The sequence below is a fragment of the Eumetopias jubatus genome, unplaced genomic scaffold (genome assembly GCF_037043125.1).
Source record: "Eumetopias jubatus isolate StellerSeaLion01/CBP00866 unplaced genomic scaffold, mEumJub1_p1.0 scaffold_2, whole genome shotgun sequence".
NCBI lineage: Eukaryota > Metazoa > Chordata > Mammalia > Carnivora > Otariidae > Eumetopias > Eumetopias jubatus.
In genome coordinates, this window is record NW_028274808.1 from 60,315,639 (window position 1) to 60,437,534 (window position 121,896).

Consider the following 121,896-nt stretch of genomic DNA (forward strand, 5'->3'; position numbering starts at 1 on the left):
AAAATGGCTTTCTTATTCGACCTAAATAAACTTATATGATCTAAAAATGGCTTTCTTATTTGATCTGAATAAACTTATATGATCTAAAAAAAACTTATTTGATCTAAATAAAAACTAATAGCTTTCATTTTCTCTTAAAATTTGCATTGTACATGCCTCATGGAGATACTTAGCAAGGAAATATCAAACTTGCAAGTAGAATTGTCACTGTCAGACAACTAGGGACAGCTGTATAACAATTTATGGAGCTGTTTACCAAAGAAAGTCTAATGTGGAAGGATGTGGCTGTCAATCCTTGGGAAAACGGAAAGGAAGGAAAAATATGGTAAAGGAGGAAATCAGCTGTTGGACCAAAGAAGGAATTCCATATTAAAAAAATTCCAATCATTGAAGACAGTTGCTCTACCACACAAAATCCTGAGGTATGTTCATTGTCTACTTCTGTTGAACTAACAATTTGTTCACCACTATTTTGGGAAAGAATTTCTACAGAGCTGGCATATCTTTAGCCCCGTGTTTCCTCTCATCGACTCATCAACAGGTGTTGAAAAAGCCTATGGCGGAAATATCACAGACCCAGTAAGCTCATTTTAATTTCATACCTGCATCTCTGATTTTGTTGGAATGTTTTGTTTCTGTAGAATAAAGAGGAAAATAAATTATTGTTGACATGACTGTTTTTCCATAGGCATACACATGAATTTATTAATACCATATGTTTGTTTATGATTTGTAAATTTAACATCGAGGGTATGATCACACAATTCAAACCTAAATAAATTTAGTAGAGAATGAATTCTCTTTGTAATGAAAGATGCTGGTGTTAAGATTTTAAGAAAGCATGCAACAATCTTGACTTTTAAAAAAAAGTCTATTATATCTGGAAAAATAATATTGTAATTTCTTACAAAGGCACGTGTCAGGTAAGCTTCAGAAACAACAATCCCATCATTATCAGAGAAAAAATTAAAAACAAAACAATATAGTATTAAATTGCTATACCCTTGACAAATAATTTTGAGGAATTTAAGCGTAAGACATAATTATATGTGACCTAATGAATGAAGGAATGATCATCCTCACTGCTTCTCCATTTAACAGCCTAGTTTGGCATGTTCCTAATCCTGAAAAGAAGGAATGGCTCCTCACGGTGGGTTACTACAGCCTTGGTGAAGTCCATAGCATTAAGGTCCACCTCATTAAGGCCCTCATACCCAATACTCAGTATTGTTAAAATTACTGCTTCCATCCAATCAGCAGCCACTAAATAATTTGGCATTATAGAAATAGTTAATTATGGTCTGTTCAGTGCCTATTTCAAAAGCCTCTCAGTCTCAATACACCTCTACCAGGCTACCCATGGTGTACCTCAGCAACCTTGCTATTGCACACAATCTTTGAAGATCTTAACTATGTCCAGCTATGAGGAGATTAATTTATTCATTTGAAATGCTCATTCAGGACATACAAATACTAACAGTGTGCTTTACAAAAAAGGGAATAGGCCACTGCTCCACACATAGTGCAAGGTCCTGCTACCCAGATGAAATTCTTGAAAATTATTTTGTGAACTTTGAGAGCAGCTCTATCTCAGGCAATGTCATGACCCAGCTATTGTCCCTCTTAGCACCTACAATATTAATACAAGTCTAACAACTTTTAGTTTTTTGGGGCATCTCGAGACAGCATATTCTGTATTTATTTATTTTTTAAATCTCACCAATACTTTAACTTGCAAGTCAGTCCACCTTAAATGGGGTCCCCTCCAACAAAATGTTATGAAATCTGTCTAAATTGAGATCAGGAGGTGCCGATCCACCTTATAAGTGTCTTCAGAGACACCCTACTGTAGATGCTTTAACAATCTCCTCTTATGACTCCCAGAGTTTTTGGACCACGTATGTCCTTAAGTTGCCCATGGACTTCTGATACAAAATGCTGCCCTTCCTCAGTTCTGTGCTATACACTATTAGAGTGGCGTTCACTGGCTACACACTGGGATCTTCTGGAAATAGAGACTTTTATAGACCCTGAACATATGACCTTGTGTACTCAATTGCCCATTATGCTTTGGGTCATGGAAGCAATACCTCACAAACTTGGACTTGCAACCAAGGCCTCCTTGCTATAGGATGGAGCCAAACATGGGCTTTCTGGCACATCGCACTTTTACAAGTCCTCCTTATCTCTTTTTCTTAGTCCCTTGCCAGATGCCATTGTATCGGAGGAGGTCACCCCTCTCTCAGACACTCTGGCTACCTGGAGAACAAAATTGAGTGAACAGAATTGGGAGTTTGCAGGTTTTACAGATGGACTGCACCACTGTATGTGATGAATCTCAGTGGAGTGCTGCTGCTTTCCCATCTCTTAACCAAGTTGTCCCTGCTAAAGGAGAAGACCCAAGGGTCAACATAATTGGCCAAACTTTAGACAGTTATCTCATCATGGATGCTCAGAGCAATAATTGGCCCCAGCTTACATTTTTACATATTCTTGGGTGGTGACCTAAGAGTTTCTCCCTTGATAGGGAACTCTGGAAATCTCTTGCTTCACAGATACCCAAAATATAAATTAATGTAACAGGTATCTCTGCATATACTAAAGCCACAATACAACACCTCAATAGAACATTCATTATACATTTGGAGTTCTAGACATTACTGATAGTGAGTGAAGACTCATTTCACTTCTTAGAAAGCATAGTGCTGGGCTCTTTAAAAAAACATTCAATGGAACTTCTACCTTCCTTATATGCCATTTGCAGTCAATTTAATTGGTTTAATTCAGAAGCCCAGTGAACTCTTCAAAGAGCTCTTATTTAATTAAACAGTAGCAAATGGATTTCCCAGTGGGGCCCTTTGCCACAGTCATTTATTTAAACTAAATTCATACCTCTTGGGGACATGTGCTCCCTCCATCAGTGCCACACAGATTCCTCAGCTGCCTTTGTTGGCCATAAAGAGGGGCCCCTCTAAAATTTATGTTTTCAATGATCACCTCTCTGTTTGGTTTTCTCCCTCATGGTCAGGTACCTACTTTGCTTCCCAGGGAGGCATTTCTCCTTTTCCTTGAAGTCTCAGTCATCACCACAGCTTAAATTGATGTCAAGGCATTTTATTGTAAGGCCTAAATTTTCATGTGTTGTTGTAAGGGAGGAAAAATTCTCTTCTACCCTCTTTGGATCTCTGGCTGGGCCTAAGAATTAAACTGACATAAGACAGATTAACAGGAGAGAAGCATACAAATCTTACTGAATTTTTACATGTACATGGAAACCTTCACAAGAGAATAAAGACCCAAAGAAGTGACCAGCTTTTATACCTTTTAGACAAACAAACAATAAATATGTCAAGAATTGACAAGTCAAAGGTGTTTGGGCTATGGGTAATAAATGGTGAAAAAGTAACAAAGTTAGTTTATACAGCCTATCTGGCCCTAAATTTCTTGTGTCTGATAATAAGGATATCTTCTTTCTTCCTGGTCCTGGGAGATGGGGGAAAGTACTTTTCACAGGAGATTTATCTCCTGCTTTCAGGGAAGAAGGGTGTGGGGGGAGGTCAGAGTGATCTGCTTGCTTCTACTGTGCTCTCAACTCTTTCAGCTAACATATTCAAAATGCCAAGGTGCCATATCTTTCGGTATCATGTCCTGAACCTAATCACTCTCTTGACGTCTTTTGCCTCCCGGGGCTCCATGAGTTCCTCCACTGGGACATATCTCCTCCCTTGTGGCCATATCTGGCGAGAAGGGTTCCCTACTTGGATAGTTCCTTTATCAGCCAGAATAGCTGCACTTGCATAACAGTTTCACTCCCTTGTCAGCCAGCAAAATTATTTTATTTATTTATTCTTTTTTTAAGATTTATTTGAGAGAGAGAGAGAGAGAGAGAGCGTGGCAGAGGGGCAGAGGGAGAGGGAGAGAGAGAGCCTCAAGCAGACTCTATGCTCAGCACAGAACCTGATGTGGAGCTTGAACTCAAGACCCTGAGATCATGACCTGAGCCAAAATCAAGAGTCAGATGCTTAACCGACTGAGCCACTCAGGTGCCCCAGCCCAGCAAAATTATTTAATGGAGGGACAGACTAGAGTCAAGAAGGAAATAGGCTCTTCCAGTTACCCAGATGAGAAATAGTGCTGCTTATTGTAGCCTTTGGAAAATGAGAGGGAGAAGAGATCTCAGATTCTGTTAAGTGTTAGCAGAGTTCACTAAGATTTGAGGAAGGTGAAGATGCAGCAATGATTCCCAGGCTTCTCACTTGAACAGTTGTTAGGTGATAATTCCACCAATTCTGATAGAGAAGGTAGGAAGAGAAATAGATTTGAAGAATACTGTAAACTAAAAGAAAAGAGGCTCTTTGGAAAAGAGAGCTTGGTTAAAAATCTTTCAAATATTTCAGAGAGAGAGAGAGAGAGAGAAGTAAATGGGACTAAGCAAGCATTGTTTAGGTTTAGATTTCTCAATGATTGGATCATCATTGGTGATCTTTGACAGAGCAATTTCAGAGCACATCTGGACTAAAGGGGCTTGAGGATTTGGAAGAGAGTGAAGTATAGACCACTAAAGTGTACATCACTAAAGGGTACTGTGCCAAAAAGGGAAGGTATGAGCTAGAGCAGGAGATCATTTTTGTTACTATTTTAAAATAGACCTGAGTCTATTAGTGGAATGAACAGTACATTTTAGTTGACTGGGTGAAGTTGTGGGTACATCAGTCTGAAGAAAAATGGACTGAGATGCTTGAGGAGGGAACCAAATCCCGATCATAGAGGGTTAGTTATGTTGGGTATGGGTGGTGCCTGGTGTATTCTTCTCAGACTCTAAGCTGGGATGGTATATGAAGTTATCCTAAGGTTGAGAGAGAATTGAAAAAAAAGAGATATCCTGTCATCAGAAAGAACTTGAGGAGAATATAAAGTGCTATATGATTGTAACCATCATTATAAAATAGGCAAAAGGCTTGGGGGTAAAAGTAAAAGACATCAGTTGTGTTTGTGAACAGTTTGATAGGGTACAGACTTGGTCATTTCCTTCAGTATCCAGAAACAAACAAATTTTCGAATTATTCCAGATTATTCAATTGCAGACACAAGTGTAGAGGAAAATCAATAAGCTCAAGTGGTTGTACATGTTAATTAGGGGAAGGTTGAAATGTTTATTTACAGGGTCATCCTGATAAGACAAAAACTCAGGAGTCTCAAAAGCTTAAATGCAGGAAGTAAAAGGGAGGGGTCTGAAAAGTAGAAACATAGTTTGTGATTCTGTTTGTGATGATTAAGATCCTGGACAATATCCAGGGTGTGCATGGGAGTAGGTGTCAACAGGTTGTTGAAGTGGAAAAGAAAAACTGGAGTTTTTGTGTGTTGTCTAAATACAGAGGGGTGGAAAATTGAAAATGATGGGGTCATGATTTACTGAGTTCTCACTTGATAAATTTAAAGTCAATAAAAATCAAAACAATCATAAAATATTATGTACACTAAAAAACTTACCTCAATAATTTAACCAAGACAGAAAGCAAAATGAAATCATTTGTCTATTAGTGAAAGGCTTTCAGGTGTAGAATGTGAAGAATTTGTCTGAGATCATGTAATGGAGAAGACTGTAGGTAGACCTTTGGGTTAGACCAGATTTTGAACCTTGGCACCATTTACTAGCTGTGTTATCCCTCTAAGGATTATTTATTTCATCTATAAAATGACAAAAAAAAATAGTACACAGCTCATGAAATTGTTGTGAGAATTAATGTAAGAATAAATATAAAGATATTAGCATATTGCTTAGCACACAGTAGCCTCCTCAGTTAATGCTGCCTCTTAAAATCCATTATTTCTGCTCCTAGCAAATATATTTTTTCTTTCTTCTTTCTTTCTTTCTTTTTCTTTCTTTCTTTCTTTCTTTCTTTCTTTCTTTCTTTCTTTCTTTCTTTCTTTCTTTCTTTCTTTCTTTCTTTCTTTCTTTCTTTCTTTCTTTCTTTCTTTCTTTCTCTTTCTTTCTTCTCTTTCTTCTTTCTTTCCTTCCTTCCTTCCTTCCTTCTTTCTTTCTTTCCTTCCTTTTTTTCTTTCTTTCTTTCTTTCTTTCTTTCTCTTTCTTTCTTTTTTTTTCTTTTTCTTTCTTTCTTTCTTTTCTTTCTCTCTTTCTTCCTTCCTTCTCTCTCTGTCTTGCTCTTTTTTTTTTTTGCTATCAGTTTCTTATTATATGAGTTTACAATAGTGTATCAGTTTCCTATTGGTGCTGTAACAGATTAGAACAAACTCAGTGTCCTGACACAACACAATTTAGTCTCTTACAGTTCTGAAGGTCAGAAGTCCAGAATCAGTCTCACGAATTTAAAGTCAAGGTGTCAGCAGCACTGGTTCCTTCTAGAGGCTCAATAGGAGAATCTATTTCCTTGCCTTTACCCAGCTTCTAGAGATCACCCAACTTCTTAAACTGTGGGCCCTTCTTTCATCTTCAAAGCCAGCAGTGTAGAGCTATCACTTTGCCTTCTCTGACACTTTGCTCCTGACTCCCTCTTTTAAGGACCCTTTGAGCCCAACAGGGTTATTCTGCCTAATTCCTCAACTCACAATCCTTTATTTAGTTTATTCTGCAAAGTACCTTTTGCTAGAGGATTTAACATGTTCACAGGTTACAGGAATTAGAACAATGACTTCTTGGCAGGAGGAAGGAAGGGTATTACTATTATTAGAGATGTTAGTGAAGGACAGATATGAATATAGTATAACTTTAGACCAGTCACGTGTCAAGTTCCAAGCTTTTTAATTTTCTGTTTCATCATCAACAAACACCATCACAAATTTGCATTGAAGTGAATGGGTGAATGGACACCTTATGTATGTGAGAAATGCTCACCCTCTCCATCCCTACCTTTTTCTTTAACAATTTGACTCTCCAATTTATGACCAGAAAATATGTCATTCACTGCTCTGTCTGTTCTGTTTTCTGTGGAACAGTGTCTGCACATCTGTTCTTTACTCTCCTTGAAGACAAAGCAGTTGTGGCTTCCTGTTGTTGCTAAGACTACCCAAATCCACTGCCACCTCCTCTTGCCTCCTCCTAGAATTCCAATATATTTGCACATGAAATTAAGCCCACTAAGAGACTAAAAAGAAAGAGAGGCTAGTGTCAAAACCCAAACTGCAGATATCAACAGGCAGATATTTAGTGAAAATAACATTCAGGCAGAAATAAACGTGAACATGTTCCTTTTTCAATTTAATTTTTAATGGTATTTCTTGGCCCAGGAAAGCTCCAAATACAGTTCACACAGAACAGTAATCATTAGCTTCTCATAATGGAAACTCCGAGTTCATGTATTCTTCTATACTGTTTTTGTTTTTCTTTTTGCTTTAAGATGGAACTGCAAGACTCCACCTCTCATGGTAGAACTTCGGGTTCCACACTCTTATATTTCATCTATTTCTAAACAGCTCTTCTTGATTTTATGTTTAGAGGTCCCAGATGTCTCTGCCTCACTTTCCTCTATTTTATTTCCAAATTCCAAAGTCCATATTATTGTTTTTGCTGTCTCTTAAGGTTCGGATTGAAGAGAAGGAGGCTAAAACTCACTTTTCTGGAAAACTGTCTTATCTACTTCCAGAAGGAAAATGAAACTTAGACGTCCCTGAGAGGAGAAACGAAACCGAAACTCCCTTCCAGGGTATAGAAGACTGGCTGGGGCGGCTCCGCTAGTCAGAAGTCCAGGTTCAGACCCCTCGCCCAGCTTTCTCTCGGACTCCAGGTTCGTCCCCTCTTGGTCTCTTCTTCCCGGCGGGCGGCCGACCCCTGTCAGCGGCTCCTCAGGCGCAGCACGTCGGGGCCCGACTCTGGGGTGGGGAGTGGGAGGTGCTCCGACGCTGGACCCCAGCTGGGGGCAGGGAGCGGGGAGCCGGGGCTGAGTGTGCGGAGCGGGCTCCAAGAGGAGAGGTATAACTAAGGGAGAGACTTGGAGTGGAGATGTCCCGCGCGGGTTCAAGCTCTCTGGTCGGAGCGGGGGGCGGCCCGGGAGCCTCTCCGGGCGCGCGGGGCTCGTGGTGCGGGTTGCTGCGGGCGCTACTACGCCCCCCGGGAAACGGTGGCGGTGGACGGGTCTCTTCGTTGGCCCTGGGAGGCAAGGCTTGGGGAGAGGCAGAGGAAAGAGATGCTGGGGAGGAGCGCCGGGGTCTAAAGTCTGGAGAGGGCCGAGTGTTCAAGCATTTAAGGGGTCCTCTTGAAAGAAAGGGTGCTGGGGATCTGGGGCCTTGAGGAGAAACTAAGAGAGGTCAGATCTGAGCGCGGACAATAAAATCTAGACGTTGACAGCAGCAAGCAGCTTCCTACTCCACGCAGAATCCGATGCCCAGCTACAAACTTGCAGAACCGGAATCTGCATTTTAATATCTCGCAGGTGATTCCTGCGTACCCCTACATTTTAGTGGCTTCATATAATAATAATTTATTTCTTAAAAACAGTTAAAATAATGTATTCATGGTGAAGGGGCATGCATTAGTTTTCTAGTGCTGCATAACCTATTATTGCAAATTTAGTGGCATAAGTCAATAAAAATTTATTATTTTTAAGTTTCCACGAATCAGAAGTCCAGGCACCGATTAAAGGAATCCTTTTATTTAGCATCTCACCCGAATGAAATGAAGGTGTCTGCTGAGGCTGCCATCTTGTCCAGGCTCTGGGTGCTCATTCACGTTGTTGGAAGAATCCAATTCCTCGCAGCTATGACATTGAGGTTCCCTGTTTTCTTGTTGGCTCTTGGCTGTGGTGGCTTTTGTCTTCAAAGCTAGAAGGAGAATCTGTCTCCTGCTATGTTAGAGTCTTACATAATGTGACCTAATCATGGGAGAGACTATCCCATTCAATTCACCGATCCTGCCCACACTCAAGGGGAGGATATTGTATAGGGCAGTGCAACCTGGGTGGCTGGAGTTTTGAAGGCCGTCTAGAATTCTGTCCATTGCTGGTCAGCTCTTCTCCAGACAGTGTTTCAGGAACTTGAGTCTTTCCATCAAGCGGTTCCATCATTCCCTGGGCCTTATTCTCTGGATTGGACTGTATCTACTCCAATAATCTATGATTTCTCTTTTTTACCCTTCTCTTCTTCCTTTTAAAGATTGTTTAAATCAGAATCCAAATAGGGTTCTGGCACTACTATGATTGGATGATATGTCTTTAAGTTCGTTTTAATCTCTTTTATCCTCTTGTAATTTATTGATTAATAAATTGGGGTTCCTTCCCTTCCTTTTCCCTTCCCTTTCCCTTCCTCTTTTTCCATCTTGTAGGAATTCTCTTAGTCTTCCTGGTGTCACTTAACAGGTTCCTCTAGCTTATAAATGTCTTGTTAATTAATTGTTGCTACTAGAGTTTTGATCAAATTAAGGTTAAAAAATTTTTTTTGATTGGAGTATTTCAACAATGGTGTAGTTCTACATGGAAGTAGATATTTGCCTGTATTTTTATTGTGCTATCATCTAAAAATTGCAAGATCTATTAATTCATTAGAAGTTGTGATATAAATATAAATAAAATTTCCCCATTTATATTATTTGGTACCCCATTGGTTCAGTACCTATATAAGAAAGGCAATTTAACTTCTTGATTGCAGAAACCCTTAATTTTTGATGTATTATCTTTAGATACTGTCTCTGGGGCTTTCTTCTATGAAAAACAAGGGACTTGATATACACTCTTCTTTTTCTACTATTCATCCCTTTCTGAACCTCCCAATTTGGTTATTATATTATTTTTATATTGTCAAGGTTTATCATAGTTTACAGTATTTTAAAACTTTAATTCTTGTGATTTGTTTCTAGCTGAATCAAAAATGGAAAGCCAAGTAAACAAGTTACAAAATTATTTATTATGTTTTTCGTTGTAGAAGCAATCTATATGTTTGGCTTGGAAATGTAGTTATCATTTAGACTTCTGTTTGAAATTGATACTTTTCTAAATTCAAAGTATCATGGATCCTCCTATTTTTCTTTATAGCTTCCTTTAATTTTTCTGGATCATATGTAGTTTCACTGTTTCTTGATTGTCATATGCTTGGTTCCCCCCCCCCCCCGCTAATTTTCTGTATCATCTCTTTAAATAAAATTACCATTTAGGATAGGTGGTTGGTGAAATTTCTGACTTCTTTAATGTCTGGTGATAAGGTCTTTCTGCCCTCTTAATGGATTGAATGACTAGATATGGAATTCTAAGTTCAAAATATTTTCCCCTGGGAAATTTGCAGACATTGTTTTCTTTTATCAAAACATCCAACGATGCTCCTCATTTTATTCAGTTCTGTGTGCCAGGTACTATTTTCATCAATTTGTATATATCAGCTCATACATTTAAATAGCTAGAAAACACAACCAGAGGAAAGTAACATTATTGTCCGTCCCAATTTCATAGATGAGTAGACTGAGCTATAGAGAAAGTAAGATTATAAAACTAAGTTTTATATGCCTAAGATTATAAAACTATGGTATGTTTCAGAACTAGGATTAAAACCTAGGCATTCTGCCAATAATGCTTATGCCTTTAACTGCTTGACTTACATTTCTTTGTAGCATATCTCCATCTTTCTCTTTGCTCTTGGAGCTCTGCAATTTGAAGGTGCTATTTCTAAGTGTGTGTTTCTTTTTTGTCATTATTTTTTCTTAGTACTTGGAATAACTTTTCAGTCTAAAAATGTGTAATTTAACTGTGCTCCAATATTATTGTATGACTTTAAATATTATATCTTTGGTTATTTATATCTCCACTCATTTTCGAATCTCAGTTTTTTCCCTCTGGAATTACTGTGGGATGAATTTAAAACTTTTAAATCTATCCTCTGTATTTCTTAATATTTTTTTCTATTTTCCATCTCTTTGTTTTTTTCTTCTGTCTTATAAATTTCCTGGGGTTGCCTCAGTGACTCAGTTGGTTAAGTGTCTGACTTTGGCTTAGGTCATGATCTCAGGGTCATGGGATCGAGCCCCGCATCAGGCTCCCCAATCAGAGGGGAGTCTGCTTGTCCCTCTCCCTCTGCCCCTCCCCCACTTGTGCTCTCTCTGTCTCTCAAATAAATATATAAATAAATCTTAAAAAAAAAAGAAATTTCCTAGCTTTTAGATCTCCAATTTAAGATTTCAGCATGTCCATTTTATTGTTCTGCACATGATTTTTTCCTGAAACTATATTTAAAATTTTTATGAGCATTTACTTTTTTTTCTGTAGCAGTCTGTTATTGTTGAATTAGATAATATTGTAATTATTGGGATGCTAATTTGAACTTTTTAAAGGACTATTCTGTCCTTGAATCATGTTTATTCATCTGGCTTCTTCTTAATAGCCCCCCCCAATATCTAATTATTCTAATTTTTTCATTTACATTTATTCAGTGGTTATTATGATGGGTAGTTGGTTTTATTTTCTCTAATGTGCCTCTCCCTTAGATAAGAAAGAACTGGGCATAGTGATATAAATTCTGTGTAAATGTTAAGTGGGGCATGAATTCAGGGTGAAATTTCATAAGGAGTTTCCTGTAGGATATGTGAGAGGAGATAGGCAGGCAGGCTGTGGAACCCCTTAGTTGTCAAATTGGGAAGGGTTTTATTCTGCCACCATGGCTCTTGTTGAAAAGTTGTAGTGTCCAATAATAGGCACATATGTCTCATTAGTAATTGTTTTTTTTTAAAGATTTTATTTATTTATTTGACAGAGAGAGACAGCGAGAAAGGGAACACAAGCAGAGGGAGTGGGAGAGGGAGAAGCAGGCTTCCCGCTGAGCAGGGAGCCCGATGCGGGGCTTGATTCCAGGACCCTGGGATCATGAGCTGAGTCGAAGGTAGACAATTAACGACTGAGCCACCCAGGCGTCCTCATTAGTAATTGTTGTTATTTAATTTAAAAATGGTGTTATTTCTTTCAATTTATGTGTATTCTTTTTTCAAATGATTTTGTTAGGACTTATGAATTTGTTTGGAGCTAACTACTTAATACATAAACTATTAGGTATTTATTTTGTCCTAGGAGTACCACAAAAATTTTTCTGAGACATTAAGGGAACTGTGAACATCTGGGAATCTATGAATTACCTTGTTTCATCTTATTTCATTCAGTCTGGCCCTACCTTTTCTGGAACTCTTCCTTCTGTAAGATACTTGGGTTAATTTTCTCCTGTTTACTCAGTTCTCACTGACTCATCTTTTCTGTTTGAGCTTGGTACAATTTGGAGAGCTGAAGGAAGACAATATGGCTAATGTGCAATTAGTGAGGTTGAGGATTGCATGAATTGGATGGCAGAGGGTTTTCAGGAAATTCTCTAAACTTCTTCCCCGAGCAAAAGCCCCAATATAACCTGGGCTACACTTACTTTTCCTGTCTCATTTCCAATCAAGTCATTCTGTTTTATACCATGTGGAACAGTCTGTGGCATCAAACTTGTTATGTGGTTTCATATCTCTGTGCATTAAACCAGTGCTATTTTGCCGTCTGAAATGGGATCCTCTATATCTCTTACCTTCTCCAAAATGCTTCCATAATTCTTCCACATTTTTTCAATGTGTCCTTAAAACCTCAGAACAGAGGACCACTCCAGTTGATTGAAGAACTCTTTCAATTCTCTAATAGCTTCCTGTACCATTTCTGCTGGATCCCTCAGCACATTATACTTGATTTAATTCTCTTTAAACCATTACCAGATTGTAAGGGCCGTGTTTTATGCGTATTTGCATATGTTGCAGCAAGTACAGTGCTTGGTGATGAGTAGATGTTCTATATATCTGAAAAAAGGCAGAATAACTAGGTAAGTGAGAGACCATGCTTTTACCCCTGTCTCCATTAAGTGTTTCCTAAACATTCCATTCCAGCCCACAGTAATTTCTTCTTTCTTTAAGCTTACTCATTTTTACAGTCATAAACTTCCTGGCATTGTTATTTTAATATTTAATATCAATGTATGCCTCACCATTATATTTTCCTTAATGTCATATAATATGAATATCTATCTATCTATCTATCATCTATCTATCTATCTATCTATCCATCTATCAAGTTTCACTGCCCTAACACACTGTATGGCATATTTGAGGAATGTCTCAATATTTGTTTTTTCTGACAGAATGCTCAAGTGCATTCTCTTCTGCCACTTTGACAGTTCTTTCTCAGTTACCTTTGCAGATGTTTCCTCTTCTCTGTTGACATTTATTATATATTAGTGATCTGCAAAACTGGATTTTCAGTCCCTTTTTCTTCTTCCATGATACTGTGTCTCTCTGTCCAAGCAAGCTCATTTATATCAATGGCTTTGTTTGCAATAATATTAAAATTACTCACATATTCAGGTCTAGCCCAGACCTTGCATTTGACCTCTAGACCTGTATATTTTTAAAAGATTTTATTTATTTATTATGTCAGAGAGAGAGAGAGAGAGCGCACAAGCAGGGGGGACAGCAGGCAGAGGGAGAAGCAGGTTCCCTGCTGAGCAAGGAGCCTGATGTGGGACTCGATCCCAGGACCCTGGGATCATGACCTGAGCCGAAGGCAGACACTTAAGGACTGAGCCACCCAGGTGTCCCATCGACCTGTATATTTCATTACTCCTGTCACATATCCTATAATAGGTCTTGAAACCAGGTCAAACTCAGACTGACCACAAATTTGCATTCATGATCTTTCCCTGAAATGTGGGCTTGTTCTGAGTTTTCCTGCCCAGGGAATGGCCTAGTCCTCCATCCTGTTGCATCAGGTAGAATCCTAAGAATCATCCTTGATGACCCTCACTCAGTCCCCCCTCTTCTCCATCCATATCAGATCCATTACCAAATTATGTCAAACTTACCTTCTACATATTTAACATCCATAAGTTCCCCAAACTACCAACAAACTATATTACATCAAACTATGATCATTACCCTTCTGGAGAGTGGATTTTCCTCTCTGCTCCAGGAACAGGAACTTTGCTCCCATCCTATCTGTTCTCTCTACTGTAGCCAGAGTCATCTTTGAAATTGTCAAGCCACTTCTAACACTACCTACTTAAAATCCATCAATGGCTTCTAGGATGAAAACATGCCCTCAAAGGCTCTGCACGCTCTGATATTTCTGGAACTCTCTAGCACAGCTAGCTCTTTCCTCACTCTCTCCATTCCAGCTTTGCTGGCTTCTATTTTGGATCTAGTACCACCCACATTCCTTCATGCCATAAGACTTTTTTTAAAAAAATTTTTTAATCTTTTTTTTTTAAAGATCTTATTTACTTATTTGAGAGAGAGAGAATGAGAGAGAGAGAGAGAGAGAGCACATGAGAGGGGGGAAGGTCAGAGGGAGAAGCAGACTCCCCGCTGAGCAGGGAGCCCGATGCGGGACTCGATCCTGGGACTCTGGGATCATGACCTGAGCTGAAGGCAATTGCTTAACCAACTGAGCCACCCAGGCGCCCGCCATAAGACTTTTGTACCTGGTATTTTGATATTCCCTCTGCTTGGAATGCTACTCTCCCCTACTCCTTCGTTTAATTAATTCTTGTTTCATTCTTCAGAAATCAACTCAAACTTTACTTCGTTAGGGAAGCTTGCTCTGTTCTCTTTGACTTTGTCATATTTGTAATTTTCCATTGTTTATATAATTATCCAATTAATATTTGTCTTTCCTGATGGAGGTTAAGCTCCATGAGAACTGACCGCATGTTGTCTTTTGTTCATTCTTGTATTCTCACTGCCTGATGTTTTGCTTAATATACAGTAGTTATTCAATACTATTTGTTGATGGAATAAATGAATTTCTAATTTTTCTTCTTTATTTGTAGGTCTGTCATTTTCATTAATAACTGCTGCTTAGAGGTACCAAAGTAAAGGATATTTGCTATATTTAATATTTTCCAGTTCAGTTTTGAGGCCCAGGTAGCAGCAAGAATGGGTAATTTTCAATTTAAACTTTTTATAAATTATAAAATAATGATTCTTTAAGCTACACAATTTAATAGAATTAAAATAACTTTATTGTTATTTCTTTTTCAAATAATAAGTAAACAATCTTTTTTTACAGATTTAGAAGAACACGTGATGTTTTTAGAGAGAATGTCACAGCTAATTTTGAGTGCAGTGCCAAAAGCTGAGTGAGTATTATAGTCAGAAATAAAGAGAGGTACAATTCAATATCATTTTTCCTGTATATCTATTTGACATTAAAGTAATGTCTGTCTAAAAGAAGTAAAGTCTATTATCTCAGTATATATTATAGTATGTTATATCTGTAATTGTATATATATATGTATGATTTTTAACAGAACTTTTCAAGCTCTTTGTTGGTGAATGGACACAGTTTTCTCTTTATTTGTACATGGCTGTCAATGAACCTATTGTTTTATAAAGAAATAAGATTGATTAAGTGGGAAGCATTTAATACAGGTCTATATGCAGAATAGAGGTGTTAAATTCCTGATTCCAATCCAGATTCTGACACATGGTCTTACATAATTTGCTCTATCTCTTTGAGCCTCGGTTTCTGTATCTATAGAATAGGAATGATCCTGCCTTCTTCCTACGAAGGGCAGTCATGCATATGGATATACTTGAAAAGTCTTATCATAGAGTCTGACATAAAATAATTACTCAACAAATTACTTGCTGGTGATAGTGATAATGGATAATAATAACAACGCTACTGCCTTTTTTGGGCCTTATTGAGTCGATATGTAATTTTTGTTTTAACTGCTTTCATTTTAGATATTCCAGTTTATTCAATGATTTTGTTGAATCTGAATTTTTTCTGATTGATGGAGATTCATTACTTGCTACATGCGTATGTGAGAAATCATTAAAGCCAGGGCAGGAGCTCCACTTCTTTTATCTGGTTGAATGCTATCTTACGGATCTTATCAGTAAAGGAGGACAATTTGCCATAGTTTTCTTCAAGGTAAGGTGACAGCAGAGTTCTTTACTATGATTTAAGAACTAAAACTAAAATTCCTTACTATTTTATATTTTTTTCCTTATTACCAAGTTAAATATAAGAATTCAGAAAGTTTAAAGGGAAGAACAGAAAAAATTACTCATAATCCCAGTATTCAGAAATTACCATATTTGAGATTATATTTTAGGGACTCCTGGGTGGCTCAGTTAGTTAAGCGTCTGCCTTCGGCTCTGGTCATGATCCCAGGGTCCTGGGATCAAATCCCGCATCCGGCTCCCTGCTCAGCGGGGAGCCTACTTCTCCCGCTCCCTCTGCCTGCGGCTCCCCCTGCTTGTGCTCTCTTTCTCTCTGACAAATAAATAAATAAAATCTTTAAAAAAAGTATATTTTATTCTCAATAATTAAACTTCATATAAAGACACACAGGGTCACGAAGGAGGATGAGAAATCCCCTCAACGGAAGTTCAGTTGATCTCTGGATTTTGCTTTTCCAACTCTGAGAACTGCTTCTGTCTTCAGAACTCAGCAGTCAATTTATTTGAACCCAGAAAAATGTCAGACTCATTAATACTGCTTTGTTTATTATTTGCTCTATAGTAAATACTTCTGAGGGAATATATTTTGTCTTCCTTTTCCAATTATGAATATAATTAGTAAAATATTGAGAGTTTCAAATACAAATAGGTATAACCACTACCACTCCTTCCTTATCCTGTCCTAAAGGTAACCAGTGTGTTACTCTTAAGGATTTTGGCATGTGTCTGTTCAGTCACTTTGCAATCTATAATATTGCTAGATTTTTAAACATTGCTAACTTCTTGCCAGTAATGTTTTGAATAAAGAGCCATGATTCTAATGTTTATAGTCTAGTTTACTGCACTAATTCTGATCTGTTGAGAACAACCTCTGCCAATTCAGGAGGATCATACCAAATTGGAACAATCCTCTCAAAGTGATTCACTGTGGTTTCCTGTTGTGGATAATTTATAGCCACCATTTGCTTTTGCATATTTTTCTGTCCTTCTTCTTTTTGAGGTGACATTGGAGCGGAAAAGAATAGGAAGGGAAAGTATGATACGCCTTGACTATTATGTGCCTGCTTAAAGGGGATGTATGCATTTAAATCCAAATTGTGATTTATGGCATGTATTTGTGAAATGACAGTCAAGGCTTAAGGGTCTATTCCCTGACTATAAAGCAGAACAAAACTGTGTTGGGACATATTCCTTTAATGACTAATGATATATGTAAACCAATTAAATGATAATTTCAAAAGAATCTACTTTATCCCATCCCCACAGGATGCTGAGTATGCATATTTCAACTTCCCTGAACTTCTTCCTTTGAGAACTGCTTTAATTCTTCATCTTCAGCATAATACCACCATTGATGTTCGAACAAAATTTTCTGGATGCCTGTCACAGGAGTGGGAAATTTTCTTGGAAGACAGTTACCCATATTACCTGATAGTTGCCGATGAAGGCTTGAACCATCTACAAACACACCTTTTCAACTTTTTAATTACTCAGTCTTGGGCAATGAAGGTCAACGTTGTGCTTTCCTCAGGGCAAACATCTGATATTCTTCGACTTTATGCATACCTTATGCCAAGCATGTATAAAAACCAAAAATTTTTCAAAGAGGTAATTGATATCTAAAGATAAATTTCTTTTAAAATTTTACAAAATTTTCCATGTTACTTGACTTAGTTTTAGTTCTGCCACTTTTATGGAAACTATCAAGGCTTAACAGAGAAATCTAGAAAATTGATAATAAGGATAATACAAATGCAGTCAATAGTTCAGAACTTGTTGTAATAACAACAGTGATTGGTACTTCTCATGAGTCATTTTTTAAAACCTTTACAGCAGCCCTTTAAGTTAGGTGTTAGTATCACCTGTGTTTTGCAGGTGAGGAAATAGGTACTTGAATAAGCAATTTGCTCATCATCAACACTAAATGAATAATAGAGTGTGGATTTGAAAAGAAGTAGTCTGACTCCAGCCCTTACTTGACTAACTACTATACGGTATACTGCCTCCAAGTTAATGAAGGCCAGAAATGCATTAAATTGGAGGGAAAAACTTATGCCTCTTTTGCTGAGACATATTACTGAAATGATCTTTAATACGGTAGTTCTAATAAAACAGTGGAGAAGGGTGATGAGGAAGGAAAATAAGTGAAATGTTTATTTCATAATATTAAATCATTAATAGAACTTTCAGAGTATTTAGAATTTAATTCCTTGCTTGATCTTTCTCTTTACTGGATTGATATATTTGTCAATTACTCTATTAAACTTTTGGGAGTTAAAAATGCATACTGCTATTATAAATAAATCTAGTTTCTGTTCACGTTTCACTACTTATAGTGAATTCTAAATATGAAGATAATGCTGTATTTCATCAAAATGATTTTTGAGTCAGTTAACATTCTTTACTCTGAGAATAGTAATACCCTCATAATATTTGGAGACATCCAGATGGTTGTCATGAAATCTGATAAGATAATTTATTTTGCTTTAGTTAGAACTCCAGTCATTAAACTATTTCCAACTCTAGTTGCCTACTGTGAGTAAGAACAGCGCTGGGATTGATTTTTATATTGGGAAGAGGTACTGTAATCACTTGATCTCATTTTTTTCTGTTAAAGCAATTTCTGAATCTGAGTTTGAAGGGAGTGTTACAAACATCTTTCTCAATCTCTCCTTAAGAAGATTTTTTTTAAGTGTTAGATTTTATTTCTAGTATAATAATATATTTCCTAGTTTATTGAACACTCATTTTAAAGAGGTTATTTCATTTATCTCCTTGAGGACTATATGAGATGAAAATAAAAATGTAGTGTATGTTGATAATGGTTTTTGCAGGATGATAGGTACCTGGGGGAGATTATGCTATTCTTTATTTTTGTGTGTGTTTGAAATTTTTCATAATAAAATATAATGTATTAAATGGCACACTCTTTCTTTTTGAGATGTTGGAAATGTTCTAAAATTAAATTATAGTGGTGGCTGCACAACTCTGTAACTTTACCAAAAGCCATTGAATTGTCCCCTTAAAAAGTGAGTGAATTTTATATTATGTTAATTATACTTTTTATAAAGTTGTTAAAAAAATAAAATGCACTAAATTCCCAAACAAATATTAATTCAGCAAGAACAAAATAGTGCTGCTTGGCAGGCTTTAAAAGCATTGTTGATGATCTGTAATTACATTAGTGTAATCTTTTTAACTGGGAAATATATTTTAACAATTATATCTTCAATATATGATTTTCTGTAGTTGGAAAGTGATTAGCTATTTTATTTGTGACAATTTATGTGACTTGCCATCTTTTTACAGAATAAAAAGAAGATTGAGATGGCTTATAAAACCCTGATTAAACAATTGGAAGAATGTAGATTTTCAGCACTAGAATCACTTTTTGGAAATTTAAAATGGAAGAATATGATAGAAGAGGTACTGAAACTTTAAAAAAAGCACTTTTATTTGAACTAATTTTTTGATTATAAAAAAGTTGCAAAAATAGTACTGATTTCCCATAGATTTCTCACCCAGGTTCCCCTAATATTAGCATCTGATGTAACCATGATACATTGTTCAAAACCAGGAAATGAACATCAGTATAATACTATTAACCAAGCTTCAGACATTATTTGAGTTTCACTTACTTTTCCACGAATGTCCTTTTTCTGTTCCAGGATTCTGTCCAGGGTCCCACATCCATTTAGTTATTTTTCTCTAGTTTCCTCCAATCTGTAGTAGTTTCTCAATGTTTCCTTGTCTTTTGTGACCTTGACGTTTTTGAAAGGTAATGATCAGTTATTTATTTTTTGGGGCTTGTCTCATGTTTTCTAATGATTGGAATGAGGTTATTATGTAGTTTTGGCAAGAATGCCAGTGAGTTGGTGTTTACAATATACCAAAGGGTCCATGATGTTGATGTCTTAACACTGATTAAGGTGGTGCCTTCTGGCCTTCTCCACCATAAAGTTACTATCTTTCCTGACTCTGCAAATCCTGCTTTTTCTCAGACTTTTGCCGATTAATTTTAGAGCCCATCCATGGATCTTGTCTGTGACAGTTATTGCTAGATCTGTTTGAGTAATGGTTGTTTTCTATTTCACTTTTTCCTTCTACTTTTCTTACTTGGAGTTCTCCTGTAAGAGAGAGCCCTTGTATCTCTGACCTTTACTTGTTTATTTATTTATATCAGCATGGACTAGTGGATATTTTATATTATAGATTAAAGTCCAATATTACAGTTGTTTTGGTGCTCAAATTGTTCTAGGCTTGAACATTAGAGACTCCTTCAGGTTTGCACTTGTGTTCTTTTGCATGCCCAACCCCCCTCCCCATTTTTTTTTCTCTTCTAAAACCCTTCATTGAGGTTTGATGACATACCTTGTGGTGATGGTTACACAGATGTATATTTATCTTCAAATTCATCAGGCCCCATCTTTTTGAGCACTGTTTTACTTTTTGAAACCACAAGATGTTCCATTCTCATCTTGTATTTTCTCTGCCTCAACCTTGAAATCTACCACTTCTCCAAGGAGTTCTGGTTGCTTTTGTTGGAAAACAGCATTTAGAAGCCAAGATCTAGGAATTATGTTTGTTCATTTCTACTGGGGTGTCATTCTCCTGGGGACTTTTCAGCAGACACAGCTAAGAAATACATGTATTTATGCTAAGCCATGCATGTACACCTGTCTATTTTTTAATCTATCATCTATCTGAAATATCATGCATTCATACCAATAACTTATACTCCAGTCCAACTTCATATCCTTCATTTTATGCCTTCCCTTTCTTTATTTGTAATTTCTTTCTCCAATTATGAGAAAGTCAGCTCTCATTACATACAATATATTTACTTATTTTTTCAATTCTAGTATATACATGAAGTGGTTTTAGAATTGCTAACCATATCTTGTGAGAAACACATTTACTAATTGGATTACAGGATTTATGTGCACTTCTTTTTATCTTTAGTCATAGAATATGTAAAACACTGCTTTCCAAAGTTATTTAGGTTAGTTCTTTTCTTGCATACCCCATTTAGTTTGGCTGTTATTCATTACTAATATAGTTAGGTTCATTGGTTAGTATTTGTATTTCACTTTGGGTTCCTGCAAGCCATTTCCATATTGTTTTTAAATAGCTATTTATTTTGGAGGGTATATGAAATGTATAGGAAGCATACTTAGGATTCTAAGAATCAGAGATATAAAAAATGATATGCTCAAAGAAGTGACGCTTTGTTCTTATCCCTGCTACTCTGATCCCATTCTCCTCTACAGTTACCCCTTTCCCAAATATTTTCTGTAGGTAATTTTTCTCTTTAGTTTCAGAGTTATCCTTCTTGCATTATTATTGTTATTATTTTTTGCACAAAAAAGCAGATGTGTGTAAAGGATCATATATTATAGGTATTTTTCAGTGCCTTTCTTTTTACACTTAACAGCATGTTTAGAAATCATTTTAAAGCAATTTATAGATATCTTCCTCTTTATGTTATATAGCTGCATAGCACTCCCTCGTGTAGAGGTACTATAACTTCTTTAACCAATTTCTTACTACAGAATTTATATTTGTTTTCAACATTTTGCACTTATAATCAATGCTATAATAATCATCTGTAGTATATGCAATTTTGTATTATTGGAGGTATAGCCCCAGAGTAGATTTTAAAAATGGAATCGAGTCAAAAGATAAGTGTATATGTTGCTTACTTAGGTTTTGTCAATTTTCTTTTTAGAAGGATTATATCATTATTTTCTTTCAATTTTAAGTGTTTTCTCTATATTACAGATATTAGCACTTTGTGATATATTTTATGAATATTTTCTTCCAACTTGTCAGTTGTCTTTTGACTTTGTTTATGATTTTTTTGTGTACATTTAAATTTTTTTTCCTTTTTATTTATTTATTCATTAATTAACATATAGTGTATTATTTGTTTCAGGGGTACAGGTCTGTGATTCATCAGTCTTACACAATTCACAGAGCTCACCATAGCACATACCCTCCCAATGTAAAATTTTTACTGTCAAATTTATTAATCTTTTTGTTAAGTGTTGTTGCCTCTAGATTTTGAGTCACAGTTAGAAAGTCTTTCCCTACATACATCAAGGTTAAAAAGAAGATTTGCTTGTGGTTTCTTCTTATACTTACAATTTTTTAAAATTTAGATTCCTAATTGATTTGCAATTCATTCTTGTAGATAGTGTGAGATATGGATATAATTTTTATTTTTTCAAAGGGATGTTCAGTGGCATTTATTAAAAAGTCCATTTTTATCCCAGTGATTTTTAGATGCCACATCATTTATTAGATTTCTATATGTATTTGGAAATAAATCTGGACTTTCTACTCTGTTCCTCTGGTTTATTTGCAAATTTTACACTCTTGATTATAGAGACTTTTTTTTTTAAATTTTATTTATTTATTTATTTGAGAGAGAGAGAATGAGAGAGAGAGAGCACATGAGAGGGGGAAGGGTCAGAGGGAGAAGCAGACTCCCTGCTGAGCAGGGAGCCTGATGCGGGACTTGATCCTGAGACTCCAGGATCATGACCTGAGCCAAAAGCAGTCGCTTAACCAACTGAGCCACCAGGCGCCCAATTATAGAGACTTAATAGTACTTTTAATGTGTTGTTTAGCTAGGTTTTCCATGTATAGTTTTTCTCTTACAGCCATTTTGCATTTTTATTTTTCCATATGAAATTTTGTTATCAACTTGTCTAAGTTAAAAAAAATCTTGTTATTTTTGTTGGAGTATATTGAATTTATAAATTAAACTGGAAAGAATTGGCATCTTTATAATGTTGAATTATTCCATGCAAGAAGAGGGGGTGCATCTGTTCTAGTCTATTTTTGTGAGTTAAAAAAATTCCTTATATATGTTTTGTATATTTCTTGTTAAATTTTTTCCTAAGTATTTAATGTTTTGTTGTTATTAAGTAAATTTTGCTGTTATTCCAAGATTTTATCTACCATTGTGTTCTTTGGCTCTTTGTTGTTTATACATATGAAACCTTAGAGACTCCTTCAGGTTTGCACTTGTGTTCTTTTGCATGCCCAACCCCCTATGTTGATTTTTTTGCAATTCTTTGTGCTGATGTCTCACTGACATTTTAATTTTTGAATTAGTTTAATTATTCTTTGGGGTTATCCATATATACTATCATATCATCTGTGAACAGTGATAATTTTGTATCTTCTTTACCCATTCTTATGCCTGAAATTACCTTTTCTTGTCTAGATGCATTAGGTAACAAACCTGGTATAATGGTGGATAAGTAGATATAGTGGGCGTTTTTGCCTTGTTCCTAATCTTAGTAGAAATGTCTCTAGTGTTTCCCTGTTATACACACACACACGTATATATATATTCATTCTGATGTTAAGACTGTATCCCTCAACTTATATTTTTTTGAGGGTTTTTATTGTGAATGTGTATTGAAATTGTGGATACAATTATGATTTTTAAATAATTAGTTTTATTAATATGGTATTTTGATATAAATGGATTTTTAAATATTGAAGCAACTCTATTTCTGGAATAAATCCTATTGGATCATGGTATTATTTTCTTAATATGGTGTTGGGTTCTGCTTGCTAATATTTTGTTTAGAATTTTTGCATCAGTATGCATGAGTGATACTTTTCTGTAGTTTTCTTTCTGTACACTTTAATTATTTGGTTGGGTATCAGTGTCATTCATGCTTCATTAAAAAAAGATTAGAATATTTTCTTTTTCTTTTCAGTATTCCAAAATAATTTATGGATCACTGGGATTATCTGGTTTTTGAGGATTAAAATAGAATTTCCCTATAAAGCCATATGGGACTGGTACTTTTTGTGGGGTAATTTCTTAACTTTCTCTATTTGTCCTATGGAAATTGGTTTATTTAAGCTTAGTAACTCCAATGGGGTCAATTTTTATAATTAATCCTTATGAGGAAATTATCCATTCATTTACATTTCATATTTATTTGCATAGAAGTTTGCAAAGTAAGCTATATGACTTTTTAAAAATTGTTTGTTTCAGTAATTTTACCTTTACATTTTTATTCTGTACATTTTTTATTTCTCCCACTTAATGATCAAATTTGCTAGTGGCTTGTTGTCTGTTTTTTAAAGTTTTTCAAAAATCCCTAGAATTTTGATTTATTAATTAGATCTGTCTACCAATTTTCTCTTAATTTTTGCATACTTTTATTTTTATTTTTCACCTCTTTTTGCTTTCCTTTAGTTCAGTTTGTTGTTCCTTTTTAGATTTTCTTTTTGGAGCTAAGAATTTAATCCATTTTTTTATTCTTTCATTTTTATTGTTAAATATGTTTAATGGAATGAATTTTCCTTTGGTCACTGCTTTAAATTTATCCCATAAATTATGATATGTAGTGTTTTTATTATCATTTTTATAAATTCTGTTTGTATTTCCCTTTCACCAGGAGTAGCTTTATAGAAAATGTTTTTAAGCTTAGATTGAAGGGTCTTTGTGCCTTATTATTTTTAAAACTAAATTCTACCTGTAGTGTATTTTGATCAGAGCGCAGTTTGTAGTGTTTCTACACTATGGAAGTTACTGATGTTTTCTTTGTGACTTAACATATGACCAATTTTTATGGATGTGCTGGGGCACTTAAAAGGAATACATATTCTCTATCACCAGAGTTTAATTCATAGGATCTACACTATTGATTATGCTGTTTAAGTCATCTATCTTCTTGCTTGTTTTTTGTCCACTTGATTTCTCTTGTACTGAAAGTAATATATTAAATTCTGTTATTATTAGTGTGTTTCTGAATATAGTTCCTTTAATCTCCTGTAATTTTTGCATCGTAAATTTGGTTGTGACATTATACGTTGCATAATGATTCATAATTATTCATATGAGATGAATCATTAATAAAGGTTACATCTCCATTATAAATTGTGGCTTTTAGAATAGAAGAATGCTTTTCTTTTTCACATTTAATGCTTTTTTCCCCCACATTTAATGCTTTTGCGCTTGAATTCTCCCTAGACTGCTGTAAAAATTGCTAGCCTCTCTTCTCTCCTTTTTTTTCCCGCCATTTGCCTGGTACATTTTTAGTCCTTCTGAGTCACTTTTTTAAGTTGTGTTTCTTGCATACCACATGTATTTGAGTTATTAAAAATTCTTCACATATTTTATTTTTACTGGATGCATAATATTTCCCTAATACTAAACACCTAAATTATTTGAGAATTGGTTTCCACAAATAATTCTGTATGAACATCTTGGTGCATAAATCTTGGTACACATTTTGTGTTATTTACCTAGCCTGGACACCTAGAACTTGAATAGCCAGTCACAAAGTATCAATATATTTAATGATAATCATATGTATTGCTAAATAGCTTTGCAGTAATTATGTACCTATCTGTACTCTCATTAGCAAAGCATAAGAGAAATGACACATCACATGATTTACAGTGCTGTCTTTTATCATTAGAATATTCTAATATTTGTTAATTTGTAAATAATATGCTATTATTATATATTTTTACTTGTATTTTAATTTATATTTATATTTATTTATATTTTATTTATATGTATATTATATATATTTTATAAATAAAATATCTATTTAATTGTTCATTTATTACTAGAGAGGTTGAACATTTTTTCCATTTTGTTAATATTTGTATTTCTTTTGTAAATTATCGTCTTATTAAAGGCTGAGATGTTTTGTTATTGATTTATAGGAGCTCTTTACATAGTTAAATTTTAATGATTTTACAAAAATATGTATTTCCCATCTTAAAATTTTATCATTTTTAACAGAAATATTTATAGTTTTATATAGTCATATCTTTGTATGATTTCTTCTAGTAAGATTACTTATGAATAAAAATATTTTTTAAATATCATGACATTTACAGTTTTCTCCTGTGACAGGCATGTGAAACTATTTCTCAGCTTAAGCAACTCTGGCCAGAAGGATCTGACATTCGGCGTGTTCTTTGTGTTACTTCATGCTCGTTGTCTTTGAGAATGTACCATCACTTTTTAGAAAATAGAAAGACTACCTCTATTGAGAAAACTAACATCCAAGAGGTGTGACTGTTATAACTTTACTGTGAAACATCATTGCTTTCCACTTCTGAAATTTTACTGATTTTCATCTACCTTTTCTTCCATTTGGTATTTTATTTATTTCCCCAATTTAATTATATAAATTTCTCCCAAAAGAGGGAAAAACTGGAATTCGTTTATCAGAAATATCTATGATGCTGTTATATGATTTAGTATTTTACTATACAGACGTTTCCCCTTAGTACACATTTAGTCACATTTGTCCAATTATCTAGAAGAAGGGGTAATAAGAAAGGAAATTAGCGCTTGGTGAGAGCTTACATTATAATGTTGCGGGTTCTTTATATGCCTTGTGTCTTTATATCCTCACAACAGCATTTTAAAGGAGGTATTTATTCCCATTTCACATATAGAAATCCCTGAGGTTCAGATAGTCCGCGTAACATTCCTTAATTAAAGAGCAGTGTGGAATGAGGATTGAACCTGTATCTGTCTTGTTCAAATTCCATAATACCAAGCTGTCTTTAGAAGGGAAATTCTTTTTTTAAAAATTTTATTATGTTATGTTAATCACCATAAATTACATTATTAGTTTTTTTATTTTTTTATTTTCTTATGTTAATCACCATACATTACATCATTAGTTTTGATGTAGTGTTCCATGATTCATTGTTTGCGTATAAGACCCAGTGCTCCATGTAGTACATGCCCTCTTTAAAACCCATCACTAGGCTAACCCATCCTCCTACCCACCCCTGCCCTCTAGAACCCTCAGTTTGTTTCTCAGAGTCCATAGTCTCTCATGGTTTGTCTCCCCCTCCGATTTTCCCTGAAACATTCTTGCTGTAGTGCCATCCTAGCTGGAAAAATACTAAAGCTCTTAACCTTCTTTATGATTGATAGAGTTCATTAAGAATCTGTTGGCCAGTATGGTTTGTTGTCCAGCTAAATAGTCTTCCCTATAGATATGTGTACATATGCACATGTACACACACTCACACACACATGTGAACACATATTGTTTTGTATACAATCTGACTGCTGGGGATTCTTGCCTGAATTTTTATTAAAGTAAATGAAGCTTTTTGTAACTTTTATACACACAACTTTTTGTAACTTTTATACACACTGAAATGAACAAGACTTACTACTTTTTACCTAGCATCTCTTTATATTTGGTTTTCCAATATCTACTTGAATATATTCTTAGTAAAATATCTTTTGTGTCATTAGGCGTGACATTTTACATTATTATCACAAAAATGATATCGAACGAAGTATATCTCTTTGGAATTTCTAGTCATTAGACCCGATTTGGCCCTATTTTGAGGCACTCCAAAATAAGTCTTAGTTTTGTTCCAGTGACAACCCTGGAAACATTTGAGGATGGTGAAGAGGTCCTTGTCCCGTCATGTTAAATATGCCCATTTCTTTACCCTTTTTCTAATTGGGTAAGTTTTTTTTTGATGTGTCCTGGTTTCTTCACTCTGATACTGTTCAGTGTAACTTTTAAAATATGATTCCTTGGACAGAATAGAGCATTTAAAGGATGGCTCCATCCTTGCAAGGTCCTGTGGGATCATGACTTCATTAGCTGCTGGGACAGCTCATGTAAAGTTAAGCTTAACTAAAAATACTTAGAAAATGCTTTATGTAAACTGTTATTGAGCTGGCAGTTCCCTGCCCCCTTGCCTGACATCTGTTTTTTATATGCAGCCAAATTTATACACGAAGAAAAAAATTCAAAAACCTATAGAATGAAGAGTGTAATAAAGCAGAATGTGGCTGCTGACCTTTGTGGTGCTGCATGTGTATCATGCAATTTCATAGCCTGCTGATCTCTATTTTACCTTCTTTATTTTACTCAGGGGGAAAGTAATTGCTTAGCCCTGCAAGAGATGGAAGATTTGTGTAAACTACATTGTCTCAGTGTGGTTTTCCTACTCCACTTACCTCTTTCTCAAAGAGCCTGCACTAGAGTCATCACTTCCCATTGGACTAAGAACATTCACACTTTCTTAGAAATGGTAAATATGATCTTTGTTAGTTTATTTATTTTTTTGTTTCCATTGTTTGATATAAAGAAACCACAGTCACCTTCAAAAGTAGATTTATAAGGGTGTGCCTGGGTATCTCAATTGGTTAGGTGTCTGACTCTTGGTTTCGGTTTAGGTCATGACCTCAGGTTGTGAGTTCAAGCCTCATGTTGGGCTCCACTCTGGGCACGGAGCCTAATTAAAAAAAAAAAAAAAAGATTTATAAGGGAATATTGTCAGCCCTTTGGGAACCTTAAAGATTTAATGGCCTAAGTCAATCTCTTCCTAATTTCAACAACTCCGGTAATAATAACAAACAGCATGATATATACCCAATCTAAGGATAAAAAAAAAGCCTCTCTATTTTCCTTCTAATTTCTGTCAAGATCAGGTTTTTGTGTCATTAATTACAAGAGATTGGTGACCATTGTGTTCTGCTTTTGAGAGGAATTGAAGATATAAATGTAATGGTTATTTTTGTCCATTATAGATGTTAGAGAAAATTTGTAGACTTTAGGAAAGTAGCAAAAACAAAAGAAACACCAAGCGACCACACTATTCAAATAAATTCATATATTACATTGGAATGAATATATATTCATGTATGAATATATATAAATATTTTTCTTTTCATGTATTTTAAAATTTTCTTTCATACTCTTGGTTAACCTCATTTTTTAATGGCTACTATTTTTTAATGGATGTACCATGGTTTACTCACCCATTCTTCTATTATAGGATATTAAGAGGTTTTAATTGTTGTATTATAAATGGTGTTATTTTCCAGGTTCTTTGAGTGTAAGCCTTTTCCTTTTTTTTTTTTTTTTTAAAGGAAGCCTTTTCCTTTAATTTGGGGATATTGACTTAGACTTCATGCCCAGAAGTGGGATTCGTGGATCAATTTAAATGGAAAATTTTTAAAAATCTTGATATCTGCAGTCAAAATGTTCAAGGAAAGTATTTTAGAACCAATCAATTAGTAAGCTAGTCCACAAATATTTATCTAATGTATAAGCATTGTATGAGTCACTGGGGATACAGTGAGAAAATATATTTACCCATCTCACCCCACCACATTCATAGAGCTACATTTTGCAGGAAGATATGTATTGAATTTTTAAAATTAATATTAAGGAGGAACTACAGGATACTTTAGAGTCTGATAATAAAAAGATCCAATTCAGTTAGAAAAGGGTGGCTTCTTTTAAGAGATGAAGAGAAGTGAAGTAATGTAAATCTTGATGGATTTGCAAGTTGGAGAGAGGATGAACACTGGATGCTAGGAGATGAAACAGCATGTGGGGTCACCATGAGAAGAACATGATCAAGGAACTGGAATACAACTTATGTAACTGGAATAGAAAGAATATGGGAAAGTGATAAAGCTGAAGAGATGGATAAGAGACAAATCATATAGGACTGTATAAATCCTGTAAAGAGAATGGAGATTTAAGTTGATCATAAGTACAATGAGAACCAACTGAATAATTTCATGCTGATGAATGGCACTTTCATTAAATTTTTTTTTTCTTTGTCTTGCAATGCAGAGAGTGCACTGTAGAGGCAAAACTGGATTTAGGGAAACCAGTTAGGTGACTGTTACCTCAGTTCATGTAAGTGTTAATTATTTAGGGACTAAGGAAATGGTAAGTAAGGATGAATGGCAATAGGCAATATCAACAATCATTTAACAAGTTAAGTGTGGGCATGAGGGAAAGGGAGGAGTCAACTGACTCTAGATTTCTGGCTGGAGCATTTGTGGGGTTGATGTCATTGTATGAACTATAATTGCGGAGGAAGATCACAAGTTCAGTTTGGGAAATACTGAGTTTGAGATGCCAATGAAATATGCAAATGGAGATTTCTAGTAAGCAATTTGAAATACTGGTTTGGAGCTTAGCAGAGTAGAATGAATTGGGGATCAAGATTTGGGAATCACTAGCCTATGGATGTTAATTGATGCCATGGCAGTGGATAAAATTATTTTGGGAAAAACAAGAGGGCCTAGGACAGAGACCCGAGATCCTCCAATATTAAATGGTTAGGAATAGATTGAAACACTGGCAAAGGACACTGAGAAGGAGCTACTTAGATGAATAGAGTTGTAAAGCTAAGAGAATGGATTATTGTGAAGGTCAAAGGAACTGGGCTTTTCAAAAGGTGGGTTAATAGTACCAAATGCCATGGAGAACTGTAGGAGGTTGAGGACTGAAAATAGTACTTTGGGTTTAATGGCATAGGACTCACTGTTGATTGTAATTGGGATAAATATTTTAAAAATATTTTTTAAAAAATATTAATGGAGAGGCTAGAAGCAAAAATCTATGGTAGAGTGGATTCAGTAGTGAGTAGAAGAGAGAAAATAAAGGTGAAGAGAATTTATATGTAAGGAGTTGAGAATAAGGGAAGTGACTCAGGATAAAATGGGATAGGAAAGTGGGTCAATTAAGAATATTTTTAAAATGGCAAAGACTGAGCATGTTTAAATTAAGGGAGAAGATAGGATGAAAATACAGGGAAAGTAAGGTGAGAGGGACGGGGTCTAGAGTATGTTCTTATATAGAGGGAGTTATAGTGCCATTTTCACAGGAAAGAATAAAGAAAGAATGGTGCAACATTAGCTGTTATGGAAGTTGTAAGATAACTTTGTTCCTATGTGCTAGTTTAATTTTCTTTGTGAAGTAGGAGACAAAGTCATATGCTGAATGTTGTGGCGAGGAAACAAGCCCAGAAGTTTAAGAACAATGAAATATTTTGGAAATATTTATTGGGGATCTTAGGGGAGTAAACTATATTGAGAAACAATAATGCTGTCCCGCCCAGCACTTTTGAAGGCTAATTTGAAGTTTTTGACAAAACAATTATAGTGGCATCAATATGTGTTATTGTATGATTTTCTTTTTCTAGTAGGTCTCAGCAACATGGCCATAAGCACGAAAAGCAACTGACTGGATGGTATGAAAAAAAGGGACAAGATAATTTAGGCACAGAAAAGCTATTAGTGGATCTATATAGTTTTATGGAAAAGAAAAAAGGAAAAATGGAAAAGAGATTTTAGTATCCTTGCAAGAAGATTGTAAAAATGATAGACTAGAAAACAAAGTTTCATGGAGATAAACCAAGTGGACTCCACTGGATAGGTCCTATCCAGAACTGAGGTCCTGATACAATCAATAAAGAGGTGTGAATGATCATTATACAAAGTCAGAGGGATGGGTCAACAGGTGGGAGTAAGGAATTATTCATCAGAGAGGGTGGCATACACTTATTATTTCCTTGTCTCTGTCTCCCATTCGCTTATTTTTCCATCTTACTATAAATGTCTGCAACTCTCCACCTGAAGGATTTATTTGCTTGATCTGAAATGCTGGGTGTTAATTCTCATGCCCTCCACCAATGACAGATGAGGAATTGGTGGATGAAGACCCCCAGCTTCCTTGTACATAAGTTGAAATAAATACTGAAATGTATTCTACACTGTCTCCTAGAATTCCCCAGTGGAATTAAGTTCCAGTTGTCCCCATTGGTCATGGATTAGATAATGTATCCTTTATTGGTTTCTTTTCTCTCCTGTCTTACTTCTGCATTCCCTGGCTGGTGTTTCTTGTGATCATTCCCAAATAAACTCTATTACTTGAAGTTGAGTGTCAAGGTCTGCTTCTAGGAGGAGTGCAAACCAGGACAGAGAGGGAGGGTAAGTTTTGGTGATGACAAGGTCATGGGTGTGTCCATGAGAATGTGAAATGGATAGAGTGGTGAGGGAGTCACTGGATATAAGAAATTCAAGAAATGTTGCAATAATTGTCTGCTTGGAGGTTAAAGCTATACATGGTGTTGTTAAGACAGAGGCAGAGGAAGAATGTGAGCCAGGCGTGAAAAAAATCATTAAGTGAGGGGAAGTGAGCAAGGAATTTGCTAACTGAACATGATAGGGAGGACTTTTGAATAGTACAAACAGATGGAAGGCTGAATTTTATAGAATAGTGTAAAAAATAGTTTGGAAATGATGAGTTGGTGAGTGATGAGGCTACCACCTCTACTTCATAATCCTGAGGTAAAATTGTGTGTGGAAGGATGAGCAACTTTTAGCTGTTAAAATTGCAAGGAAGTAATGTTATCGGGGAAGAATCAGAAATTGCATCCATGTCTCTATTTGCTCACTTTCCCATTTTCAGCAAATAAGTGTGTCAGAACGACTTGAGAAGAATCATTTAGGGTTTCTTACCCTTTTTTTTCCCTAGGGTCCCCTATGGCTGTCTGATGAATTCTATGAAGGGAATTCTCCCTTCCTCAGGATAATATAAATGCATAAAATAAGATACTTAGGATTACAAGGGTATCAGTTATATTGAAATAGTTATTAAAATATTAAAACATACATTTGTGATGTGGTAATATATGTATTACCTCATTACTACATTAGACAATCAAATAACTACCATACTTTCAATGTATGATAAGTATAAACAGTATCTCTAGATGTTTGTAGCACTTGCAATGTAATGTGAAAATACGTTATTTCTACTGGTGCCAAATCCCAGCGCTGGCATAGGAATATGACATGTCATCTGGGCTTTTTATTGAAAATACACATTTTTGCTACAAGTTAGCAAAAATAAAAATACAATTTTCTGATCTAGTCCATGAACTCCCTAAATTCTGTCGGGTAAAAAATCCTGTGATAAGATCTTTTCTGCATGATCTCCCTCCTTACAACCCCAACTTCTGGTTGGACTGGAATGTGCCCTTACTTTAGGGATTGGGGAAAAAAAAAGTCAAATTTCCTGCCCTTTGAAAGAATAATATTGATCTCTATATAACAAATATTATTGTAAAAGACAGTCACCTTCTTCTGCCCACATTGCACCTCCCTCATAAAGTGTCCATGAATTGAGGAGGGGAGAGAGTTGGAGAATAAATGAAGTCACCATGAGTGGGATGGGAAGGGCATGATAGAATCCCCCTAAAGTTTCAGAGGTCTGTGCATAGAGAGAACCTGTGACTTAGTTTTCAGGACACAGACTGGGAGATAGCTAGTCTCATGTAGGATACCTGTGGCTATATGTGCCAGGGAATTGGACTGGAAAATGCAATATTGTGTCTATCCATGAAAATGTGGGAATCGGTCCCTGTACTTCCTGAAGGAGGGTCTGAAAGTTCTTGTAGGCTCTAAAGGAGTCATGCTAGTTGATTGAGAGGGAAGGGGAAGCTGCTAGTCTTTACAGAATTCTCAGAAGCCAAATGAGGGGATAAGTGGGAAATGACATGGAAAAGACCCCTTTAAATCTGAGGACTGTATTTCAGTAGACTATGAGCTCCATGGAACCAAATGGAAGCCACTCCACAGCCACTGACCATTAAATCTCTATTCAAGGGACCTGGGTTTATTGCCTGTATAGAATACTGAAGAGTGAGGTATAACTGGAGACAGCCATACTGAGTGGTGGGCACCATTTTTTACCAAAATGTATAAATTTTTTTATACACACGTTTTTTCTTTTTTCTTTTTTCTTTTTTAACCACAAGTGTATAAACACTCTTGTCAAAGCCTGGCATGGGGGACTCATGAAGAGACTTGATCTGAGTGTGACTAGGAAGTAATTGAATTGGATTGATTTTACTTTGTAGTGCTTACATTATATTTACTGAAATAGCATAATGTGTATGTAGGATCAACAAAGTTCAGAAACAGAAAAATACATTGATTGTGTATCTAGGTTTAGGTTTATATTTGTGAGCATTTACAACTTCTCTAACAGAAATGTAAAAGGGTTTATTATATGGTATACAAAATACCATGTGGTTCTGCTGATGCTTGGGGGAGAAAATATTTTCCTATATCCCAAATCCCATTGGGGAACTCTCCTCTAGGCATTTTGATAGTCTGTTAGAAAGAAGCTGACTATGGTTAAATAAAGGAATAGGAAGACTGTATTTCCAGCTCCTTTTAGTTTATTTATTTAATTTTAAAGATTTTATTTATTTATTTGAGAGAGAAAGAAAGAGAGAGAGTGCATGCATGAGCGGGGAGAGGGACAATGAGAGAGGGGAGAGGGAGACACAGACTCCCTGCTGAGCAGGGTAGCTGGAGACAAGGCTTGATCCCAGGACCCTGAGATCATGACCTGAGCCAAAGGCAGAAGCTTAACCGACTAAGCCACATAGGCACCCCTAATTTACTTGAGACATTTCAATAAAAGTCATGTCAGGCTAATACATTAAACCTATTGATATGACATATCAGATATTGAAATAAAGCATTATAGCATCAATATTATTGTGCTGCGAGTTTTGTTGTAAAGTTATTTCTCAGATAATATTTGATTTTTTGTCAAATTTTTATAGGTTGAATTACATATTACATATACTCAGTTACTGAATGGTATGAATGTAATAATTGTATTGATTTACAGATTTAGATGAATGCTCTGTATATATAGTTTTCATTTATAAAGAGTTTTATAAATAATTTTTATGGACAGTATAATTAGGTGAAAGGATATTACAAAGTTTTTCTAAATTATGGAATGTTCTAAGATGGTTGTGCAAGACATTGTGGTTTTAGCTGATAGAAAACATCATTCTTCAATTAGGATGGCATGGATTGCAGACATGATAGAAATAGCTGTTAGTTATTTTGCACCAGTTTTATGTGTGTACTTTACCTATATTACCTTATAAAGACATAACAATACTCCTCTTATGTCCTCATTTTACAGTTGAAAAACGGGTTCAGAGAGGCTAAGTGGCCCATTAGCACAACTAATAAATGATCAAGGTGGGAGATAACTTCATAACTGTCCAACTTCCAAATCTGTGCCCTTCCCACCATCCTCTGCTCCCTTGATAAGGGGAAACAGCTGATTATCCCATAGTCAAGCACCCCTCTGGTCTTTTCTATCCTCCATGCTTCATTTTGGTAGCACCCAGTAGCTGGAAGTGTAAATTCAGGTAGCCTCTGAAATTTTTACAATAAAAGGCATATTCTGAGGTCTCTGGAGAAAGCAACTAAGCAAACTTTGAGAGGAGAGTTTCATGTTTACTCAAATCGTGACACTTGGAGACCATATGGAGGCATTTCTTAATTGAAGTTAATAAAATGAAGAATGTTTGCTGTACTATATTCACATATTATCATTTGTTTACTCAGTGGTATTATGGGAAAGGATTGGGTGAGGAGAACCTTACATGGCAGTGGTTCTCCAAGTATCGTTCTCTTGACCAACAGCATCAGCATCACCTGGGAGCTTGTTAGAAATGCAAATTCTTAGGGTCCATCGCATAGCTACTGAATCAATCTTGGGATGATGCCTAGCAATCTGTGTTTTATTTGACAATCTTTCCAGGTGAGGCTCCTGCTGAAGTTGGAGAACCACTGTTCTATGTCTCTGTGGAGAGCTCTTTAGTATTTTATTGTAGTTAAAACTACACTGTAGGTAGGAGGATCCTACCTTGATATTTATGGCTTTTCATGTACCTTGGGCAATCTCCCTAACATCTGTTTAGAGCTAGGTTGTCCAAAGCAGTGGCCCATAGCCACAAGTGGAATGTAGTAGTCTGAAATGAGATATGTTCTAAACTTAAAAGAAACACCAGATTAAAAAAAAACTAGTATGAAAAACATGTAAACTACTCTGTTAGAATTTTTATATTGATTGCACATTGAAATGATAATTCTTTGGATATGTTGAGTTAAATAAGATAAAATTTTGCTTGTTTTTTTTTTTTTTTTAAATGTGACTTCTGGAAGTTTAGAATAAAATATGCAGCTTGCCCATGTTATATTTGTGCTGGATAATTCTGGGTTCTATTTCCACATCAATATAGATTAAATAAATTGTTCACATTTGGAAAGCATTTGGTTTTATCACTGAGGGAGTGTGGAGCAGAGAAGCCTCGGTTTTCCCCCACTGAACTTAATTCCCCAAACACTATCATTGACTGAAAAGATGACTAAGCTCTCACTTGCTAAGGTTGTTTACTCATGTCTACTCAACTCTGAAATAAGTGTGGCCAGTGAAGACATTCTGTCTATGTTAGGCATGAAGACATTCTGTCTATGTTAGGCATGAACATAGCCTCACTATTATGAACTCAGCAGGTGCATACCAATGTAGGTGGAAGGGAATCTTTAAGTTTGAAGGATTCAGCATCTTCTAGATCCCTAAACAAATACTATTTCTTAAATCCTCTTTTGACCTGAAAGCAGACTCGGAAAACATTAAAACCTCAGTAAAAAACAGAGGCACATTTGAAAACAGAAGTATTTCTGTAGCATTGGGACCGCATCTGTGAATTTGTGTGAGAAAAAAATTGTATTGAGTCAAACACAAATTTCTATGATTCAGAATAAAGAACTATGCTGAATTAATTTCTTGGTCAGTTTGGTTTTATTTTATGATCTAACCTTTTACGATATAAAGCATTCATCATTATCCAGCCTGAAAGGACTTACATTAATTAGAATTGGAATAGCCTTGCCAATTTGCCTTTCATTGGTTTATTGATGCATTTGAAGTTGTATTATAGTTTATTGCTAATATAACAATTGTCAATGACTGGGTTTTATATCTAATTTTCAGAAAAAGTGGTGTGAATATTTCATCCTAAGTAATATAAACATTTGTGAATTTTGGAATCTGAATTTAATTCACCTTTCGGACTTAAGTGATGAACTTTTGTTGAAGAATATTGCTTTTTACTATGAAAATGAAAATGTTGAAGGTACCACCTTAGAATATTATAATAATTGTACTTTAATCAGAGATAAACATTATACAGTTTTTAAAACTTCAAAATCATTTTCCTATGTCCAACATATAACATAGCAATTATTTTCCTTTCAATCTTTGTTTATACACATATATAAGTTTTATTTAGTTGCAGTCAGAGTGAGTGTTATATTTTAAAACATTTTTAACTTAATACACTCAAGTATTCTCGAAAAATATGTGTTTGGGTACTTGGCATTTCTAGATAATTTTAATAGTTGAAATTTTCATTTAAATATATGCATTACATTTTAAAAAATATTTACTCTAATCAAGGTAATCATCCTACCTTGAGATATTTAGGAAATTTTAATTTTTTTCCAAAGACAAAGCTGATTTATATGTTATATGTAATTTGTTTTTCTTTCTTTGAATTATTTTGTTAGGATAAATTTTCTGCTGTTTCTTAATAGTCAAAGAAAAAAAAACACATGTTTTAAGAGAGCTATAACTCATTGAGTGTTCTTGAAGCTCCTTTGACCTCTAGAATTTGGTTCCTACACATTGCAAACATTGGAATGAGTTAGCTACATATAAATTTAACAACTCTCTACAAATTTTCTTATCTTTGAAAAATAAGTTACATTCAGTTTTATTGCTTGTAAGGTTATATGTGTCATAACCTTTTTTTACTTTATAAAATAGATATTCATAATCTATTACTGTTATGATAGCTGTAATTTATTCATTTAGGTGCAGTGTGGAACTCAGTGAAAATTTCACTCTGACAAATATTTTAGAACTCTATGAATTTAGTCAAAGCGCATGCTTCTGTATATATAGGAATGACTTTTAATATTTAGTACTTTTAACCATTATATAGGCCTACATTTGAATTTGGGAGATGTCATTATGAAAGATTATGAACATCTCTGGAATACTGTGTCAAAGTTGGTCAGAAAGTTTGCTGTTGGAAAGCCATTTCCTCTGAGAACAACAAAACTTTCTTTTCTTGAAAAGAATCCATCACCAATCAAAGGTAATAAATCTCTAAATTAATTTGAAATAACAGTTCAGATCTCTGGAAATTTTTTTGAAAACACTACTAATTAAGTGCTGTATATCTAAATAATTTTCTGGCACTATGCATTTAAATAATAAATAATAAATAAAAATAAGATTACCTTTTGCTTTATCATTGGCATGATATGCTATGACTATAATTTTGAAGAGTTATATGTTTTGCTTGTAGCTAATGTTGTTGCCAATTTAAAAAAAAGCCAGATATATGTGACTTCTGTTTCTATCAATTTCTATCAATATGGCAGTATAGGTTAGGGGAAAAATCTCTTTTGGGAAACAATTGAAATGCTGGTAAGACACACCAAACATCTTTTTGTATTATCATAGCTAAGCTCAAAACAATAGAAGTGCAATTCCAGGAGCCAAAAATAAAGGAAGAGATGGATCTCTGGCTAATACAAAATGAATTACTTTGATGATTTCCAATTATAGGCCTCTCCTCCCAAGAAGCTGGGGTTTCAGTTATTCTTAGTAGTGTCAAGACAAATCTAAGCCAGAACATTAGCTTAAAGTGATCAGAAGAATCTAGTACATTCTTTGTAGAGGAAAAACATCATAAACCCTGGGAACGCCTGGGTGGCTCAGTCGGTTAAGCATCTGCCTTCAGCTCAGGACATGATCCCAGGGTCCTGGGATTGAGTCCCACATTGGGCTTCTTGCTCAGCGGGGAGCCTGCCTCTCCCACTGCCTGCCACTCCCCCTGCTTGTGCTCTCTCTTTTTCTCTCTGACAAATAAAAAAAATTAAAAATATCATAAACCCTGGTTTTACAAGATACAGGTTTTACTCATATTCTGCCAAATATGAGTACAAATATGAATTTATAAAGCAATAGAGGAAATAAGCTAAGAGAAACTGTAAGCTATAGAGCTAGAACTTCATATTTTGTAATTATCAAAAGTAGAATATACTATATGTGTATTTAAAATGCTCAAAGAAATAAAATATGAAATTTGAAACATGAGAAAATTATAAAATTCTATAAAACACCATTCATATTTTAAAGTAATCAAAGTTGTAACAATGAAAATATTGTCTGGATAGGTTAAAAAGCTGATTGGATATTGCTAAAGAGAATGTGTGAATTAGAAATTCATCAAAAGAATTACACTTAAAAATAGAGATGAGGTGTATAGCCATGTTATATACCTTAAGCTTATGTGTCAATTACATCTCAATAAATCTGCAAAAAAAAACCTAAAAAAAAACAAACAAAAGAAATAAGAGCTGAAGCAATAGGAAAGATATGTCAAAAAACAAGATATAATGAAGAAGTCTAGCCTTTTATTCATTTGGAGATTCAGAAGGAAAGAATGAGCCAATGTGGGTTGGACAATATTTGAAGAGATCACAGCTGGGTATTTGCCTGGATTGTGGAAAGGCAAGAATTTGCACATTTAGGATATATGATGAATCCCAAGTGGGATAAATGAAACATATGCACATACACACTCACAGATAAATACACACGCTGGATATAATATAGTATGATTATAGAATATAGAAAATGAATATCTTAGTTACCTAGAAAGGAACAAAAATTAGTCTATAATAGACTTCCTCTGTAACAATGGTAGAAATCAATATAGTGAAATTATATGTTTCTTAAAATATTTAAGAATGAAGAAGTAATATAAACATTTTTAGAAATACAAAAACTGGGGCTCCTGGGTGGTCCAGTTGGTTAAGCGTCTGCCTTCAGCTAGGTCATGATCCCAGGGTCCTGGGACTGAGTCCCACATCAGGCTCCTTGCTCAGCAGGGAGTCTGCTTCTTCCCCTGCCTGCTGCTCCCCCCTGCTTGTGCGCTCTCTCTCTCTCTCTGACAAACAAATAAATAAAAATAAAATCTTAAAAAAAGAAATACAAAAACTGATTTATCCATCATCATAGTATCATGGAAGATATTTCCATTTGATGAATTTCAGGAAGAATAAAATATCCCCCTAAGGAACGTGAGAAGGAAATCTAATGGGAATTTGGGATGTATCAATATAAATATATTTTTCAGAATATGGGGAAGAATATATATACTCTTATGTCCAGATAAGTTCTACCAGACAAAGACTCTGGAGGAAGATCAAATTAAGGGGTTTATTGATCCCAGGAAGAACAAATAAGGGAGTGGTTAGGTAAGATCAGGAAGAGAATAAAACCAATGTAGGACATGTTAATGAGTAGGTTTCCACTGTGGGCAACTACAGGTAGATCTTACTGGGAATCTTAGAATGTTGTACAAACCACCTCCGAGATGTCTTACCTGAAGAGCAAGATAGATGAGGCATTTAACCTGCAACTCCTGTCACACTTTTGGCTGAGGGCTATCTCTGGGGCATTGAATCCTTACCACTTCTGGCCTTCTTCACATGGCTATAAGAAGGTGTCAGGCAAACACAGGAACAGTGAACACCAAGGGGATAATGGGCAGAGCAATGGCAGCTTACCTAGAATTATGAACCAGATATAAATAAAAAGGCATTCATTAGCCAACTATTATATATAGGATATATGTGTCATATGTATGGTATCTATCACATGTATGTGTATATGTTCAGATACATATATATGTATACATAGATATAATATCAAAGAGGATATAAGAAAATACTGTAATGATATCAAATTATTTCATTATTATCCATATATTTTCCCCTACTTTTTAAAAATTTCAGTTCCATAAAAGTATTTATGGAAGAGATCTCTGAGTGAGAGTTCCATATTCAAATTCCTTGTAATAAGGGACAATGAAGGAAATAAACATTTAAAAATAGGAAACAGTTATTTTTCTACCTACCTACTTACATCCCTAAATGCTGCCTATTTCTTCATATTCTGCTATGTTCCAAAATGTTTTTATGTGGGCAGTAGCTTTATGGGAAGGTCTGGAATTGATAAATGTAATTAAAATCAATGAAAAATGTTTTTTAATGTAAGGTTTTAGAATATGATGTGTAATGTTCCTATATGAAAGTTTCACATTTGACACTGTCTTAATTTTTTTTTATTTGTTCACAGATACTGCCAAGGAAAACATTCCTAATTTGGGATTTATTTCAATGTCATGTGAAGTGGTTGATAAGTTTGTTGGTGACCTTTTGACAGATTTGCCTTTCTTAAAGAGGTATAAGACCAAAAATGTCTCAGTAAATGGGTGGAATGGATGACTTACTCATTAAAGATTCTATGAAATCCAACAAATTAAATGGAGTATATTAGATGCAATATGTGTTTGTAACAAATAATGAGTTTTTAACAAATTTATCAATGTCTTTGATCTTAACTAGGTTAAAATCAACATGGTTTTAATCTTAGAGTAAAATTACTCCAGCTGGATGTTGTTAATTAGTGGCTTAATTAATGAATATTTGTTGATGTTGATGGGATTGTTAGAGATGTGGGGTAGATTCTGGGTTTTTAAGCACCTAATAAACTACTTTTTGGATTCTAACACCCATATCATATTATAGAAAGAGGAAAGGTGGCTATTATTTAAAATATTAAAAAAATGAAATCTGTGCTGTGTTCTATTTAGAGGCATGAAATTTAAAATATGCATGTTTCTTTTTGTCTCATAGTGATGATCCTATTGTAACTTCACTAGTTAAACATAAGGAATTTGATGAACTTGTGCATTGGCATTCTCACAGACCCCTTAGTGATGATTATGACAGGACAAAGTGTCAATTTGATGGTGAGTTATGTGACTCTGGTGAAATAAATTAAAATCAATTTCACTCTTTTTATTTTGTAATAAAAAATTATCGTATCATGAGCCACAAGTTATATTTCTTGAATAATAATAGTCTACAGGATATTTAGATGTATGTCAGTAAAGATGGTAATGAAAAAGTCCCACTCTGTTTACTGAGTCATAGGAACACAAGAATGCTGATGTCCTAGGAAGTGTGCCAATACTGCATTTGTCGCCACAAAATATGAAACTGTTTTAAATAAATATGGTGTGTACTTGAAGATATTTGTGTATTCCTTGAAGTTCATAATACTGAGGCAATAGTCTTTCAAGTAATTTCAGCTACTTTCGCACTACCCAGTTGATTACGTGTAACAAGTGCCAGTATTTTATATACCTTCATTCTCAGGATGGTTGGAACTGTAAAAGGAGGCCCATGAAACCACTAAAAGTAGATCAACAGAGATTGATTAAGGGATCTTGTCTCCTTGGTTAATCCTTTGTCTTCATCCATATTTGTCTACCCCTTTCTCACCTCCACCTTTCTTCAAGTTGACAAAACTTACTTTCAGAAGAATCTAAGAGTGTGCATAGTAAGCTCGCTCATACTTATCAGCCTGCTTACATAAACAGCTACTAAGATCCTGCAAGATGTGAGGGGATCTTTTAGATTAACCATTACTATCCCTCAAAATGGCTTAATTTGATATATGTAGATACAGACATAGAAAAATCAACCAGCTTAATTATCCCCTTAATTGTAGTTTTCTTTGGGTATGGAAGTACATCATACCTTCATTGTTGGGATTTCCTATGTCTTTGGATTTTTCCATAGTGAGTGTTTTTCAACTGCCAAGCTCTTGGCTCTGTGGTTACGGTTTAGAGTAAGAATTTTTCTGTCAAGCAGTGCCAGAAGCCAGGATATCCAAGATGGATATCTTCTTGATTTTGCCTCTGTCTTCTTCTTAAACTCATTCATAGGGCAAATAACAGAGGTAATACGCAGAATCTGTTATTCTTTGTGGCATCCTGATATTTGCTTTAGGAGGTAGACAGTGAAAGAGTGTTTTGTCACTTCCATCTTTTAAATAAGGGAAGGAATTGCTCCATAGACAAGAATTTGCCTGACTTGATTCCCTCTTTAACAAAGGTAAATCTAAATTACTAAATTACTATTTCAAACTAAAAAGTACATGTGTGGGTGGGATGGCATGAAGAATTAATGAGAATGCTATTGAAAAAATATAGTAGTTTTACATTTTAAGTCTTTTCTTTTTCAGAAAAATCTAGAGATCCTCATCATCTTAGGTCTTTGCAGAAGTATCAACTTTTTCAACGATTTTATGGGAATTCATTAGAATCAGTCTCTCCAAAAATTGTTGTAACTCAAGCTGTCAAGCCAAAGAATAATTTCATTGCACCCAAGAACAAAAAGGCACATGTAGGTTCTATTAATTCTATCAAATTTTAAAACTGTTTATTGACTTTTCTTAAGTTGCTATTTGTTCAATTCCTCTGGTAGTTTCTTTCCATTTTATGCTTTTTCTTTTTATGTGTGATCACTTATTTTATTTACTTGGTAAGAAAGTCTAACCTCCATATACAAGGTTATATATGGTCCTCTATACATAATAAAATGTATATGTATTTGAAAAAGAATATGAGACAATAGGTTACTAAAGGCTTGGATTTAGAAATGTTGAAATAAAATTAAAAATATAGTTCTTTTGAATTCTGGTCTAAGATGGCAATATAGGAGGTTCCTGAACTCATCTTCTCCCATAGACATCCAGAATTTACAGATAAATACAGAAAAATTCTCTCTGAAAGCAATCCAGAAACTAGAGAAATAACTCCTATACATTGGACAAATGAGAAAAATCCCACAATGAAACAGATAGAAGAGGCTGAGACATACACTCCCTATAAACCCCATCCCTGGTGCAGAGACACAATTGGGAGAAAACTCACAAGTCCCAGTTTTTCCCTCAGGAGGAAAGGATTGGGACCAAATTTTTGGTTTGGCACCCCATCTTTTGAGTTCCACCTGAAGAAAGGTCCCCTCAAAACATCTAGCTTTGAATGCCATCAAAGCTTGCATCCACAGGACCCACAAGACTATAGCCTGACTATCCCCCCAGGGCACGGAGGCAGCAGACTGAAATGCTTATTCCCAGTCTTTCCCTAAAAGAGACTGATTTGCGTACTTTAAAAGCAGCAAAAGGAATCTAAGCATACCACTACAGAAAGCTACCAAATCACAAAGGAGGAGAAAAAGAGAAGAACAAAGGAATTGTAAATCAGTCAGAAAAAAAATTAATGGCCATAGTAAGTCAATACCTATTAATAATTACTTTAAATGTAAATGGACTAAATTCTCCAATCAAAAGACATAGAGGGGATGAGTGAATAATAATAAAATAATAATAATAATAAAATAATAATAAAATACCCTACTATATGCTGTCTAAGAGACTCACTTCAGCTTTATTCAGCTTTAAGGACACACACAGACTGAAAGTAAAGGGATGAAAAAAGATATCCCATGCAAATGGAAGCCAAAAAATGCAGGGGTAGCTATATTTATATTAGAGAAAATAGACTTTAAGGCAAAGACTGTATTAAGAGATAAGGAAAGTTATTATATAATGATAAAGATGAAAATCTGAAAGCATTTTCTCTAAGATCAGGAATAAGACAAGGATGTCCACTCTCACCACTTATATTCAAAATGGTACTAGAAACCCTAGTCAGAGCAATTAGGCAAGAAAAAGAAATACAAGGCCTCCAAATTGGTAAGGAAGTAGTAAAACTTTCACTATTCGCTGATGACACGACATTATATATATAAAAAATCTCTAAAGACTTCACCAAAAAAATGTTAGAACTAATAAATGAATTCAGTAAAGTTGCAGGATATAAAATTAATGTACAGAAATCTGTTGTGCTTCTATCCACAAATAACACACTAGCAGAAAGAGAAATTAAGATAACAATTCTATTTACAATTGCATCAAAATACCTAGAAATAAATTTTACCAATGAGTGAAAGAAATTGAAGGTGACACAAAAAAATGGAAAGATATTCTGTGCTCATGGATTGGAAGAATTATTATTCTCAAAATGTCCATGCTACCCAAAGCAATCTGCAAACCTAATGAAATCCCTATTAAACTACCAACAACATTTTTCACAGAACCAGAACAAATAATCCTAAAATTTGTATGGAACCACAAAATACCCTGAATAGCCAAAGCTATCTTGAAAAAGATGAACAAAACTGGAAGTATCATAATCTCAGATTTCAAGATATACTACAAAGCTGTAGTAATCAAAACAGTATGGTACTGGCACAAAAACAGACATACAGATCAATGGAACAGAATAAAGAGCCCAGAAACACACATATATGCTTAATTCAAGAAAAAGTCAAGAATATGCAATGGGCAGGGAAAGACAGTTTAATAAATGGTGTTGGGAAAATTGGACAGCCATCTGCAAAAGAATGAAACTAGACCATACCTTACAGCATACACAAAAATCAACTCAAAATAAAGACTTGAATAAAAGACCTGAAACCACAGAACTCCTAGAAGAAAACAGGGGTAAATACCTTGGCATTGGTCTTAGCTATGAATTTTTTTTTTTTTTTTTTGGATTTGACATCAAAAGCGAAGCTAAAAAAAGCAAAAATAAATAAGTGAGACTATGTCAAACTAAAAAGCTTCCATACAGCAAAGGAAACCATCAATGAAATGAAAAAGCAGTCTACTCTATGGGAGAAGATATTTGCAAATTGTACACCTGATAAGGGATTAATATCTAAAATAGGGGCGCCTGGGTGGCTCAGTCGTTAAGCGTCTGCCTTCGGCTCAGGTCATGATCCCAGGGTCCTGGGATCGAGCCCCGCATCGGGCTCCCTGCTCCACGGGAGGCCTGCTTCTCCCTCTCCCATTCTCCCTGCTTGTGTTCCCTCTCTCGCTGTGCCTCTCTCTGTCAAAAAAATAAAATCTTTAAAAAAAAAATAAAATATATAAAGAAGTCATATTACTTAATAGCAAAAAAACCCCCAAAACCAAACAATCTGATTTTTAAAAATGGACTGCGTACTGAAAAGAATTTTTTTTTAAAGAAGATATATGAATGGCCAACAGGTACATGGAAAGGTACTCAACATCATCAGTCATCAGGGAAATACAAGTCAAAACCACAATGAGATATTATCTCAGACCTGTCAGAATGGCTGTCATGAAAAAGACAGGACGTAACAAGTGTTGGCAAGGTTTTGGAGAAAAGGGAACCCTTATGTACTGTGTGTGGAAATGTAAATGTGCAGCTGCTATGAAAACAATATGGAGATTACTCAAAAAATTAAAAATAGAACTACCATAGGAGCTAGCAATCCCCTTCTGGGTATTTATCAAAGGAAATGAAAATAGGCTATGGAAGAAATATCTGCACTCCCATGTTCATGGCAGCATTATTTATAATAGCCAAGATAGGGAAACAGTGTGAACATTTATCAATGGATGAATGAATAAAGATGATGTGGTATATACATATACAATGGAATATTATTTATCCATAAGAAGGAATTCCTGCCATTTGTGACAACATGATAACCTGGCAATGCTGAGTGAAGTAAACCAAACAAAGATAAATACTGCATGTTATCACTTATATGTGGAATTAAAAAAAAGTCAAATTCATAGAAGCAGAGGGTAGAAAAATGGTTGCCACAGACTGGGTGGGTGGTGGCAATAGGTAGAGGTTGGTAAAAAGGTACAAACTTTCAGCTATGAATAATGTCTGAGAAGCTAATGTAAAATATATGACTGTAGTTGATAACACTCTAATGCATCATTGAAATTTGCTAATAGAGTAGATTTTAATTGTTTTCACCCCCCAAAAAGATAAATGTGTGAGGTAATGGATGGGTTACTTAACCCAATGGGGGAAATTCAACTACATGTATTCATATATCAAATCACCATGATGTGCACTTTAAATATTTTACAATTATATTTTCCATAAAAACTCAGTAAAGCTGACATTTTTTAAAAAGTCCAAGCAGAAATGGAGACTTTTGCTTTAATAGCTAAAAAGCAGTCTTTCTGACCCAGGTAGGTGGTCATTGTTTTTCTCCTTGTAGTGACAACCTCCTTTTAATTTTCATAGTCAATTTTATTGTTGGTAAAATCATCCAATTACAACTTTTCCTTTTTCATTTAGGGCTACAAAGAAGTTTCTATTTTTTTTTCAAGAAGGATGTTATAAAATAGAAAGTTTGTAGCAAAAATTCTCATTACATAGTATAAGGTATGAAGACTGAAAAAAAAATCCCATTTTTTCTTTTACATTATTAGAAATTAAATAAATTATCTCATTAGAGTTAAACGCTCTCAGCACTATATAAATGTGCTCTTCTAGCAACCGTTTAATAAGTCTGCATATTCAGGATATAATAAGCATTGGCGCATGACAAAGTGCCAAGGTCACCCTTGTCTTATTGAGAAAGAACCATGCTGAGTTAACCTAGAACAGTACATTTGGCAGATTAAAACATTGGGAAACGTCAAATAATGTTGAGTAGAATTAAGTACTGAGAAAGTGCAGACAACTAATATTGACTTCATTGTAGACAAAATTTACATATTAATTCATGACTAACCCGAATAGTGGAAGGTTTATAGAATTCTCTTAGGAATACAATTCTTTAATTTGTTTCTGCAGATTAATAAATCAGATTGGTAAAAGTATAGTAAAGAGGATCCATATTGAGTTTAAGTCAATTGGAAAAGCTTATCTAGATACAGCAAATCAGTTGTATTTATGTTGTTCCTTTATATCCACTCCTTTCCTTCATCTGCTTTCACTTTTCCTCATTCACTTATCAAATATTATAAGCTAAATGTTTTGTGCTTGAGACATACAGGCAACTATAGCATATTCCTGTTTCAAGGAAGTTAATATAGATAGGAGGTATGACAAGTAAAATCATAACTACAGTATGTGTAATGAGTACTTTGATAGAGAGATGCCCTGGCAGAGAAGGAATATATGAGTTAGGCTTGGGAGTTAGGAAAGGCTTCATGGAAGAAATATTTTGAAGGACAAGTAGGAGACAGGGAGGTGACCATGGAAGAATGGAAGAGGAAAATCCATTCTAGAGAGAGCAGCAAGAACCAATGCAGGAAGGGGGGTGGGGGGATGGGTTAGCCTGGTGATGGGTATTAAAGAGGGCACGTTCTGCATGGAGCACTGGGTGTTATGCACAAGCAATGATTCATGGAACACTACATCAAAAACTAATGATGTAATGTATGGTGATTAACATAATAATAAAAAAATGAAAAAAAAAAGAACCAATGCAGGAGACATGAGAAAACAGTGGCCTGATGTTTCCAATTTTACTAATTTACTCTTTGATTTATAATCTATACAACTCAGAAATCTACAAAATTATCTGCAGAGGCTTTATAGTGATTAAATTTAATTGTCATAGATTTTCAATTAACAGAGGCTTTAATTTTAAGAAATAAATACTGAACCTAAAATTGTTCCTATTCAAGAATGGGATGATGGTCAAAATAACCAATATACACTTAAAAATATTCTCATATATGAAATTTAATCTTGGAATATTTCCAGCTTGTTTTATGATATGCTTCCCCCCCCCCTTTTTTTTGGGCAGGAGACCAAGGCTGAAATAATTACTAGAGAGAATAAAAAGAGGTTAATTGCTAAGGAAGAACAGAAAGAGGAGAAAAAATGGAGTGTTCTGTCATTTTCTATTGAGGAGGAAATGAAAGAAAACTTAAACTCTGGAATAAAGAACCTGGAAGAGTTTCTGAAATCATGTAAAAGTAACTCAGTGAAATTTCGAGTTGAAATGGTAGCCTTAACTGCCTGCTTGAAAGCATGGAAAGAACATTGCCGAGGTAAAGTTGTGTGATTCTGTACTTTTTCTTTTGATGAATTGGAGAATTAATAAAAGGATGTAATGATGATAGCTGTCATTTATTAACTGGAAGTTTGCGTTAGAAGCCTTAGATGCATTATGTGATTTTATCCTTACAAAATTCCTCTAAGGATTACTTCTTTTAACGGAGAGCAATGAAATCTCAAAATAGCAAATATATAGCACATTCTTAAGCAAACTCAAATCAGTCAAAGATCGGCTTAAAGATAACTACTTATAAAATTGTGGGCATAGTCAAGGGAACAGCAAAGACGGTGAGGCACTCTGGGAGAATCTGTCACTCATGTTTGAGATCTGAAGTGCAAACATTTTCTTTCTGGGTAAAACTAAAGATTATGTTCGTTCACCATGTTGAGTTCTTCTAAATATTGCTGTGGCTCCCATGTGCTCTACTTTGCAATTTCTATAACACAGAGTAGGATAAAAAAGAAGACAGGAAGAGAAAGATAAAGGGAAATAAACCTGGGTAGAGATATGCAAATTGATAACAGGTGAAATGATCATGTGCCTTAAGAGCTCCAAACTGACAATTCTTCCTAGTAAACCTAGTTGATCTGTCTGTCTCGAGCATCCCCACACTTGAAATCCATTTAACACATGGTCACCGGGTTCTTCTTTTCTCCCCTCTCCCCACTCTCATTCTGTTTACTTCAATCTGCTCTAAAGCAGTCAGCCTTTCACTGTGGATTCTGTCACAGTGAGAAGCACAAGATTTGGCTTATATGTTTCTGCCCAAACAAGATGTTGTATCAGAATTTGCAGCTGACTGCTACTAAGAAAGATCAGAATTAAGTGACTTACTCTCCTGAGGGGAAGAATTCTACATTAAATTTTTTTTGTCGCCTCTTATAGCATTCAGTGGGTATTTGGTGATATTTTTTAGATAGCTAAAATATAGGTTTATTGAAAGAAAGTTGGAATTAAAAACAGCTCTAATATGGCAAGTGTGGAAAGATTAGCAGTGAGGAGGAATAAAAAGAATGTATATAACTATACAGAAATGAAGAAGAATTATCAAAGTCTGTATTTGGCAGTTGTAATAGACTGATTGAATTGGCAATCTCCAATGAGTACACCAAATAGTTATCTATAGTCAACAGTAGGACTCAATAAATTTTGCAAAGATTTTAACCAGATATTTAAAGTCATCTAAATATTTTTCTTTGACCATAGTAGAGGAGGCATGAAAATAATAGGTGGAGAAAAGATTTGTTGTTCCCCAGAACACTTACACAACCTTGAACTCTAACAGTCTTATTTCTATCATGAACTATAAGGCTTTTCCTTGTTTCCATTATTTGCACAGCTACTTTCCAGTTATCCATGGAAATGATGAAGTGGGTATAGTTGCACTTTAATTATATTTTACCTAGTCCTCTGTATTCCGAAACCTTTATCGATGTTAAATAAGATAGTGAATTTAATTAGGTCAGATTGATAGTCTGGATGATTAATCTTGGGTAATCTAACATTATTTTTGATGGTCTTTATTGTTTATATTATGTTGTTTATTATTTGCCAAGGTGAAACCACAAAAGATTTAAATATAGCTGTTCAAATGATGAAAAGGATCCATTCCTTGATGGAAAAATACCCAGAACTTTTGCAGGAGGCAGATCAGCAACTCATAGCCAGATGCCTCAAGTATTTAGGATTTGATGAATTGGCAAGTTCTTTATATCCAACCCAGGTAATTTTCAGAATAGCTCCATTTTAATAGAATAATTATGGGGTGTACATAAAGTGTCTTGCAAATACAGTCACCTCTTCTAGGTTTTTCTTTTTTTCAACTGACAATATTTACTCCTACGTTCAAAGTCATTACTAGTAATTCAGCTGCCCAAACTTGAAATAATCTAGAATTAGAAAACTGATACAAATGCTTGTCTGAACAAACAGGTTAAATGCCAGATAATTTCTGCAGACCCTTAAAATTCATACTGTGTTAAATTCTAGCAAACAATTGAAAAGCTATATTGTGATTGTTCAGTTGTTTTTAAATGTATTAGATTGTAGCTACAAGTACCATAGTGGATATTTGAAAATCTTGATGTCTATCAATATACTCACAGTTAAGATAATGATTTAGATGGTAAAGAACTTCTTCAATAAATATTACAAAATTGAAAAGGTGGTAAAATCCTTTTCTCATAAAAAATACTCAGTAATATATATTTTAATTATTTAAATAATGTTGTAGTTTGAAATCACTTTCCAAATGGACTTTTCAAATAATGTAGGTTGCAAGAGATGACATGAAGAAAACAGATAAATACTCAATTGGCCTTGGGCCAGTTCGGTTTCAACTACAATACATGGGCCATTATTTGATACGAGATGAGAGAAAAGATCCAGATCCCAGGGTTCAGGATTTTATTCCTGACACATGGCAGGTAATAATTGAATGAAACAAAAATTTTATTTGTATTTTATGATTAAATGTGATCTCAGGAGCTTCTCATTATTGTGGCTTTACATATTATATTTGGCATGAACTTAATAGTGAGTCATGTCATTTAAAATTATTTTATCGGGCGCCTGGGTGGCTCAGTTGGTTAAGCGACTGCCTTTGGCTCAGGTCATGATCCTGGAGTCCCGGGATCGAGTCCCACATCGGGCTCCCTGCTCAGCAGGGCATCTGCTTCTCCCTCTGACCCTAGTCCCTCTTGTGCTCTCTATCTCTCATTCTCTCTCTCAAATAAATAAAATCTTTAAAAAAAATAAAATAAAATTATTTTATCATTGGAAATGACAAAATGGAAATTCTTTTCCATTTAAAGAAAGTGAAATTTTCATTTTGTTCATTTTTTTATAAATAGACCATCTCTTTGGAAGTACTTTGATGAATTTACATATATATATTTTTAAAGTTCTGTTTGGGTCATCTAGTTGTATCATTGTGGAGCAACCTCCACGTTTTCCCTGTGTCAATAGGATTTTATATGTAAATGTGCACAGAGCAATTTTGGTAGTCTAAAAAATATAGCAATTGTTTAGATATTTACATGCTACACCTGTCACCATCATAGCCATTCTTCTATAAATAAATGTAAAATTGATGGATATAAAATTTGGAATAAAATGGTGTGTTTCTGCGTAGATTGAACCATATAAAATCGCTGATAAATTGAATATGTTTACCTACAAAAGTACAATTTCATAGGTTCAATCTACTAGACTTCCAATTCAGAATGACTTTATCTTTCTTATATTGATGGTAGTGGAATATCTTTAAAAATTCCTGCCTCCTTTTCAGGAACGGGAGAATCAGTTCCTTACTTAAGTGCAGGACACAAAGCAGCCAAGTGCTCTCTATTAATTCTACACACATTTCAATTCTTCTGACGTCCACTTTATTTTGAGGTGTGGCTCAGAGTGGACCTAGATTAAGAGTGTGCAGACTGAGGTTTGGGGATGTTTTTCCATCTTCTGCCCATCATAGAAATTTATGATTCTTTGATTAGTCATCATTTTGATGATTAAAAGCATAAACTGAGGGGATGAAGTTTTTCATGCCCTTCAAAGTAGGTACCTGACATTCTTCTGTATATAAAGTAAGAGGTAGGTAGTAAAATTATGAATGATTGATTTTTTCTCCTTAGCTACCATTTCACCATTGGCTACTTCTTAGAACTTAATTTCTCAAAGCCTTTGGAGAAGCACTGTATTTAATGACAAATACTTAGAAAAAAAGAAATCTTCCCAATGACAAGATATTTTATTCAGGCTCACTTTCCATTTTAGAGAAGGGCTGGGCTTAATCAATGACAAATACTTAGAAAAAAAGAAATCTTCCCAATGACAAGATATTTTATTCAGGCTCATTTTCCATTTTTCACACACAAACTCACCTCCAGATGGTCAAAAGCATAGCAATTCTGTCTTCTGAGAGAATGCCACGAGTTCTTCAGATTTTCCTATGTGTTTCTTCATGTGTTTTTAACTCCCCATCATTCCATTTGAAGTTCAGAAAATTATATTAGAAGTGTATTAATAGATTTGTTTTGATAACATGCTGTTCATATTATTAACTCAAATGGTGCTCTGAACCCTGCAGCGAGAGCTCCTTGATGTTGTGGATAATAATGAGTCAGCAGTGATTGTCGCCCCAACATCCTCAGGCAAAACCTATGCTTCCTACTATTGCATGGAGAAGGTGCTGAAGGAGAGCAATGAAGGGGTGGTTGTTTATGTTGCACCAACAAAGGTAGCCCTCAAGTGACTCAAACTTTCTCTTTCATTCCTAAACCTCCTCTTTTAAAATAATACATGTAGTTATGCAAGTGAATCTATTTCACTTTTTATTATTTATTTTCCAGTTTTATTGATCTATAATTGGCATATAACATTGAATTAATTAAGGTGTACCACACATAATTTGATATATGTTTATATTGTGAAATTATTGCCATAATAAGTTTAGTTAACATCCATCACCTCATATAGGCACAACTTTCAAATACACAATGCAGTATTGTTAACTATAGTTGCCATGCTGTACATTACATATCTACTACTTATTTATATTATAACTGGAAGTTTGTGTCTTTTGTCCACCTTCACCTATTTCACCCACTGCCTCCAACCCCTACCTCTGGCACCCATCAATCTGTTCTCTGTCTCTATAGCTTTCACTTTATTTTGTGACCTGTATTTTCTCCTTCCAGTTTCAGAGGCCAACATAACACTTTTCTGAGAACCACTGTGAGGAAAAAGCCTGGTCTTGTGATTTTGTCATTCAGCATTATGCTTGCATTGAGAGAAGCATTCATACTTTGCTCAGCCGTACTGGGTCACTTAGGAATCTAATACTGCTTTTGCAGAGTTTATGGGATTTATCTGATCTGCTGCTGGGCATTCGTGACTGGCCTGTTTCTCAAGCTAGGTTGTTTTGCCATGTTTCTTTTATGTCTATTACTGCTTAATGTTGAACTTAAGTTAAGCTTTCTGCACTTATAACCGTACATATTTTTAGACAGTTCTTGTCATTCTCTGAGGTTTCATCTGTGTTTTATTATGTGATTATTGAATTTCTTCCCTTGTCAATCAGGCCCTTGTTAATCAAGTGGCAGCGACTGTTCAGAACCGTTTTACCAAGAGCCTGCCAAATGGTGAAGCTCTATGTGGTGTTTTTACAAGGGACTATCGTCACGATGCCCTAAACTGTCAGGTAGGATATATTAATTAATGCATTTTTTACCAAATTATATAATAGTACTAATATATGTCTCTTTCGATAGAAATTCAACATCTTCACAAAACCTCACAGAAATAATTTTTTTGAATTTACAAAAGATGAAATGGCTTTACAGAAAGTTTAATATTGTTAATATTCCAAAGAGTTGAGAAATAGCACTCATCTTTCTCTAAGGACACTTACGTTTTGACTTCAGGTTTCAGTTATAGTTTATTGCATCCTTTTGGTTTATAAATGGATTCAAAATTATCTGAAGAACCCAAAGCTATAAAAAATTAACAAACACCAATTTCTAATCAGAATGACTTTTTCTCGATAATTAAGATACTGTCACTTTTCTTGATGAGTAGGATACTCATCATAATTTAAAAAATGTATTATTGATAGAATATTTGATGCTAAGTAAGCCATAGATAGTTTTCCTCCTTAACAAATTCATAAATACATAATTAAGACTGAACAAAAAGTGAAAAGATGATTCTAGAACATTGCAGAGCAGACATGAAGATGTGTTACCCAGATTGCCTTTCAGGGATGGACTTGCTGCCCAGATGTGGGGAGAGGGGTCAAGACAAATGTCAACTGTCAGTTCTTCCAGGTCTGCCTCCACAGTCCATGTCCTGTGGTTGAGTTAGGCAGGGGTATAAATGCTGGGACATAAACACAGGGGTATAAACGCCTGTTGTGGAATAACTCTGACAGCCGGTATTCACTCCAGAATTCTGAGCCAGGTTGGCCAAGGTTTCATCAGGCCTCTTTTGAAATATAGCTTCTCCCTCAACACAATTCTGCTTCTCCCCACATCCATAGTTGTTGACCCTAAATAGACATTTTTAAACAAAACTATCTCAGGGTCAGATTGAAGAAATAAACTTGTGATGATTAACTCTTTCTATTTGTATTACTTTGGATGTTTATAAATAAGAATTTGAACTTCAAATCTGATATTTTATCATTTTGACTCATAAGAATTACGGTTTCATAAGGTTTAACCTAATATATCATAATTTTAATGAAATATTCTCAGAAGTGATATTATATCATAATTATTAGCAGGTACATTCAGGAGTTATAACTCTTTCATATTCTTATAACAAAGTCTGTACATAGTAAAGTACTCAAAATTTTTGTTTATACAATGTTATTTTTAGGTACTTATTACAGTGCCTGCCTGCTTTGAAATTCTGCTATTAGCTCCTCATCGCCAAACATGGGTGAAAAGGATCAGATATGTTATATTTGATGAGGTAGGTTTGGTATTATTTCTCTAGGTTGATTTCCTAGTGTATGTAAGTGCTATAATGAAGATATTTGGTGCTTCAAGACATTTGTCCCTTTGTATAGAGTTCAGGTTGTGGAGGATACTTCCTTCTGAATGGTTTCCTCAGTGAATCGTACTCAGTCTTTTGGCTCTGTTTTCCTGTTGTGACTCAATAGGGGATGTCGGTATATGCTGTCGGTCTTGCTACACGAACCTCGTGTAGCAAGGCAGAGTTAACCACCAGGGCGTACATTTTCCTGGTAGAGATTTCAAAATCCAGTCTTTGACCTCTAAAGCAAAGCTTTTTGGTTTCTAACAATGATAGCAGTTATGTGAGTTATTTTATCAGTCATCGACAGAACAGAAAACAAATGACACAGTCAAAACAATTTAAGAAGAGAGTCTTCCAGGGCGCCTGGGTGACTCAGTTGGTTAAGCGACCGCCTTTGGCTCAGGTCATGATCCTGGAGTCCCTGGAGCGAGTCCCGCATCGGACTCCCTGCTCAGCAGGAAGTCTGCTTCTCCCTCGGACCCTACCCCCTCTTGTGCTTTCTCTCTCAAATAAATAAATAAATAAAATCTTTAAAAAAAAAAAAAAAAGGAGAGTTTTCCAAAACTGTGTGAGGGAAACTATGAAGGTTAGTACAGTAATCCAGAGCTAGTAACTTACCCTTATGCTAAAAGGGACAAGGCAAAGAAGCAGTTACTGAGACGCAAAAGGAGATTCTGATTAAGGTAGCCACATTGTGAGTACTTATCTTAGTTAAGGGACATAACGAGCTCAAGGTAACCTTTCAGGAAGGGGGATCCAGTGAAATAAAGACCTCATTCTCATTCTCCTCCCTTCTCCTGATCCCTTGACAAGGCTCTCCATTGGCTAAGTCCAGGGGAACCAGAGAGCACTGGAGTCCCTTTAAAAGTAATCTCTGTAGGTCCGTTTCCCTGGCCAAAGAGAGCAGGATGGAAAATAATAGAGATTTATAGGGACAAATGGAAGATATTTATAACACTTTTGTCGTACTTATAAATGTTATAAAATTTTATAATATTTATAAATGATAGTTATAACATTTTATCCTTTTATTTTGTATTTTTATAAATATATTTTATTTTTTATTTTTTTAAGATTTTATTTATTTATTTGAGAGATAGAAACAGAGAGAGAGAGGGAACACAAGCAGGGGGAGTGGGAGAGGGAGAAGCAGGCTTCCCACTGAGCAGGGAGTCTGATGTGGGCTCGATCCCAGGACCCTGGGACCATGACTTGAGCCGAAGGCAGACACTTAACGACTGAGCCACCCAGGCACCCCTATAAATATATTTGAATATATACTTAAAAATATATAATATGAAATGTGCTTAATATATTATATATTGAATATATAAATATATTCAATATTATATGTATATCTATTAAACATTTATTATATATATTTTATTTTGTATTATATAGTATATTATATATTATATAGTTTATTTATATAATATATATTTATATAATATGTAATTTATATATAGCATGTATTTATATAACACATAATTATATATATTAAATTTATATATTTATATAATGCATATAAAATATATATTTATCAAATATTTAGTATACTTATATATTCATTTATGTTATATGTAATATAATTTTATGTATGATATATAAAATATACATATTTTATATATTATATTTTATTTTGTAGTATTTATAAATGATATTTAAAACATTTTATCATTATATTTTATCAAAGATATTTATTGAAAGATATTTAAAGTATTATAAAAGGATATATTCCTTTGCTCCAAAGAATTTTCAGCCTAAAGTGGAAGAAGATGATAAGCTTGTATTTAACTTAATTATTCCTGTTGTAAACTTGGAGCTACTAAGCAGGCTATATATTTTATTTGTTTGATACTGATTTTTTTAAAGATTTTATTTATTTATTTGAGAGAGAGAATGAGACAGAGAGAGAGAGCATGAGACAGGGGAGGGTCAGAGGGAGAAGCAGACTCCCTGCTGAGCAGGGAACCCGATGCGGGACTCGATCCCGGGACTCCAGGATCATGACCTGAGCCGAAGGCAGTCCCTTAACCAACTGAGCCATCCAGGCGCCCTTGATATTGATTTTTTGTGTTTATTTTTGGTTACTCTGTATATATTGCATCTTGAAGGTCTTGAATATTCCTGTTCAAAATAAAAATTCAACAATTCTCTGTAATCAAGAACTTGAGTTGTACTCTAATTTCAAAAACTCTGACTGGTATGACATTGGGTACCTTAATTTCCCCACTTTTATATAAGATAAAGCTGAAGGATTTTGAAGGCTAATGCCTATTCTGGCAGAGTCAGAGAAAAGAACTATCTGCTTTTATGAAGCATTCAGGAGAGTTGTATACTATCTGACCAGGCCAAAACCAAAGGGGCTGTGGAAAAGATAATTTTAATCCTCTGGCTCAGATAGTCCTTTCCAGCTAATTGCCAGGCTTCATAATTTAATCTGTTTAGAGAAGACTACATTTGAGAATCTTCTCTGAATCAAGTTCAATTTGCCTTATTTGATTAAAAGACATTCATTCATTAATTCAGCAAATATTTAAGGGGTGCCTCTGCCATGCCAGGCAGTGTTGGTGCTAGGAATGCCCAGGTCTAAGGTCACAGAGTAATTGAAAAAGAGAGAATTAAACAAGTAAGCATATGAGCAAGTACACCTGTGACTATGCCCGCCCACACTGGTACATACTGTAAAGAGAAAGAGCAGGCTGGCATGACTGATAATGGCAGGAAGGCGGTAGGAGGGAAACTCTGGCATGGGCAGTCAGCAAAGTCCTTCTAATGGAGTGACATTAGCCTGAACTCTGTAAGCTGAAAAGCATGTTAAGCAGAGGGAATGATACATGTGAAAGCTCTGAGGTAGGAAAGGTGTGTTTAAGGAACACAGAAAAGTCCAGTATGTCTTAAGCAGAGGGGGAGCAGTATGGGACAGAATGGCTTGAGACAAAGCTAGAGAGGCAGGAGGGGGCCAAAGTATGCCAGGTATAATGTACACCCTGTTAAGGAGTTAACATTCTGTTCCATGTGCAAAGGAAGATATTGAAGGAATTTAATTAGGGACATGGACTGATCTAATTTGTCTTTTAGATATATCATTTTGGCTGTGATTGGAAGAACCCAGGGGGCACCGAGGGAAGCTAGGTGGTAGTCAGGAGGATATTGCAGCAGTGCAGCTGAGATGAGATAGTGGCTTGGGTGGCATTAAACATGGAAAGAAATGCATAGATTTGAAAGAAGTTTTTGAAAGTAAGAGAAAGAGGAATTATTGATGGATTGGTTATGGAGATTGAAGAAAATCTGTGTCAAGATTTTCTATTACCTGATTTGTGGATATTTATATAAACTTGGCATGGTCAATTAAAGGTAACATGAAACTATGTATAGTGATTTGAGCTTCTGTGTCTTATTTTCATTTGCTATTTTTAAATCATCTTTTTAAAGGAGAAATTTTTTTCTTTAATAGGTCCATTGTCTTGGCGGAGAAATTGGAGCAGAAGTCTGGGAGCATCTCCTTGTCATGATCCGATGTCCCTTTTTGGCTCTTTCAGCTACCATAAGTAACCCTCAGCATCTCACTGAGTAGGCATTATGTTCCAATTTGGATAAATGCTTTTCTATTTTAAATTTTATACTTTCTATATAGGTTCTGAAGAGTTTCATAACTTTCTGGTGGGTTTATTAACTTACCTCTGGCTATTCAAGCAACAGAGCACTTAGAGCACCTCCTGGCAGGTGCTGAGAAAGGCCACACTCAATAAAGGAAAATCAAGGACTGTCCCAGCCAGATCTGCTATTGAGTAGAAAATTTCTTCCATATGTCAAAAAAAGTCCACCAGCAGCGAGAGATCTATGTTCCTTTTTTTTTTCTTTTAGCAAGAAATAGAAAATGAAATAATATAATGACATCCCCTGCCACAGACCTTGAGATTTTTTCTATTGTCCCACTTTGTAGATGCTCAGAAAGATAGCAAAACCTTACTAATTGAAAGGCCCATATCATTTTGTCATTGGGCTAGATTTTTGCCTCGTTGTTATAACAATTATAGCAAAGGCTACTATGTGCCAGGCACTATTCTAAGTGTTTTGCAAATATTAATTTATTTTAAATACCCAACAACCCTTATGATTTACTACTTCAGTTACTACTATTAAATCATATTTCTACTACTACTATTATTATTTCCATTTTTATGGAGTGTGGAATGTGGAAAATGAGGCACAAAGAATGTAAGTGATTTGACCACGAGCCACAGACAGCAGCAGTAAGGAGGCTGGGATTCAGTCTCAGGTAGTCTGCCTCCAGGGCCTATTCCTTTAATTACAATTTTTAAGGCATGTGAAATTTTCTTTATTTAAATTATTTAATGTCACAGAAAGTAGTACTCTATTACTGCCTACAGTAAATTTATTTGTAAATTTATTTTTTAAGGTGGCTACAATCAGTAAAACACTACTGGAAACAAGAAGACAGTACAATGGGAAAAAATACTGCTTTTAAAAGAAATGCTGGCTGTTGTGCCAATTCTCCCAAAGATTACTTCCAAATAAAGGAATCGTATAAAGTTAGACTTGGTATGTTTGGAATTTTTCTTTTACTTTAAAATCATTGCAGTCCTTATGTGGCCACTGATTTGGAAATTCTTGCTCTTCATTGTTAGTGCTCTATGGAGAGAGATACAATGATTTAGAGAAGCATATATGTTCAATAAAGCATCATGACATTTATTTTGATCATTTTCACCCATGTGCCGCACTAACAACGGATCATGTAAGTAATACTTTAGCCATATTTGTTCTGAGTAATATAAATTACTTGTATATATGTTATAATTGAAAAGCTGCCTAGTTGATTCTTACGAGAATTGTAGAATAGATACTTTATAACAGATATTTAACCTTAGTTTTATTTTTTATTTTGTTTATTGAATATATTTGACATATAACATAATATAAATTTAAGGTGTATAACATGTTAATTTGGTATATTTATATATTGTAAAATAATTGTGATAGCAATATTTAGCACCTCTATCATGTTATATAATTATAATACAATATTATTGTCCATATTTATTATACTGTGCATTAAATCTCTATGTCGTATTTACTCATCACAAATTTGTACCCTTAAATAACACTGATCTTTACTCCCCCACCTCACATCCCCTGGTAGCCATCATTTTACTGTGTTTTTTATGAGTTTGACTTTTTTAGATTCCACATATAAGTGATATCATGCTGTTACTTTTCTTTCTCTGTCTGACTTATCTCTGTGTAACTTAGCATAATGTGCTCAGGGTGCATTCATGCTGTTTCAAATGGCAGGATAGCCTCCTTTCTCAGGGTTGAAGAATATTTATCAACACTAGTTTTTTAAAAGTAACAACAATAACTTTGTAGTCTTCAATGAACCCTCAGTGGTGTCTGGATCCACAAAGCTTGAAAATGACTAAGAATAATAACCTGAAGTTTTTTTTGGTTAATTTTATTTATTCTTGGACATTATCTTTGCCCACCTTCCTTATTCTCAGTACCCATGTCTCTCTGTCCACCTTTGTGACACTAACCCTTAGTGCACAACTATATGTGGACAGCTCCTAGAACATGTGAGCATCTGATCACTGCGAGTTAGGTTAAATAAGGAAAAGACCTTTCACTAATGTAACAATCATAACATGATTTTTTTGGTGGTGAATCAATAAAGTGGAGGTCTTAGTATATCATTTGGGACATCGAGGTGTCTGGGGAGAAAGACTTCTTAATTTTCCTTGCACAATTCTCTTCCTTTCTCGTCTTATTCTTAGGAACAGCCCATTCAAACTCTTATTGCCTCTCAAAGTGATAATTAGTCATTAGTTTGCCTTCCTTTCAAAACCTAGCAAGTAGAATATAGTCCAAGTTCTGTTGTCAGGTAAAACCCCTAAAACATAATTATGATCTTGCCAAGCTTTAATGGTTTTCCTTTGGAAGTGATTAAATCCACAGCTCCTTGGCTTGGTTTCCTAGGTCTTCTCTGACCTGGCCCCAAAATCTGATGTATCTTACCTGGAGGTCCTCATGATTTATATTGTTCCTGGAGTATTTCAGGAGATGCCAAATGCCAGTTATTCAGATCCTGTTCATCTTTTATGACTCTTCTAACGCGAAACATCTTCAGAGTCCTGTGACTTCCTTAGCTGGACGTAATCTTCGCTCCATAGCACCTTCCTGTATGACACCAGTCATGATCAGCTTACTGCTAAAGTTGCTTATATGCGTGTCTCCTTTATCTTACTAGAATAACTCCTTGAAGACAAATTTTATGTCCTTATGAGTTCCTAAAAAAACTGTGTATATAAAATATGCTTAATAAATGTATGTTAAGTAAAGATAGCCAACTTAAATTGAGCGTTTACTTTGTGTTCTAAGAATTTTATGTTATTTTGTCCCTTTCAACTATCACAACAGTTTTAGGATGGATGTCTTTTTTTTTTTCTTTTCTCCCACCCTGTATCTTTTTTTAAATAATTTTTATTGTTATGTTAATCACCACACATTACATCATTAGTTTTTGATGTGTTCCATGATTCATTGTTTGTGCATAACACCCAGTGCTCCACGCAGAGTGTGCCTCTTTAATACCCATCGGCAGGCTGACCCATCCCCCCACCCTCCTCCCCTCTAGAACCCTCAGTTTGTTTTTCAGAGTCCATCGGATGGATGTCTTGTTAATATTCCCATTTTACAAATGAGCACGGTGAGGCATAGAGCCTTTAACTAACTCATTATTGCACCGCAAGTAAGTGGTGGGGCCAGGATGCAACCAAGATAGACTCCAGAGCTCGCCCTATCATCACAGTATTCTGAATGATCTATTGAACAAATACCGAATGAGTGAATGAATGAGAATCACTTTATAGCCTTTGGGCTATGATACAATGGCTTCTAAAAGCAACTGAATGAATCCTAATCATGGTAATTTTCTAATAAGATTTTATCACAGAGGTTTCTCTTTTGTGTGGCAATGGCCCAATCTGAACCCTAAATAAAACTAAAATACGGACAAAATTCCTGTGACCTCACACTCCAGACTTAGTATATAGTAAAATAAATAATAGACTTCTTTTTCTGTCTCTGTCTTTCTCTCTGTCTCCCTTTTTTCCCCCATTGTCACCTGGCATTTTTAAAACAACATAGTATTTAAAAAAATTACTCATTTTGTGTAGGATGGTTCCAGGCAGGTTATCTTTAAGTAGCGATGAGTGCAGTGATTTGGAGTACCTAGCAAGATTGGCATTTTGGTCCAAGTGCCTTTCCTCTATTTTCAGTAGCTATTAATGGAGTAACTGGAAAGCAACAGAACTGCTACAGTATGCTCTGACCCGGTATGACTTCTGCAAAGGTCATGCTGTTGTATGAGTCTTCTTAAGACTTCTGGACTTTTGCCCCAGGAATGGAGGATAAACTCAAAGGCTTGGGCATTATTAAATGTGTTTTGATAGCTGTGTGTGTAACATGTGTTGATACAGTGTGTTTCCTATCATAGCAGCAATACAAAGCAAGCAGACCTTTCTGAATGAGTAAATTATTCCTGATGTTGTGTAGTATACTTCAGATTAATATGAAGGAACTCAGTGGCAAGAAAAAGCATAATAAATTGTGGCAACCGAAAGAGGAAAACCATCCTCCCTGATCATTGCCCCTACAGCTTCGTCATAGAAATAGTTTGAGAAGGGAAGGGAACAGGATGAGTAAGCTGGCCTTCATCCAATTGAGGTGAAGGATTGCCCTTCAATCCATATGAGGCTTATTTCTGGCAAAAAAAAAAAGCCAAGCTTGGGCTTGGCGACCAATAACCATGCCACAAAGGAGCAGCCGCTCACTCCTGGAGCTGTCAGCCCCAGGAAGTCCTTGAAAGAACTGTTGCCTCTTCCTGCTCAGCAGTGATGAATTCTCACCATCACTTGGGGCATTAGGGACAATGTGGTTCGCAAAACAGCATCGTAATATAATACTATTGTGTTTACAAATGAAGGATGGTACACATTTATGACCTTTTATTTCTCTTCCTTCTTTACCTAGGCTGGCTCAGGTTATGCCAGTTCATTAGTTGCTGTGTAGTGGAGAACAACTGAATTGGACTCCCAGCTTCTAGCCACAGAGTTATTAAACCAATTTTAAAAATTAAGACTTGTCAATCAGAGAGAGACAGTTATCATATGATCTCGCTGTAGATTTGTTATCAAATTCCTCGCCATATGAGGAATTTGAGAAACAAGACAGAGGATCATAGGGGAAGGGAGGGAAAAATGAAACAAGATGAAATCCGAGAGGGAGACAAACCATAAGAGACTCTTAATCGCAGGAAACAAACTGAGGGTTGCTGGAGTGGTGGGGGGTGGGAGGGATGGGGTGGCTGGGTGATGGACATTGGGGAGGGTATGTGCTATGGTGAGTGCTGTGAATTGTGCAAGACTGATGAATCACAGACCTGTACCCCTGAAACAAATAATACTTCATATGTTAATAAAAAAAGAAAAAAATCATAAGAGAAGGGGCGCCTGGGTGGCTCAGCTGGTTAAGTGTCTGCCTTTGGCTCAGGTCATGATCCCAGGGTCCTGGGATCAAGCCCCGCATTGGGCTCCCTGCTCAGCGGGGAGCTTGCTTTTCCCTCTCCTCCCCACTCATGTTCTCTGTTGCTATCTCTGTCTCTCTCTCAAATAAATAAATAAAATCTTAAAAAAAATCTTAAGAGAAAATACAAGAAAAATTAAGACTTGTGAGTTGATCATTGACAGTTGAGGCATCAACCACATGCCAGGTACTTCACTAGACTTATGACCTACATTATCTAACTTAATTCTTGCAACAAATCTATGGCGCAGGCAGAATTGTCCATTTTAGAAATGAAGAAACTCAGGCTCTCTTCTGAGATTTTTTAAGAAATCACAAGCATTCTAGTGACAGAAATAAGATTTATATCTTAAAAATTGTGATAATTTTTGGATTTATCTTACATATATGTTTTTTAGTGAGGCAAAATAATTTACCACTTTCAAGTAGTATTAATAAGAGCACACAGTGCTTACCTTCCAAAAATAACGTATTCAGTTACTATGTTGACTTGGACTCTGTTGACATAACGCAGTCTCATGTTCAGAGATTTTACACAGGTTCACAGGGCAAAGGGCAGACCATAAGATAAAATGAAAGAATATTAAAATTTTTAATTTTATCTTAAATGTAGATTGAAAAGTATGGATTTCCTTCTGATCTTACCCTTTCCCCTCGAGAAACCATCCAGCTTTATGATACCATGTTTCAGTTCTGGGAAAGCTGGCCCAGGGCCCAGGTAAGAAATAATTACACATTTAACTTGAATTAATTTTATTATAGTGGATGGTAACATTGCTGTTCAGAAAGACAAAGTCTCACCTTTTCTGATCATGTGCATCTAATCTTTTAAAATTATAGACTGTTTCCAAAATAAAATCACCCCTTCTAAGACATTCTTCTTGCTAACATATTGTGTTTTACTGTAATGGTGTGTAATGCCATTGAATTCTGGAAGATATCTCTTCTTTCAATTTCTGGGATGCTAGGATATTGTAGTCTCCTTTTACATCTTGGATTCATACTCCTTCATTTTCTCATTGTACTCCCCTTTTCTCTTTGCACCCTAATTGCTGTCTGTTTTCATCTTCCATGTGGTTTTGCCCTGCATTCTTTCTTTGAAGAGTTCCATCCATCCTATTAGGTTTATGTACTGGAAACTTTGGGGGGATAAAAAGACATTCAATAATCTGTACTCTCAAGAAGCTTGTAATTCTGTTAAATGAAATGCATAATTGAGAAACATCTTTGATTTTCTTGCATGATTTTATTTAATTTTGTGACATTTCTTTTCAAGGAGTTCGATCCAGAGAAATTCATTCATTTTAAGAATAAAATAGTCATTAAAAAGTTGGATGCTAGAAAATATGAAGAGAGCTTAAAGGCAGAACTAACAAGTTGGATCCAAAATGGCCATGCCGAGGAGGTAATTTTCACATGTTTTTGGCAAAACCCTATGTTCCTTGTTTTCTTGAGTTACATTGTTGTCATTATTATTATTATTATGAGTTTATTATTTTAGTCTTCAATTTTCATTTTAGGATTTTAGGCTGAACTGGAAGTCTAGTGATTCTGAGGTAGAATAGAAAGAGGAAAAGGATATTGTTCTTTTTTTAATCCTTTGTGCTTCCTAAAACATATCCCAGAAGCCCACCAGTTCCTGTTCAGTGTTACAATATACAAGAACAGAGTTGTCAGTATCCACAGTCAGTGTTCTTGATTCCGTGGCAGCAGAGAGATTGAAATCACAGTAACAGTAGCTCAGAAGAATTCTTTACTCCTTTATCATTTTTATCTTGGGATTTTTTTTTCTTTTATGTTTTTTATTTCAGTTTTTAGGGACTATTTGTGTATTAAAACCTTCACCTGGGGTCATGTAAGTTTTGCATATTTACATTAAATAAGTTGATGATGGTCTTTATATTTTGAAGTTTGTTTCATTGTCACACATCGAGGTTTCTCATTTTTGGTGAGTGACATATGTTAGACTTTACCCATTTGAGTTTTTTCCATTACATTATTTAAAAAAATTTTTTTTAATTTTTTTTTAAAGATTTTATTTATTTATTTGAGAGAGAGAATGAGATAGAGAGAGCATGAGAGGGGGTAGGGTCAGAGGGAGAAGCAGACTCCCTGCTGAGCAGGGAGCCCGATGCGGGGCTCGATCCCAGGACCCTGAGATCATGACCTGAGCTGAAGGCAGACACTTAACGACTGAGCCACCCAGGCGCCCCTCCATTACATTTTAATTTAGGTAATCTCCTCCCATTCAGAAACACAATTAATTTACATTTTCTTCCATTTATTTTGTCATTTAAAAACATTCAAAAGGTATTTGAAAGTGGTTTTTATACATGACATGGAGAGGAACTGATTTACCCCACCTTCTGCCATGGTGGTACCAGCATCATTTACAGAACAACCTCTTTCTGACTGATTTGTGTTGCCTTACATAATTGCATGTTAAATTGCATGTATGTATGCATGTGTATATATTAGTCTTTTTGTTGTTGTCGTTCTTTGGTGCATTGATTTGTATATTTCTTTGATGTTCTTTACAAAATGTTATATTTTCATATTTATTTTATTTTATTTTAAAGAAGCACAGAAATATAGATTAGACAACTATGAAAATTTTTAGCCAAAAGTAGTAATTCCTTCATTATGCAGAATTTAAAACTAATAATTTTTTATTCATTGCCACAGGCCAAAATGGTTCTGAGGAATCTTAGTCCTGATTCAGGTTTTAGTTCAGAGAACATGCTAAGAATGTTTCCACTTCTCGTTGAAAAGCTGAGGAAAATGGAAAAGTTACCAGCATTATTTTTTTTGTAAGTCATTTAATTTAATTAGTTTTTGTTTGTAATTTGTATCACGCTTATTCTTTTAAGTTGAGGAAAATTACACAAACTTCACTGTTGTAATAAAGTATTCGTAACTATTTTTGGTGCTCATTATCAGAATATATTTAAAAAATACACCTTTCTAGTTAAAAAAAATTTAGTTCTTAAAAAATATTTTTACTTGTGCTATTACAAATTACCATCTTTGAATAGTTTCCTCCTCCATTTTTTGTTATCTTTTTACTGTAAACTATTATATTTTTATTTAGGTCTTATAAATTTCCAGTAAATACCGAGGTTCTTTGCAAAATAAATTGAATGCTTACATACACAAGTATCCCACATAAATTTAAAGTATCCTCACAACATGTTAGCATATTTTTTGGTGGGGTATTTTATTGTTTTTAATTTACAGTTATGAGAACTGTAACTTAGAGACACTGCTATCTTGCTAAAGTTTATATGCTATAAAATGAAAATAGCTTAAAATTGAATATAATCATCCAGTTTTGGTGAGGTATAAGTTATACCAAAATATATTCATTCAATGGATAATACTCTTTATCTGGATTAACATTGATCACATAGTTTGGGATTAGAGTAAAATGCTTTCTTTACTTTAGACAATTTCAAGCAACTCTTAGCCATGGAGGTTTAAGTAGGGCACAGATATAAACAAACACATAAAGAAATAAACCTACATAATCTTGTTCAGCTGGCAAAATTTGATAAAATTTGTTTACACATAAGTAGACATATAATAATGAATCATTATTGGTCATATATATTTAAAATAATGATGATAATTAAATGTATGGTTGTGTTTGGAACTTTTGGAGATTGCAATACAACTGTTCCTTTTACCTGTGTTGTTGGGACAAGGAAAATAAATTTCTGAACTACCAAGAAGTAACACAGCTCACCTACTTTACTTTAGAGCATGGCACAGATTTTAGTTAGAAACAAACACAATTTTGTGCGTCTGAGATATTCCTGAAAGCTTAACTGCAAAATAGAAATCCAAAAATAACTGTATTTATTGTTCATGCACACATACACTCTTAAAACATTTTCACCCAATGTGTGAAGGAAGTCAAGAGTTACAAACTTCCAGGTAAAAAATATATTTATTTTTTAATAAATAACATTTATTTATTTAATTTATTTAATGTTATTTAATAAATAACATTACATCATGGGGGTGTAATGTACAGCATGGCTACTATAGTTAATAATACTATATTGCATATTTGAAGGTTGCTAAGAGATTAGTTCTTAAAAGTTCTTATCACAAGAAAAATTCTGTAACTATGTGTGGTAACAGATGTTTATTAGACTGATTGTTGTGATCATTTCACAACATATGCAAACATTGAATCATTATGTTGTATGCCTAAAATTAATATAATGTTGTTTGTTAATTGTATTGCAATTAAAAAAATAAAGGGTGGAGTACAATAGAATACATAGTGTTTTGTGCACCTGTATAAGTTTCTTTGGAAACTATACCTAGGAGTACAATCACTATATTTTTGTAGCATGGGCAAACTAATGGGATAAATGGAACATGAATTTTTCTAACGTGGCTTAACTTATGTCCCATCAGTAGTTCATGAGGTTCCCATTTTGACCTATCATCACAAGCTTGTGGGATTGGTTTATCTAAATGTTGTCATTCTGATTGTGTAAAATCATGTCTCGTTACTGTTGTACTTTGCATTACTCTGATCAGTTGAGCATTTCTTTCAAGTAAGTAGTCTTTTAACTTTTTCCTCATATGCTATTCAAATAATTTTTCTTTTGGGTTTCACAGCTTTTTTTTTTGCTGTTTTTCAGGAATTTTAATTCTTTGTCAGTTATTAATTTGGCAATTATCTTCTCTGAGGCAAGCACCTGTCCTTTAAGTTTGTCTACACTATCTTCTGTTAAACAGTTATGTTTAATTTTGATGCATTAAAATTCATCAACACTTAAAAAAGGAAAATGTTTCACAAAAGCATCATAGATTTAATTTTGCTTGAGGAATTGAATCTTGGCATGTCTATGGAGTTTTGGGCTCTGTGCAGAACATACTGTGAAAATCCTTGGTCTTACGAAGTTTGATTTAATCCTAAGTAGCCCCAGATCATCAATAAATCAGGATTTTTTAGGGTTCAATCTGCACATCTGAGGGCTTATCAAATAATAGTTGTCCCTCTCAGCCTTCTCCAGTTAGGTCTCTAGAAAAAAATGTGAGGAGCATGTTTAATGTTTAGTGACAGTATCAGTGTGTGCTTAAGAACACACATTTCATGGTCAAGCCCAAGTTTGGATCCTACCTCTGCTCTCAATTAGTATGGCACTTCTAGACAGCTAATTAATGGCTTTGAGTCAAAATAAGTTTCCTTATTTGCAAAATGAGGTGATAAAAATAGTAATGCGTAGGGTTCGATGAGAATTAAATACAAATAATGAAAGCCCTTAGTGCAGTATTGCATAAATGATATTGACAGAAGCCCAATCTTGATCACATTCATTCTAAATAGGTTATCAAAGGATTTAAGAGAAATAATTGTTTACAAGTGATGTAGATTTTTTTCCACAATTTTTTTATTATGTTATATTAATCACCATACATTACATCATTAGTTTTTGATATAGTGTTCCATGATTCATTGTTTGTGTATAATACCCAGTGCTCCATGCAGTACATGCCCTCTTTAATATCCATCACCCGGCTAATGCAGTCACCCACCCCTCTTGCTCTAGAACCCTCAGTTTGTTTCTCAGAGTCCATAGTCTCTCATGGTTTGTCTCCCCCTCCGATTTACCCCTTTCATTTTTCCCTTCCTGTTATCTTTTTTTTTTTAACATTTAATGTATTATTTGTTTCAGAGGTACAGGTCTGTGATTCAACAGTCTTACACAATTCACAGCGTTCACCATAGCACATACCCTCCCCAATGTCTATCACCCAGCCACCCCATCCCTCCCACCCCCCACCACTCCAGCAACCCTCAGTTTGTTTCCTGATATTAAGAATTCCTCAAATCTGTGAGGTCATATGATACATGTCTTTCTCTGATTGACTTATTTTGCTCAGCATAATACCCTCCAGTTCCATCCACGTTCTTGCAAATGGCAAGATTTCATTCCTTTTGATGGCTGCATAATATTCCATTGTGTGTGTGTGTGTGTGTGTGTGTGTGTGTGTGTGTGTGTGTGTGTGTACACATATACATACACACACCACATCTTCTTTATCCATTCATCTGTCGGTGGACATCTTGGCTCTTTCCATAGTTTGGACACTGTGGACATTGCTCCTATAAACATCGGGGTGCACGTATCCCTTCGGATCCCTACATTTGTATCTTTGGGGTAAATACCCAGTAGTGCAATTGCTGGATCGTATGGTAGCTCTATTTTCAACTTTTTTTTTTTAAGATTTTATTTATTTATTTGAGTGAGAGAATGAGATAGAGAGAGCATGAGAGGGGGTCAGAGGGAGAAGCAGGCTCCCCGCTGAGCAGGAAGCCCAATGTGGGACTCGATCCCGAGACTCCAGGATCATGACCTGAACTGAAGGCAGTCGCTTAACCAACTGAGCCAACCAGGTGGCCTATTTTCACCTTTTTGAGGAACCTCCATACTGTTTTCCAGAGTGGTTGCACCAGCTTGCATTCCCACCAACAGTGTAGGAGGGTTCCCTTTTCTCCGCATCCCCACCAACATCTGTCTTTTCCTGACTTGTTAATTTTAGCCATTCTGACTGGTGTGAGGTGGTATCTCATTGAGGTTTGGATTTGGATTTCCTGGTGCCAGGCGATGTTGAGCACTTTTTCATGTGTCTGTTGGCCATTTGGTTGTCTTCGTTGGAAAAATGTCTGTTCATGTCTTCTGCTCATTTCTTGATTGGATTAGTAGTTCTTTGGGTGTTGATTTTAATAAATTCTTTATAGATTTTGGATACTAGCCCTTTATCTGATATATTATTTGCAAATATCTTCTCCCATTCTGTCGGTTGTCTTGTGGTTTTGTTGACTGTTTCTTTTGCTGTGCAAAAGCTTTTTATCTTGATGAAGTCCCAAGAGTTCATTTTTGCCCTTGTTTCCCTTGCCTTTGGCGATGTTTCTAGGAAGAAGTTGCTGAGGCTGAGGTTGAAGAGGTTGCTGCCTGTGTTCTCCTTTAGGATTTTGATGGACTTCTGTCTCACACTGAGGTCTTTCAACCATTTTGAGTCTACTTTTGTGTGTGGTGTAAGGAAATGGTCCAGTTTCATTCTGCATGTGGCTGCCCTATTTTCCAACACCATTTCTTGAATGGACTGTCTTGTTTCCATTGGACATTCTTTCCTGCTTTGTCAAAGATTAGTTGACCCTAGAGTTGAGGGCCCATTTCTGGGCTCTCTATTCTGTTCCATTGATCTATGTGTCTGTTTTTGTGCCAGTACCATACTGTCTTGATGATGACAGTTTTGTAATAGAGCTGGAAGTCCGGAATTGTGATGCCAACTAGCTTTGCTTTTCTTTTTCAACATTCCTCTGGCTATTCGGGGTCTTTTCTGGTTCCGTACAAATTTTAGGATTATTTGTTCCATTTCTTTGAAAAAAGTGGATGATATTTTGATAGGGATTGCATTAAATATATATATATATAGATAGATAGATAGATAGATAGATAGATAGATAGATAGATAGATAGCTCTAGGTAGCATTGACATCTTCACAATATTTGTTCTTCCAATCCATAAGCATGGAACGTTTTTCCATTTCTTTGTGTCTTCCTCCATTTCTTTCATGAGTATTTTAGAGTTTTCTGAGTACAGATTCTTTGCCTCTTTGGTTAGATTTATTCCTAGGTATCTTACCGTTTTGGGTGCAATTGTAAATGGGATCGACTCCATAATTTCTCCTTCTTCTGTCTTGTTGTTGGTGTGTAAGAATGCCACTGATTTCTGTGCATTGATTTTATATCCTGCCACGTTTTGAATTCCTGTATGAGTTCTAGCAGTTTTGGGGTGGAGTCTTTTGGGTTTTCCACATAAAGTATCATATCATCTGCAAACAGTGAGAGTTTGACTTCTTCTTTGCCGATTCAGATACCTTTTATTTCTTGTTGTTGTCTGCTTGCTGTGGCTAGGACTTCTAATACTGTGTTGAATAGCAGTGGTGATAGTGGACATCCCTGCCGTGTTCCTGACCTTAGGGAGTAAGCTCTCAGTTTTTCCCATTGAGAATGATATTCTCTGTAGGTTTTTCATAGATGGCTTTTATGATATTGAGGTATGTACCCTCTATCACTATACTTTGAAGACTTTTGATCATAAAGAATGCTGTACTTTGTCAAAAGCTTTTTCTGCATCTATTGAGAGGATCATATGGTTCTTGTTCTTTTTTTTATTAATGTATTGGATCACATTGATTGATTTCCTTGCAGCCCAGGGATAAATCCCATTTGGTCGTGGTGAATAATCCTTTTAATGTACTGTTGGATCCTATTGGTTCATATTTTGGTGAGAATTTTTGCATCCATGTTCATCAAGGATATTGGTCTGTAATTCTCCTTTTTGATGGGGCCTTTGTCTGGTTTTGGGATCAAGGTAATGGTGGCCTCAAAAACGAGTTTGGAAGTTTCCTTCCATTTCTATTTTTTGGGACAGTTTCAGAAGAATAGGTATTAATTCTTCTTTAAATGTTTGGTAGAATCCCCCTGGGAAGCCATCTGGCCCTGGGCTTTTGTTTGTTGGGAGATTTTTGATGACTGCATCACTTTCTTTAGTGGTTATAGGTCTGTTCAGGTTTTCTATTTCTTCCTGATTCAGTTTTGGTAGTTGATACATCTTTAGGAATGCATTCATTTCTTCCAGGTTATCAAATTACTGGCATAGAGTTGCTCATAATGTGTTCTCTAATTGTTTGTATTTCTTTGGTGTTGGTTGTGATCTCTCCTCTTTCATTCATGATTTTATTTATTTGGGTCCTTTCTCTTTTCTTTTTGATAAGTCTGGCCAGGGGTTTATCCGTTTATTAATTCTTTCAAAGAACCATGTCCTAGTTTCGTTGATTTGTTCTACTGTTCTTTTGATTTCTATTTCACTGATTTCTGCTCTGATCCTTATTATTTCTCTTCTCCTGCTGCCTTTAGGCTTTATTTGCTGTTCTTTCTCCAGCTCCTTTAGGTGTAGGGTTAGGTTGTGTATTTGAGATGTTTCTTGTTTCTTGAGAAAGGCTTGTATTGCTATATACTTCCTCTTAGGACTGCCTTTGCTGCATACCAAAGATTTTGAACAGTCGTGTTTTCATTTTCATTTGTTTCATGAATATTTTTAATTCTTCTTTAATTTCCTGGTTGACCCATTCATTTGTTAGTAGGATGCTCTTTAGCCTCCATGTATTTGAGTTTTTTCTGACTTTCCTCTTGTGATTGAGTTCTAGTTTCAAAGCACTGTGATCTGAAAATATTCAGGGAATGATCTCAATCTTTTGGTACTGGTTGAGACCTGATTTGTGACCTAGGATGTGATCTATTCTGGAGAATGTTCCATGGGCATTAGAGAAGAATGTGTATTCTGTTGCTTTGGGATCGAATGTTCTGAATATATCTGAGGAGTCCATTTGGTCCAGTGTGTCATTTAAAGTCTTTATTTCCTTGTTGATCTTTTGCTTAGATGATCTGTCCATTTCAGTGAGGGGCGTGCTAAAGTCCCCCGCTATTATTGTATTGTTGTCAATGTGTTTCTTTGCTTTTTTTATTAATTGGCTTATATTCTTGGCTGCTCCCATGTTCAGGGCATAGATATTTACAATTGTTAGATCTTCTTGTTGGATAGACCCTTTAAGTAGGACATAGTGTCTTTCCTCATCTCTTATTACAGTCTTTGGCTTAAAATCTATGTTGTCTGATATAAGGATTGCCACCCCAGCTTTCTTTTGGTGTCCATTAGCATGGGAAATGGTTTTCCACCCCCTCACTTTCAATCTGGGGGTGTCTTTGGGTCTAAAATGAGTCTCTTGCAGACAGCATATTGATGGGTCTTGTTTTTTTATCCAATCTGATACCCTGTGTCTTTTGATTGGGGCATTTAGCCCATTTACATTCAGGGTAACTATGGAAAGATATGAATTTAGTGCCATTGTATTGCCTGTAAGGTGACTGTTACTGTATATTGTCTGTGTTCCTTTCTGGTCTATGTTACTTTTAGGCTCTCTCGTTCCTTAGAGGACCCTTTTCAATATTTCTTTAGGGCTGGTTCATATTTGCAAATTCCTTTAGTTTTTGTTTATCCTGGAAGCTTTTTATCTCTCTTTCTATTTTCAATGGCAGCCTAGCTGGATATAGTATTCTTGCTGCATATTTTTCTCATTTAGTGCTCTGAATATATCATGCCAGTCCTTTCTGGCCTGCCAGGTCTCTGGGGATAGGTCTGTTGCCGATCTAATATTTCTACCATTGTAGCTTAAAGATCTCTTGTCCCAAGCTTCTTTCACGATTTTCTCTTTGTCTCTGAGATTTTTAAGTTTTACTATTAGATGTTGGGGTGTTGACCTATTTTTATTGATTTTGAGGGGGTTTCTCTGTGGCTTCTGGATTTTGATGCCTGTTTCCTTTCCCAAATTAGGGAAGTTCTCTGCTATAATTACTCCAAGATACCTTCTGTCCCTCTCTCTCTTTCTTCTTCTCCTGGGATCCCAATTATTCTAATATTGTTTCATCTTATGGTATCATTTATCTCTCAAATTCTGCCCTCATGATCCAGTAGTTGTTTATCTCTTCTTCTCAGCTTCTTTATTTTCCTTCATTTGGTCTTCTGTATCACTAATTCTCTCTTCTGCCTTATTTATCCTAGCAGTTAGAGCTTCCATTTTTGATTGCACCTCATTAATAGCCTTTTTGATTTCGACTTGGTAGATTTTAGTTCTTTTATTTCTCCAGAAAGGGTTTCTCTAATATCTTCCATGCTTTTTCCAAGCCCAGCTAGTATCTTTTAAAATTATCATTTTGAACTCTAGTTCTGACATCTTACTAATGTCCGGACTGATTAGGTCCCTGACAGTCATTACTGCCTCTTGTTCTTTTTGTTGAGGTGATTTTTTCCATCTGTCGTTTTGTCCAGAGGAGAATAGATGAATGAGAGATCAAAATGCTAACAGAGTAACAACAACCCCAGAAAAATATACACTAAGCAAATCAGAAGAGACCTGAAACGGAGAGAATGTGATCAGGCAAGTGACTAGAACAAAGCCATACACTAGAGATTTAGGGTATATTTTGGTCTGTTAGAAGAAACTGTATCCCAAAATTTTAAAGAGAGAACCACTTACATACCAAAAATAAGGTTAACTACTATGAAGGGATAGAATATGACTCTAAAAATGAAAAATAAAAAAGATTTTTAAAAAAGGATTGATAAGATGTTGGTTTAAAAAGGAAAAAAGAAAATTAAAAAAAAAAAGACAAGGAAAGTTAAAAAAAATGAACTTTGAAATACTAAAGAATCATGGGAAAAATGCCATGAATTCTATGTGCAGTATTCCCTTAGCAGTGGAGTTCTGCTGTTTTCATTGATGGGCAAACTTAGTCTTGGCTGGCTGTTCTTGCTGATCTTCTGGGGGAGAGTCCTGTTGCCGTGGTTCCCAGATGTCTTTCCGGGAGGCAGAATTGCCCTGCCCATGCTGGGTCCGCGCTAAGCAATCAGCTCGGTTTGGTCTCCATAGCTTTTGTTCCCTGCAAGCTTTCCCTACAGCTTTGGAGGATGAGAGTGAAATGGTGGCTTCCCAATCTCCGCCTGTGAAGAACCGAGACCTCGGGGCCCCACTCCTCAGTGAGCCCCCTGAGAAAAGCAGTCAATCACTCCCGTCTCCCCGGTCTCCGGCCGCAGTCCGTGCTCACCCGGGCTGTGACCAAGTGTTTCTATCTCTGGCACCCGACCCCATGTGGAGTCTCAAACCCAGAAGATTCCCAGCTCCTGAGCCACTCTTTCCGGGGGAGGATGGGGTGTCTCCCCGGATCTGCCACTTGTTGGGTCCCTGCTAGAGGAGCACGTGGCCCTACTGTGCTGCGGATCACGGTTTATGGCAATGCGGAGCTGAGAGCCCGCGCCTCGGCTCCGTCTCTGCAGCCGGCTTCCCCGCTCTGATACCTGGGAGCTCTGCCGCACTCAGGCACCCCCGGTCTTTCTGTGACCCTGAGGGTCCTGAGAGCACACTGTCCCGCAAGGGCTCCACCCCCCCGCTTAGGCACTGGAGCGACGTCCCTCAGTGTAGCAGACTTCTGAAAGTTCCCATTTTGTGCTCCGCAGCTCTATCACTTGCCAGAAGCGGCGGGCGGGAGGCCCCCTCCCCCACCGTCTATCCTCCTGAATATCGCCTCGGATTCACTTCTCCACACATCCTACCTTCCAGAAAGTAGTCGCTTTTCTGTTCAGAGCTGTTGCTGTTCTTTTCTTCCATCTCCTGTTGAGTTCATAGGTATTCAGAATGGTCTGATCCCTATCTAGCTGAATTCCTGGGACCAGAGGAAATTTAGGCCTCCTACTCCTCTTCCAGCTTGCTCCTCCCTCCCCCAAGTGATCTAGATTTTAAAACATGAAGTTCTATGATGAAAATGATGCCATTTCATACAGAATGTACACCTAGATGAAGTAAATTGCCTTAAAATATAAAAGAAGTAATATGATTTCATGACTAAGAACATGGGCTTTGGAGGCCAGACTCTCCACATACAAGCTGTGGAATCCTGGACAGATCACTTAATCTCTTTATATATCCATTTTCTCATCTATAAAATAGGGAAAATAATGGTGCTTTCCTCATAGGTGATTGTGAGTACAAAATGGGTTAATATATTTATGATACTTAGTGTCTGAAAAATAGCATGCTTAAGTGTTTACTAACTTTATTATTTTGTTGTCTACTATATAAAATTTCTTGCCATGTGACATAGACTGCCATTTATTTAATCCTTACTTCATCAGTATTCCATTCCTGTCTAAGAGCAAAATTTTACTGTATGATATTACTTATATATAGAATCTAAAAAAGCTGAACTCATAGAAACAGAGAGTAGACCCTGGTGTTGGTCAAAGGGTACAAACTTCCTGTTGTAAGATGAATAATTTTGGGGATATAATGTATAGCATGTTGACTATAGCTAATAATACTGTATTGTATATTTCAATGTTGCTAAGAGAGTAGATCTTAAATCTTTTCAGAAAACACAAAAGGTAGCCACTGGAGGTGATAGATGTGTAACTGACCTTATTATGGTAATCACTTTGTGATATGCAGATGTATCATATCATCATGTTGTACAACTTAAACTTACACAATGTTACATGTCAATTATAATTCAAAAAAATGGAAAAAAAGCAAAGGAGTCTCTAAAATTCACAAAAGATTTGTGTAATCTGAACTTACACATATTTATATAATGCTAAGGGCCTTTGATTCTATTAGGAGAAAGGCCTAAATTTGAGTGGAATTAAATACAAGAGCAACTACAACAACAATACAAATAAAAAAGCATAATTCTTTTTTTTAAAGATTTTATTTATTTATTCATGAAAGACAGAGAGAGAGAGAGAGAGAGAAGCAGAGGGAGAAGCAGGCTCCCAAGGAGCATGGAGCCCGATGCGGGACCCGATCATGACCTGAACTGAAGGCAGATGCTTAGCCATCTGAGCCACCCAGGCTCCCTCTTTTTTGTTTTTAAACTTCTTTTTCTCATCTTGTTTTGGGGGGGCAATCCCTTTTCTGTACATAAATAGAGAAAATCCATTGTTCTCTGTCCATTACCTGTGGAGTATTTTACCTACTCTTACAGGAAAAATTTTCATGGGCTCTCGTTGTTGCCCCAGGGGTAAGGTCTATACAAGGAGAGGAACTTATTGTTTGCTATAATGTAGTTAATAAGGAGTCTGCTGACCCAGAATACCTTGTGTGCCTATTCAGGATAAAACTCATAAAGATGCATATTAAAATCTCAACAGGTATGTGTCAGAATGTTAACAGTAGATGGAAATATGATTTGAATTTTATTTATGATACTGTTTTCAAGGCAAGTGGTCTTTTTATTTGCTTGTAGATTCAGCTTAGGAGATGTAGAACAAACAGCTCTACGTGTGAAACGTTGCCTGGAGCGAGAGCAAGAGAGACAAAGACCTCCTAAAGCTGATAAAGAAGCCTATGACATAACTAACAAACTTCAAAAAGTTAAAAAATCCATTGAGAAACTAAAGACAATGTAAGTATTTAATGAAACAAATTAGTGGTTAAATGGTTAAAATATTCCACAAGTCGAATTGGAAACAGATTGATTGTGCTACAAAGAAGTTCTAGTTATTGCTTGAACTTATTTGCAAATTGTGTAAATTTGGGTGGGAGAATGGGATAAAGATTAGTGGTCATAATATTTATATACATATTCTTTAGTTGCATAGATGAGTCTCATTTAGGACTTCAGAGAGGCAGTACCACAGCCTATGAGCATTGGTGGATTATGTACCTGACATAATCATCCCTCAAAATAAGCATATGTGACTCCAACTCTCAGTCAGTCCTCAGAACAAAGTCAAAACACGTTGTCTTGGGTCACAATATGGAGGTGTCACTGATTTATCATCACGGTCACATAAGTGAACATCGAATGAATTTGAGAATTGATTGAAATGCCAGTTTTATGCTTGATAGAACTTTGCTTTTCACTCTTCCTTGTTCTCATGTCTAATCCTGACAACTCTACTTCAAGATGTTTATTGTCTCCCTATTATTCTATCTTATTTGCTGCCTGGTGTAGATGCTTATTATGTCTTCCTTGAATGATTGCAAGGGTCTTTTTTTTAGACTGCAGAGCCTTAGGGTTCCCTACTCTCCAGTGTAGCTAACAATTGCTCTTGCTAACATTCAAATTAATTAAATTATTCAATGTTCAACATTCTTTCTTCCTTCTTCCTTGCTTTCATGATAAAGTCTAAATTTTTTGGATGTTGTTGGTATGTCAGCAGGTTTTGGGCTTTGCCCTAACTTTTCCAGTTTTACTTCCTACCACTCCCTTCTAGTAATACTCAACATTTATGGTTCTCCTTCCATGACCTGTTCTTCTACCTCTTGTTTTTCCATGATTTGATCCATCTGCCTTAGGTACACTCCTTTCTGATTGCCCCCCAAAGCTTACACTCATAATTTTGCTATCTCTTCTCTGAATCTTGCTGTAATTCCCAGTTAAATTTAGTACTCTTTTTTTTTTCTGTGTCCTTGTTACACTTTCCGTATTTAGTAGATCGGTTATTATAATGCATTACTGTTATTTTTCATTTGTCTTTCTTTTTTCTACATTATTAGTATTTTCTCTTTTTTATCTGCAGTGCTCAGCACCTTGTTTGGCAGGTAATAGTCATTTCATAAATATTTTAAATGAATCTGAGCAATCAAACTCAGATATTTCTTCAAAGTATACACAGTTTTTAGAGCTTCTCTGATTCAGATTTCTCACATTTTAGAGCAAGCTATAATTTGCTGCTGACCTTTCTTCTTATCTTCCCTCTGCCTGTTGTGCTGTTTCCTTGGAAGTAGTGGGAGCTGAAGAACCCAGACAGGGACAGCATAGGAAGGATGAACCTTTTCAGTAACTGATCTTTAGACAACTTTTCTTCAGGGCATCACTTCAAATTGGATTAGTGACCAACAATTCAAACTATAAAAATATAAAAGATGTTTTAGTACCTTGTTCAGTACCATCATTTTATGGAGAGTAAGAGGGGGCCCTGTGTTTTGGAGAGTACCACTCTGACCCTCTTCTATCTGCATCTATTCCTATAATGTTAGGAGTCAGTGGATATTAGGAGGCGTGGCCACCCAGAGCTCATTCTCACCCTTTTAAATTCCACATTATTGTGGAGCTATATTTGTTAAGGTAGAAGGAGAGAATATATTTTATTTGGCAGTTTGTTACCTTGATTCAAAACTTATAAACAACAATATGTGGGCCTCCATTAGTAGCCTGCCCCATGCTTTGCAAACATTAGGGCCAAGCCTTTCCATGGTCATATCATTCTCCCTTGAATTAAGGGTAAGGTTAGTTGGAGGCGGGAACTCTTAGTGATGAGATTCTTCTCATATTTGGAGTTGTCTTAAATTCACAGCTAAGAGACAAAGTGAAAAAAATTAAAGAAAGGGTAAGTGATCTGTGTATCTATAAAAGGCTGTTACATTGAGGGATAATGGATAAGACGGTCTGATGACATAGCCAGGGTTTATGCAACCATGTCTGAGGCAAGATTCCTTACTAGCACACTCTGAGATGGGGGATATCTGTGTCGGTGATTTATTGAGAGGTCGTGCTTATCAGGGACCTGTGGGAAAGTGAAGGAAGCAAAAATAAAAGGGGAGGGGGAGAAAGTAAAGAAAATATGCATGGATGTGCATGCCTAAGCCTTGTCCAATGGAGAGATCTGGGAGCATCACAGAATTGTCCCAGCTTGGGTCCACGTGGCTGATTTTTGTACCCCATATTAGTTACTGGCCTTAGGCTTCTTCCTCTCTCCTAAGAGAGGTTGTAACCTCACAGGCATTTCTAGGAAGCTCTTGTAGGTTGCGGACAATTCTCCAGGGTAACAGTGTAGCTGAGATCCCTTCCTTAGCAACCAAACTCAGAGCTGTTATAACCTCTACCACAAGGAGAGGACAATGGCCTGAGATTGGCAATGTGGAGCAAGGGGGGGACACTTACCTTACCTCCAAGCCTGGTGTCCTAAAGGCTGAAAAGGAGAAAATGATTACCACTTTAGCAAGGGGAAACGAGGTCATCTGGGGAGAACTGGATTTGGTAAGAGGGCTACTTGCAGCAAGGAGGGGAGGGAACATTCAGGGAAAATATGGGTACATAGGGAAATGTTTACAGAAGGACCCCAAGTCCCAGAGGCTAATGAGGAAGAGCTTTAGAAGAGGAAATCTGAGTCAAAATAGTACAGTTGTATATAGGAATGAATGTCTGGGTGATGAGGGGATCTAGGAAGTCTTGGGCTCATGATGATAGCCAAATCTGACTATTCATTGCTTAACATTTATTTTTACAGGGATGAAAAAAGCCAGAAAAATCCCAGAAGAGTGGATCAAAGGCTAATATATGAAACTGAACATAATAATCTACTCAAGACTTTAGAGAAGAACCTGGAAATGCCTCAGGAGTGCACATATGCTAATCAAAAAGCGATAGACACTGAGGTCAGTGCTTGGAATGAAATACTCCTCCAGGAAATGACTTCACTCATCAACCATTATTTCTCAGTTATAGACTGTGTTGAATGTAATAACTAAATGCAATCTCTAATAGAATAGAATTCTCTCTATGTGACCTTCTAGTTACACATAACTCTTGAGGGCTCTGCAGAGCATGTCTAAAAAGGACAGGAAGGTTTTATAGGTTATTTCTTGCTTGTTAACAATTAACTCCTGAGAGGGCCTGTCCTTTTATTATTTTTTTTTTACAGAAAGGCTTTTTCACAGCCTGAATTCTAGACTTAAATCCCATATTTGATTTGAGTATTTGGGTACTCATTTGAATATTTGGGTACATGTAGTTCAATACTGTTTCAATAATGTACACAGAATTTGTCAAAATCAGAAGCTGTCTATATTATAGTTAAAACATTCTACCAAAAGACATTGAAATATAAAAGTGCTATGCCATTTTTTCCGTAAAATTTTTTTTATTGCAAACAATTCATGCTTACGGTAGATGAATTTGAAAATACAAATTAGTAACAATAAAAACAGTATCTTTAATCAGAAGTAAACACTGCCCTTCTGGATGAACCCTTTATATCTTTTTCATTTGTGACTACACACACACACACACACACACTCACACACACAATTCTATTGTATACTTTTTTTTTTGGTAAACTTCATAGTTTCTTCCTTTTTAATAACCATGAATTTATATCATCATTTGAATAGCTCCTCAGTATTCCATTGCGTGGATGACTACACAGCTGAGGTGTCTTTTGCTTTTGGATGCTTAGGGTTATTTTTTTTTCTTTCTTTTTTTTCTCCCTCTCATTAGCAGTGTTTGTTTTTGTACATATAACTCTCTACACAAGTGGATTTCCCCCCCTAGGGAATGGTTATTTTTTAGGCCATTTGTGACTTTACAGTGAGAAGTAAGCACTCCCAGACGATATGGGGTAAGGAGCCCACTCTGCCTTCCTGGAGAAGTCGATCTCTCTCTCTCTCTCTCTCTCTCTCTCTCTCTTTCTCTCTGTCCCTAGGGAGAACTTGTAAGGCTCCAGTAGAGAACTGACTTCCCTCAGGCAGGAGCAGGTCATACACTCACACCTCCTCTGGGTGTTTTGTCTACTGTTTTGTCAGTATTTTTCACCCCTGAAGTAGGGTGAAACAGTGAGAGACAGTCTGTTCAAAGATTTGGGAATATTTCCTATAGTTAACTGTTGCTGCCATAAAATTGTCTTTGTACTCATGTAGAGTCAATTTCAAGTAGTTGCTTCATTTACTCAAACTATTACACAGTATGACTGCTACTTTCTTTAAATATTTTATTCTGATTTAAATTAAATTTAGATAAATGATCAAAATCCCTAATACTGTTGTTTCTTTCAGACTTTGCAGATGGTGTTTGATCGAGTAAAATTCACAAGAAAGGGTGCAGAGCTGAAGGCTTTGGCAAGAAGGGGTATTGGATATCATCACAGCGCTTTAAACTCCAAAGAAAAGCAGTTAGTTGAGATTCTTTTTAGGAAAGGTTTTATTAGGGTAGGTAAATTTTTTCATTCTAAAAGTTGAAGCTGTGTCTGTATGAAAGTGAATGTCCATGAAAGGAGAAAATAGTAACTTTTTTTCTCATATAATTATATTTTTATTCATTATTTTATCATTTTATCTTTTATGTATTTTTTTTTACAAGTCATGATATCACTGCATATCCTTCCATCTCATTAATTGAGGGAGGGGGTTTGAAGTTTATCATATAGTTTATGTCTTTTTCAAGAATTAAAATATTCTCTAAACAGATACAGGTATTTCTGTAATGAAGTATACCTATTATGATCTTGGAACAACAATCCCTTGCTTTTTCATTTATAATATCTAGGGAATTTTGTCAGCTGTTCATATAATTTTGGCTACAAACATTCTTTCAAGGGCTTAGAGGACACTTATAATAGGTTTTGGTCAAATCTTTTCTCAATATAATAGCTGAAGTAAGAGCAAGAATGTATCACTTCCTCAGGGCCCACTGTGTATTTTGGCAGTTTTTAGATGAGTCATTCCTAGATGCTCTCTCCCCCATCACTGATAGTGGACAAGAGGAAGATTACCTTAAATAGCTTGAAAACCAACCCTTATTATGTTTTATTTAGTATGTTACAGGAGGATGCATGGGGATAGTCTGGGTAAATCTACATGGAGGATTAACATAATTTCTTAGTTTAGATCTTGAGTAATATTTAAGAATAGTCTCTGCATTTTTTAAATTATCCATATCAAATTTTTTGTATGATGTATATTATATTTGTGTATGTGAGAGAGAGAGAGAGTGAGAGAGCTCAAAAGCAGGGGGATGGAGAGAGGAGAGGGTGAGATGATAATACTCTAGGTAGTATTTTTTAAAGATTTTATTTATTTGAGAGAAAGAGAGCACAGAGGGAGAGGGAGTGGGGGAAGAAGACTCCCCACTGAGCAGAGAGCCGGATGTGGGGCTGGATCCCAGGACCCTGGGATCATGACTTGAGCCGAAGACAGATGCTTAACGACTGAGCCACCCAGGCGCCCCTGTGATTATTGACTTCTAAAGTAAATAAAAAACTTGTTATTAGTTAAGCAAAGTTGTTAATAATGTATTTTGGTTTTTATCCAGATTAAAAAATTACCTTTTAATTTACCTCAATATTTTGCCTTCAGCTCAGGTCCTGATCCCGGGGTCCTGGAATTGAGCCCTGAGTCATGCTCCCTGCTTGGCAGGGAGTCTGCTTCTCCCGCGCCTTCTGCCCCTGTTCCCGCTCAAGCTCGCTATCTCTCAAATGAATAAATACAATCTTCTAAGAAAAAGGTCAAAAACTAGAGACAAAATTTTCTGCATGCTTATAAATTGAGGAAAAAAGGCACACCTATTTTGATCGGCATATCTTGTGTCTAAAATAGTATATGTTAAATAGTAGTGGCTTAATTACTATTGATTTAATGAATGAATAATTAGATCACTCTAGAGAAGGCAATATGGAAATAGTGATAGCTTTGTTATAGAGAGCACTATTTTAAAAAAGGTATTTATTCTACTTATAGTATAAATTTAATGTTCTTTCCCCATTTTTGTTTTTATTAAAGAACTTTAGAAAAATAGTGAATAAATGGTGTGTTTCATTTTCACAGATGTATAGGTCTCAGTTACAGGATAATTAGAGAGAATTATTCCATATACTTAAACATTAACATTAAGCCATGGCATATATGACAATCAATGTAAAGAGAAAGAGAGGGCCATTAGAAATACCCAACATTATATGAGAAAATGAGCAAAAGTTGGATCATTTAAGAAACTTAAAGTTTGCCCTACTCCCTTTTTGGTCAGTTGTCAAGGCAATTCAGGGGGGAGAAATGAAACTTTGTTTTGCCCTTATTACAAGATATGTTATCCCCATAGAAATAACCTTCACAAATAAGTTGTAGCGGATTAACTAGGCAATATCCCAGAAGGTGGTTTGTAAAAGTATCATTACCCTGCCATGAAGAAATTCCCTTTTTTAGTCATTCATTAGGAAATAGTTACTGAACACCTGTCATGTGCCAGGTACTCATGTCAGTGTGGAGGTCCAATATCAAATAGGGCATCTTTGGCTTTCCCACTGGGGTTCAATTGAAGTGCAGAGAGTTTCAGTAACTATATGGCATTCTATTGAAATGCTCTTTCATGAAGAATTGATTTATTCTCTTTCTAGGTGGTGACAGCTACTGGGACACTTGCTTTAGGAATCAACATGCCTTGTAAATCTGTGGTTTTTGCTCAAAACTCAATCTATCTGGATGCTTTAAATTACAGACAGGTATTGCAATATGCATACACTCACTATTGCATTATGAAAGTATGGCCATAAAATGGTAAAAAAAATGTGAGCTGTTAGTTTACGAATATATTGCAATTCATGTGCTAGCACACCTTGGCATTCATTCGTGCCTGACTCTCTTGATTAGCTGTAGTATAGTGGTAGGCACATGAGCGCAGAATTATGTGGCCATCACTAACCAGATATGTGACTTTGGGTGAGACATCTGAACTGCCTGATCCTTTTTTTCCTATCTCCAGAATAAGGGTGACAATTACTATCCCACAACATTTGCAAGAATTAAATGAAGTTATCTGTAAGAAAGATACATATCAAAGGTGCTAGATGGACATTTACTCATTCATTTCCTGTGCACATGATTTTGCACTCTGGAGTTAATACTTCTCTCTTCTTTGCTCCCAATACACAATCTATTACTGAAGCCCACTTCATTATTCTCTTACATGTATTTGATTTTTGCCTTGCAATTTCTGTCTTCACTATCTCTCATCATACATTCTCGGCCTTGTATTATTAAAACGGTTCTCTTGATTTTCAATTCTCCTTACTTTGCTATGTCCTGTACACAGTATAGTTTGTCTTCATATGGCTTCCCTGCTCAGGAATATTTGATGAATATTTCTGCTAGCAGCATCATTTTTAAGTATCAGCCAATATTCAAGTTTTTATCGAAATGCCCCCCTCTCTTTCTCTCTAAACACTTACTTCTTATTTTTGTAGGCCTTGTTCCTATGCAATATAACACCCCTCTTATTTCCCACCACTTTACCAACCCCTGTCCTTCTGCTCTCTCCTCCTGGGGCTGTATTCTGCATGAGCTCTCCTCTCCCATATCATCTTTGGGAATCACATAGTAGGGTTCTCCAGAACCCTATGTGTTATGATGTTTCAGATGATAAACTTGGGAGTCAAAATGCCAGAGTGTGAGTTGGATCTTCCACTTTCTGGTGTTTGACTACAACAAACAAATTTCTTCTATCCCTCATGACCCTATTTCTACATTATAAAATGGAGATAATGATTATATTTACCTTATATGGTTGTTGTTGTGAGGTCTGTATAAAAACAGTTCAAAGGATTTAACACCTTCTAAGCACTTAATATATGAGAACTGATACAACTTCTATAAAGAGTTTGTTTGCTACAAGTAGAATTTCAGAATTTTATCGTACTCATGTATTCCTCAATTTGTGCACAGTTTTTATGGTGATTTGTAATGCAACACACTGGTGTGTGAGAAAGGAACAAGGGAGAGGAAGTGGGAAAGGAGAGAATTGGTGTAATTAGTTCAGCGATAAGTGAATTTGAAATTAGGGTCTAGTCTTCTTGTGCTCTGTTTCATCTATATATCATGATATAAATATTTGGCATGAAATAAGTATATAATAATGATAAGTGTCTCATTCTCAGCTCTGTCTTAGCCATGGTAAATTTCCTAAGTGCTACACCATTGGATTTTAGTTTCAGTTTGTATAATGGTCGGACATATGCACAATTTACTTGCTACAACCTCATGTAAAAAGCTCAATTCTTATTACTGTGAAGGAGAAAGTATTTAGGGAAGTTTTACTTTGTGATTCTCTTCTGTTTCCAGATGTCTGGGCGTGCTGGAAGACGAGGTCAAGACCTGCTGGGAGATGTATATTTCTTTAATATTCCATTGCCCAAAATAGAAAAACTCATTAAATCCAATGTTCCTGAACTGAGAGGACAGTTCCCTCTTGGCATTACCCTGGTCCTGCGACTCATGCTGCTGGCTTCCAAGGGAGATGACCCAGAGGATGCTAAAGCAAAGGTACTGTGCTTGACATTTTCTGAGGTAGAGTCTTCACTACTGGTGTGGCTGTGGTTAGGTTTGCTCTTCTTTAGAAGTCTGTAGTGATAACTTCTCAGTTTCATCAGTTTTTTATGCTTTGCAATGTCTTGCATAGTATAGGGTTGGGGCAGAGTGGGAGAGTAATAATTAGTTTTGTTTGTCTCCTCTATCAGTCATAGAATTTGTGCTGGATGGGCATTTGGAATTAAAGATTACTTTTTTCATGTGTGATTGATATTGTCCTATAGTAGTTAAGGGTGCTGGCTATCGATTGTATTTTATTTTATATTTTAAAGATTTTATTTATTTACTCAGAGAGAGAGAGACAGAGAGCATGAGTGGGAGAAGGGGCAGAGGGAGAGGGAAAGGAAGTCTTAAGCAGACTTCCTGATGAGCACAGAGCCTGATGCGGGACTCGACCTCATGACCCTGAGATCATGACCTGAGGTGAAATCAAGAGTCAGACGTTCAACCCACTGAGCCACCTAGGCACCCCTGGCTATAGATTTTAAAAGATCTGGGTCAGATTCCATTTTCAAAAGGAACACGATTTGTTGTGATCATTTTGTAAAAAAAGGGTTTATTTTTTGTAAAAAACAAAGTAACCCAAATTCACCATAGTGCAAAAGGTTGAAGGAAAGCAAAAACCATACCAGGTTTCATCATCCAAAGACAGTCATATTATCATTTTGGTATTTTGGCATAGGTGTACATTTGGTTTTCAAACACTGATATATTTGATTAGACATTGATTGGTGTGACTGTAAACTTTTCCTGAAGTTTTTCCTGAGATAAATATTTTGTGTCTGATCTCACAATGAAAGATTAAAAATTCATAATGAAACAATTTGGTTTTCATCCTTATGAAGATGCATTGTTTTTGTGTATTGATTAGTATGCCCAATTAAATCAGATACTGTTTGTTGATGTGAAGACTCTTTCAGGACTTTCGTGATGAGTTGGCTCTTGTGTTGCTGATGGTCCTACAGAGCAGGCACATATCATTTTAGACCAAAACTTCCCCATTTCTGCATACTTAAGTTTTACTTCTGTGTTGGAGAGAAGAATACATCTTTTAGCAAGCTTTTAAAGATTTTTAAAGAAAGTTTATTGGAGTGGTTCATTTTCTTTGCCTTGGCATGTTTGAGAAGATCTGTTTGCAATCTTCACACATAAAAGGCTCAAATATGGACATAAAATTCTTAGAATATTCTCTTTACTCATCACATCAAACTAAGACAGTTTCATTTCCTCCGGCATGTACTGTTACAGTGGAGTAGACTCTTTTAGTCTCCCCTATGGAACCATGTAATTCCTGCTTTGTAATTAATTTGATTTTTTTCCTGCCTATGTATTTATATGAATCTTTTAAAAAAATCCTTATATTTAAAATTCTTTTCCCCAGGATTTCCTGTTTTGTGGGTCATTTTTTAAATTGATGTTTTAGTTATATGCTAAGAACTTTGAATTTTCATGCTTACATGAAGCATGCTCATAGGAAGCTTCATGCTCAGTTTTTAAAATTGTGGTAAAATAAAAATAACATGAAATTTACCATCTTAACCATTTTTAAGTGTACGATTCAATAATGTTAAATACATTTGCATTGAACAATGCTCAAGCAGTTTTGGAACTAAGAAGAGATATCTTAAATTAAATCTTTGATATTTGCTTCTGTTTTAATTTGTTCAATTTCTTTTCAGGGAGTGTTATAATTTTTAAATCAAAAATTATTTTTCTGTACTCCATCGCTATATTTTTCTTCATTCATTATGAGAGAACATGTGAAGTTTATCTTTCACATTGCCGATGCTGCTCTCCAGAGTTTCAGTTCTGCTCTTTAGTAATACACATGTGGAATTTTAATTTTCCTGAAATTCTTCACTATTTCTTATATCACTCTTTTACATATTAATAAAGTATTTTTAATGTCAATTTATAATTGTCCATTTACCTTATGCTGTTTTACCTCGTCTTGTAGAGGTTATATCTTATGGTATCCATTGAGGATGCCAAATAATTTTTCAAAAAGCTTTTTGCTGCATAAAGAAAACAATTTTTATAGGTCAGCTCCCCCCTTTTTTTTTAAAGATTTTATTTATTTATTTGACAGAGAGAGAGACAGTGAGAGAGGGAACACAAGCAGGGGGAGCGGGAGAGGGAGAAGCAGGCTTCCCGCCAAGCAGGGAGCCCGATGTGGGGCTCGATCCCAGGACCCTGGGATCATGACCCGAGCCGAAGGTAGACGCTTAACCGACTGAGCCACCCAGGCGCCCCACCCCCTTTTTTTTGTTTAAGAGTCAAAGCCAATGTTCTTATGATGGTTCTGCAGAACCTGATCCCTGATTATCTTGTTGAACTAACCTGTTCCTGCTCTCCCACATGAGCCCAATACCTGCTCCGTGGATATTTCAGGCACATTGCATAACCTCACTCCTTTATCTCATTTCAGTCTTTGCTCTAACATTACTCTCAGTGAAGCCTACTGTCCACTGCAGTTTCTAAATTGTAAATGTATCTCCTGTCTGCTGCACTATGATCATATTCATTTATATATAGCATGTATCACTCCTTACATAACATCAAATATCTATCATCTATCTATCTATCCATCTATCAATGTTTTTATTTATTTTCTCTATATTTTCCACTGGAATATAAGCACTCTGTGGCCAAAGATGCTTGTTTTAGTTCCTGGCATAGACATTTAATAAATATTTTTAGCATATTTTAGTATTTTAGGAAGGTGATCAATTTTCTTATAAAGAGTTGATCTATTGTGGGTTTTTCTATTTTCTCACTTTTGAATATAGCTACATTTTCCTAAGTCTGATGGATTGCCAAAGGAAAGGATGTATGATTTCACTCTGGCTTCTCTCTGGCTACCTAAGTGCTATTCAAATACCCTATTAAATGTGAGGCTAGATGAATAGCTTTTGGCCCAAATGTTAGTGTTTAGTAGATTTTAAACTTATGTAGATTTTCTGGACTGAAAGTTTATTGATCCACTTTTGCCAGTCTCACTGCCACATTGATCATGTGGATGTCATTCATCACTAAAAACTATGGTATGCATCGCTATCAGGGTCCTTACTGTCTTAATATGACTTTAGTTATGTGTCTACATCTCTAAGAATACAGTGAACCACCATGAGTGGCTCACCCTCTTACTACTCAGCTGTTTTCTTGCTGTTGCCATCTGTGACTAAATGTAGAGCAACAGAGAGAGAGAGAGAGAGGGGGGGGGGTAGTAGGAAAGGGCATTTTTGGCACTCTCAAAAAGAATCATCCTAAAGTAAAGGTGAGGTGCGCCATATCCCCCTTCCCATCTCCCTTCTTTTTCTCATCTGTATCCTCTCACCTTCTTTTTACATTGTCCACTGGCCTTACAATGAGTACAGACTCTTCCCAGGTTCTGTAAACTCTCAGGCCTAATGGTAGCCAGGCTTAAATTTGGTGATGTCAAGAAATTTTCCTTTTATTGGAACCTCATAGATGTTTTAGTGGGCAGCTCAAAGGTTATCTGAACTGCTATCTCAGTGCTGTTTTACCCCAAAAACCAAGGCATATTTTTTTAAAAGATTATTTATTTATTTATTTGACAGAGAGAGAGACAGCGAGAGAGGGAACACAAGCAGGGGGAGTGGGAGAGGAGAAGGAGGCTTCCCGTGGAGCAGGAAGCCCCATGCGGGGCTCCATCCCAGGACCCTGGGATCATGACCTGAGCCAGAAGCAGGCGCTTAAGGACTGAGCCACCCAGGCGCCCCGGACGGGCTAGTTTGAAAAATTCTGCTGGGTTTTGGGCTGTGCAGGTGGCCTCTTGTTGCCTGGGAACTGGCTCTGGGATGATTTAGGACACAAGAAGTATTGGCTAGATGTATGAGAATTAGGGAAGGAAGTAGTTGGGGGTATAAACTTGGGATTGGTTGGTTTGTATATGATAGGCATGCTTTTAGGCAAGTTGTTATCTTTAGGAGTTAGCTAGCCCAGGAAGGGAGAGTCTTTTCCCAACCAGAAAAGGTTTTGTTTGTTTGTTTGTTTTTTTCAGAAAGGTTTTTTTAGATGTCAAAACATCATAAGAAAAAATTTAAAATTATAATATACTTATATTATTATTTACAAATATATTTCATAAAACTAACATGGTGTGAATTATTCTTCTTTAAAGGTGCTGTCAGTGCTAAAGCATTCATTGCTGTCCTTCAAAAAACCCAGAGTCATTAAGATGTTAAAACTTTATTTCTTGTTTTCTTTGCAATTCCTTATGAAACAGGTATGATTGTCCTTTGTCTTTTTGTGAAATGGGAATGGTACTATCTTTATTTTTTATCGTGCTGAATTAATTGTGGTCTTTAGAAGGTTATATTCAATGATGAATATTTCTTTACTTGATATAATTACCACAATTGGGCCAGGTAACGATTACCAATCTCTCTTATACTGGCATTAAATACTGTTTTAAACTAGCACTTAATAAGTTAGTTATTAATTAATGGATGTATTGAGTCAAACTAATAAATTATTTTTGTTCTTTAGGGCTATTTAGATCAAGAAGGTAAACCAATGGGGTTTGCTGGACTTGTATCACATTTGCATTATCATGAGCCTTCTAATCTTGTTTTTGTCAGTTTTCTTGTAAAAGGCCTTTTCCATAATCTCTGTCAGCCAACTGGGAAAGGTAAGCTTGATGTTTGTGTGTATAATCTTAAAATAGTAACAGAGACTATAGTGAAGCTAGCACTTAGGAAAATTTTTTCTACAAAGAAAACACAAGTTAATATTTAGATAATTTAGAGATACGAAATTGGATAAAATAAAGTTTTGTATACCTATTAATATAGATCATATGGGAGACAGCCATATTTTGTGACACCTATTTTAAAATGTCAGTTTCTTATGAACTTTAGTGATTTATGGACTCCAGGACTCAGAACATATTAAAAAATATATGATTTTTTAATAAATATTTTTTTCCTAATTAAATGTAATACGTGCTCATCATAGAAAAGGGATATAGGAAGGCATTATTTTAAATATAATGTTCACCATTAGTATTTGTGAATATTTTCTTCCAATCATATTTTCTTAGAATATAACTCTATAATATATTTAAATAACTGATATATTAATTGCATAATGTAGAATCTTGTTTTCCCTGAAATACAGTTTTGCCAATATCATGTAAACTTTTTGTGAATTACATTTTACTGCCCGCCTAATATTCCGTTTAATACATTTTTAAAATTAAAAACCTTTGATTTTTATAATTAAACCATAGACCCTTAAACAGTGTCCCTATAAGAAATGTTTTCCTTTTGGTGCTTAAATTTGTTATATTTCCTAATGCCTGGCAAACACAGTGCCTTTCACCACATTTCTTTATCTTCTGTCATGAACTGATAGCAGCAACACTTTACTTTGTGCAATAGGTCTAGTCACTATGCTCTGAACATGCGTTCTGTAAAACAAGAATACTCAGGAAGTTCTGTCCACCTAAAAACTCTGTAAGAGGAGAAATAATTTCCTGCAACAGGAAGTACAGTTGTGTTCATTGCTGTATGGGTGTGGGTGGGGTGGGAGGGTGTATGCTATTATAATCATGGATATAGAAAATTTGACAACTTTATGAGGCACATAATATGGACTATCACTCTTTTGTAAGTAAGGAAACTCAGACACAGAGAAGTTAAGTAAATTGCCATGGTCACACAATTTTAATAAGTGTCAGAGCCAAGATTCAAATATAAGTAGTCTGACTCTAGAGCCCAAGTTATAAAAGGTGTGACCTTTTTAATCACTGCAGTGTAATGCTCATATGTTGTGAAGGACAGAAAATAAATCAACTGATAGTATCTTAATATTAGTGGCAAGAAGGTAAGACAGGGAGATAAAGCTGAGAGGTTATTTGTGGGCTGACTTTTGGAAAGCCTTAAATGCTAGGCTGGGGAGATTGGATTTTGTTTATGAGGCATTGAGACGCAATAAGAGATTTTTGAATGGGTGAAAGATATGATCATAAAATGCTTTAGGAAAACTGATCATAGCCTGAAGTTGGAGGGGCGTGGGGTGGGTAGACTCCAGTAAGGAGATGAGGCAATTTGTGGTTGGAATGATTTTTGTCCGAACTAGCGTGGGAGTAGCAAGAACGAAAAAGAAGGCACAGATGTAAACTATCAGCAGATATAGTCATTCCTTGGTTGCTGTATTTGTGACATATTTTCAGTTTCCATGAAATGAAATGCAGTATAACATTCAATTTAAATGTTGAAAATGGGATTGACACACTTTTTTACGCTTAAACAAGGCACTTCTTTTTTGTATAGGCTCAAGACATTTTTCTCAAGATGTTATGGAAAAGCTAGTGTTAGTCTTGGCAAATCTGTTTGGAAGAAGACCTCTTCCAGCAAAGTTCCAGGAGACTACTGTCAAGTTTTGCCAATCAAAGGTAAAATTTATGTTTCTAATAACATTAAATAATCAATGTAATTAAGTAGATCCTACCATAAATGATTCAGTGGCAGTAGGATTTTATCAATATAGGGTTCATTTGTTTTATAGAATAATAGTTTGTTCTTTCTGTAATCACTGTTATATTTAACCTCTAATTCATAAGCCTCTCCATATAAATATATCAAAAGATTAAATTTCTTGAGGAAAAGGGCGCCTGGGTGGCTCAGTCATTAAGCGTCTGCCTTCAGCTCAGGTCATGATCCCACGGTCCTGGGATCGAGTCCCGCATCGGGCTCCCTGCTCAGCGGGAAGCCTGCTTCTCCCTCTCCCACTCCCCCTGCTTGTGTTCCCTCTCTCGCTGTGTCTCTCTCTGTCAAATAAATAAATAAAAAATCTTTAAAAAAATAAATAGATTTCTTGAGGAAAAATAAGATAAAGAATTTTGCTCATGTTTTCCATTTGATTGTATGACTCTATCAAATTATAGTATTCAGTGGCTAGAGAAAAACATGTAGATATTTATACAATAAATTAACTAATAGTTCCTATCATTGAATCTGTAGTTCCCTTAGGGTCTTTTTACCTCGAGGTAGGGCTACAGGCAAGAAGTATATGTTGTGAACTATAATGTCCTCACTGAAAAAATATTAGAATAGTCATTGAAGAAATAATTCCTGACCCACATAGAATAAAAGCAGGAAAACTCTTTTCCAATTTTATTTGCAACATATTCTTTGATCAGGATTTGCTATTATTAAATCAACATCAAATACTGTTACTAATATACCGCACTAGAATCTGAGAAAGTGGGATAGGCAGGTTATACTAAATAACCTTAGTAAAATGTGACAAGGAACAAAAAGAGATGAGTTAATCTATATTGTCTAACTCCACAATGTCAAATTACAAATCTTAGCCCTCACAGAATGTTCTCTTGACCAGCGAACACAACTTTAGTCATTGACCTATCATCTTCACATTTTTTCATCACATATAAATTCTTGAAGTATTATTTGTTTTGTTTAAATAATTTATATTTAACTCAGAAAAGTCAATATCTAAATTCTCACAGAGAAAGATGTCATAAAAATATACAGTAAAGGAAGGTTTTGTGTGGGGACCTCCTGTCTTTCTCACTCTCTGTCAGTCTCTCTCTCTCTCTCTTTTTTAAAGGTTATTGGAAATTTGTGCGCTTCCAGATGGATATAGTAAGTGGTTATCATTCGTATTGCAACAGAAAGCTGTGGAAACAATGGGGATTTGCCTGGCTAAAATCGTAAAATGGCAAGAACTTACTAATGGTGTGATGGGAATCTTTAATCATGGTTTCCTCATAAAGAATTTGTTGATTCTGGACATGGTTTGAAAGCTGTACTTAGCATATACAGAGAGCATCTTCTATGAGATTAAAAAAATTATTAAAGCTTTTAGTGACCACATGGGACTGAAGTGACAGAAACTTGGGAGACATAGTGTTTCTATGAGTTTACTGAGGATGTTTACTGAGTACCAGATCTGCATGAAATGTTGGAATACTACACCAAATTTTTTGCAGTCTTGTGGCAATTATTAAGTAAAAAGCCACTAGAAGGAAGGTTCTGCATTTATTCATAGGCTTGTATGCCCCTCAAGACATTTTTGAAAGCTTTAGAGCTAGAAGATGTAGAAGGTTAGGAAGCTCTGTAGGAAAAAGGTAGGTCTTTGGAAGTCTTTTAGGACTGAGAAAACGAGACCCAGCAGCCTCATACTCAAAGTCCCAAGAGGGTCATGACCCAGGAATAGAGTTATATCAAGTATAGACTGAAACTTAATAAAACTGGAAAACAATACCAGTGATACCAACAATACCACTTTAATCTCTACTTGGACTGAAATGATCACATCTTCAATCATGTAACCAAACACAAAAATGGGAGAACTCACTCTGGTGGAAGATAACATCATTTGAAGCTCATCAAGGTCCTTTTGTAAACAATTTATGGTGAAAAAAACCCCAAATATAACATAAATAAATGGATAAATATGAACATTAAACTAAAACTACTGAAAGTCAAAAACGAAGAGAAAATCATAAACCAGCTAGAGCTGAAACAGGCATTTCCTTGAAAAAAAAGCAATAATATTGATAGCTGACTTTTTAACCAAAATAACTGAAGCTAGAAAAAAATGGGCAATAATTTCATCCTACTCTATTTTCATACATAAATACATACATCCTACTCTAATTTCATACATACATAAATACATACATAAACATACATATATTTTGTGTATGTTTTAAACATAATTTAAAATAGGATAAATATATTGTGATTGATTTAATAACATGTCAGGAGGGTGTGCATATATCTACCTTACTTTTTTAGCTTTATTGTTATTGAGGTGTAATTGATATACAAGGAATTGCACACATTTAATGTATATGTCTTAATGAGTTTGGACATATGCATATACCCATGATATCATCACTACAACCAAGGTACTAAACATATTCATCACATCCCATATTCCTTGTGTGTGAGGTGGCTTTTTCCTTTTTTTTTTTTTTTTGGTAGGAACGCTTAACATGAGATTTATCCTCTTTATGTATTTTAAAGTTTACAATATTGTATTGTTAACTATAGGTACTTTGTTGTACAGTAGGTCTCTAGAATTTATTTATCTTGCATAACAGAAACTTTATATCCAATGAAAAACAATTCCCCATTTCTTCCTCCACCCAGGCCCTGGCAGTCATCATTCTATTCTCTGCTTCTATGAGTTTGACTATTTAAAATATGAGTGGAATATAAGTAGAATTTATAATATATAAATTCCATTACATGAAATCATGAATTACTTGTCCTTCTGTGACTGGCTTATTTTACTTAGTTAGCATAATATCCTCTAGGTTCATCCATGTTGTTGCAAATGGAAAGATTTTCTTCCTTTTAAAAATGGAATAATATTCTGTTGTATGTATATACCACATTACCTTATCCATTCATCTGTTGATGGACATTTGGTTTGTTTCCATATCTTGCTTATTGTGAACAATTTTGTAGTGAACATGGGGGTACAGATATTTCTTCAAGATCCTTATTTCAGTTCTTTTGGATAGATGCATAAGAATGGGATTGCTGGATCATATAGTAGTTCTATTTTTAATTTTTTGAAAAAACTCCAAATGTTTTCCATAGTGGCTACACCAGTGTACGTTTCCACCAAAAGTGCATAGGGATTCTAATTTTTCTATATTCTCCTCAACACTTACCTTTTTGATTTTTTGATAATACCCATACTAACAGGTAGGGGACAATATCTTATGTGGCCTTCATCTGCATTTCCCTAATGATTAGTGCAGTTGAGCAACTTTTAATACAGATGGTGGCCATTTGCATGACTTCTTTGGAGAAATGTCTAATCAAGTCCTTTGCCCATTTTTTTGATTTTTTGCTATTGAGTTATAGAAGATTCTTATATATATTTGGATATTATCCCCTTACCAGATAGTTGGCTTAGAAATATTTTCTCCCATTCTAGAAATGCCTTTTCACTTTATTATTTCCTTTGCTATGCAGAAGCTTTTTAATTTGATTTAGTCCTACTTGTTTATTTTCATTTTTGTTGCCTGTGCTTCTGGTGTCATATAAAAAAATCATTTCCAAGATCAATGTCTTTATATTTTCTTTTATGAATTTTACAGTTTCAGGTCTTACACATAAGTCTTTAATGCATTTGAGTTTATTTTTATGTACAGTGTGTGGTAAGGGTCAATTTCATTTTTTTACATGTGTATATCAAATTTTGCCAACACCATTTGTTGAAGAGATTATCCTTTCCCTACTGTGTGTTCTTGGCACCCTTGTCAAAGATCTTTTGACCATATATACTTGGATTTATTTCTGGACTCTATCTTGTTCCATTAGTCTATATGTCTTTCATGATACTGGTCCAATACTGTTTTAATTAGTGTAACTTTGTAATATATTTTAAAATTAAGAAATGTAATGCCTCTGGATTTGTTTCTTTTTCCCCCCTCAAGATTATTTTGACTATTCAGGGTCTTTTGTGATTCCCTATGAATTTTGGGATTGATTTTTATGTTTCTGTAAAAAATGCCATGAGATTTTGATAGGAATTGCAACGAACGTGTAGATCCATTTGGATAGTTTTGACATCTTAATAGTAATTATTCTTTCAATCTACGAACATGGCATGCCTTTGCATTATTTGTGTCTGCTATAATTTCATTCATGAGTGTTTTATACTTTTTAATATAGAGATCTTTCCCCTCCTTGGTTAAGTTTACACCTAAATATTTTATTCTTTTTGATGCTTTTACAAATGAGATTGTCTTAATTTTCTTTTCAGATATTTATTTGATGTATAGAAACACAACTATTTTTTTATGTTGATTTTGTATCCTCCAACTTTGCTGATATTGTTCTGACAGTTTCTTGTGTATGTGCTAAAGGAAATATCATATACTGTAGGCAGACAAAAATATCTAAACTTGGGAGACTTGAAAATGTAACAGGGCATGAAGTATACTAGAAAGGATAATGTGTGGGTAGATATAAATAAATATCTACTATATCTAAAAATAATTAGAGTGTATTATGAAATCTATAGTATATATACATAACTAAAATGCATGACAGTCATAATGCAATGTTGGGAAGGGTAAATATATTTGAATATTTTAAGGTTCTTACACTATTAAAAATTTTTACACTGTAAAAATTAAAGATGTATTTTGTAATCTCTGGGCTAAAGACTAGCAAAATAGTGCACAAATAAGTGTTAATAGAAGAAAAACTGATAAAAGACAAGAACATAGAAAATAATATATAATATATGGTCCGGTTAGAAACTGAATACTAAAATAGTATATATAAACTCAACTGTATAAGTAACTGCATTGAATATATATGTACTAAATACTTCAGGTAAAATACTAACATTTTTAGATATTAAAAAAAACCCACAATTATATGCTGTTTGTACAAATCACATCTTAGCCATAAGGTCCCAGAAAGGTTGAAAGTAAAATGATAGAAAAAGAGATATGCCAGGTAAATACTTACCAGAAATACTTGCCTGAAAATTAGATAGATTCATTTCTAAGTACATATAGGTCACCAGAAGAAATAGCAAAAGAGTTTAACATGGTTCTGGGACTAAGGGCATGGGTGGTAAGACAGAGCCCTGATTAGTTGTTGTATGCCTTGTAACACTGATTTAAAAAAAAAAAAATTTGTACTTGTAGTGCTTACTGTGATAAAATACCTTTTGAATATAAATAGAATTCTTAAAAAAGAAAATTGAAAAATTAGGAAAAATACATATAGGATGAAAATAAAATGGAATTATAAAATATTTTAATTAAACAATAATAAATATACAAATACAAGATGTAATTCATACAATGATTAGAGCAAAATTTATAGCCTTATAATCATATCTTAGAAGAGAATAAAGGCTGAAAAAAAATCAATGATTTAACTTTTCAGCTTAAGAAGCTAGGAAAACAAAACAAATAAAAAATCTAACATAAGGGGCACCTGGGCGGCTCAGTCGTTAATTGTCTACCTTCGGCCCAGGTCATGATGCCAGGGTCCTGGGATCGAGCCCTGCATCAGGCTCCCTGCTCTGCGGGAAGCTTGCTTCTCCCTCTCCCACTCCCCCTGCTTGTGTTCCCTCTCTCACCGTCTCTCTCTCTCTGTCAAAGAAATAAATAAAAATCTTAAAAAAAAAAAAAAAAGAAAATCTAACTTAAGGTACATTTTACAAATATCAGGAAATAAAATGGGACATTACTACAGATCTTACTTTGGACATTGAAAAGAACAAAAGAGGATATTATGAATGATTTATGCCAATACACTTGGTTATTTTGACAAAATGGGAAAATTCTTAGAAGATGCAACCTTCCAAACTAACCAAGGAAGATATAAAAAGTCCTGTGTCTGGTATCTATTAAAGAATTGTGGTCAGTTATTTTAAAAACTTTCCCACAAAAAAGGAAAAAGTGCACTTATGATGAGCACTCGGTGTTGTATGGAACTGTTGAATCACTATACTGTACACTTGACACTAATATTACACAGGATGTTAACTATACTGGAATTTAAATAAAAACATTAAAAAAAGAAAAAAGATGGTGTTGGTTAAGTAAAGTGAAAGCAAATTTTTAAGAGTGAAGATACTAGTTTTTATAAATGCACATAGAAACAAAAAATGAACTTTACTTCAATTTCACGGATGAAAGAATGAAACAATTACATTATTGAATAAATAGGTAACTACAGAATTATAGTGCAGTGTTCTTTGCCATTCTTCCAAAGTTTCAGTTTTCAAAGAAGGCATATAGATGTCTCTAAAAAAAATATTTGGCTTTCCGGAGTTCTTAGTGATCTCTCTGATGATTTAGGTGTTCCTTGACGATCTCCCTGAGGATTTTAATGATGCTTTACATGAGTATAACATGGACGTTACAAAGGACTTTGCCTCCTTCCTACTAAATGTTGCCAAATTGGCTGATATGAAACAGGAATATCAACTCCCATTGTCAAAAATAAGTAAGTATATCTTAACTCCACTGTGGAACGATTTAAAGAAAAAATAATCTTTCTAGGAATATTTTTCCCAGAGGAAGAGTAGAGCCTGGGAAAGATCAGTCTGCCTTAAAAAAGGGGAATTCCTTCTGCTTTCAAAGAAGAAACTCTTGGTTTTTAGAAGTCAAAAGGACAATGGAGAATAAAACTAAATAGAGTCATTTATAAACCATCTTGATTAAAGGTTGCTTTTGGGGCAAGCCTGGCAAGGGCAGGAAGGACATTTATGAATTGAAGATAAATGAGAGACCATTCTATCACTCATTTCCTTGAGAGGAAATATGTATAGACTCTTGGAAGATTACCTGGGCCCAAACTCTGGTTCTGCTATTCTTAGAAGTGAGATCTTGGGCAATATTCCTTATTCATGCCTCAATTTTCTCAAAAGAGGTATAAAAAAGAGAATAGCATTACAAACCTAGTTTGGGTGAGCTTTAAATAATTCAGTTAATATATGTGAATATCTTAAAACAGTACCTAGCACATAGTAAACACATTAACTTTGCTCTTATTTTTCATAAGGTATTGGAAAGAAATCTTCTAGGGAAAAGTAAACAGGAAAAGCTGACGGGGGTAGAAGGAAAGGGTTGAGCCATGGGTAGTAATTTCCTAATTTCATTTTACCCCAACATCCTCAACTGGAAAACGTTAAGGAAGCAGAGCCTCTTACCTCTTGGGCCCTATTAAAGTGGGAAGCAGCATGAACAAAAGCAAACAGTAACAGTGGAGCATTGTGAACATCCCAGAGGAGGCAAAATAAGAGTGCCTTCATTACAAATTAGAGCCACCTTTGAATGCACAATCTGGTGCTTTTTAAGAGTAGGAATGGAGGGGGCACCTGGGTGGCTCAGTCGGTTAAGTGTCTGCCTTTGGCTCAGGTCATGATCCCGGAGTCCAGGGATGGCGCCCCAGTTTGGGCTCCCTGCTCCGCGGGAAGCCTGCTTCTCCCTCTGCCCCTCCCCCTGCTTGTGCTCTCTCTCTTTCTCTCTCAAATAAATAAAATCTTTAAAAAAAAGTAGGAATGGAAAAAAATATTTCTTCTTGTATGCCATTTCCAAAACTACTGATAGTGACCTCTTGGAATACCCTGTCTGGAAGGATTGTGAGGCCAGATCTGAAGTCAGTGGGAAAAAGCACCAAGGTAATAACAATAATTCTGTTAAAAGAGCATGCAATTTAGATGTAGTCTTTTATTACCTGTTGATCAAGGAACTAAAACATAATACAAAATTTTATAATATGGATAATATTAATAGCTAACATTTATTGAATGTATTCTGTGCCAAGATGTGTTACTCACTTTTTTTTTTAAAGATTTTATTTATTTATTTGTCAGAGAGAGAGAGAGAGAGTGCAAGCAGGGGGAGCTACAGGCAGAGGGAGAAGCAGGCTTCCCGCTGAGCAGGGAGCCCGATGCAGGACTCGATCCCAGGACCCTGAGATCATGACCTGAGCCGAAGGCAGACGCTTAACCCACCGAGCCACCAAGGTGTCTCATGCTATGCACTTTATCTGATGTATCTCATCTGGTCTGATATAGGTCCTGGAAATTTGAAAGACTCCATTTGTAGCATTGTCTAGAGTCTGTGCATAAAGCAGAACAATTTGGCTGATTTTTAAATAATCTATCCCAACCTATTATGGACAGATTTCACAGGAAAAGAATGTGAGGGCTCTGAACTGGTTTCTCATTTGATGAACTGCAAAGAAGGAAGAGCAGCTATTTCTCCATTTGTTTGTCTCTCTGGAAACTCTGATGGTGATTTGCTTCTACCAAATACTCCGAACGATGTAAGTGGAAATGGGGTTTATAAATAAAAGATCTTTAAGAAAGAATTGGATTTATGCTTCTAGGCTGTTTAGAAAGGATTTCAAATTTCTCAAATTGAAAAAAAAATTCCAGGTGTATGAACAGAAATATCCAGGAAATGGTACTCTTGAGGCCAGTATGGTTTCAGTTTTTCAGTGTTGCCCTGAGGGACCCTGCTCCATTCTGCTCCAAAGAATTCCCAAGTACCACCACTTTTCTTCCATCTTTGTAGGTTGATGTAAGTTTGCTATGGAAAGAGCACATATCTTCAGGCTTTCCCGGTATTGCTATAAATGCTGTAAATCCCATATATGTTCTGGATCACTGATGTCCAAAATGGAGTACAAAGACCTAGACACATTGGGAATATGCTGGACAATTCACTGAATGTTGTAATAAACTTATAGAAATTTAATTTAGATTTTAACACAAAGTTTGAGAAAGAGAATAAGTTTTGTTATATTTGATATTATGGTTTGACGCTAGAGTTTCAACTCTATTCTAGTCCAAAATCAGACAGTCCTCTATTACACAAAATAGTCCAGTATCACCTAAAAGAGTTTTGAAAAACTAAATATTAGACCCTTATGCATTTTAAATGGGCACATACATTTTTATCACAAATTCAAATAATTTCTGATGATATAATTTGCAGCTTCAGATAAATGTTGATATGTTAAAGCCATCATATCATTTTTAATGTATAAAATGGAATATGAATACTGAAGCATTTGAATACCCATAATTATGAAGTTAAAACAGTCAAGAATAAAATTTCCAATGATTTTAAAATTTGGCACTGTTCTTTTCTCTTGCATTTAGATTATACACTCCCCCACATAATTTGACCTCAATGTAATATATTTTTAAACATGAAGCCACCCTATTTATCACATTTCTTAGCTTATTAGATAGTATGCAATTTCAATTTAAATAGTATGCAATTTCAATAGTATGCAACAGGTTATTTCCTGTTAATTACAAAACCTTAAATATAATACAAATTTTGAGAAGTAATGACTAAAATAAAATTAATATTATATTAGAAATGTATACATTAATGGGATGGATGAAGCTACTTTTTAAATTAGTCCATATAACTAAGAATGAATATTTACTTATTTTTAGAATGAGACAGAGTTCCAGCTTCAAATTTTAATTTGAATGTTGAGAAACTTTATTCAAATAGATAAGTAGCTCAGAATGGAACAACGTTTCTAACAGTGATACACAATTCTTCTAATTCCTTCTGAGCTGTTTGCCCCAAATCACCTACCAGAGTATTATCACAAATATATTTTTAATGTTCTCTTAATTAGCAACTTAATTAGATACACTTTAATTTTGTTGAATTCAAGTAATTGGAAACAACCTAATTTAAAAGAAAAAAAATTATTTTTTACGTAGTCTTTAAAGTCATCCACTTTCTTAATAGGAAAGCAATATGGCTCTTTGTTGCTACTCTGTACATTTTCAAACCCCAAGTTTGAGGAAGCTTTTTGTTTTATAAAATGAGACAAAAGCATTCATGAAAGAAGAGATGAGAAAGGAATTTTTTTTTTTACTGATAATGTACATGGCTTAAAAATTACTTATAGACCACTGCTCCAGGTCTTACGCAAAGCTCTCTAAGTCTAGTTCCTTACCCTCATGTGAGTGGTGTCTTACAGAATGTGGAAGAATGTGGAATTCTGGCATAGAAATAATAGAGGACTGAACGTTAGCTTATAAGATCAATAATTTTATGAAGCTTTTTTCCTGTATTTTATTTCTATAATTGCAGTTAATTACTTATGTAAGAAGTTTGTAGGTAATCACATTGAAGACAAGACATATTAATTATTATAATTTCCCTTTTTCTCTATTTTACAATTAATTCAACTTATGGTTAGTAGGTACCATTAACTTTTGTTTCCTTTCCACATGCAAAATTTTCCATGGGGTTTTTGAGGGACACTGATATAATAGGATATAATGTCTGCATCTTATTGCCCTACAGTCACCATCAATTAGAAGAAATCTTTAGGTACAGGGCATGACCTAATACAGGCTTTTCATTGTTCCTGCTGGTGTGCTAGAGAGAAGAGGCTGGTTCTATTTCATTTATTTTGAAGCATCCTGCACTGACGAATATTTCTAAAGTATGCCTTGATGGCAATATGCCCTTTGTCTTACCCAAATCACTTTATACAATTTTACTTTACTAGTGTAAGTTATAACCTCTCAAAACTTATTTTGCTTTTATTGTTACATTTTAATGTAATGCTAAATAAGCATTCATATTATCTTTAAATAACATACAGATAAGCTATAAAGCATAAAGCTGAAATGAACACCCATGGACTCAGGACCCTCCTCTATTTTATTCCCTTGTCTCTCCTCTTTCCCCAGGATATCAATTACCCTGAATTTTGTGTTTTTAATTCACCTTTAAAAAACATCATATTCCAAAGTCACTTCTTATATTTGCTGCTTTTGATTTTTAAAAAGGGAAAGGAATACTTACTGTAGTCTCCTGGATGTTGTTTTTTGCTTTTGTTTTGTTTTGTTTTTTGCACTCAACCCTCTGCTCCCAAGATTCATTCATGTTGTCACATGAAGCTCTATTTTATTTTTACTACTTCATAATATTTCAGAATGTGGATATAAAACAAGCCATTGATCTAGTTTCCTCTTAAACTGTTTGTGTTTGTTTTTAGTCTTTACTGTTACAAACAGGGCTGCTACAAATGTCTAGTGCACATATGCAACAGTTTTCCTTGAATGTAAACCTTCTGGATTTTTGAGGTCAAAACAGTTTTCTGGATCATAATGGAATAAGAATATTCCAAGAACTTATAGTAATAAAAGAGCTTTCCACACTACTATCAAATCATTTGAGAAGGTAGTTGTACCAATTAGTGTATTAGAGTAGTTCCTATTGATCCCATATAGTTTTCATAAAATGAGCAGACATCAAAACCTATTGACTTGTTAACTTCGTATTCTTACTTTCCTTCTCTTTCCCCCTATATCTCTCTCCCTTCCCTTTTTATTCTGGTGATTGGGTTCTTGCAGTTGTTAGAGTTGCTCAGTTGAACTCTTCTCTTGAGATATACAAGGCCTAAGCTCTCTGATACTCTGTTTACAAGGTATCTCCTGTACCAATTAGGATAATGAAAAATAATTAAAATTAGCTTTTCTTTCCTAGTGACTCTTGTTATTATTCTCATGGCTGGACTGTTGAAATTGCCAAGAGTATGCTAAGAGGCAAAAATGTTCATAGGTGGTACCAAGTCATTCTCCAGACTTGCTTAGGACAGCACCAACCCAGTGTGTATGAAAGACACCCTCTTCCTTCATCACGAAGAGTGTGCTTCAAAAAAGTTGAATAAAGGAACTACAAAGCACAATGTAAGAAACCATAAACTTTCTTTACACATAAATAACAAAAAGAGTTGTATTTCTTCAGGTCCTTCTACGCACAGTTGGTATCAATCACACTCAGGCTCCTGTGCTGTGGTCACAGATATTTGATAACCAAGGAAGAAGAATGCCGCTTAATGCTTATGCACTTGATTTCTATAAACATGGTTCCTTGACAGGACTAGTCCAGGACAACAGGTATGTTTTATCCATCTTCACCTATCTGGCCCCCTCTAATCTTCCTACTTCTACCTTTCTGTGTCCATGTCTGTGTTCATGTCTGTGTCTCCATCTTTCTCTTTCATTTCTACCTCTACCTCTAGTCCTATTTCTGTATCTACCTATACATCTATATCTAAGGGATGAACCTAATGAATTCTAAGGCAAAGCTTTTTACAATTTTTTAAAGATTTTATTTATTTATTTGACAGAGAGATAGCGAGAGCAGGAACACAAGCAGGGGGAGTGGGAGAGGGAGAAGCAGGTCCCCCATGAGCAGAGAGCCCGATGCGGGACTCGATCCCAGCATCCTGGGATCATGACCTAAGCTGAAGGCAGACGCCCAACGACTGAACCACCCAGGTGCCCCACAGCTTTTTACAATTTTAAGTGTAGGTGAATCATGCTAAATATACTGGAATTTTTTCCTGCAGATTAATGGTGAGAGAGAATAACAAACTTTGTGTTATTTTTGTTTGTGGTTTACCGGCAAAATCTTGGGACTTAGGCTGACTCACTTGACCTAAAGGTGTACCCTACAGATATATTTATGTACACTCACAGATATGTTTTTATTACCATACTAGCTATTCATTATAAGATATTTTAAAACTGAAAAACAATAACAATGCCATACCCACCATTATCTGAGAGAAGTATATAAAAAGGTATATAACTCACACATCTGAGGACTGAGCATAAGACAATTGTTTTAGATCTTTGGCAGGGAAATCATTTTCAAAAACAGTAAGGAAGGGTAAACCCTCTTGGATTTACCTGAGAATAGAGAAATTGGCCCAGGCACTGAGCACATAGATGTGGGAGGGGCATTCTGTCACACTAATCAGTAATTCAGTAGACAATTTACATAAAATTTTGAACAATTTTTATTGAATTAAAGGATTTAAAACTTGGGACACTAGAGAAATGTTGATTTTTTTTTTTTTTTGTATTTCATAGCTCACTCATGCAAATGTATTTTATTCTTTTTAAAAAGTTTTAATTTTAATCACCTTGTGTTCATTATGACAAGTGTGCTCCTTCATCCCCATCACCTATTTCACCCATCCCCCACCCACCTCCCCTCTGGTCACCATCTGCTTGTTCTCTATAGGTAAGAGTCCATTTCTTGGTTCACCTCTCTCTCTCTTTCTCTTTGCTTATTTGTTTTGTTCTTAAATTACACAGATGAGTGAAATCCTTTAGTATTTGTCTTTCTCTGGCTGACTTATTTCACTTAGCATCATACTGTCCTGCTCCATCCATTTCATTGCAAATGGCAAGATTTCATTCTTTTTAATGGCTGAATAATATTCCATCTGTCAATTGATGGACACTTGATAATGGGCTGCTTCCATATCTTGGCTTTTGTAAATAATGCTGCTATAACATAAGGGTGCATGTATCCCTTTGAATTAGTGTTTTTGTATTCTTTGGATAAATACCCAGTAATGTGATTGATGGATAGTAGGGCAGTTTTAATTTTAACTTTTTGAGGAAACTCCGTACAGTTTTTCATAGTGGCCGGTCCAGTCTGCACTCCACCAGCACTGCAAGAGGGTTACCCTTTATCCATGTCCTCCCCAACACCTATTGGTTCTTGTGGTTGTTTTTTTTTTAGCCATTCTGACAGGTGTGAGGTCATATCTCATTGTAGTTTTGATTTGCATTTCCCCGATGGCAAATAATGATGAGCACCTCCTCATGTGTCTGTGGGCCATCTGTATGTCCTCCTCGAAGAAATGTCCATTTGGGTCTTCTGCCATTTTTTAATTGGATTATCTGTATTTGGATGTTGAGTTTTATAAATTCTTTATATATTGTGGATATAATCCTTTATCAGGTATGTCATTTGCAAATACCTTCTTCTATTCCCTAGGTTGTCTTTTAGTTTTGTTGATTGTTTCCTTCACTGCAGAAGCTACCTTTTTTTTTTAAAGATTTTATTTATTTATTTGACAGAGAGAGACACAGTGAGAGAGGGAACAAAAGCAGGGGGTGTTGGAGAGGGAGAAGCAGGCTTCCCGCTGAGCAGGGATCCTGTTGCAGGGCTGTATCCCAGGACCCTGGGATCATGACCTGAGCCGAAGGCAGATGCTTAACGATGGAGCCACCCAGGCACCCCTACTTTTTTTTTTTAAGTAGGCTCCATGCCCAACATGAGGCTTGAACTCACAACCCTGAGATTAAGAGTCCTACATTCTACCAACTGAGCCAGCCAAGTGCCCCTGAAGCTACTTATTTCTAGTCCTAATAGTTTATGTTTGCTTTTGTTTCCCTTGCCTCAGGGGACCTATCTACAAAAAAGTTGCTATATTCAATGTCAAAGAAATCATTGCTGTGTTCTCTTCTAGCATTTTTATGGTTTCAGGTCTCACATTTAGGTCTTTAATCCATTTTTAATTTACTTTTATATATGGTGTAAGAAAGTTTTCCAGTTTCACTCTTTTTTTTTAAGATTTTATTTATTTATTTTGAGAGAGGGAGCGTGAGAGAGAGAGAGAGAAGAGGGGGAAGGGCAAAGGAAGAGGGAGAAGCAGACTCCCCACTGAGCAGGGAACCTGATGTGGGGCTCAATCTCAGGACTCTGGGATAATGGCCGGAGCCAAAGGCAGAGGCAGACACTTACCTGACCCAGTCACCCAGGTGCCCTTTCCAGTTTCATTCTTCTGCATGTTGCTGTCCAGTTTTGCCAACATCATTTGTTGAAGAGACTATCTTTTTTCTATTGGATATTCTTTCCTGCTTTGTCAAAGATTAATTGATCATATAATTGTGGGTTTATTGCTGGGTTTTCTGTTCTGTTCTATTGATCTATGTATTTATTTTATGTCAGTACCATACTGTCTTGATCATTATAGCTTTGTAATATAACTTGAAGTCTGGAATTGCGATGCCTCCAGCTTTGCTTTTCTTTTTCAAGGTTGCTTTCGCTATTCAGGGTCTCTTGGGGTTCCATACAAATTTTCGGATTGTTGTAGTTCTGTGAAAAATGCTGGTGGTATTTTGATAGGGATTGCACTGAATCTGTAGATTGCTTTGTGTAGTATAAACATTTTAACAATATTTGTTCTACTAATCCATGAGCATGGAATGTCTTTCTGTTTCTTTGTGTCATCGTTCATTTCTTTCATCAGCATTTTATAGTTTTCAGGTTACAGGTCTTTCACCTCTTTGGTTAGGTTTATTCCTAGGTATCTTTTGTTTTTGGTGCAATTGTAAATGGGATTGATTCCTTAATTTCTCTTTCTGCTGCTTCATTATTGGTGTATAGAAATGCAACAGATTTCTGTACATTGATTTTGTATCCTGTGACTATACTGAATTCATTTATCAGTTCTAGCAGATTTTTAGTGGAGTCTTTCTGGTTTTCTATATATAGTATCATATCATCTGTAAATAGTGAGTTTTACTTCTTCCTTACCAATTTAGATGCCTTTTATTTGTTTTTGTTGTCTGATTGCTAAGGCTAGGACTTCCAGTACTATGTTGAAAAAGAGTGGTGAGAATGGACATCCTTATCTTTTCCTGACCTTAGGGGAAAGCTCTCTGTCACCACTGAGGATGATGTTAGCTGTGGGTTTTTTATGTATGGCCTTTATTATGTTGAAGTTTGTTCCCTTTAAACCTGCTTTGTTGAGGGTTTTTATCATGAATGGGTGTTGTACTTTATCAAATGCCTTTTTCTGCATTTATTAAAATGATCATATGGTTCTTACCCTTTCTTTTATTTATGTGATGTATCGTGTTGGTTGCTTTGTGAATATTGAATCACCCTTGCAACTCAGGAATAAATCCCACTTGATTATGGTAAATGATTTTTTTTAATGCATTGTTGAATGTGGCTTGCTAATATTTTGTTGAAGATACTTGCATCTATGTTCATCAGAGATATTGGCCTGTAGTTCTCTTTTTTTGTGGTGTCTTTATCTGGTTTTGGTATCAGGGTAATGCTTGCCTCAGAATGAATTTGGAACTTTTCCTTCCTCTTCTATGTTTTGGAATAGTTTGAGAAGAATAGGAATTAACTCTTTTGTAAATGTTTGGTACAATTTACCTGTGAAGCCATCTGGTCTTGGACTTTTGTTGGGAGTTTTTTGATTACTAATTCAATTTCTTTACTGGTATTCAGTCTGTTCAAATTTTCTATTTCTTCCTGTTTTAGTTTTGGTAGGTTTTATGTTTCTAGGAATTTAATCATTTCTTTCAGGTTTAATTTGTTGGCATATAGTTTTTCATAATATTCTCTTATAATTGTTTGTATTTCTGTTGGTGCTGATAGTTATTTCTCCCTCTCATTTATGATTAGAGGTTTATCAGTTTTATTGATTTTTTCAAAGAGCCACCTTCTCGTTACATTAATCTATTCTGTTGTTTGTTTGTTTTAGTTTCTGTATCATTTATTTCTGCTCTAATCTTCATTATTGCCTTCCTTCTGCTGGTTTTAGGTTTTGTTTGTTCTTTTTCTAACTTTTTTGGGTGTAAGGTTAGGTTTTTTATTTGACAGTTGTCTTACTTATTGAGGTGGGACTGTATTGCTATAAACGTCCCTTTTAGAACCACTTTTGCTGCATCCCAAAGGTTTTGGACCATTGTGTTTTCATTTTCATTTGTTTCCATGTATCTTTTTTATTTATTCTTTGATTTCCTGGTTGACCCATTCATTGTGTTGTACCATGTTATTTAACTTTCATGTATTTGTGGTTCTTCCAGATTTTTTCTTGTGATTGACTTCTAGTTTCTTAGGGTTGTGGTTAGAAAAGATGTATGGTATGATTTTGATCTTTTTGAATTTTTGAGGCTTGTTTTGTGGCCTAACAAAACTGTGATCTATTCTGGAGAGTGTTCCATCTGCGCTTGAAAAGAATGTGTATTCTGCTGTTTTAAGTTGGAATGTTCTGAATATATCTGTTAAGTTCATTTGGTCCAGTGTGTCATTCAAAGCCACTGTTTCCTTGTTGATTTTCTGTTTAGATGATCTGTCCATTGATGTAAGTGGGATGTTAAAGTCCCCTACTATTATTGTGTTATTATCAGTTAGTTCCTTTATGTTTGTTATTAACTGTTTTGTGTATTTAGGTGCTCCCATGTTGGGTATATAAATATTTACAACTGTTATATATCTTCTTGTTGGATTATCCTCTTTATGATTACATAGTGCCCTTCTCTGTCTCTTGTGACAGTCTTTGCTTTAAAGTTTAGTTTGTCCGTTATAAGTATTGCTAGTTTGGCTTTCTTTTGACAACCATTTGCATGATAAATGTTTCTCCATCCCCTCACTTTCAATCTGTAGGTGTCTTCAGGGCTAAAATGCTCTTATAAGCAGCATATAGATGAGTCTTTTTTTTTTTAATCCATTCTTTCACCCCATGTGCTTTGATTCAAGTGTTTAGTCCATTTACATACAATGTAATTATTGATGGATATGCATTTATTGCTATTTTATTACTTATTTTGTAGTTGTTTCTGAAGATTTTCTCTGATCCTTTCTTGTCTTTCTTTCATGGTTTGCTGGTTTTCTTTAGTGATATATTTGGATTTCTTTCTCTTTATTCTTTGCATATTTATTAGTGGTTTTTGATTTGTGGTTACCATTAGGTTACATCTTCTACATAGAGCAGTCTATATTAAGTTGATGGTCATTTAGGTCTGAACCCATTCTTTACTCCTCTCCTCCCCATGTTTTAGATATATGATGTCTTATTTTACATACTTTTATTTTGTGAGTTCCTTGGCTGGTATTTTACAGAAAGATTCATTTTTACTGCTTTTGTGTTTCCCACCTTCATACTATCACTTTTGGTCTTTCATTTCCACTGAAAGAGTCCCCTTTAATATTTCTTGGAGGGCTGGTGTGTTGGTCATGAACTGCTTTAATTTTTGTTTGTCTGGGAAACTCTTTATCTCTTCTTCTATTCTGAATGATAAACTTGCTGGATAGAGTATTATTGGCTGCAGATTTTTCCAATCCAGCACTTTGAATATGTCATGCCACTTTCTCTTGCTTGGAGAGTTTCTGCTGAAAAAGCCCATGTTAGCTTTATGGAGTTTCCCTTGTATGTAACTGCCTTATTTTGTCTTGCTGCTTTTAATTTTTTTCTTTATTACTATATTTTGCCATTTTAATTATGTCTTGGTGTGGATCTGCTTTTGTTGATTTTTTGGGAATTCTCTGTGCCTCCTGGATCTGGATATCTTTTTCCTTCCCCTGTTAGGGAAGTTTTCAGCTATTATTCTTCAAATAAACTTTCTGTCCCCTTTTATTTCTCTTCTTCTGGGACTTTTATAATGTGAAATTTTTAAAAAAGATCTTATTTATTTGAGAGATAGAGAATGTGCACAAGTGGAGGGTTAGGTGGAGAGGGAGAAGCAGACTCCCCACTGAGCAGGGAGTCTGATGTGGGGCTCCATCCCAGGACCCTGAGATCATGACCTGAGCTGAAGGCAGACACTTAACCGACTGACCCACTGAGGTGCCTCTATAATGTAAATGTTATTACATTTGATAGAGTTGCTGAGTTCCCTAAATCTCTTCTTATTTTGCATAATTCCTTTTTCTCTTTTGTTCAGCTTGACTACTTTCTGTTACTGTGTTTTTCTAGGTCATTAATTTGTTCCTCTGCTTTTCCATCCTGCTGTTCATTCCATCAAGCGTGTTTGTCATTTCATTTATTGAGCCCTTAGTTCTGGTATGTTATTCCTTATCTCTGTGTTAAGGTTCTCACTCATGTCTTCCATTCTTAAGTCCAGTGACTATCTTTATGATCATTACTTTAAATTCTCTGTTTCACTTAGATCTCTGGCCATGGCCCTATCCTGTTATTTCATTTGGGACAAATTCCTCTGTCTTCTCATTTCGTCTGTCTCTGTGTCAGCTACCATGTGTTAGGAAAGTCAGCTACTTCTCCTGTTTTTGAGGGTAATGGCCTTATGTAGAACTTCTGTGTTGGGAGATGCAGTGTAGGCAGGGGTTTGGGCTGGTCTTCTGGGGAAAGGAGCCCACAGTGCTGGCACTGAGGCAAGCATGACTTGGAAGGGTGGATCCACCAGAGCATGGCAGGTACAGAGCTTGGCATAAGCAAGTTAGGTAGCGAGTGTTGGCATGCTACTGGTTCCTACAGGTAGCCCTGTGCTTATTCCAAGGGGTGGAGGAGGGAAGTGGTGCTGGTCAGTTTCTTTTTTCACAGAGGGGTCTCTTGTGAACACTGCCTCTCTGGGACATGCTCTGAGAAGAGCAAATAACCCGCCCACTATATGCCACAGGCACTCTTCAATTGCTGTTTCCACACTATACATCCGGGGGTTGTTTGCCCTGCCTTTTCTCCAAAAGCAGCCCCAATACCCCTGGGCTATATCTGAGCCAAGCCCACTGACCTTTAAAATTCTAGGCTTTAAGCCTCATTGGTTGCAAGAACTCATGATATTCAGCCCCTCTGATTTTCCAAGCCAGTTGCTATGGAGAATCATCTTCCCTTTATGCTCCACTGTGTGCTAGTCTGTCTCTTGCCCTGCTCCACCTCCATGGCTGCCACCCCACTGCGATGGGCATGATCCAGTTCTCTCCCAAACCACATCTCTACACTTCCTACCTTCTTCAATGTAATTTCTTTTCTACCTTCAGTTGTGGAGTTTGTTCTGTCAGTCTTCAGGTTGATTTTTGGGGTATTTAGGATGTTTTGATAGTTATCCAGTTGTGTTCATGGGATGAAGCAAGTCTAGGGTCTTTCTACTCCACCATCATTTTCCCTCTTGGATGTATTCCTGATCATTTTTTAAAATATGACTCATTATTGTGAATTAAGTTGTGACATTAGTAAATAATCCATTTGATTCTTCCCTTTTGATTCTCCAGCTCCCATTCACTCTCCTGAGCTTAACTTTCCTATTTTGTTTTTCTCCTGAGATGGTCAGTCTCCTGTGTGTGTTGATTATGTGTGGTTGTGATAACTGACTTTTGAATTCATAATTATTCCTCTTGATTGAATCATCATCTAGGATTTGTGGTGAAAGGTTTTAGTAAATATGTCTTGACAGACAAAAGTAATTTATTATTGGCAAGTCCAGCATTTCAGTATGAAGTAATTTACTATTTTTATACTATTAATTTTCAAAATGATATTTTGTTTAGGATGAATGAAGGAGCTGCTTATGACTTGTTGAAAGATTTCGCACTCACCATTAAATCTCTCAGGTATGTTATATATTTTAAACATTGATTTCAGATTTTCCAAAAATTTAATGGTAATTTGAAAAATGTTGACCTGATACTTAAAAATGCCATTGAGCTTCTTAGGTGTCACATATTTCAACTCCTCAAACACTTTGCAGAGCTTCTCTCCAGCACCCTGTTGCACTGGTTCTATAATAGAATTAATCCCAAAGCCCATTTGACATAAGGTTTTATTCAGACCAGAGCCTCAGCCTCAGGCACTGCATAATAACAGGATAATATTCCAAAGCCTCAAGAATTCCTAAATCCTCATATTCTCAGTTTTCACAACCAGTGTTTGTCAGATACGTGATACTTCAGAAGGCCCCTTAGGGCTCCATCAGGTTTATATCAGCTTACATATTCTGGACTCTCTTGCTTTATATAATGTTTTTTTCCAGGGTTTATCTGACTCTGGTCTCTCATACTGGCTTCCTGTTTTCATCTTTAGCAGAGTTCAGTGGGGACCCAAACAACTCTAAACTTTATATAGATAAACCCATCCTAAGGCTTTATTACATGGTCCATCCTTAGGCACATCTAGTGTTGCCTGGTTAAATTCCAGTCTGCATATGCCCTTCAATACTTTATGGGTTTTCCTTTTTCTAACACTTACTTTAAAAATTATATATCTTCACATACATGCATACAATTGCCATGAATCTCTTCATGAATTTCTTGCTAATCAGGTCATTGATTTTTAATTTTTTGATTTGAGATTAATCAGACCTGTTTGGATGTTTTATATAGAGAATGAAACTATGGGGATGCTAGGACAGAGGGAACTGCTCTAGATAGTTTCTCGAGTATCTTTAGTGTATTTCTTGAGTGGCTCATAGTTATTCAAGAGTATACCAGAAAACCCCAGAGACTTTGGAGCTGTCTCAAAATCTGGTCCTAGAAATATTATTCATTGATCTGAAAAGTATTGAAATATTATTGGTTTGAGACATACTTCTAAGCATTTGAGATATAGAGAATCAGTAAATCTGTCATTGCTTTAAACATAATCTTACAGTGTAGTGTGAGGAAACTGACTTGTAGCTATTACAAAGGCAATAAGTGCTAGGATGACAGATAATGGGGCAACCTTGGATTCAGAGAAGGATTTTCAGTATATGTGCTGCCGAAGTGAGCACTAGGGAAGGATTTTCAAATGAAGTAATTTTTTCACTAAATCTTAAAGGATCTTAAGGGTTGGGGCAGAGGAAATAGTGTTTTCCAAGTAGAGAAATGAGAAAGGGTCTGATATGTCAGGGGTAGACTTCAATCTCACTCTAGTGGCATTGGAAATATGGGAGTTGTGATAGGGATGGGGGAAGGTACTGAGTTGCTTAAAGCAGCTTTACAGCAATTTGGATATGTATTGGAAGGAGGCTTAATTCTCATATTATGGAGGTTGGGCTTAGTATTCTGAATAACGTGTAGACAGTGTATAGGCATGAGTATGATATGGGTCTGTGGTTTACATGTGTGACAGACATGTGCATGGTTTATATATGTGACAGAGACTCAAAGGCTATAAGAGCCATGCAGGTGAGAGTGAGTGTGAGTCTGAAATAGAAGTAATGATGGAAAAGAGCGGTTAAAGAAATAGTTACGGGATAGAATTCAGAGAAATTGTCAATAAAGTTCATGTGGTTGGTGATGATAATGAGGTTTCTGTTTTAGTTAATGATACATTAGAAGGGAGGATGAAGTTTGAGGAGGACTAAGAACCAAAAATAGTGAGTTAGAATTTATACATGTCACATAATATCTGTGGGAAATAATTCAAGAGGAAAGGGTCAGTGTCATAATTATAGGTCTATGACTAGGAGTATATTCAGTGTTACAGGTACGGATCTGGTCATTCTTTGTGGTAGGTCAATGAAGACACTAGGAAAAATTCTGGAACTCTAGGGCAACCAAAGTAGATAAGGAATTACAAAAGGCTGATAAAATGTCAGATCTTGATCATGGTCAGTACTTTATCAACCCAGCTGCACTGTTCATTCTTGAATTTCCTCTGTCCTTTCTTTTCACTTGCATATTCATTTCTTGTTGCTGCTGTAACAAATTACCACAAACTTACTGGTTTAAACCAACACAAATTTATTATCTTACAGTTCTGGAAGCCTGAAGTCCAAAACGGGTCTAACTGGGTTAAAATCAAGATGTTGGCAAAGCTCATTTCTTTCTGGAGACTTTAGGACAATCTGCTTTATTCTCTTGTCCAGCTTCTAGATGTTGCTGGCATTATTTTGATTATGGTTCCCTTTCATCTTTAAGGCCAGCAATGGTGGGGGAGTCTTACACTGCATTACTCTGCGATGAACTCTCTCCTGCCTCCTCTCTCATAAAAGTCTTTGAGACTATATTGGGTCCACCCAGATATTCCAGGATAATTTTTCTATCACAAAGTCAGCTAATCAGCAACTTCAATTCCATCTGCAACCTTAATTCTCTTTGCTATATAAACTAACATAGTCCTAGATTTCTGGGGATTAGAACACAAATAAAGGCCACTATTCTGTTTATTACACCCTGTTTTTTTAAAAATTTCTCACATATCTAGGTAAAGGAAGTAATATTTTGCTCTTCATAGAGGTACTTGCTTGTGGATTTCAGTATATACTGGACACAATAGCCAAAAAAAAAAAAAAAAACCCACAAAATAGCCTCCAAAGAGATGTGTGGCAAGAAGGAAGGGACTTTGTGTTGCTGCTGTTGAAGGGAGAAGGGATAAAGTTACATGGAATTTGGTGGCCTTTAAAATCCTCTTGGTAATTGACATGAAGAGGAGCTGCATGGGAATTTTTTTGTTATCTTTATTTTGTTTTGTTTTTTTATACACTTTTTTTAAGATAAATATATTTCTTATCAGTATACTTCATATTTTGCTAACATTTCATCATTTCATCATTTAGTGGGATTTACTTAATTCTTCTTGCCTGGGGAAAGTCCTTCTTATAATGCTGACTCTCACTAAAATGTGTGCTCTGTGTGTGTGTGTGTTTATTTCCATTAACAGTGTTTCCTTGCGTGAACTATGTGAAAATGAAGATGACAACGTGGTCTTAGCATTTGAACAATTGAGTGACACCTTTACTGAAAAACTTAATGGAGTTTAAAAATAAAGATTATCCAGACCACTTAAAATATTGCCATGGGCATTTTTAAAGTTATATTTTATGATCCTCATACTTTTTGTCAGAAATACATATATGATGAAGTGGAAAGAGCAAACATTTTGGAGTCAGAATTGTGATCAATTGTGATCCATGTAACTTCCATGTTCTCTCATGAATACCCTTGGACAAGTTATTTAATATCTTTGGAATCTTAGCTTCTGTATATAGTTGAATAATAATGCCTATGTTTCAGTTAGTTTGTGGACTGATTGAGAAAATGCAAAGATTTTGTATGTGACTGAAGAACAATTTTTACTCTGTGAAGTCTAAACAAATATTACATTCTCAGCATTTTTCTCCTGGATGTTATAATTTATAAAGGTCTATCAAGGCTAGAATAAACTATTACAGTACCCTGAAGTTGAAATATATTTTCTCTAATTAACTTAAATGTGATTATATGACTTAGATATATGGTTTTTAAAAAATGACAACTTCTAGTAAACTTGAATTACTTTTAAAAAAATATGAGAGCTTTGGCATAAATCCTGTGATGCTTTAAGATAAAATATAGCTGGTGTTTTGGCTTGATTTTAATTGTATATAAATGATTGAAAAAACACAAAGAAATAAAATGGGTTTAATCAATTTTCCATTGGTCTCTTTGTGTAAAGTCTATACATCTTTCAATCCATTTACACATACATATGCATTTTATATATAATAAATAGTTTATGTCTAATCACTTTCCCTCTCTAGTCTAAGCCTCAGATCACAGTTTTGGAATCCATTTTAGACCCTAAACTTGAACAGAACATTTTATCCTCAGAGCAAAAGGACTGCTCTCTCCTTCTATCCAGGTTGTCTTACTGAAGATGATCTTTTGTACGACATTATTTATACATATATTACATTGGCTTAGAAAAACATCCATGGTTCTTGGGCGCCTGGGTGGCTCAGTCGTTAAGCGTCTGCCTTTGGCTCAGGTCATGATCCCAGGGTCCTGGGATCGAGCCCTGCATTGGGCTCCCTGCTCCGAGGGAAGCCTGCTTCTCCCACTCCCCCTGCTTGTGTTTCCTCTCTCGTTGTCTCTCTCTCTCTGTCAAATAAATAAAATCTTTAAACAAACAAACAAACAAAAAAAAACAACCATGGTTCAATTTGTCTGGAGATAAAAGAATATTGTTACCTGGAACTGACCCATTATTGCATGTGCCATGTTAGGGGACTCTAGTTCTTCAGACTAAATCCATTTACATTATTTTAAAATATGCACTGCAACAATTTCTGGACATCAAAATACTTAGAAAGTGGTTTCTACTAACCTCTTAATCTCTGCTCAAAACACTGATACACAATATTAATAGATTGTCATGTTGGTTTTCACCTCTTACTTGTCTCATGGAGACATGAAAATTTTTTTTCCATGTGACTGAGCCAATCTGGTTTCCTAATTTTTAGAGGTAGAATAAGATTATTTCCTATAATCTGGTATTCTATTAAAAGAGGGAGTTATAACTAACCTCTTTGAGGTGGGTCTAATGGGCAGCTTCCTTTGCTTCCTTTTTGACTTTTAGCAATGACTTTAAAAAAGTAATTTGAAGGGGGGAAATCGGAGGGGGAGACAAACCATGAGAGACTATGGACTCTGAGAAACAAACTGAGGGTTCTAGAGGGGAGGGGGGTGGGGGAATGGGTTAGCCTGGTGATGGGTATTGAGGAGGGCACGTTCTGCATGGAGCACTGGGTGATATGAACAAGCAATGAATCATGGAACACTACACCAAAACAAATTATGTAATATATGGTGATTAACATAACAATAAAAAATAAAAACAAAACAAAACAAAACAAAAAAAAACTAATGATGTAGGGGCGGAGCAAGATGGAGGAGGAGTAGGAGACCTAGATTTCGTCTGGTCTCAGGAATTCAGCTGAATAGGGATCAAACCATTCTGAACACCTACGAACTCAACAGGAGATCAAAGAGGAGAGTAGCAACAACTATCTGAACAGAGAAGCGACCACTTACTGGAAGGTAGGACGTGCGGAGAAGTGAATCCGAGTCGATATTCGGGAGGATAGATGGCGGGGGAGGGGCCTCCGCCGGCCGCTTCTGGCAAGTGATAGAGCCCCGGAGCACAAAATCGGACCTTTTAGAAGTCGGCTCCGCTGAGGGACGTCGCTCCAGTGGTTAAGCAGGGGGTGGAATCCTCGCGGGACAGTGGGGTCTCAGGACCCTTGGGGTCACAGAAAGACCAGGGGAGCCTGAGTGCAGCAGAGCTCCCAGGTATCAGAGCGGGGAAGCCGGCTGCAGAGACGGAGCCGAGGCGCGGGCTCTCAGCTCAGGGTTGCCATAAACTGTGATCCGCGGCCCAGTCGGGCCACTGCTCCTGCAGCAGGGACCCAACAAGCGGCAAATCCGGGGAGACTCCCCTTCTTCCCCGGGGAGGAGTGGCGCGGGAACACACCGCAGGGATCTGCTGGGTTTGGAGACTCCACACGGGGTCAGGTGCCAGAGATATAAACGCTCGGTCACAGGCCGGGTGAGCACGGAGAGCGGCCGGAGACCAGGGACAAGGGAGTGACTGCTTTTCTCTGGGGGCGCACTGAGGAGCGGGGCCCCGAGTTCTCAGCTCCTCCAGGCGGAGATTGGGAGGCCACCATTTTTGCCCTGGTCCTCCAAGGCTGTACGGAGAGCTTGCAGGGAACAAAAGCTCCTGAGATCAAACCCGAGCAGCTTGCTTAGCCCGGACCGACAAGGGCGGGGCAATTCAGCCTCCAGCAAAGACATTTGGAAACCACAGCAACAGGCCCCTCCCCCAGAAGATCAGCAGGAACAGCCAGCAAGCCAAGACCAAGTTTACCGATCAAGGAGAACGGGAGAACTCCAGCGCTAGGGGAATACTGCACATAGAATTCATGGCTTTTTTTAACCATGATTCATTAGTTCATCAAAGTTAATTTTTGTTAACTGTTTTTTATTTCTTTTTCTTTTTCCCTTTTTCAACCAACATCTTATCAATCTTTTTTTTTAAAAAAAAAACATTTTTTATTTTTCATTTTTAGAGTCATATTTTATCCCTTCATAGTAGTTACCCTTATTTTTGGCATATATATATATATAAGTTGTTCTCTCTTTAAAATTTTGAGATACAGTTTCTTCTAACAGATAAAAATATACCCTAAATCACTAGTGTATGGTTCTGTTCTAGTCTCCTGCCTGATCACATTCTCTCCCTTTTTTCTTTTTTTTTTTTAAATCTTCTTTCTTTTTTCAAACAACTTCTTATCAAGTCCTTTTATAAAATCTTTTATAATTTTCATCTTTACAGTCATCTTCTATCCCTTCATTGTATCAACCCTTATTTTGTACATATATGTCTTTCTTCCTTTAAAATTTTAGGAGGCACTTTTTTCTAACAGACCAAAATACGCCCAAAATCTAGTGTGTGGCACTGATCTATGCACTAGCCTGATCATATTTGATCACATTCTGCTTTTTTTGTATTGTTCTGTTTTTGTTTTTATCTTTTTTTTCTTTCTTTTCTTTTTTTTTTTTTCTCTTTCTTTTTGCTTTCTTTCCCTTTCTTTTCCCCTGGTTTCAGGTCTTTTCTGATTTGTATACAGTATATTTGCTGGGGACATTGTAAACCTGTTAGCATTTTGTTCTCTCATTCATCTATTCTCCTCTGGACAAAATGACAAGATGAAAAAAATCACCTCAGCAAAAAGAACAAGAGGTAGTACCATCAGCCAGGGACCTACTCAATACGGACATTAGTACGATGTCGGAGCTAGAGTTCAGAATCATGACTTTAAAGATACTAGCTGGGCTTGAAAAAAGCGTGGAAGTTATTAGAGAAACGCTTTCTGGAGAAATAAAAGAACTAAAATCTAACCAAGTCGAAATCAAAAAGGCTATTGATGAGGTGCAGTCAAAAATGGGGCACTAACTGCTAGGATAAATGAGACAGAAGAGAGAATCAGTGATATAGAAGACCAAATGATGGAAAATAAAGAGGCTGAGAAAAAGAGGGAGAAACAACTACAGGATCACGAGGACAGAATTTGAGAGATAAGTGATTCGATAAGACGAAACAACATTAGAATAATTGGGATCCCAGAAGAAGAAGAAAGAGAGAGAGGGGCAGAAGGTATATTGGAGCAAATAATAGCAGAGAACTTCCCTAATGTGAGGAAGGAAACAGGCATCAAAATCCAGGAGGCACAGAGAACCCCTCTCAAAATCAATAAAAATAGGTCAACACCCCGACATCTAATAGTAAAACTTACGAGTCTCAGAGACAAAGAGAAAATCCTGAAAGCAGCTCGGGAGAAGAGATATGTAACCTACAATGGTAAAAATATTAGATTGGCAACAGACCTATCCACAGAGACCTGGCAAGCCAGAAAGGACTGGCAAGATATCTTCAGAGCACTAAACGAGAAAAATATGCAGCGAAGAATATTATATCCAGCTAGGTTCTCATTGAAAATAGAAGGAGAGATAAAAAGCTTCGAGGACAAACAGAAACTAAAGGAATTTGCAAACACGAAACCAGCCCTCCAAGAAATATTGAAAGGGGTCCTCTAAGCAAAGAGAGAGCCTAAAAGCAGCAAAGATCAGAAAGGAACACAGACAACATACAGTAACAGTCACCTTACAGGCAATACAATGGCACTAAATTCATACCTTTCAATAGTTACCCTGAATGTAAATGGGCTCAATGCCCCAATCAAAAGACACAGGCTATCAGATTGGATTAAAAAACAAGACCCATCCATATGCTGTCTGCAAGAGACTCATTTTAGACCCAAAGACACCCCCAGATTGAAAGTGAGGGGGTGGAAAACCATTTACCATGCTAATGGACACCAAAAGAAAGCTGGGGTAGCAATCCTTATATCAGACAAACTAGATTTTAAAACAAAGACTGTAATAAGAGATGAGGAAGGACACTATAGCCTACTTAAAGGGTCTATCCAACAAGAAGATCTAACAATTGTAAATATCTATGCCCCGAACATGGGAGCAGCCAATTACATAAGGCAATTAATAACAAAAGCAAAGAAACACATTGACAACAATACAATAATAGTGGGGGACTTTAACACCCCCCTGACTGAAATGGACAGATCATCTAAGCAAAAGATCAACAAGGAAATAAAGTCTTTAAATGACACACTGGACCAAATGGACTTCACAGACATATTCAGAACATTCCATCCCAAAGCAACGGAATACACATTCTTCTCTAGTGCCCATGGAACATTCTCCAGAATTGATCACATCCTAGGTCACAAATCAGGTCTCAACCGGTACCAAAAGATTGGGATCATTCCCTGCATATTTTCAGACCACAATTCTTTGAAACTAGAACTCAATCACAAGAGGAAAGTTGGAAAGAACTCAAATACATGGAGGCTAAAGAGCATCCTACTAAAGAATGAATGGGTCAACCAGGAAATTAAAGAAGAATTTAAAAAATTCATGGAAACCAATGAAAATGAAAACACAACTGTCCAAAATCTTTGGGATACAGCAAAGGCAGTCCTGAGAGGAAAGTATATAGCCATACAAGCCTTTCTCAAGAAACAAGAAAGGTCTCAAATACACAATCTAACCCTACACCTAAAGGAGCTGGAGAAAGAGCAGCAAATAAAGCCTAAACCCAGCAGGAGAAGAGAAATAATAAAGATCAGAGCAGAAATCAATGAACTAGAAACCAAAAGAACAGTAGAATGGTTCCACGAAACTAGGAGCTGGTTCTTTGAAAGAATTAACAAGATTGATAAACCCCTGGCCAGACTGATCAAAAAGAAAAG

At 35.7% G+C, this 121,896-nt stretch overlaps 1 protein-coding gene across 5 annotated transcripts; it reads left to right on the plus strand.

The window, feature by feature from the left end:
* The first annotated feature begins 7,657 nt into the window (after positions 1–7,657).
* LOC114210073 (putative ATP-dependent RNA helicase DDX60) lies at positions 7,658–116,095 on the plus strand. 5 transcript variants are annotated; one of them, XM_028104303.2, is made up of 39 exons: positions 7,678–7,742; positions 8,613–8,724; positions 14,773–14,882; positions 15,012–15,081; positions 15,692–15,881; positions 17,180–17,521; positions 19,223–19,339; positions 25,815–25,973; positions 27,821–27,979; positions 36,571–36,712; positions 37,583–37,738; positions 40,795–40,900; positions 41,355–41,470; positions 42,751–42,911; positions 48,165–48,411; positions 49,976–50,142; positions 50,693–50,845; positions 52,510–52,659; positions 53,503–53,622; positions 54,801–54,896; positions 58,420–58,535; positions 59,386–59,528; positions 59,615–59,724; positions 64,183–64,287; positions 64,846–64,974; positions 66,255–66,379; positions 77,456–77,614; positions 80,445–80,592; positions 81,988–82,140; positions 84,321–84,425; positions 86,041–86,241; positions 90,431–90,535; positions 90,799–90,940; positions 92,586–92,707; positions 99,128–99,275; positions 100,960–101,102; positions 104,573–104,724; positions 112,874–112,936; positions 115,968–116,095. In XM_028104303.2, the coding sequence occupies exons 3-39, from the start codon at positions 14,879–14,881 to the stop codon at positions 116,065–116,067; spliced, it is 5,124 nt and encodes a 1,707-aa protein (XP_027960104.2). In that variant the 5' UTR covers positions 7,678–7,742; positions 8,613–8,724; positions 14,773–14,878; the 3' UTR covers positions 116,068–116,095. The 5 variants fall into 5 exon arrangements, with proteins under 5 accessions (XP_027960103.2, XP_027960107.2, XP_087877138.1 ...); XM_028104302.2 differs by lacking the exon at positions 8,613–8,724 and having other exon boundaries at positions 7,658–7,742; XM_028104306.2 differs by lacking the exons at positions 8,613–8,724; positions 25,815–25,973 and having other exon boundaries at positions 7,658–7,742.
* The last annotated feature ends 5,801 nt before the right edge of the window (positions 116,096–121,896 follow it).

Bases quoted from the DNA above. Each gene is read 5' to 3' on its own strand.
- LOC114210073 (XM_028104302.2), top strand. The intron at 90,941-92,585 runs GTAAGCTTGATG...TTTTTTGTATAG, and splicing joins CTGTCAGCCAACTGGGAAAG to GCTCAAGACATTTTTCTCAA. The intron at 92,708-99,127 runs GTAAAATTTATG...CTGATGATTTAG, and splicing joins TCAAGTTTTGCCAATCAAAG to GTGTTCCTTGACGATCTCCC.